Source organism: Centroberyx affinis, unplaced genomic scaffold, assembly GCF_046629955.1.
Source record: "Centroberyx affinis isolate AG114_WGS23_722 - 3 ecotype Tasmania unplaced genomic scaffold, CSIRO-AGI_Caff_v1 ptg001901l_1, whole genome shotgun sequence".
Classification (NCBI taxonomy): Eukaryota; Metazoa; Chordata; class Actinopteri; order Beryciformes; family Berycidae; genus Centroberyx; species Centroberyx affinis.
Window position 1 is genome coordinate 1,336 of NW_027280266.1, and position 144,179 is coordinate 145,514.

The 144,179-nt window shown below is 41.1% G+C and overlaps 8 protein-coding genes across 9 annotated transcripts; 3 read left to right on the top strand and 5 right to left on the bottom strand.

Annotated features, from left to right (window-relative positions):
- Window positions 1–500: 500 nt before the first annotated feature.
- Window positions 501–10,645, bottom strand: LOC139653239 (ras-related protein Rab-32-like; the record flags this gene model as incomplete). Its single annotated transcript, XM_071530215.1, has 2 exons — window positions 10,283–10,645; window positions 501–778 (listed from the first exon to the last, which is right to left on the bottom strand). Coding segments are annotated over exons 1-2 (492 nt in total), but the record flags the coding sequence as incomplete, so codon positions are not given.
- Window positions 10,646–13,058: 2,413 nt separating this feature from the next.
- On the bottom strand, window positions 13,059–41,677 carry LOC139653240 (metabotropic glutamate receptor 1-like). Its single transcript, XM_071530216.1, has 8 exons — window positions 40,948–41,677; window positions 37,175–37,424; window positions 22,381–22,616; window positions 20,602–20,848; window positions 19,492–19,660; window positions 18,574–18,700; window positions 15,756–16,692; window positions 13,059–13,872 (listed from the first exon to the last, which is right to left on the bottom strand). Exons 1-8 carry the CDS (start codon window positions 41,675–41,677, stop codon window positions 13,059–13,061), a joined length of 3,510 nt encoding a protein of 1,169 aa, XP_071386317.1.
- Window positions 41,678–49,327: 7,650 nt separating this feature from the next.
- Window positions 49,328–53,649, top strand: LOC139653243 (F-box only protein 30-like). 2 transcript variants are annotated; one of them, XM_071530219.1, is made up of 3 exons: window positions 49,328–49,455; window positions 50,140–52,290; window positions 52,768–53,649. In XM_071530219.1, the coding sequence occupies exons 2-3, from the start codon at window positions 50,200–50,202 to the stop codon at window positions 52,960–52,962; spliced, it is 2,286 nt and encodes a 761-aa protein (XP_071386320.1). In that variant the 5' UTR covers window positions 49,328–49,455; window positions 50,140–50,199; the 3' UTR covers window positions 52,963–53,649. The 2 variants fall into 2 exon arrangements, with proteins under 2 accessions (XP_071386320.1, XP_071386319.1); XM_071530218.1 differs by having other exon boundaries at window positions 49,337–49,455; window positions 50,135–52,290.
- Window positions 53,650–54,444: 795 nt separating this feature from the next.
- On the bottom strand, window positions 54,445–59,464 carry LOC139653238 (polyunsaturated fatty acid lipoxygenase ALOX15B-like). The gene is made up of 14 exons (XM_071530214.1): window positions 59,318–59,464; window positions 58,734–58,938; window positions 58,449–58,530; window positions 58,224–58,346; window positions 57,736–57,839; window positions 57,487–57,659; window positions 57,246–57,389; window positions 56,922–57,125; window positions 56,720–56,806; window positions 56,237–56,403; window positions 55,861–55,982; window positions 55,416–55,516; window positions 54,754–54,924; window positions 54,445–54,624 (listed from the first exon to the last, which is right to left on the bottom strand). The coding sequence occupies exons 1-14, from the start codon at window positions 59,462–59,464 to the stop codon at window positions 54,445–54,447; spliced, it is 2,010 nt and encodes a 669-aa protein (XP_071386315.1).
- A 9,447-nt stretch (window positions 59,465–68,911) lies between these two features.
- On the bottom strand, window positions 68,912–78,537 carry LOC139653237 (hydroperoxide isomerase ALOXE3-like). Its single transcript, XM_071530213.1, has 14 exons — window positions 78,387–78,537; window positions 77,864–78,064; window positions 77,622–77,703; window positions 77,407–77,529; window positions 76,264–76,367; window positions 74,492–74,664; window positions 74,044–74,187; window positions 73,584–73,787; window positions 72,178–72,264; window positions 71,871–72,037; window positions 69,893–70,014; window positions 69,671–69,771; window positions 69,222–69,389; window positions 68,912–69,091 (listed from the first exon to the last, which is right to left on the bottom strand). Exons 1-14 carry the CDS (start codon window positions 78,535–78,537, stop codon window positions 68,912–68,914), a joined length of 2,007 nt encoding a protein of 668 aa, XP_071386314.1.
- An 18,784-nt stretch (window positions 78,538–97,321) lies between these two features.
- LOC139653244 (hydroperoxide isomerase ALOXE3-like) lies at window positions 97,322–111,954 on the bottom strand. Its single transcript, XM_071530220.1, has 14 exons — window positions 111,804–111,954; window positions 111,282–111,482; window positions 111,055–111,136; window positions 110,843–110,965; window positions 110,537–110,640; window positions 104,796–104,968; window positions 103,372–103,515; window positions 102,972–103,175; window positions 100,771–100,857; window positions 99,856–100,022; window positions 98,325–98,446; window positions 98,083–98,183; window positions 97,620–97,790; window positions 97,322–97,501 (listed from the first exon to the last, which is right to left on the bottom strand). The coding sequence occupies exons 1-14, from the start codon at window positions 111,952–111,954 to the stop codon at window positions 97,322–97,324; spliced, it is 2,010 nt and encodes a 669-aa protein (XP_071386321.1).
- A 10,730-nt stretch (window positions 111,955–122,684) lies between these two features.
- LOC139653241 (hydroperoxide isomerase ALOXE3-like) lies at window positions 122,685–129,777 on the top strand. The gene is made up of 14 exons (XM_071530217.1): window positions 122,685–122,831; window positions 123,066–123,270; window positions 123,406–123,487; window positions 123,596–123,718; window positions 123,900–124,003; window positions 124,981–125,153; window positions 125,436–125,579; window positions 125,762–125,965; window positions 127,833–127,919; window positions 128,039–128,205; window positions 128,650–128,771; window positions 128,889–128,989; window positions 129,280–129,450; window positions 129,598–129,777. Exons 1-14 carry the CDS (start codon window positions 122,685–122,687, stop codon window positions 129,775–129,777), a joined length of 2,010 nt encoding a protein of 669 aa, XP_071386318.1.
- A 2,016-nt stretch (window positions 129,778–131,793) lies between these two features.
- On the top strand, window positions 131,794–138,005 carry epm2a (EPM2A glucan phosphatase, laforin). The gene is made up of 4 exons (XM_071530221.1): window positions 131,794–132,134; window positions 132,611–132,785; window positions 136,674–136,918; window positions 137,722–138,005. Exons 1-4 carry the CDS (start codon window positions 131,888–131,890, stop codon window positions 138,003–138,005), a joined length of 951 nt encoding a protein of 316 aa, XP_071386322.1. The 5' UTR covers window positions 131,794–131,887.
- The last annotated feature ends 6,174 nt before the right edge of the window (window positions 138,006–144,179 follow it).

Genomic DNA, 144,179 nt, shown 5'->3' on the forward strand with positions numbered 1-144,179 from the left:
ATTTCACAACACAGATTATTCTAAGCCAGATTCACTACGTCACTTATTCAAATTTACAATCACCACAGTCTAGCCGGTGTGATTTCATTAGCATTTCAGTTTGTCTTTATTCTTAGTTTGTTTTCTGTATTCCTTTAGACAAAAACAATCACGTGTATGTATTGCAAAGCTCTTAAAGCAGATTCACCACAAACATCTGAGTCACGCTCATGTGTGAAACATGATTAACCTGTTAGGAGTCATGTATGAACCATGCCTCAAGGCCCTTGAAATGTTTATCCCTCATGATACAAGGTATTTCAGACAGCATTAATATGTGGCCTTATATGGGCAATTTCGTGCTGCGCTGATCTGAACTACAGAGCAGCCCTAAATAAAACATCAGATAAAGATTAAAAAACGCTCCAGAGGTAGAACCCTAAACAGATACTGAGAATAATGTAGGTGAAACTGTGTGGGTCTGCGTTCTGGATCAGCTCCTCTATCTAAACGCCTCTCACCTTAGCCGAGGTTTCGAACCAGCCCAGGAATCCGGTCTCCCTGCAGAAGTTGTCCATGAGGGACGTGTTGTTGGAGCTCTCCTTCTTCTGGTCGCACTTATTGGCCAGCAGCACCGAGGGGATGGGGTTGCCATTGGCCAGCTTCACCTTGCTGTCCAGGTCGTGCTTCCACTTGGATACCGCCTCGAACGTGGAGCCCCTCGTCACGTCGAACACCACGAACGCCCCCACGGCCTCTTTGTAGTACACCCGCGTCATGTTGCCGAAACGCTCCTGACCTGGGGCGAGGGGAAAGAAAGAATCTGAATTTTTACAAAGCATCAAAAAAATAACTGAAAGGTTGTTGAGATGCTACGCTAGATGAGTAATAGGGGTTTGGGTTCATGACCGATTAAGAAAAAGTGTGGAAGTGACAAATCCGTCACGAATAGATGTGATTAAACATCTGCAGCAAAACACCAAAACAGCATCTTAAAGAAGAAACTAAAATGTCTGCTCCTGAGCTCGATCACCTAAATGACGTGACATTTATTTCTCCTTCGTGTCATAACTCAGCGGTACCTCAACATTTCTCCTCCCTGGTTGTGGCCAAAAATGATGAGGAAAGAGATGTCTCTTATTTGACCTACTTTCCCTAATTTGCCATGGGCCTAATCCGCACAGAGAATGGCAGAAGTAATCTGCCATAATAAAAAAGCCATTCTCTTTAGTCATTCTCTGAGAAATATCTGAGACGATATTTCACAAAGGCAAAGCAAGGGGAATTACCAGTGGGACATGGGGTGTCACTATCAATCTGGGCTCCGCTTGAACACAACTGTACCACTTAGGTTGTGTTTTTTACTCTTGTTGAATCACACTGTTGATTATATTCACATCACACTGGCTCGCTGTGGGTCAGTCACTGACATTTAGCCAGCAATAGATCCCTATTCTGCTGATTAACAATGTTGCACTAAGTATATATTAATTGGCATGACTCAGTTAGCAGATAATGGACTATCTGAAGTGTTGCATTTGACACTTTTAGATGCCTTTGTGTCACTTTAAATGACTACAGCTAAGATCATCTACACTGTGTGATAGATCTGAGGCTCACCATGGGGACCAGCTGTGGTCACGACTCACGACAAATTCAAATCTCCATGGGAACTTCCACAGTGTAACAAGAACCTTTGAAATGAAACCTTTAAGAGGAACTGGGCTCTTGAGGTGAGGGAAAACCCTCAAGTAATTTCCAAGCGCAGCTCTCTAGCACGACTTTCAGCCTGCCCTTATCAGTCAACCTTAGAATAACTATGCAAAGAGGTGTACCTTGAAGGATGGAGATGAATATTCGGTCAGTGGTTCAAAGGGCAAACTGTACCTCTGAATATAACTGTCTAGGGGCGCACCTTCAGGTACCTGTCTGATCAGAAAATCTCTTGATATCGGTCTTCAGATCGTACAGATTTGTAATGACCTACCTAGTCATATCAAACAGCATTGTGTGATGAGCATTCTCCCTTCGCTTCTGTGCAATACTTTTTTGTCTAGACAGGGTTAATTGGGGAGACATGGTTGATTAGCTGGCTAGTGACTGACGATGAAGCCTACAAATTCTTCTACTGCTCAGACAAAGATGACTGACCTTTGGTTATATTGGATACAGCTAATTTTTCTGTCCTTTAAAAAACAACAGATAATGTGTTGCTGGTAGAAGTTCTTTATTTTTGCCAGACTTGATATGCCAGACTTTTTGCCAGACTTGATATATATATATATATAGATATATTTATCATCATCTGCGACATTGCCTTGATCTGATTTATACCTCACACCCTGAATGCCTTGGATTTTTTTCTTACATTTCAGTAATAGTGGTTTATGTTTGATACTTGACCATTAAATCAAACCATAAGTGTTCTACAGTATATATAGTGATTTGGGGGTATATAACATGCAGCCTTTCACCTTTCCTTGCATCCTAAATTCAATAACCAACACAGTGCATAGAGTGCTTGGTCACTCAGCTAGGGGAGAAGGGACTTAGTCCACAGTTGGGACAGCGTGGACAGGCTGTGGCTGTGATCACACTCTGCGATGTAGACACCTCTCTGGTGCATACACAGAGTGAAGGAATGTGCAGACTGGAGGTTGTGGAGAATCTTTGAAAGAATGCATCATTTTCATGCCAGAGGCCCGTGGCCACAGAAGGCCTCATCGCTGCTTGAGACAGCAATCCTTTGTGAGAGAGGCCAGATACCACAAAAATTGTTTTATATTAAAAGCTTTTGTGTGTTTTGATGATAGCTGTGTCATTCTTTTTCCCCATAAAATATTAGTCACACACACACACCCTCTTGCATAAGCGTCCCAAAATGTTTCCTGTTTTTATCGAGAGCTTCTTCATGTTTTGTTATGACCAATATCAGTCAACCATGAATGATCAGTCACCAGCCTTAACATAACAGGAAGCCAATACAGTTCAAGAGCCTGCTCATCTCCTTTCTCTTTTAGATTTAGTCTCATTATACCAGGCATTCAATGACTTCAGGTAGCATTTGATGGACATTGCTCCAATTAGTGTCAAGTGTCATTGTACAGAGGAGAGTTAACACCCTCCACTTGAGCTGAGTCATAAAAATAAAGGAAGAACCAAGAGAAACTTTGAGGAAGTGTGAGTGCAGTTCCTCCCTGTGTGCTTTCACTTTGCTGTAGGTACTTACCCGACCACGCACGGAGCTGCTGCGGCGTGGCGCAGTGCGGGTGTGAGCGAGGGAGCGAATACACTGTGGGGCCTACAGGCCTGACGGTAATTGCTCATAATTGAGAGTCTAATTTTAGCCGATGTAACCCCAGGTGAATTCACCAGAGACACGACACAGTGGGATAAAGAGCTGATAGACGGAAATAAGGCTTTCATTTCCAGGCCTTGTGAAGCTGCTACATCCAACAGAATGGAGTGAAAGGAAGAACACACACACACACACACACACACACACACACACACACACTGCTTCCCAATTTTCAAAGCCTTTTTCTTCCTTTTAATCTATCCCACGCTCTGTTTGACACCCATATCATTTTCAGCCAGAACGGAGTGACCAGTTCAACATTATCGACCGCAGAGTCAAATATTGGCAGAGCGAGACAAGCTCTCTCTCTCTCTGATATTTTCAAATGTCGTCTACTATATGGTCGATAAAGTGGCAGGAGAAGAAAGGCAGAAATGTCATGAAAAGCGGCTGAGGGGAAGAACACAGGATACCATGCATTTTCCACTCAAGTGAAAGCAACTCAAGCTTGTCGCCAATGAACAAGAGACAAGGACAGGTGAGCGGGCCCATTATGCTGCACTGAGTTCCATAACATCTAACATGACTCCTGTGTCGAGGTGAAAAGAGGCAGGAATGATGGAATAATGGCTGAAATCTCTTTGCCAGGAATCTGTCTACATTTTATAGAGAATGCCAAGGTTGCAGAGTCAATTTCTGCAATACACCGACAATGATGCAAGTCAATCTGTGCTCCATTCTGGATGTACAGTATGCAGTCAGTGTCATTCTTTAACTTGCAGACATTTGTGTTGAATTGACAAAGAAGACGCTAATTAACGCCGAGGAAGTATAATGGTTATGTTGTTCCATGTATTAAGGACAAACTGCTCCGTAAACACTGGAAGTGGCCATGACAGCATATCATTGCCTCCTTTCAACACTTCACTTGATTTTCAGTGACATCTGGTCCCAACTGTTGGGTCGATATGTAAGCAGAGGCGGTCTGGAGGTGTAAACCTCATTCTGTAGGAGCGCTCCTCCTGGGAGGGGACTGGCTGAATGAGAAAGACTCCTACGGAGTGGCTATATCAATCAATATCACCAAAGTGATTGCAGTTGCATGCATGCACGCACACACACACACATGCACATACACACACACACACACACACACACACATCTGACTGTGGTAAGGGGTAATGAGTTATTTGGGGTATTGATGCGGTGCTATCGGTTGGCGCAGAAGTCACTAACATTCAATGACAGAAAATCCCACAATGCCTGACCTTTAAAGTGTCATAAACAGGTCCTAATAACTATTCTACTGCATTGACCAAACCCAGTCCTGCTCATGAACATGGTGAGCCAACTGACTTTATGTTTATTTTGTTAAAGAAAAGTTACTTCACTCTCAGTTGACTAAACTCTTAAGCAGGGTGCATCATGCTGTTCAGTGTATTTTGAGGCAAGGTATTTTGCTTTAGCTGGTTTCATTGTATTGATTGTAGGGATGGGGTGATCAAAAATGTCAGAAAAATGAATCTGGATATTTGCTCCAATTTATTCTGCTGTAGTAATCACAAATGAGACTACTTGACCATCACAATTTCACAAACTCTACATCCAAATTATATCATTTGCACTACAATCTAGCAAACCAGTGCCTTCACTAGAAAGATCTGTGGCTCTGAAATAAACATAATTCTGCACAGTGAGACTTTGTTGTCATTAAACTTTTGATTACTTCATATCGTGGTTGTACTGAATCGTGAACCCTGTATTGAATCATATCATGAGATAAACAGATCTTCCATCCCAAATTGATTGTATTGTTGACAAATGGATGTGCATTTTTCTGAAAGATCTAAAGCTGAAAGAGATTATCTTCTATCAGCAAGTTCAGCCTTTCAGGGATCTGGAGGACTACACCAACAATTTATATACCAAGCTGCCAAATTGGGCTATTAAACCTCAATTGCTGAGATTTTTGGCTTTGACTTTCCAGCCTGGTCTCTGTTTTGGAACAAGCCCTGGTGGCAGATAGAGGTCGATAAAGACATAATTGAATGCCCCTTTAAAGATATTCTGACTCTTCTGATGTACTTTGTTTCTTGTTCCATTAGAAGGAAAGAAAATGTTCAGCAACACTACCACCAAGTGTTGCTGAACATTTTCTTTCCATCTGGTTTATGCTTTTGTGTAAGCACCTTGGTTGGGGAGTGAAGTAGCTGCAGAACTGTTCTCCACTTTTCTTGTTCTCTTACACCGATGTGTGCTCTTTTTTTATGTACCCAGCGTCATCCTGCAAAAGAGACTCAGGGAGACTCTAAGGGAGATTTCCGTTTCTAAATGGGGGGCAAATAAAATAAAACAATAAGCATAAATCAGAGTCATACGCTGCTAACCTAATCAGCAGAAGACACGGGGAGAGGAATGAGCAGCGTGAACAATAGAGCATCACATTTGCCCACTGAATGCCATAGTGAGCATGAAGCATGAGACTGCGGGAGAGAATAAATGAGTGTGCTACCTCGTATGCACAAACTGAGGCAACTGCGTAATAACCAAAGAAGAAGTGTGTCTTTATGTGTCCGTAAAGTCAGAAAGAGGGGACCGTTGTGGTTTTCCAAAGCTTTTAACAAGGACATTTCATGACAATCCACCATGCTGCTGGATAGTGGCGCACGACCGCAAGACCCACAATAAAGCATGTGAAATCTTTATAAATCTGCTGGAAAAAGAACTCAAAACAACTCATTAAAAAAATAAACCATTTAGTTACAGCCACAATATCATCTCTTTGTTTGTTGTGTGTGAGAAACAGAGAGAAAGAGAAGTCTCATCATTATCCATAGCCCTGGCAACCCGAGTTTCCTCTGCGCTCGTACACACAGCTATTCTGTGGGTGGGTTACCATAGAAACTGTCCAAGCCAGACATGGCAGTAGCAACAGCGGCAGTCTCCGTCTGTTGTTAGGAGGCAACTGGCTGTGAACCTTCCCCGAACGCCCTCCCAACAACACTAAAATAACAACAGTGCAGGGTGCAGTCATTAAGTAGAGTACTCTCTACCGGAACACCGGACCAGCTTTAAACATCCACCGCAGTGATTTCAACTCCGCCAGGAAAAGTTTGAAGTTGATTTCTAACACAATGAGCACCTTTTTTGTCCAGTTTTTGATGGTTAGATGGTAGAAAGCTTGTAGGACTGACTGAGAGCCGAACCAATATTTCTATCTTTGGGGAACAAATATTCAGTGCTGGAACTTCGGCACCCAGCAACAATGGAGGCACGGAGATTTTGGCTAGTTTGGTAAGTAGCTGGTTGGCTACTGTCTGACAGACTATGGAACACAGCATTAGCTATTTATACTGTCAACCAATCAGAGCATTCATTAAAACCTGGGTGTAGGTGACATGATTTACAACAGAAAGTAGATTGGAATTCTACATCTGTTTGATTCTGTTGAAAATCATAGGAAGAGTTTTCCAAGGGGCATTAGTCAAATTTCCACAGTGTTCACAACTATAATAATTTGGTTAACTTTACATCAACTGGTCCTGTTAAATTATACTATGAAATTGATAAATTCTTATTGCACTGGACCTTTAAAACAGAGTATGAACAACACATGACTGACACATTCAAATTCCACTGAGCAGCACGTGAGAAGTGACTTACTACAGCTTACTACAGCCTTCAGCACTGAACAGAGTCTGAATTGAGGGAAAAATCCCCAACCTTAAAGGGGCATTACCCTTGGGTCCCTCCCCCTCGACTGAACTGCTGGCCTCTCAACATAAAGCCTTGGCACAAGGTGCAAGCTTATTTACTCCATGCTATGGTGGTAATCATCCTGTCCATTGGCTTAGACAAATCCAGAAGAGAGTAGCAATTCTGGGTGAAAAGGGGCGGGCAAGTCCCGAGCTTCACACTGACTTCCATGGTGCGCCCATCTTGCACTGGGCCCTGATTACTGTCATTCCTCCCAGACTGTAATCATTATTAAGGTTGGCAAAAGACGACGTAACTCTGATGTTGCTCTCTCTGTTGCCATGAAGGTAATTCCTCCTCCTTTTCTGCACGATTAAATGGCTTAATAGCTGGTCTTAATGACTTGGCAAATATACCTCCGGCTTTCGCTCTCTTTCACTCCCACGTTCCGTTACTTTTTTTTATCCTAAGACTGTCCTCAGGCTAGGCCTTGGTGTAGGTGTGAATAATGAGTCTAAGTATGTTTGTCTTCTAACCTCAAACTTTTACTTTCTTTCCGGTAAGGGTGTGTGTGTGTGTGTGTGTGTGTGAATGCATGTTCGAATTTGTGTTCTCCCGGTGGTCATATCTGCGAGTGTGTTTCCTTGTCTCTATGAATGATATCAGTCAATCCAAGTGTGTGTGTGTCAGTGTTTTATTTACCCTCACAGTTCCTCTGATGGAGTGCTATCTGGCTGTGACAGGCAGACGGCCTCCCTGGCACTCGGTCAGAGATGCCCCGGCACACGGAGCTCGCGCCGCCGGCGGCCCAAGTGGCGGCGGGGAGTTTAGCCTACACTTCGTCTCGCTGCCAATCAGTCTGTGACAGAGACACGCGAGTTGTTGTGACGACCCCCCCACGCCGCCACCCGCCCCCTCTCTGTCACTGCTGTAAGCAATGGAATAAATATAAAAAACAGCAGTCTTCTAACCATCTGCCCAGATCTGTCTCAGCATATGAGGTCTGTGATGGAGGGAGAGGAGGGACCTGGACAGCCAGGGCAGGGTTCATGAGCCAGAATAGGAACGCATTGAGAGGAAGGGCTAAGCAAAAAAACGTTACAATAATATTTAGGAAAAACAAGACTATTAATCAGAGCATACATGGCACACAGTGGATAGGTAAACATAATATAGCCCATAGGGGTTGCATGGATCCAAGTGTTTGGAAGATCTTTGTCACTGTAGATTGTCAGTATCTAAACATTTATTTTGTATTTTTGTTAGCCTGTCACCACGCCAACTAATATATTTGTCTGTTGCCACTGTCAAATGTTTAGAAAAAGGTGTAAATGGTGTGAATATATACTTTATGAATATATACACACACAAAATTCTTTATCCACACTCAAAGACCCTGCTGAAAGAATCCTGAGCTATTCCTAATGTCAAGAGGTTCTATATGTCTTCCATAGTGAGTCTGCTCTGCACGTGAGGAACATTTAGTCTATTTTTATGATGAAAAAAAATGACAATCCCTAAACCATTAATTGTGAGAGTCCCATTTGTAGACTGCCATACTGTAGCATTTAATGTCTTTGCAATTTAGAAAGGACTGCAACATCACTGAAGTCTAAAGCTTTCACTTTCAAGACAGACACCTGAATCCTTGGACTTTTTGCCACCAACAGCAAAAGCATAAAAACAGATGGCCTTTGGAGTCAGCATTTTCATGTGAGAACTTTCTGTCAGGAGCCACCTGATCTCATAACATGTTACACAAACCCATTGTAAATCGTCAGGATGAGTTACAGTAAGTGTGACCAGGCGATTTCATAAGCCACACGTCAGATGCACCAGATGTACCTGGCTATCAAGACACTCCAGATCAAACATTTAAAGGACAGCAGGAAAGGATTAAAGAGGCTAATGCAAGGGGGTTTGCACTGCGCGCACACACACACACACACGCACACACACACACACACACACTACCCTACCCATCCCCTCCTAACTGATCTGCAGTCAGCATACATTTGGCAGGTTATGGGCAGACACTTTCGATTTCAAAGTTAAGGATTTTGTTGGTTTGTCTGTCCATGTCTATCTGTGCTCACTTCCTCTCCTGCCCTTTCAAGACTGTATTTTGTCTGTTTACAGTGTGATCTTCCTCTGCCATCAGCTGCCTTCAAATTTGCACTGAGAGGACAAACAACTCGGGTTGAGTAGTTGGCATGTGGAAAAACTTTCTTTGCACAGCGCTGATTTCACCCAGCTTGCTTACTCAAGCTGTTGGAATGCAGCCGGTTGGTATGTGCCAATTTTACCAACTCTTATGAAAGAGAAAGTATGAATTTACATTGATACTGAATGTCACAGCAAAATCTCTATATGTAAGGCCTTATGTCAGATATATAGGAATCCTGTAAGAATATTATTTTGATACCACGTGGGATTACAAAGAAAAATAGCATGATAAGACCACTATGAACTCACTACTGAATACTTTAAGTCCCTAGAGAAAATATTGCATGAACATTATAGTGATTTTTCGGTGGGGGCGGGGCTTAAGCAGCCAGCCGGTAATAATAACGTGACCTACATTCCACAGGCAATTACGAGCTGCCGTGATCATAAACTGGAAGGCAACAAAACATGATCAACTGGTCTTTTCTTTCGGAAATCCCTCTCCTGCTTCCAAACGTAGCGAGAAACTTTCCAAAGTAATGAAGCTAGATCATATGTACTAAGCTATCTGCTTTTGTTAGATTTAATGTCTGAGTCAGTTTGCGTTCATGGCCGCCTGGGAATTCCAACACATGCTTAAGGAAATACTTCTCATGTACTTCAGAAAGTGGTTAGAGATGTTTCAAAACATACAAAGATCTATATGTAGATGATATTAATTGGAAAATATATAAGTAGCCTATATTTTGGACACTGGAAATGCATTCTATTAGGCTTACTATAAACTGTTGACAATTAAGTTTATATCAAATATTTTGAACAAATGACAGGTACATTAACACTTTTAGTCAATCAATGTTTATATATCTTGTAACATAAACCTTTCTCTAAACATATTCCTAAGCCTATCTGTGAAATGTATAGCCTGCGTGAGAAGTGACATTTCCGTACGGGAAGCTTCGCTCTGTGCCACACACAAGCAAAAGTTGCGGCTCTCTCGCTCTCACTCTCTCTCTCTCTCACACACACACACACACACACACACACTGTATTTCCTCACTAGAAGCTCGGTAACATTATAACTGTCGCGCAAAAACAAGGGGGCGACGTTATGGCGTTATGAGTGAATGAGCATCCCCTTACCTGCGATATCCCAAAGCTGTAACCGCACCAGCGTTTTGCTGTCCCAGTTGATAACTTTTAGTGCAAAGTCTACCCCGATCGTCGCCCTGTAGTGCTGCGAGAAAAGCTGGTGCACATAGCGTTTGATGATGCTGGTTTTCCCAACGCCTAATTCCCCAATCACCAGGACTTTGAACAAGTACTCCTTACACTCCGATACCGAGCCTCCGGCCATGGTGAGGGGCGACTGACACTGACAGCTTTCTAAACACTCAAACAGCTTCTTCTCCACTTTCTCTCATGTAAGCTTGCTGTGAGGAGCTGGACGGGCTGTTCAATGTGCCGGGGAGCAGATGCAACAGAAAGTAGGCTACATTGGTTTTCCCCCTTCCTCCTCCTCCCCCTCCTCCTGCCCGACAACCACCTGATAAGTCATAGGACCCGGAAATGTCAGGGAAAACAGGAGTGTTTTTTTCCCCCTGCAGCCCTCCTCCTCCTCCTCCTCCTCCTCCCGCGATTACAGTAAGCGCAAGTTTCCCCCCCCCTCATATTTGCATAAGTAGCATGTGTTCTCCATTCAAACGTAGGGCGTCCCAAACTTTTTCATGTAAAGTGTCATCACCATCAGCCAATCATCAACCAAAGAGATTTGTTATTTTGTCCTAAGGCACGCCATTGGGGATTTTTGCTGTCACATATGACTTTATAAGCAAATAACTATCCACATTGTGGGTGGAGTGAAAACAATAGCTAATAGAGATAAATGGGATCAATGATGTAATAATCTATGTCATCTTTTTACATGCTGCCCACTTCTAGAAAGTGAAATAACAGTGAAATCAAACTATTCCTCATTTTCCTACAGAGGCCCCTTGGAACCCACTCCTGGACCCCTGGTGGCCCCCAAACCCTATTTTGGGAACCACTGGTCTAGACTAAGTTTGATCAAGCTTTGCAACTCATTGCGTTTTTGCAGACCTACAGTAAGTACAATGACAATACAGTCCCAACTCATAGTAGCCTGTGCTTAGGCTATTGCAGGAGGTAATCAAGTCTTCTTAATATAAATAGTTTTTATTTTACAGCATTTTTCAGCTTGCCCAAAACATGAAGGCCTATTTCATTCTAGCTTTGACAGTGTTCAACAGGTGGCACCCTCATATATTGTACATTGGTTAAAATCGTTAAACATCTTACACTATAATAGACTAAAAACATTTGGAAATACAATACCGTTGCACTATGTTACTGTACATACTGTATATTCTTGTACTTTGAAAGTTGTATTCTTATAGATAAAGAACTAAGAAACTTAAGCTCAAGTAAACTACTTAAGTTTATAATACAAGATTTAAGCAAAATTGAAACATGTAATCTCATTACAAGAAGCAACTAATCATTGGTTACTTTTACAACTGAATATTTTCAAGAGGATACAGTCGACTGATAAAGTTAGCTTAAAAGTTACCCAAAACCAATGCCAACACACTGCTCCTTCACAAGCATCTGAGGACAGTTTCAAAATGTATAAACTTTTTTTTTTTCTTCGGTTCACATTCTAAATATATAAACATTTACTGATATTACAAACATACCACCCGTGTGAAAAAACAAGAGATGGTTCAAACAGTATTACAAACTTTGAGAACCTATACAAGTACTGTGTTTTCCATTACAATGACACAGCAAACTCAGAAAACATGAGAAATATCATCAACACGGCATGGAAAGCAGAATCAGCTCTTTATCACATCCCATGCTTATAAAACTGGTCTCAGGGCATGATTGTGTGTAAACCGAGTAAACAACATTGCCATCATCTACAATCAAGCAAACCTTTATCAGCTACATAGTAAAAAGTGAAAGCAGGGAAGTAGGTTGATAACAACTTTGATTGGCACATTATATCCATATCACAGAATATCATACAGCGCAAGTCTTCAGCGGAATTCCAGTTAAGTACTAATGTGTTTGCAATGTTGAACAGACCTTGCAACACTTGAATGTAATATTCAACCAACATACTGTACTTTTTTATATCATTTTGTCTCTCTGCAATGTTTAAATTGCAATGAGGTCAGAAGTAAGAAAGCTCAGATGAGTCTTATTAATGAAAAAAGGCAAAAAGGATTTTTTTTTTCGATGCAGCTGCGACTGCTACACACATGGACAGAACTGTACATGTGCGGCATATAGGACATGAGCATAGCTAATTAGACCTGGCATGAAATGCATTCCAGCTATTGCAGTCCTTGGAGCCAGTTTGGTCTCCGCTTGTGTCAGCGCACGCACACCGAGCGGGCTTCCCTCCATTTGTTTCACGTCGGCTATTTAATTGCACGACAATAGGAAAACAATAGCTACATCCTTTATTATGTTTCTGTGCTTTTGCTTAATCCATCAAATTTTGGCACGACAGCTGGCTAGTTTTGGCACTGTTCCCAGTTTTCAGAGTTTACAGAAAGGCTATGTGGACTGACAAGCCCTTCAGGAGTGTAGAAGCTCTCCTGGACGATACCAGGTGTTTTGTCCTAGCCTAGCCTAGGCTACTTCTAGTTTTGAAATAACGCCTCTTTGATAAAAGCAGAGTAGTAAAATACAAGCAAGCAAATGACAGAGCAATTCAGAAAAAGAAAAAGGTAATGAAATAAATGTTCAAAACTTGTGAAATGGTCAATCTGTTGTAAATGTTGTATGTATGTGTGTGTGTGTGTATGTAGGAAATTCGTGTGTGTGTGTGTGTGTGAGTGATGCAAAGGTGTGCTGATAGCAGGTGTGTCAGTGCCCGACTTTGCTCTCACAGTGTTGAGGAGCTCTGTGTGAAGTCTCGGAGGATAGTAGAGGTGTAGGCCGAGCTCAGAGGGCTACCGAGGAGCGACTCCACAGCGGGGGAGCCGCCGACGGACTCCCCCGAACACACCGAGTCTCTGAAGGGCGAGGGAGGGGACAGAGCCAGGGAATCCTCCAGAGTCAGTTTGCTCTGAGTCAGATCCTCCCCTTCCCCCTCCTCTCCCTCCTCGTCCTCCTCCTCTTCTTCCTTGGCATCGTACATGTAGCTGTGCAAGAGGTCCAGTTCCTCGCCCTCCGGCCCCTCCCCTCCGAAAGCCAGAGGAAGCCGTGAGGGCGCAAGGCTCAAGGGCTCGTCGGTGGGCATCGCCTCCTTGGCGGTGTTGTCACTCAGTGCGGGGACACCGGAGCTGTGCGTGTCCACCACCGCCCCCTGCAAGCGCTCGGCGGTGCAGCTCGTCAAGCGAGCGGGCAAATAAGAAGTCGGCTTATCTAAATTGGAGTCCGGCCCTTGGAGCGGTCCAGAGCGCGTAGGAGTCCAGAGAGGGCGCTGCGCCTCGCCCTCGTCGTCCTCCTCCGCCAGGTTGTATAGAGCCTTAGTGCCAGGCGGTTCTTGGGCGAGGTGGGGGACTGTGCCAAGGTCGCGGGTGGAGGGCTCGCAACTGTGGGGGTCGGGGGTGTTAGTTAGGGGCCTGATGACCGCCGTCTGATTCGAGCCGGCTTCCTGTTTCCTCACATGCACAGACAGTCTGTGCCACACATTCCCCCCCCTCGGAGGGTGTCTTGCACCTGATTCAGACCATGACACAGACTTGCCATTAGAACTATGAACGAGATAAAGACCCAAATTACTATCACAGGAAACCGGGAGGAGGTTGCAGACAAAAACGTCAACAACATCAACACAACAGTAGCACAACAGACCAGCAGCATTTCAACATTTGTGATGCATGTCAAAATACTTTTTTGACGACGTGACTTGACATTAACAGCAGTGCTAAGGGTTCGCTCATGAGCTCTAAAGAGCATTGCATTTGTTAACTGTGGCACTTCACAAATATCTAATGATTCATAATGTGCTGCAGACAGAGCATTATGATCTTCAAATGACTGAGCTCACGGTATTAGGAGGCGTCCAGCTCATTTTGTCCTGTTTAACTAAGTGCTTAGAGAGCTGAAATGGGACACATGCACCTGCAAAGTATTTTTGGTGGTGCCTGAACTGGTCTGAAGATGACACACAGTTTAGTGCAGAGTGAGCTAGGATTGGCTCTAATGTGATTAGTTGGGGAAGGGGGGCAGAGATGTGTTCATGCTGAGAATTGTTAAATGTGAGGGTAATTCAGGATAAACCAAAAGTAGCAGGATGGCAAATCTCCTACTTGGAGGGTTGCAGTGTCAAAAATCATTATTTTTCAGCCCAGGAATGAGAAAGGAGGTTTGTAGACTCCCCAACCAATGACTAACCCTGAGCAGCATCATATACTTCATCATTTACAGGGTGGGAAATGACCTTATTCATTCACCAGTCACAGCGGCGAGTGGTTCCATTAATTCACCAGACACTTTCACCTGCCAGATTGGCCTGGTTGTTGGAATAGAAAACAGGTAGCCGACCCAGATGAGGGCTGGTTACTTGCTACAGTGGTTTGGAGAATAGACAGAATACTCTGAAGCAGACTTGGTTGCAAAAGCCAAAATGTATCATTGTTTGGCCGGTAAGTGGTCTTAATTTCCCACCCTGATTATATACTGTATAGTAGTAAAATATGTTGATAACTTCAGTTGACAGTGCAGCTCTCCAGGACAGGAGTTGAATAACCCTGCGTCTAAACATTTGCCAGCCTATGACATTCTCACAGACAATACTCTGTCCAGTTTGAAAAGGTTAGAGCGACAGCATAGCAAGGGTGAGAGACAACACTTAAACATACTAGGATCACTCTCATACGCTGTCCCACTCCTTACTTTAGACAACTGTCCATGTGTCTTTGCTGTGGAGCTCAAGAAGGTTTTATGCAAGGCTAATTAGGATCAGTAAAATCTATACTTTAATCATCATAGAGATATTAGCATGGCCCATTAGCTTTAAATCATTGAATGCCGGCTTCTATCAAACTGAACCTAATTTCAGTGATAACATTTTGTTCTCAGGGGGGAGGGGGATGTGTCATATCAATTCACTCCATATTCACTTCAAAGCTCTTATATTGTTTCTAAACAATTTAGCAATACATGTTTAATTAAACATAGTTTGGGCTGCTGGGAAGACAATTTTGGATGCATGAACACTCAAATATTCCTTTGGTAATAAGACCACAATGTTATTTTTCTTTGTCCGTCTGTTAGATTTATACATTGTACTGTTAATTCAGTGGCTGATCCATGCTCTAACAACCTGGGATGAAGATAGAATAGAATAGAATAGAATAGAATAGAATAGGAATATATTGTAATGAATAGAAAAGAGAATTTAAAATACATTGGAGGGCAAGAGGCATGCCACTTTCTCAGTATTCAAAAATAATTATCTATTTAATACTTGAAAATAGGTGATTCTGTTATTCAACAAATGCCACAAGAACATCACTGGACAGGTCACTGCACCATTTGAGTGTTCAGGCTTCACACTGTAATTGTTTATAGCCAGTTACCCCAGGAAACAACATTTAATCCAGCAATATGAGCAAGATAAAAGGTCACTCACTTGGCGCTGCTAGTTCCATTCTTCTTCCGGCGGAACATATTGAGCAGGCTGTTGCTCCCGCAGGGAGCCACGGACTTCCCGTCGCCAACATGCATTCGCACCACATCAGATGTGGTGAAGGCGCTCCGGACGTTCCTCTCTGGTTTGGCGATGATAATATACATCTTGGGTGTGAACATGCAGCCCAGTGCCACGGTGACACTCAGGCTGACGGAGAAGGATGTGGTGATGATCTTGTAGTTGGAGCCAAAGTAGATGGGCACAAAGGCCAGCCAGATGATGCAGGTAGTGTACATGGTGAAGGCAATGTACTTTGCCTCATTAAAATTGGCCGGCACGTTCCGCGTCTTGAAGGCGTAGTAGGTGCAGCTCATGATTAGCAGGCCGTTGTAGCCCAGCGGCGCCACCATGCCTAAGTTGCTGGTATTGCAGATGAGGTAGACCTCACGGATGCTCGGGTACGACTTGACAGGCTCAGGCGTCTCCAGGATGATGAGAGTGATCTCCAGAGTTAGCTGGACGCTGATCAGCATAAAGGCGATGATCACCTGGGCCCAGGCGCTCATGAAGCGGGGCTTCCTGGTGCAGATCTTCTTCTTGCTGCCTGCCAGAATGCGGGCAATGCGGTTGGTTTTGGTCACCAGGGCGGAGTAGCACATGGCAGACGACAGGCCCACCAGGAGCCGCTGCAGGTAGCAGGAAGCCACAGTGGGGCGGGCGATTAAGGTGAACGGACAGATGTAGCCCAGGAAGATGCCTGCCAAGATGATGTAACAGAGTTCTCGGCTGGAAGACTTCACCACGGGCGTATCGCGGTACTGGATGAACACAAAGGTGACAAAGGAGGTGATCAGGATGCCTACGCAGGAGAACACTACTGCAACGATGGATTCCACGTCCGCCCAGTCAAGATACTTCAGAGGCAGCGGCTGGCAGCCTGCAAAGAGCAGAGGAAAAGATGTCAGGTTAATCTTTTGTTGTTGTGTACATAGTACATTTGTATTATTGAGAACGCAGGGGAGAACAGATCAGAGCCAATGAACAGACAGTGCAGAGGCAGGAGAGAGGAAAGCAATGCACAGATTTGGAGACACTGGGGACGTCAAGAGGTACGTAGCAGAGATCAGAGCACTTCAAAGATGGCCTAAAATTGCTCAGGAACTAATTTACACGCGTCATCATACATATCCCAAAGCTCCAGTTCTGTCAGATTTCTCTCTCATCTTCATGTTGTACTAAATGTGTGCGTACGTACAAGTGTGTGTGTCTGTGCACGCGCCTGAGTGTGTATGTGTCTGTGTGTGTGTTGTGCATCCGCATACACTCTGTCCATCATGACGCACTGGTAGCATATTTGTCATCCAACACACACGGGAAGTTGGTAGAGCTTAAAAGGAGAAAATTGACATCCCCAGACTTCCCCAGCTTAAAAACCCATAAATTATGTGCTGTTCCTAATAGCATTACAGTCACTGCCATCACAGGCAAGGCTATGCATGGAGAAACCCACTTCTGGATTGCATACTAACTCCCCATATGTCAAACCACAAGAACTTCACTATCTGTAATTTGTGAATATCCTAACGTGTCTCCTCAGGAAACCCGAGTCTTTTCAACACGCAACGTGAAAGACGTGGTGTGAATGTGAATGACAAGGTGTAAAACAGTAGTTACACTGCAGAGATATTACTGAAACGTGATTCTGTGAAAGCGTCTGAAGCACACTTCAAGGTAAAGCGTCACCGCTGCGAACGGTTGCCTATATTCTTTTGACCGCCCAGCTTAGCTTATCGCGGCATCAGCCCCCCTTCGTGCAAATAGATGAGGGTCGCAAAGATGAAATGCACTTATCTTTATCCTTTCTTACACAATCCTCAAATCCCTTATTCCTCTAAAACCTATACTGTCATGCCAAAGTCCTAAGTATAGACCTTTGAATAATTCAAAGACAAAGCTCACTCCTCTAATGTACACTTTCTCTGAGCACATTCACAACTGACCCAACTAAATAATATGAAAAACCTTGGCCTCAATGGACGAATGAATAAACAAACGCACTTAAAATCTTAACTCAATGAATTGAAGTGTCAGTTTTCTCCAGGTAGGCACGTGTAATGAGAGCGAAGAGGGAATTTCTTCCTCGACAAGCTGGTGAAATGTATCCCCGAGCCTCTCATGGCAGTAATAGGATTTTACACCTGGGAACTGAGAGCTCCTCTCAACTCTATAAATCGCTGTCAAAACAACCACTGGGTCACAACAAGGCGAAGAGCAGGGAGGAGGGGAGGAGAGCTAAGTGGAGAAGGAGTTTTGGCAGGTGCGCAAGGGAGCGGAGGCATCAGCTGAGAGGGAGCAGCTCAAGTGAGATTAAAGTAAAAAAGAAAAAGAAGGAGAGGAAACAGATTTTTGGAAGGCGGCTGATGACTGAGGGAGTGACAGGATGACACGAAGAGAGACTGAAGGCCATGAATTGACCGTAGGAAACGTCGATACATCGTGCAGAAAAATAGCCAATTTAGGAGAGTCGTGTAGAGATTAGGGAACGGTGAGTGAAAGCAGGATCGCAGGATCTGGATGGTGACAAGCAGCAGCTAAAGGTGTCAGTGTGGAAAGTACGAATAGGTGGAGGAGGATGCTGGAGAGTGTGAAACAGAATGAGGCTGTCCATAAGGGTTAGTGCTGTTTTAAGAGAATCCGTGATATTGATGTTATAAGAGATAAATGCCTTGGCAAGGGAGCAAGAGAGGTAAAATCAGGGCGTGTTGCTGGAGAAAACAATAGCAGATTGGCTCAAGACGGCCGGTTTGGTCTCCCTTACCTTCCAGTTCATCGTCAGGCCACCACCCCAGCTCACAGGCCTTGCAGGTGAACTCATCCTGGACGTACTCGTTGTCCTTGCAGGTGGTGCAGATCCAGCAACAGCTCACCTCGCCCTTCCTGATCACCTGCGCACAGAGAGGCCCGACGTCAACAACGAGGGGTCACACACCTCAGTCACAGCAACCAGTCAAACCATGACAAGCAACACATCACACCCCAACAAAACATAAATTACCAATCAGCGTCAAGGGGATGTAAAAGGCAAGATGCTTTTTAAGAAGTACCTGCACGGTGGCACTTTTCTTCTTAAGCCCCAGACACACTGTTTTCTAAAACAAGGCCAGCTGCTTTTTGCATTCTACTCCCAGAGAAGCTGTTACCAGCGCTCTGATATGTAAAATAGGGTGATAAGTGGGGCAGGAAACAAAGCAGATAGCGGGGGAAGCGGGAGCGGGCGGGAGAGAGGATGCACCTCCCTCGGGGGGACTTACTGTATGGCCAGACTGAAAACAATTGGCCCCAGATGAAGCAAATCGGGGCATTTCCTCAAGCTACAGGCTCAATACCAATGTTTATTATTTACCGTGACTAGGCAAGGCAAGGGAATTAATTTGTAAACCAAAACTGAGCACTCTCTAATGAAGGTCGTTTAGAAATGAAATCTCAGCGATAAATATGAAAACTGCATGCATCAAAGTGTGCGCAAGCTTTTTTTTTCCTCAGCTAATTAAACACAACTCAATGTCAAACATTGTTTGTTTTCTTATGACTATTCACACTGAGGAGACAGCGCCTTTCTGAAAGTCACTGTACTTTTCCAGGTGGCCCACCCCATCCACTTGGCGCTGCAGTCGGCTAAAACAAACCATAAAAAAAACATTTGCTTATCCTGTTTGACACAGATCCGGTTCCTTACCTTGATCTGTCCTTTGGAGCAGGGCTCGCTGCAGACTGAGCGGACCATGTCACTGCTGTTCAGCCACAGCTTGCTGTCGTCGATGCTCAGGATGCCCTCATGCCAGGAGCCCACGTGTATGTAGTCATGGCGACCGTCACCCACACTCTGTAGATTCATGATGTCATATCTGAGAAGGGGGGGGGAGCGAGGGAGCGGGAGAAAGATAAAGAGTGGAAAAGAGTTTAAGTGACAAAAAGAATGAAGAGGTAGAGAGAGGGGACAGAGTGGAATGAGGGAAAGGTAGAGACAGAGATGAGAGCGGGAAAGAGGGGGAAACAGGGAGATAGAGAAGGGAGAAGGGGGAGAGTGACAGGTAATTTAATGATAACGATTCCGCAGCTTAGCAAACCTCTTTTCTTATCCAAAGTCACTTAAACAGCTTACAAGCCTGTAGTGTGACATCTTCCAGAGCAATTATAGGTAAGAGCTTGTGCCAGTGCGCACTGTGGCCTCATTTGTATATTGAACCAGGCTGTGGCTGTGTTTCTGGCTGCTACAGCTGACCTCTAGCTGACTGAGGGACGACAGTGCTGTGTTTTCTGGGCTGTCTGCTGGACTGAAGAGAGATGAGAATGACTGCTGCAGCGGACGATACACTGAATCAGTTCCAGTCCAAACCCATTACACCCCGATGTGCTCAAGATTGGTGGATGTGTGTGTGTGTGCGTGCTAATGAGCGGGAGAGTGAGAAGGGAGAGATTCACAGATTATAACTAATTCGATAATATGAAATCCCCATTCTCGTTTCCCCGCTTCTTCCTCCATTTCATCCTCCTTAAAGTCCCCCTGAAATGAACTCCCATTACTTTTCCTTCCCGGAAAAACGCAGTATCTTTGGTGGTGACATCATGCTGCACTAGTAGGCATAAATGTAAGTTTCTAACCAATAAAACCATCTGATTTTTTAACTGATCTGTCTTTTTCTGCCTGGTTTCAAGGTAGTGACACCTTGGAGTTATCTCTTGTTTTAAGAAAAATAAGATTTGAAGGCTGAATATGAGACTAAATGACTCGTTAAGATGGAGTTTTTTTGGAGTCTTTAACCCCATCCCCCCATCTTCCTCTTACCTGCCCGGGGTATCACCGTTTTCATCAAAATAGACCTCCTCCCCTGAGACTCCCCTGAAGGACGTTTTGAGCAGGTAGTCCAGCAGCTTGCTGCCATCGATGGGGTCCATGGCCTCGCACAGCCCCGGCTGCCCCGGGCACAGCTCCGTGTGCATGTCATGGAGGCCGTGCGCCATGGCGTAGATGGCGTTGATGACAAAGCCCATCTTACTATCCTGAACATAGTTCTCATGCAGACTCTCATTCCCTGTTAGTGGGGAAAAGAGGAGGGCGTCAGAAGGGTGGGTAGGATTTTTGAATTACCGCTGAATAAAGCCTTCTTGTTTGTTTTGTGCTGTATTTGAAGTGCAGTTGCACCGTGGGAATAAAGGCATGGCAAATATTGTGCTGCAAAATCATTATAAAATTGGTGTTTTCCACAATACATAATGATCGTTGAACCAGACGTGGAAGAAAGTATTGTAAAACAGAACGGTCTTTCACAGCAAAATATATTAGCATACAGTAAAGAAATCACAACATGGTGTCCAGAGGCTTAATAGGAAACAGATGCAGAGAAAAACTTGAGGGAAAATGCTAAGACTGTGGACACCAAGTTGTTGAAAAAGCACTTGGTAGTCAGCCATGACATTTCTATTTGCTTCCCCAGACAGCGTGTTTGAAGTACAGACATTTCTTTTCTACAACTACATGCACTTAGGCAGCAGAGGGTGTGATCTATCTCCAAACAACACCGTCTTGGACCACAGTGTTTCAGGGGTTTGGGTGAACAGTGTGTGCTGGGTGAGCCATTCCTCTGTCCACACAAGTGTAAGGTTGTTTTCTTTTTTTTTTCTTTTTTTCATACAAACAAGCCCAGTGCTCTACAGCAGAGTTTGACTGATACAATCCTCACCCCGGGCTACAGCCTGAAACTGCCAATATCAAGCCATCTCCCCCATTTGACTAAACCACAGTTACAAGGCAAACATCAGAGTGAGTGCTGCGATCAACAAAGCATCAGTCAAGCTCTTCCTGCGTTGGAGGAGTGAAATGCTTACACAGTGCAGGTGCAGGTACAATACAAATCATCGCCGTAATCGTGGCTAGAAATATGCACTTACCACCCTGAAGGTCTTTGGAATGAAAGGAGTATAAAATGTAATTGAGAACAACAACAGATAGTAGAAAAGCAACCGTAACTCTACTGCTCTTTGATAGCTCGCCGTTTTTGAAGTTCTACAATAAATAGTGCCTTTCCAGTCAAACTTGTTGTAAGACCATTTTAAAATAAAACATAGGCAAAATCCACATCTATCATAGCTACATGACAAACCACTAAGTTACTTGTTCTCATTTATCATTTGACTGAAAGCATGCTGATCAATGCATTTGAATGTGATTTTGATCTTAGTGTTCCTTTTTATTGGATTTGTCGAAAATAATCTGTTTAAATTACGATTAAAACACTTCGTCGAATCAACAACACAATTTACCGTGATCACCTTTTGAGGGCAAGCAGAGAGAATATTCAGGGAGGAAAAGGGAGAAAAAAAAATACAGTTTTTGTTATTATTCATGAGTTGTGGAATCCAGTCAAATAACCCTCTCCTCTCTCTGACAGCTAGACAAAAGACTAGAGGACAAAGCCTGAAAGCAATACATGAGAAATAAATCTACGTTTGCCTTTTCAATTGGGTTTTTTTGTACACAATTTCCATTCTATTCACAAACAACCCTACTGCTCCACAACAGAAACAGAAGGCCAGTGAAGTTCAATCTTTCAGTGTTGTCACCCACCGGAGCAGACTTTCTTGTAGTTCTTGTTCTCCTGCAGGTGTCCCGGCAGGCGGCACTGGAACCGGTACTGCCAGAACTCGGGGAACCAGGGGTTCCTGGTGTTGGTGTCCAGACGCAGCTTCAGGAAGTAGTCGTCGAAGGACTTGACCACCGCCGACTGCAGCTTCATGGTGATCCCTCCCTCTGCCTCCGGCTCGTAACCCTCCACGACCTCGTCACGGTCTGCCCATCCATCGCTGCAGGCAACATGGAGGAGAGAGAGAGAAAAGGAGGAGGAGGAGGAGGATATAGTTAGTGAATGGAAAGATCTGAGAAGGAACAGCAAAAAGGAAGGGATTAGGGAGAAGCATCGAGGGAGAGGAGGAAAGAAAGGAATTGAATGAAACAATGAGACAGTCTGGAGTGGGACGCTGCCCAGACTGTGAGGAAGCCCTGATGTACTTCTGTCACTGTTACAGGTTCTGTGTTTTGTGTTGTATTGACAGGGGCAGCGCTGTGTGAACCGCACCGCTTTGTGTTGGCTTGCTTTCAATCTTGTGTCAACACTTCATTTCTGATTCAGATCGAGATGTGCATGAAGCAGTGTTAATCATTAACACTTCATTTCACTTAACACTATTTCAAACTTTAACAAGACATGTTCCATTAATCAGTTTTATATCTGGAAGACAGACAAAAAACAGGTTCAATCAGTAACAACTGCTAAAGTCCAGAATAGTGACACACAGTAAAAGGCAATACTAAAGTAGAAAACCCTTGGGCTGAATCTTATATGTTTTGTATGTTCTATTGTTTTTGTTAAGGGCCAATCCCATTGTATCTGGGACTTAAAACTGATACTTTCCCCCTCAAACAGCAGGAAAGCAGGCTTATGCAGAGAGGATACCGCACAACGTGAGAGCACAAGACCAGACTGTAGGTCATTCTCATTTAAATAATGAGATTCCACTATAAAGGTCTTCTCCTGTCCTCTTCAAGGCAGCAGACAGCGGCCTCTCCACTTCTCCTTTGTTAAATTACCTTGACAGCACTAGTTGGTGGCTTAGCCCAAGTCCAGTGGAACAATCCCCAATTTAAGAGGATCGACATCTCAACATTAATTGTAGGCTTTACACAATCCCTTCAGCTCGGTTGTTTGTTTACTTGTATAACTGTCTGTGTGAGAATCTCCACCCTACCAAGCTAATTTGGACATGCAGCTGGCCAGTAGGCGCTAAGAGAAATGGAAAGTACCAGTGGAGGGGACACAGGCTCTGAAAAATAAATTAACAGATAAACAGCGCTGCTCTGAGCTCTGCTCTTTTTCTGCTCTGCTGAGTCTGAGCCAGTGTGGGTTCAGGCTATATTTTGCTCTCTCTGTCTCTCTATCTCTAATGCGGGCTCCGGGCTACTGCCTTGAAATACCTGTGCTATTGACAGCTACCCACCAATTAGGGAATGACTCACCACGGAACCAATTACCTCACATAGATAGGATGTTCTGGGTGATGGATAAGGACGTGTGTGCGTGTGTGTGTGTGTGTGTGTGTGTGTGTGGGGGTCAGAGTCTCTGACCCTTATGTCCACAATTCCCATCACTCAAGAAAAAGGAAAAATTCAGCTACGTTTGTGAGAAAGTAAGGAAGAGATTTTGAAACCAATGTGTTTGAGTCTCTACATAGATTCACTTTGCAACTGTCTGAACTGCCTACTCTCCCTTAAAAAACACATATTATTGTACACATAGGCATAAGTCAATAATGGCTGCTCAAGGCCTTACCGACCAGTCCCATTGCCAAACCGGGGGATTCAATTATATTCAAAAGAGAACATGAAGATAAACCTTGTTAAACAGTTAGAGGGACAGTTAAAACGGTTCAGAACACAAGATAACTTGAAAGCATTGAAAGCCTATATCATAACTTTTGGGTAATGATATCAATCTGTTACGCTCCTCAAAAAGCTTGCTGTATTTTTGCTGTATATTTACAAAGGGCAATTCAACTGAGTCATCCCTTTTCCTCTCCTAATCGAGTTACGAGCCAGAGACACGTGAATCTGAAATCCTAGTCACATTTCCTCCATCAAGGGAATGCAGTTTGTGTTTGTGCCTTTCACTCTCTCTCTCTTTCAGTGTATGCATGACAGAGAGAGAACGAGAATGAGTGTGTGTGTGTGTGTGTGTGTGTGTGTGTGTGTGATGGAATGTGTGTTCCAAGAGCTTATCGTAGATGTACCTTACCTGCGCTCTGACAGGGTAACTGCATTTAATGTGCTCTATTCAATGCAGTACAAGGTTTAACATATTTGTCCCAACAGAACTGTGGAGAACAGATTGGATTTGGGAGAGAGAGTGAGAGAGAGAGAGAGAGAGAGAGAGAGAAAGAGAGAGAGAGAGAGAGAGAGAGGGAGGTGCTATTCAACACTCCACATGAATAATGCATGAAGGCATTGCAGACATGCTTCGCTGTTTCTCACATTGGAGTTTGTGATGAAGTAAAATGACATTCTCTCTTGTCGCTCCCCTCTCTCAGGATGGCAGCGCTCCAGACACCTCATCAAAACTCTCAAGCCACCAGCAGGACGCCTAATGGGACAAAATCTGATTTGATGTCACCTTAATGTTCCACCGCTTCACACTGTATATTGAAAGGCCTGTTGTTACATGACCCGAGTCGGATATACTGTAGGAAACCCTTTTTAAGGAGATTAAGGAGCCAACGCTGTTCAAGTGTGCTATTAGTTTTGCACTTGTTACACTGAGGACAGACAGGGAAGCGGGTGCAAGAGATGCATAGCATACCTAAGCTGCAAATAATTCTTTACATTAGTTTTAACTTGCTTGGAGTAGCAGCAGGGTGGGGTTTGCCACACAGGAAAATACAAGGTGTTCCTACAAAGTATTGAAAAGTACTGCAAGCAAATTTTCTATGTCTGACAACTAACCTGACACTAAATTGCCCAAATTGAGCCTCTATTTAAAAACTGATAGATTTTTTTTGGCACAATGGAACCACGTAAGTGAACATTGTAAAGGCTGAGGCAAACAACCTTGACAGTATTCAACAAAATCTCATCTCTCTTTTTTCCCTCAACTTTCCAAATACATTTTTATGAATCATTAAACTCACTATTTATCTCCGCAAGCCAAGCCAGCGGTACACTGCTCCTTTTGAAGCCACATGGCTAATAATGGGGATGTGCGTTTATTCTGATGATTTACTGAGACTTGAGCATTGTTAAGAGGAGCGGGGCGCACCAACAGCTGGATAATTTATAGAGGAGTATACAGCAGACTGAGAGCTCCCTTGTCTCCCTCGGATGATCTAGTTCCAGTTTGATAGCACATTTGTATATTTATGAAGCCATGAATTAATTGGCAGGGCAGAGATTTAATCACATGCGCCGTTTCCCCTGGAGAATGAATGCGTAGAGTTTCTTTAAAAAGAGGGAGAGGAGGAAAGGGGAGAGATTTGTCAAGAGTTTCCTAATTGCTCTATGTGAGTGTCGAAATAGCTCAAGTGGCCAAATGGAAAGACTTTTCTCCCTGTCGCTCAGAGACCACTAGAGTGTCGACTGGTCTAATTATGAGAATTAAATTCGCCTAAAAAAATAAAAACCATGCAGAACGTATGTGATGTTCAATAGAAAGCAATTACACACACACACACTATTGTTCATTGTCCCTTGCCACCTCTATCTCTTTCTTTCTTTCAGTGTTTCCTCTTTAACTTCATGCAGCAGTGCTTCTTATAGGGTAATTTCAGTTTTGGTTCCACATTTATCCCTGTATTGATCCCATTTATGCTTCTGCTGCAGGCTGCTAGTGCTAAAAAACATTTCTGCAGATACTTCATCGTCATGAAAGTTAGTTGTAAACATTACGACTACACTTTTCTTTGTTTCGGTTGGAAATGTGTTATACTATTGTTTTCCATTTGCATTTTCTCTAGCAGGGGCGGTAATGTTCTTGCCGGGGTTGTTCACCACGGCTGAATGCGGAGGAAACACCGTCCTGCCTTCCCCGCAATCACTCTAATGCTCCATCTTCACAACTCTCTCTCTCTCTCTCTTTCGCTCTCTCTGCCTCTCTCCTCCCGCTCTCTCACCCCCCTCTGTTTCTCTTCCTCTGTGATCCTGTTCATTTAACACAGGAGCAGCGGTGGTTTGTTAGCTACATGGCGTCGGCAGTACTCTCTGGAGGCGTCACAGAGGGCCCCGGTCGAGCTGGGGAGCCATTAAAAGCCCATCCAGGCAGCTTTTACTTATTCATCATGCCCCGGTTTTAGTTTGAAGATCGGTCTCCTCTTCATTGACAGGGAACACTGCTGGGAGAAAATCCTTTTTCCTTTGTAATACCAAGAGACGTCAATTCACTAAACCCAAAATCCCTGTATATAATATCATTGCCACCAAAAATTCCAAAACACACTTATCACTTATCATCATCAGTGTTAATAGACTATTAGATGATTTTTTTTATTAGACAAGATTTTAAGCTAGCCACTTGCAGTGTGTTGCCTATGTTTCATACTTTTGGGGGGCAAAGTTGTCTAGCATCACGACTGGCTGTCAAACAACCAATCACAGCCCTATATTCCCTGAATTCACTGATATTCACTGAAAAACGGAAAAACCGAGAGAAATGACATCCTACTTTCAAAATGTCCCGGTCTTTAGCCGTCCCGGTTTATTTCTTTGTTTTAATGTCCATCCAGTGACATTAACTTTAGCAGTTGAGGCTGTGGAGAGGTTGGATAATTGTTGCTTTTTCTCCACTGGGAGAGTAGCCAGAGACCGGGCCAAAAACCACTCCAGTCAATACTAGCTACTTGGCTAGTATCGACTGGAGCTTTTTCCACTACAAGTGAGCGGCTGCTTTCAGCTCATTGTAAGTGTGTTGGGGTGAGAAACTATATAGTTTATGTCCTTACTATCTGCTATCTATAAATTAATGTATAATCAGCATAATGTTACTCTTCCTATCTTTAAGCAAGTAACTTATAGTGGCAGTTAGGCTTGAAATAACATTCAAGGGGAGCTGTGTGTGTGTGTGTGTGTGTGTGTGTGTGTGTGTGTGTGTGTGTGAGAGACAGACAAAGACGGAGAGAGTGAGTTTGTTGATGGGGGTGCAGTGTGGATGTCATGCAGTGTCTAATCAGGCTTCCTCTTCTTGATTTTTGTTGTTTGTGTGATGTTGTCATCAACTTAGCCTTGAAATTTTTAATGTGCAATTAATATGCTTTGATACTTTAAAAGGATAACGCTGGTGTTTTTTCATGCATTTCTTACCGTCAACAAATCCTATGAAAATAACAAAATCAACAATGCTTTTGCTCTGCTCCCGTTACTTTCTGACTTCCCACGTATCGTTTTTAGCCGTCAACCCGGAAGTCATTGGCTCCAATTGTAAGCTAAAAACCTTTAAATACAGCTCACAAAGACATAGTTTCAATTTTTAAAATTGCTAACTGTTACCACGAAGTCAGGCTGTTGTAGTTATTACCAAATCAAATTCAAATGGGAACAAATTCTTCATTACGCTGGGGACTACTTTCCTTAGATCGAAAACGTGTTTACGGTTGGCTTATTAAGTTGTTTGAGGAAAAATTTGGCTGGCCCGGTGCACCGCGATGATGATATATGCTGCCCAGAGCAACGGCATGGCTCTTTGACATATTTTTAATCATTTTTTAAATACAATGGAGTTCTATGGCTACTGGGACATGGCTTCTTTGGGCGGCGGCAACATGGACAAGACTTGTTGGCTAAATAAAATCATTACTGATTTTGTTATTTTCATAGGATTTATTGACAGTAAGAAATGCATTAAAAAACACCAGCGTTATACTTTAAGCTGTTATATTGGTCAGACAAACAGGCGAGCTTGAAACTAGCACTAAGCTAGTTTTCACTATGGCTTCCACATCAATTTCTGACAATTTTTGCTTGATCTTTGCTCTCCAATTACAAGATCCAATTTGGACCATAACCAGTTGATGCCTATGGCACTACCTGCTGCTGATTTTCCTCTTCTACTGTTTTTAAGAGCGTAACCTGATTGATTTGTAGCGATTGTGTGTGTGTACGTGTGTGTTTTTAATGTTTTTTTGTGTGTGTTATATCAGCACACTGTGGTCCAGTGGCAGGTGTCTGTACAAAGAAGCATTTCAGCCCCTGCACATTACGATCTTGCAACGATGTCCAGATGCAAAGCCTGCATGCTATTTTTGATCACTCCAATGTCATTCACCCGTCCCCACGCACAGGGGAACACAAGGCATCAATTGGAAAGAGAGAGATGTCCTTGACAATGTGTTGCTGCTTTCAGTTAACATCAGAGGCGCGTTATAAATATTCAGATCCAGCTCATTGTACACCCTTGCTCAGTGGAACACAAACAGATGCAATCGCGAGTCCTGCCTCAACTTGGAAAATACTCGCCGGAACCACAATTGTGGACAAATAATGTACGATGTAACGTAAGCATGGCTCCGTTTCTGAATGAACGTCGAGTGTACGCCCTTATCTTATAATTACAATCTTTGTTACTGCGTTACCGGGTGGAATTTTTCAGATGTCAGCCATTTTCTCTGAGAGGGGCCTATTGTTTGGAGCCACGCTGACGGACTGAATGACAGATCTCCAGTGAGACGATCACACTCTCTCATTAGGCAAAACAAAATCTCCATGGTGACTGTGGGATAAGCAGCACACTAACCTTTTATTCCGGTGGTAAAATACTGCCCCGATAGAGAAAAGAGACATCTCCCCCTCACATTATCACAAACCACTGCCTGCATGATGTGCCCCAATAAACTCTATTTAAACTTTGATTTCTTCAGCACAGAGGGTCAAAAGGACACGCAACATGGCGGAACGGAGAGAGTAATGTAAAGATGGAGGCTCGGCGCTGAGCATCACTTCTCCATTGCTTCTCTGTCTCACTCCCTCACTCCCTCTAACCCCCACCCCCCCTTTCTCTCTCCCTCTCCGAGTCGTCACACTCATAACTAATGTATCAGTCGCTAATGTGCTCAAACTGGAGGTCTAAAGAAAGAATGATGTTTCTGGAAAGTGAGCCGTGCGAGAGCGAGCGGCACACTTTGCCCCGTCAGCTGCGGGGAGTGTGCCACACACACACACATGTAAGGGATAATCCTGAGAGGGGAAGAGGAGACTTATAGATGATCTGGAGGAAGCTGCCTGAGACTGTAGGCTACACTCACAGTCCTGCAGTGTATAATCTGAAGCAGGACGGCTATCATCTCTTCTAATCTTTTCTGCAAGTTGCGATCATTTTCCAATCGCAGCAATGCAACTCATTTTCTCAGTTTATATATATATATATTGGAAATGCGTCATCTTAGAATGTATTTATCCCATTATCCGGACCGTTCTTGTAAATCTGGCTCTATTTCCTAACACTTGATTCAGGTAGATTTATGAAGGGATTACGCCAAAACCCTGGAAATGATCAAAAGACGGTCTTAACTGTGTGTACATCTGTAGTTCTGGATGAGAGAGCTGCTCATTTATTTGGTATTATTGCCAGTGCTCTTGCCAGAGATAAGGTATCTTTTTCCTTCATGCCTCGCTATTTGCCAAGTTGCTCGCGAGAAGAAGTGAATAGGCAGAATTCCAGAAATCCTCCGCTCTCTCCTCCCCAAGATGGAGAGGAGATAAAAGCCTCGGAGATGACAGGAAAAAAGGCAGCTAAATGTGTCGCGCCACAACTCCTCTCTCTCCGGCTCCCTAAACGTTTCATTTATTCAAGCTCAGTGCAAAACCTGAGTCTCCTTGTTACAGAAAATGGAATAGGACAGCCAAACGCGGAAATATATGTGACACACAATATGGATTCAAAGCTTTCCCTGCACAGCCTCAAAAGACACAGTCATGCCCCGCTAATGACTAGTGCCGAGCTATTGTGGAGGCAGAACATCCCAGGTCCTGTCTCAGTGTCCATTTTGTCTGGAATAAAAAAAAAAAGAAAAAAGGATCGAGCATTCAAAATGGGACCCAGACCAAAACTGTGTCTGTAAGACAGGGGCAGAAATGAGCGTTACAAGTGGAAAAGCAGCTTATGCAAATTGCGTTCAGTAATAACAGCATTCAAGCAGCATTAGAGAGAGAGAGAGAGAGACGATGAATGCTGCTAATTGCAAGCAAGCAGGCGGGCGGATGGGTAGGTGGGTTCACTCCACACCGACACGCAGATAGGAGACTAAGTTTGGTACCGGGGGAGCAGGCGTTGGAGGGAATGATGACGAAAGGCACCGTGGATGTGTATTTATCTTTCAAAGCTGCAAAAGCAGATGGAAAAAGCGATGGTGTAGTCCAAATATTTTTAATTCATGGCAATTTCTCTACACAATTCAATACATGGAAATTAACATTCAACATTCAATACTGTCAAAATGTCAACAGAGACGATTTGCCTCAGTGAAACCTTAATTAACAACAGACGCATGAGACATTGCCATGGAATACCATACATCCCCATCAGCCCATTCACATTCACAACTAACACTTCCAAAATACATTTTAAGAATCAGTAAACTCCTCACCAGTGTGTGTGTGATGTAAAATACACTTTTTGTTTTAGAGTAGCTTACCAGCATGACCTCAGGTTAAGGACCAAACTGAATCTGTGGACACTTTTCTGTGGTATTCTTGCTGAAAATGTGTGCATTCTGTGAAGTGCCTCTTCTTTCTTCTTCTTCAAAAGGTGAGAACTGCAATTTACTAATATAAAAATGTGGTTCTATGAGCAGCGAGGTGAGCTGTACTTGTTATGCTGCGAGGGCACAAATGGCAAAGTTGTATTGATCACTTAGTGAGATTTCTGTGAGGCTTTGAGCGATGCCCTCACATATCAGAAGACATCAAACTACTTGCTACTGTGTGTCTCAGTCTCTCCTCTCGTACGTGTTCTTACTGAGGGCTCACACACATACACGCACGCACACACCTCCTTTTGCAGATGCCACCTAACTCCCACATCCCCCAGACCAGGTACTGTATGAGTAAATAACAGTGTAACTAATTGTACTGTAAACTAACTGAACTGTAAACTAATCAATTTCATATATACAGATTTCCAAGTAACCAATACCACCTTCAGTATGGTCCCAGGGTCTTTTGTAAGTGATCAGCAAAAGCATTTCTCTCGACTGGGACTTGTGAAATGTGTGCATTCAGCCAGATCTCTGCTGTGGGATAAAAACCTAATATCTCCAAAAAGCCTGTTTTTTCAGGGTTAAGAAAATGACCACATTTTCTGATTGACAGTTATGTGTTTTTGAAATTATGCAGAATGATTTGGATGAGTTTCATGAGTGCTAAGGTTGTTGAAAATGACGTATATGGAAACCAAAATACCATTTCAATTCAAGTAAGAAATCACAATTTTTATGTGAGTTTTCAAAATCATGAAGCAACTAGCAGGTGCATCAGTGAAAAAAACTGCAAAATTATTTAAGATGGCAACGAAAACAGTCTCAAAAATCATGACAACGTATGCTAAACATGCAGAAACTGCATCGTCAAAGAGGAACAGCGGTTGCAAGTCAAAGCTCACCGACAGGGATAGACAGACAATTAACAGGATTGTTGCAAAACACCATAAGTCTATGGTGTCAAAAATGACCACAGATTTGAGTGTTGCCATTTGGAAGCTGCTTGTATCCAAGGCCAGTGCACAAAGATGCATAACCTGGTGTGAGGAGCACAACACCTGAGCCGCTGAGCAATGGAGAGGAAGTAATATAGTCTGATAAGTCGTCTTTCACCCTTTTATCTCCATCCAGACGGGTTTACCTTTGGAGGAAGCCCTCATCCCACAATGTCTGTGTCCACGTGTTAAACATGACGGTGGATCTGTAATGATATGGGCAGCCATCTGGTGGCAGTCATTAGGTCTAATGATTTTATCTAAATAGTCCGACATGGTCATATAACAGGCAAGGAGGATGAGGCCATTTTGCAGGTCTGGGTGCACCCTATGGTGCAAACATTGTTCCCTCCCTCACTATTCCAAGATGATAATATAAAACCACAAGTCCTTTTCAAAGCGTAGAACTAGTCTACCTTGGCCATACTCAACTGAAAGCAAAGCCTTTGAATTTCTTTCCTTCCACTGCTATTTTTCCACTTCTATTCCACTACTATTTTTCAATAGCACTACAGCAAGTAGTTTATTTTCATACATTCAGCACAAATATTACATTCATCAGTAGCTGTTGCTTACTCTCTGGTGAAAGTGAAAATGATTAGATTCCTTCCTTTGGTGAGAATGCCCTCTAACCTCTTCCATAAACTCTCTGGATTCAGCGCACAAGCTATGCCAACTTCAAAACGGTATTGGGAAAAAATTGTTTAGGCTTGAGGTCCTAATTAATTTTGGCAAGGTCTGTTTGTTGTAGAATTGCCAGATACTGAATTTTGTCTTTGATCATCTTTGAAAGGTAAAGCCAAACTTGGCACATTTCCTAGACTTGGCACATATCCTAAAAACTTCTTTGTGATCATACATTTTCAAAAGAAACACCGGTGTTACCTCAAATGAACAAATGTCTAACTTTGAAATGCTGATATACCCTAAGACAAATAGTTGATCTTGTTCTGATGCGAAACAAACCTTAATAGCTGAGGGTAGAAGAGGAAGATATCCGTCAATACAAAAGAGACCTCTCACAACACTGTCATCTATCAGACAAGGTGAAAAAGGATGCACGAGCACATCGAGCTTGATTACACTTTCTGTGCTGCCTGTGCATGTCTGTACTGAATGCATTTCTCGTCCAATAGCATCGCTCTGAAATGTGCTCAATCAAAACAAGAAGACAGAGATCAATGTCTTCTTGATTATGACCGTAGAGGAGAATCTGTGCTCAGAATTCAGTGAAGAGCTCCTCAAGGCTTCTCAAGTGTGAGCATGTGAAAAATGTGTGTGTGTGTGTGTGTGTGTGTGTGTGTGCACGAGAGTGAATGCATGCGACAAATGTGTGTGTGTGTGTGTGTGTGTGAGCCCATGTGTGCTGCTGTAGTAGAGCCACGGAGACAATTGATTGGCAAAACCATGACTCACATCACACAGAGAGGGAGACAAGAGCCCATCTGACTGACAACAGCGGAGCGGAGTGGAAGCACAGTGCTGGAGCGATGCAGAGTCTGTGGGTCAGGGATAAAGTGGGTTTAGCACGCCGCTGCACCTGGCCCTCGTCTGAAGAGCAGGTTAGCCGAGCTGCGAAAACAAAAAGCTCTCACAGCTCTCCGCGTGGTCTGCTTGCCTCTCTGTCACTTACGTAGCTATACTGCTGTACAGTGCTCATCTTCTACCTCTTCTACTCCTATGACGTGCTCATATAGATACGCACGGCGAGGTGGAAAAAACACAACACTAGCGAGGGTGCGTGTTCATTGCCAGCTCATAGATTCCCATTCAATGCAGTTATGTTTTTGATTACTGGTACACCACATCTAGTTATAAGCTGGATGTATCTTGGCACTAAATTCTGGCGTTTAAAAATTTACACTGATTGGCTTAATGGGGGCGCTGTTTAAGGAATTACAGATTGGACTGTTGGTGGTGCTATAATTAAAGGTAAAAATTAATCATTTAAATGTCTAATTCTGAACAGTCATAATGGCTACTCCACCAGTCTAATTTTAATGAAACTACACACATCCAGCTGTCCTTACAAATTACACAGACAATGAGTGTGCTTTAATTAAAGGTATTTTTTTTGTTTACTTTTTTGACACAGGTAGTCAGATTGGCACTGTGTTCCAGCGTTTAAAACAAATACACTCGTTGGCCTGATGGGGGGGCGATATAATTAAAGGTCAAAATGTCAAACTCTGAAAGGCCATAACTTGGAGGTATGGTGCGTCTTGTTACTGATTGGCTCAAGCAGTGCCTGCATCATTTGTGGGGGACAATATGTTTGCTTGTTTTGTCATGATTTTAGGGTGGCACTCTGTGCCACTCTACTTGTCTTTCAGGGTCACTCTGATGTTATACACACACACACACACACACACACACACACTACATAAAAGCAGCTTCTGGCTCTATTTGGAAGTGAGGGCACAAATTTAAAAACAGCCTCTTTTTGATGAGCTAATATCTGTCTGCCAGCTTCATTCAGTCATTCAAATACATGCCAAGAAACACACACATGGCTTGGCATCTGTGTTGGCCCAGACTTCCTCTGTCATTTTCACTATCACTGTCCCCTCTCTCTCTCTCTCTCTCTCTCTCTCTCTCTCTAAACCTCTCTCTCTGTGACCCAGAAGCATTTCTTCCGCCCATGGAGACTTCCACAAAAGCTAAAAAAAGACCCACTCTCTTGTCTCCTATGGAAGAGAGATAAAGAGAGAGATATGGGAAGGAATGTAACACTGGAGTGTCATTATACTGGATAATTTAAAAGCCATATACTGTGTCTTGAAAGGAGCGCCTTCACCTCCAAAGAAATTAAATATGTACATACGCATTGAATATGACACGCACAACACAAACAGAGGTTGTGAAAAACCACACTTGTCTTCATTGCTTTAGTTAAAGCTCATTTCTACCACTGGGAGATATTAGAGGAAATAGAAAAGGCTCTCCCAAAGGTAATGGCGATGACAAGATAGAAATCCCTCTATGCCAGCCAATAGAGAGAGGTGTCGACTAGAATGGAAGATCTTGTATACACACACATCTACATACAACGAAATGAGATGCAACAAAAACCTATCGCCAGTGTTAATTTGATATATTAATTGAGTAGATCGCTATTCACCGTGACAATTTTAATTAATTTTAACTAGTTTGCCAGTAAGCAGTGTTAGACACTGTCACACTGTGCATGTGTAAAATAGAAGCAACTGCAACAACAAGTTACTCTTCCCTAACTTAAAGGAAAAACCCACCCAAAAACACTTTAACACTATACTAAACAGCTATTGTCGATGTACCTTGCATTTCTGAGCCCATTTTGTTGTTTGGTGGTGTATTTTTCTTATTCCCGCGGATAACTGGCCGAACGTAGACAACATGATGTCACATTGAGATATTTCCAGCGCAGCACAGTTTGATAGCAGAAAACTTTTCAACTATCTACAACATCAGTGGTAAACATCAGGTTCTGGTGTCAGTCCCTCAGAATCAAAGAGTTTCTAGATTCAACATTTTGCACTGACATTCAAGAATCAGAGAAACCCACTGTAGAAGAGGCAGAGATACCAATTTCTCCACCGGCGGCAGCCTCGATACACCATAATGCAATGCAGCCACAGCTTGGATCTTTGTGGTTCTATCTTCGGCAGCGTGTGAAATACAACACCCTCTTTGACGGCTTTTTTGTAATTTGAACAACCGGGAACGGCACCATGGCATTATTCTCTCTCCACTCGCTTTTCTCTCGACTGGAAAAACTTACTACACTATCACTATCACTATCGCTATCACTCTCTCCACCTACACATACACACTACAGAGAAGCCCCCTTCTCTGGTGGTTGTCGAAAGTCATTCTGGGAAATGCAGGAAGCCACTAACTGAAGTGGAAGTAGACGAGGCAGGTTGAGAGAAAGTGGGAACACCAAAAAAACTAGATTACAACACAAAATCACTCCTTGCATGCAGTGAACATCATAAATTGCTGTTATCTAACAGTGTAGGAGTATCCGAGGGTGGATTTTTCCTTTAAAGGCACGTCTGCTGAGCGGCAAACCATCAGCAGCTCACCAAGAAGCCAAGCGTTGTGCCAAGTCAGTGAGTCTCTTGCAAGTAGAAAGATAATCGACCTAATCTTCGAAACTGCAAATGACTGTCAGCCAAAACAGGAGCAACCTGGTGTGCATGAAGGTATTCAAGTAAAGAAGGAAGTAATTGTGACTTTTGTCTCTTACTCTGGTTCTGAATTTGAGCTGCGTTCATGCTGGTGTTCAGCAAATCTCCTGAGAACACTGCTGAGCCTTAAGCCCCGGTCATCCTTATCTGTCTGATTAATGTCCTCCTCATGTAACATAAGGTTGACAGCTGCCCAACAACAGACCTGGCCCCCAAAAAAATCTCCTTCCTCTCCCAAATAACGGGGAGGAGATATCGCTTGAATGAAATGAAATGTAGCTATCAAGGTCGCCGCTGCGGCTTTTAGTGACAACCGTGAATTTTCCTCAAGGGCTATCTCATAGTGTAATGTGCCGTTGTGTAAGTGCGCGAGCTGACTCTACTTGCCCTTTTTCTAATGAGTAAGATTACAGCTACAGTCAGTCAGTGTCACTCAGCATTGATGTACAGAGTGAGAGACAGAGAGAGAGAGGGGAGGAAGGGGGAGGGGATAAGGTTAGGAGATGAACAGATGAGGAGGGAAGAGAAGGAGGCGGCGAGCCTTGGAGAGCGCACAAAGGAGAGGTGTCATCGCAGAAAGGCTATCAAGGGAATGTCACAGTTCACATTGATTCGATGTGTTCTTCATGTGTACAAATGGATAAATATGTGTGAGCATGTGGTCTTCTCCGTACTCAGTGAGGAATAACTATCATTGCTTCGGCACCATTACTATTCATTTTTCTCCTCTCGTTTTGTGTCTGTGACAGAAATACAAATTATTCATTACTGGAGAAAATTTCTTTCCGGCGCTATCAGTATGTGGTCTAATTCTTCTTGGTTGCCTTGGTGACATGCACATCAGGAGGAAGACCGCTCCGCACATGCAGCCACCCACCCCGCGCTCAAACCCAACTCAGCTTCTCAGCAGATCCAAAAAACAAGTTCCAGACTGTGAATTCAAACCGTGCAGTGAGTCCACACGTACCTGCCGATGAGGAGGAACTCCGCGGACACGCCCAGCCGCCTCATGGCCATCAGCAGGCCTCGGACGGTCATGCCCTCGCAGAAACACACCACCACGCGGGCTTTGGGCAGACGCTCCCGTAGCTTCCGCAGCAGCCGGTCGAAGTGCTTCTCCCCCGCGTTGCTGTAGATCTTGTCCGAGTGGGCGATGCACAAGCCTTCCTGAGAGGCCAGCTCCTTGAAGGCCTCCATGCCGCTCTCCCCATAGTTTCCTGCGGTTGATGGAGAAAACAGTGCGTCAGTTACTGGCGGGGACGCAGTAGTGGCAAAGCACACAGTGATGAAGTCCCGCAGGCTGAAAAACATGCAATTAGATTAAACACTGAAATGTATTTTCTTTCTCTTGGGTTATCCCATTTAGTAGACCTTCTGCATAAGGATATTGCACCAACTAGTGGAGAGAGCATAATATAGGACATTGCTTTCTGATTGTAAGCGACAAATCAATATTTTAAATATGGCATCAGCAAAGCATTACACGCCTTGTTACTTACAAACACATGTTGTCTCCAGCCTTATTTAGAGAGCACAAGCCATTACTTTGATTTCAACCATACATTTCAAATTGTATCATTGATGGACAACGTATGTACACCAGTGTGCACCGCTTGAAGATACAGCAGCATTGTGGGAGAATCCAGACTGCTACAAATATACTGTGTGACAACTCTGACAAATCAAGTCCTGACTGAGCTGCAGCTCTGATCCTCTGATAATGACAGTCAGAGAGTTTTCTGGCTACTGATTGCAATCAAAGCTGCAAGGGGTGGAGAGGGCTACCCTTATTTAACTGTACACCATCCCAATCAAGAGCTCTGTAAAGTAGTTTTAGTCAAAATCTTGTACTGCCATGTGGACCGCAGTGTTTCACCAAATGCGTCATGGTCTGGATTGTTGATAAAACCAGGGGTTCTTTAGCACGAGAGCTGGATTACAGACACAACCCAACCACTTGTATGTGTGAGTGTGTGCATATGTGTATGTGAGTCTTTGCATGTGTATCTATTCAAATGGAAACTAGCAGCACCTATCCATAAATCCAGAAAACATTTGTGTAGGAATTGTCTTCAGGAGAGTCGAGCTCCCCGAGGGTCTCCATGCCACTCTCCCCATAGTTTCCTATGGGTGAAGAAGAATTCTGTCTGTGCATGGTGTGGCATTATAGAGCGGGGAGGACAGTGGCAGAAATTGGCACCACAATAATGCATTTACTCTGGCACACAATGGGCCCATGTGTTTTTTTTTCCAATAGTCTTTTGATGACATTTTCAATTGCCTCGTTTCATTCTCCCACTGGAAAATGGAATCATGATATCCAATTATTTCTCTCTTTCCATCTAGGCTGTGAGACAGGTGGGTGGTGGTGCATTAGCTGACAGCTCATTTGACATTGACCACCAAAACTGCTTTGTGTATTCCTACTAGACTGATGATAATCGGGACAGGTAATTTATGCAATTTCAGAGCCCTAGCTGTTGCTATGGGCAACAAGCTGCATTTTAACTTGTCTAAGGTGGTGGAGAGGGGAAACTCACACACTGAGCCAGTCGTGACCATTGCTCAGAGATAACTATGGATAGAGTGGTACAAACAGGTGGATTTACATATGGCTCCTCAAAGGTCAGGGGAAGGTCTGAATCAGGCATCATTATTACTGTGAGTCAACTTAGTTATAGACAATTACAGTAATTCCCAGTTCCTCAGCGCTGTCTCTCATATAGCTGAACTTGGTCTGTGTGAGAATTATATTTACAAAAGAACAAACATCTCACTCAAGCTAAAACTTACAAGTCGGATTTTGAAGTTACTTTTCAGAAGCATCTGATATGGAAACTTAGCATCTTCTCCCATTTTTAACACTGCAACAGTGGCCTATTGCCTAACTGCTGTTGCTTGCAATCAAACCACTCCTCCCCTGAGCGGTCTTTCATTACTCTTGCATTATAACTTCAGTCCCAGAGGATCATCCTGTAGATCTGCTGAGGTCAGATAGCTGACGCCCCTAGCAAATGCCTCGGGGTACTGCATCTCCCAAACTCCCTCTCTTCATCTACCTGTGTCAAAGCCCCCCCTCCAACACCTGACTATAACAGGACTTTCCAAGATGTCTTACACTCCCCATGAGGCCATGAGGCCATGAGTCCCTGGGGGGGGGGGGGGGGGATCCTGGGTAATGTAGCCTGTCAATCATAATTTGGGTGCACATCACTGACTGTGTTTCACTAAGACTTTAATGAAACGCTGTGGAGGTAATTCACTTTGCAGTAATTACTCTGTCTCTACCCATCCCCTCGCTCCCTTTTACCTTCTATCCCCGCCATTATATTCTGTTGTGCCGTAATGAGCGAAAGAGCTTTAAATCAGACAGTAAGCCCAGCGTGGTGTGAAATAAAAATACTGAATACTGTCATTTCTAGGAGTGGGGGCGGTGGGAGGGTTGTTCATGTAAAAACAACGACTCTGTATCTCCCGATTCAATTCAAAACTGATTTGTGAAGATCTATAATTAAATTCATTTTAATTTGTGCATGCATCTAGTGAAATTTGGAACATTAACATGTCATTTTTTTTATTTCAGCCTCAACCTCATGAATTAACTGTGGGATGAACACAACATTTCCAAATGAACACCTCAAATGTAAATGCTAAAGTGACCTTAGTCCTTCACCTGCTTGCCTTAATATGGTATTATTATATGGCATTATTATACCATTATTATAATATATCACAAAAGCATCAGTCATAGTGTATTTCAACCAAGTGCTAAGGGAAAGGAGGGAGTGGAAGTTCATATTTTTCTCAAAGAAACAATATTGACTCAACTTACACTTTTCCATATCTTACTGTATCCCATCCATGTACCCACAGCTGAAGTTAATGCAATGTATGAGGCTGCATGTGAAAACTCCTTAAGTCCCATAACCCTCAACTCCAGACAGAGCAGCACAGGGGGCATTAGAGGTCCTAATTAAGATATACTTAAGAATGCACATAACGAAATGTGGACGCAACTGCCTGCTCTTTTAACGGAATGGTATTAGCATCAGATTAAAAAGCCTAAGAGAGAGAGAGAGAGAGAGAGAGAGAGAGAGAGAGAGAGAGAGCGAGAGAGAACGGGAGAGACAGAGACAGGCAGACCGACATAGAGAGGTGAGGGGGAGAGTGAAGGATGTGCTGACCAAATATATTTTCCATCCAGTTCCCATTTCCATGTATAAATACAAATAATAAGCAGACTTGGAAAGTTCCAATCAGAGGGCATAAACAAACAAATTGAGTTTAAGTCTGTGCTTATTTTGGGGGTACAAGGAATTCTATCTATTTAGTAGGCCTGTGCATAATTTTTTGCTGACATTTGGTTGGTCAGTTTAACAAATAAAGAAATAATCTAGTGGTTTAGCATCAGTATGAAATCATCTTGCCAGCTTCCCCTGTACATCTCAGGATCACTCCTTGTAAACTTGCCCCATCCCACAGCCAGAATACAGATGTAAGCCCTCATGAAAAACAACTATGGTAATTCTATAATACATTTTAGGAGGATACTATATAAATATCACAGCCAAAGTATAAGTATATACTATCACACTGACACATACACTTATGTGTGTATCACACTTCACACACATAAGTCCCACTAGTAAAGGAATGTTGTAGTGATACCAGGAGACAATGTCCTTATTGGAGCATTACAGGAATGTTATGGTGATGTTATGGCCAGTGATGGGGTCTTACCCTCAGTGTGCACCGCAGACACATAGGTCCAGTTGTAGCGCTTGACGATGTCCAGCATGGCCCGGGCCTGGAGGGTGTCCGAGGGCACGACCCTCAAGAAGTACTTGAACAGAGTCTTGTCGCTCAGGTCGATGCTGGTGGCAGAGTAGGCGATCTGCGGGATGTTGAAGAGCTGGAGGAGGTTCTGCACCTGGATGGCCACGGAGCTGGAGCCCGGCCCGATCACCCCAGCGATGGGCTTCTTGGTGGGCGGGGGCTGGTTGGACGGGGTCCCGTCTATGCACCACTTGGACCCGTCCTTGTCGTCCCGGATGGAGATGAGGGAGTCCCGGATGAACTCGATGCTCTGCTCCAGGGCCACGGAGGAGTGCCAGCAGGAGTCCCGGATCTCGCAGCCTAGGCTGATGTTGGGGAGCAGGTGCGGATCGGCGTTGATCCGGTCCAACGCGTGGAACATGGCCTCCACCCTCTGGATGCCGTACTGCTCGCGGACGTCCCCGCACTTCCGCTCGGCCACTTTCTCCGCGGACGGCTGGTGGTGGACGGAGAAGAGCGCGCCGATGATCACGTCCCCGTCCATCCGGGCCACGGAGCGGGACACGGCGCGCGGGACCACCGACCGTTCGTAGATGCTGCTGCTGTGGGAGAGCACGAGGACGCGGAAGAAGAACGCGGGGAGACACAGGAGCGCGAGGAGACCCATCTTTACGCGTGCCATGTTGTGCCACATCGCGTGAGCCGTGCCAGCTGTGCAGGCATACTATCTGCTGTCTCTCGGTACATCCACGTTTAGCCCAGCGACCACGATCTGTGAGCGCGACGCCCGGAGCATATCCACGCACACCTGCGGAGAGGCAAGACAGACTGGCGTGAAACGCGAGCGCAAGGAGGAACAAACCCAGATGTGCAGATAAAAACAGTTCTTTAACCTTTATGTGACTGAGCACGCATGCTCTTTTCCCTGCAACGCCCAGATCACATTCCTTCACTTACACACCTGGTAGCTGCCCAGCAGCACTCTCTCACCAGCTACCATCGAGCTGCCCATGAGCAAGGCACTTAACCCCCAGCTGCTCAGTGGACAATACTGAACAGCACTAATCCTAACAAGACTGTTATCCACTGGGAGCTGCTCAGAACAACCAGTGTCCTTCTGGGAGCTGAAGAAGCAGCCCCACTGGAGCAGCTGGGGGTAAAGTGTATTTCGGGGATCATAAAATCTCTCGAACCATCGAGATTTATTATAAATAGACAGTAACATGACGCCCTTGTATCCGGAGCAGCTGAATGTCTGTGCCCACTGCCCATTGAGAAAATCAGACAGGAGCCAGATTTCAGCACCGTGGACAGCGCGCTTTCCAACTAAACGTTACAAGGACGTCTTTGGGACAGTGGCTGCCTGGTTATCATACATACCTCTCACATACACAACTGTTACATTTTGCACACTTTGACTCAGCTGTTTTCTAATAGAGCCAAGAACATCGAATTTGAAATCTAGATGAAGACAAGGATAAAATACAGGTTATTATTTTAGACGCCGCCTGCATTTATCCTATCAACTGCCACGCAAGGTGTCACAGATCAGTGGGCAATACTAAGAATTATAATAATAATCATAGTAATAATAATAACAACACGCATGTATCGAATAAGGCTGATAGCTGGCAGCAAGAGGGTGCATGTATTTCTCAATAATTGCCTCCATCTGTCCTTTTCATGGCCCTGCATTGAAAATAGGGACATCTTTTAAGCTGCTCGTCCCGTTTGTTTTCATAAACGAGCCATAAAAACTTGCATGTACCTGAATCCTCGAGACATGTCGCGTGCCTCCGTCCGTCTTCTGCAGCGCGCGGTCCTCTCGGCTGTGATACTTGAGTCTCTCTCTCTCTCTCACTCTCTCTCTGTCTCTCTCTCTCTCTCTCTCTCTCTCTCCCCCTCTCTCTCTCTCTCACACACACACACACACACACACACACACACTCCCTCGAAACACAAATTATACACTAATAATTAAACAATATTAAACAAAAAAAACACAATTTCTCTCTTGCTCTCTCTCTCTCAAAACGCGAAGACACCCCCTAACCATCGTCTCTCTCTCTCTCTTCCTCTCTCTCTCTCTCTCTCTCTCCCTCTCTCTCTAGAAACGCGAAGAGCCCCCCTCCCCTCCACTCCCCATCGCCCTTACCTCCCTCTCTCTGCCAGTCCTTCTAAAAGGCTGTTTTCTGGGAGCTACAATGTTTCCTAAGAGCTAAAATGACAGCTGCACAGGTCAAACAAAAAAATCGCCGGAAATCTATTTGTAAGCCAAACAATCCAGGTTGAAACTCATGATAAAATTTCACACCAGTGGAGCATTTCAGGACTAACGTTCCCCCCTAAGCTCTGTGCATATGTGCCAGAGAGTTTGGTGACCTGCTGTGTTCTAATTTATCACGTTGACCACAATAATGAGGGCTTCTCAGTCAGCAGGTGTCGAAGTTTTGATGGCAAATGATATTAGGCCGAGATGAAGGGACTTTGCCAAAGCTTAGTGGTTGAGTGAATCGACGCCCCTGATGACGACAATTCAGAGCAACTTATCAGCTGGTATTGCCAGTGTAGGGGAATGCCATGACAGTGGCACCATCAGGTTTTGGTTATAGCACACAAACTGAACCATTTGAATAAAGAAAATGACTAACTAATTAGTGATCTTGCGTGGCAATGGCACAATTATATGTGTAACAGGTGGGGGCGGGTGGGAATTATGGCATTATCATAACTGTTACTTAATTATTATTATTGTTTATTACAGTTATCATCATCAACATATAGATGACTAAATTGTACCTAATTCCAATAGCAATAAAGCTTATTGAAGTGAACTGACAGAAACAGAGAGAGAGAGAGAGAGAGAGAGAGAGAGAGATTAGGAATGGGTGTCACAAGGCGTTAAATAGCATTTAGAGAGCCCAACAATCAAAGGGGCGTAGTAAGATGTTGGACAGACAAGCGTGACCACCAAGCAGACAGAAGCGTGAGAATAAACAGCAGAAGGACGCTTTATGTCACATGAACATGTCATATTTACTACAGTATGTCCAGAGTGACGTCAAGTACTACTCTCCCTTATGCGTTCAGGCCCTAAAATATCACGTGAGTAAATTGGATTTTGAGCCACTGATGAGGGGTGCATGTTAATACCTTTAATTTACTTAAGGCTCTAATGGGCTACACTATAATTAAAATAGGCTACAATGGATGGTGATTCCCCCCCCCCCCCCCCCCCCCCCGCATCCCGTTGTTTCAGCACCATGGACAGCAAAGCAATCTACCCATTCCCAACAACTTGCACCGCCCTCTAGTGTTTGCTTCACGGTCTTGTTCACATTTGGAAACCGTTCAGTGGGATCAGTAGTGGAGATTAATCCCACCCTAAACTTACTTTTACCACCTTTTTACCTGCGGAATAGAGTTTACCCACCTTTCTAGGTCTGACACAAATCTTTATAGCATCAAATCATGCTATACATTATAGTAAGTATATTAAGTACTAAACTGATTTAGGCCTAAGTTATGTGAGGATAAGGTCTTTTAAGGAAAAAATACACTACCAGTCAAAACTTTGGACAGACCATTGTCTTTATTTTTACTATCTTCCACATTTTAGAATAATAGTAAAGACATCAAAACTATGAAATAACACAAATGGATTTATGCAGTGACCAAAAAAAGTGTTAAACAAATCAAAACTATCTTATATTTTAGATTCTTTAAAGTTGCCGCCCTTTGCCTTGATGAAGAAATCATTCATAGGATCAACTTCACACATTTATATTTGTCTAAGAAACAAATTTCAAGCATTTAAGCATAAGCCTTTAGATCTAAATGACTTTAAGATGGTGAAAAACATAGTACATTCAAATAGGTGTGTCCAAACTTTTGACTGGTAGTGTACATTTTTGCTTTATTGAAAGTATAATTGTCTTTTGTTGAAATTTGATATTTTGAATACTTTCCTTATTATTTGATATTTTGTTGTTTGCCTTATGGTGATCACCGAGTGGAGGTCATCTAGTTGACCCACCACTACTGTCACTGAATAGGGTTCCCCCCAAGTAGTTAAAAAAAATGAAACAATGAGTCCTAATGATCTGACTTCATCCCACGCACTATCCCACGCAAAGACGCACCCCGGGGCCATGGCCTGCACGGTAGGGTCGAGTCGTGACTCAGGCCAGGCGGTACAAATCACAAATAAACTTATAGAGGAGCTGCTATGACACTGCCACTGCTGGTGCCCAGGGCTGCGGGAGCGAGCATCTGATATTGAACCTGACTAGAAGTGACATGTTTGAGAGAGAGAGAGAGACTACTTGGATACTGGAGCCACACTTCAGGGCAAAGGGGGGCAGCGGTGGGTGTATTTGGGGACTACAGTCTGCGTAGGTTGACCACAAGGGTTTCAAGCAATGACTATCTACAATACTATAAATACCATGTGTCTATTGCACTGGTCAAGAGACACCAATCAAAATGTTTTTTGTGGCTTCGCCCTCCTGAAAAGGAACCAAGGTATAATAAAGTAGATAGATATCACAGCAAACTATATTGAATATCCTATAGGAATGTTATAGGACTACTAATAACATGAGAGATAAAAACAATACCATTAAGTACGATAAGGTCACTATAAACTCACTGTTGAGTACCACAGACACTCTACAAGTCTCTTACATCGAAATATTATGGGGATATTATAATGATTTTTCAGCAGTGCAGTTCTAGGGCCTTGAAGTGTTTTTTTGTTTTTTTTACCTTTCCTATCAGCAATATTGATGTCACTGTCTTGACTCAAAGTTGTGAAAAATCGGCTGCTCTAAAAAGTAGACGTATATTTCTGTTTTATGTCCTCAAATAAAATGAAAGCCCATCAATCAATCCTTTACCTTTTGGCAGGCCTATTCTTCATGTTTTCCCCTGCATTGCACAGCTGCTGTAAATGGCTGGAGTGAATCAGGAAGCTTGGCACTGATTCAGCAACATCTCTCGTTTTAATCAAGGCGGGATTGATGGCCTATCAGAAAACTGAGAGTTTAAGCACATTAGCATGAAGAATCTCAGATAAAATGACCCGGTTTGTCGCTCAACACTTCACATGAAACCACTGGAAAAACTTGCAGACGAAGGCACGGGCGTGCTTGATAAACGTTTTCAGCACCGGACAGCTCAGCAGCAATAAACACAGGTGTGTGGGATGAGGGTGAGCTGTCTAGTTCAGAAAAGTTTATGAAAAGTTTAAAAACTGGGCTTCATCAGGGTAAGGAAGCACTTGGATCTCTTCTTCCTCATGACTAGAAGACCCTTTGTTTCCATAGAGCACCCAAACTACAGAAGCTAAGAAGCTTTCCAGCCTCTGATCTGTTATGCATGAACAGCGCTTACAGTTCATGTCCCAGGTTTCACTGCTTGCTGATTTAACAAAAAAACTTGAACTGTGGCAGCACCATGCCAGGATTATCCACTGAGTATACAGTTTCACGTTCCCTGGGGCCCCGGACCACCAAGGGCCCCAACAGCCACTGGTTTGTGTGTGTATGAAGTTAGAATTTAACTGTAATTTCCCCCCTCACATATAAATGTGTATACCATCTTGATTATTTTGAATAATGAGCAACTTCAATATGGATTGCCTGATCTATCTGATGGGGCAGTACTTGACACAGCAAATGCACAATGTAATGCTAAACAGTTTATAGCAATGGGATTCAAAGACACTATCCACTTCATGTAAAAAATTGTTTGTTAGGACCAAAGGATCAAATCTGTTTATAGCTGCCTGGCACTTTATAGACACATATACCTCAAATGAAGCACAGTAACCAATTAAGCAAATTTAAAATTGTACATAACATTATTTTTGAATTTAAAATTGTACATGACATTATTTTTGAATTAATATACACTGGGTGTACAAACAGTAGGAACACCTGCTCTTTCCACCACAGAGGGACAGTTTGAATCCAGGTGAAAGCCATGATCACTTTTTGTTCTCACCTGATAAATCCATGTGAAGATAAATACAATAGTTAAAAGAGGGATTTTTCAGCCTTGAGACAACTGACAAATGGATTTTGTTTGTTGTATGTGTGTCTGTGTGTGTGTGTGTGTGTGTGTGTCATTCAGAGGGTGAATGGGGAAGACAAAAGATTGAAATGGATTGAAAAAGAGTGTAAAGAGCTTCAACACTACTAGCTTTTCCACACTCAACATGTTCCCGTGTTCATCAAGAATGGACAATCACTCAAAGAACATTCAACCAAAGACAGGTGAGTGTTCAAAACAGTTCACTAATGAAAGAGGCCCAAGGGTACAGACATAAATTATCCAGAGCAACAGACGGGCTACAGTCAGTAACCTGACAGTCTAGTACAACACTGATGCTGAAATTCTCATTAAACAATGCACACTTCATCATAACTTCTATGTCATTTAGATAAAGAAACTCATTGGATATTTGAGGATTGGATATACAGTACATTACCCGGTCTGATGAATTCTGGTCTCTTGCACAACTATGAGTACATGCCTCCATCTTGTTGCCTGTCAACAGCGCAGACTGGTGGTGCTGGTGTGGGATGTGCTTTCATGGCACACAGAGGGCCCCTTGATAAAAACAGAGCAACATTTGCACACTACTGGATACCTGAACATCATTCCCAATCAAGTGCATCCGTTCCTGACAGCAGAGTATTCAGACTCGATTCAACAGAACAGTGGGAAGCACTGAAGTCAGCATCACTAAGGAATGCATTCAACACCATGTCTACGCCCAGGAAAACGGAGGTTTCACTCGGGGCGAAAGTGATTGCAACTTATCATCAAGAAAGTGTTCCTAATGTTTCATACTGTACATGTAAAGTGTAAAAAAAGTACAATATGCACTATTTTACCTTTATCTATTATTATTGTTATTGTTGGTAACTGTGGTTGAGGTGATGGTGTTGGTGTTGTTGTCCACACTTTTACTTTCATAAATTCAATACGTTTAGATTCAATACAGTATGTTCACCAGGTTTTAGTGGACTGGGGCAGTTTGTAACACATTGTCACATCAGATGAACCAGGTCTACGTTTGTAATGGTGTAGAGCACTTGTGTGTTTTAGCCTACCTTATAACCCCTGCTTCCCACACCCGCAACCAATCCCCCAAATTCCAAAATCTAGTATTCTTCTAGTATCATTATTTCATATTATCACAGCTCGAGGTATATGGAGAGATAATGTGGTGTGGTGGTTTGACTGTATAGTTTGCTTCAGCCACTCCTCGTGACAAGCACATGGTGAGCGCATCACAAGGATACTTCTCAACAGTCCAAGGCTGCTCTTGGTCGGATGACTCGGGTTCAGTGCTTTCGTCGGGATGCACCGCCCTGCTGAAGTGTCTTTGAGCGAGACGCTGAGCTCCTTTCAGCTCCAGGGGTGCTGTTCTGTAGCTGAGCCTGACCTCTGACCTCCCTGTGGCTGTGGAGAGGGGCAAGTGAGAAAGAAAATTTCCCTACAGGGACCAATAAAGTCACACCTTAATAAATCAAAACCAACAAGATTTTTCCAAAGGAGGACGCAGCTGCAAAATGTCAAATGGGGGTATTTTTCTGTCTTGTAAATCATGGTGCCCCCCTTCCTTAAATACTGAGCACATTGGATTTAGACACAACCATTACCAACTAGCCTACTATTATAAGCACATCTGTGGCAAAAGTTGTGCAACACTGTCCTCTGCTGATTGTTACTGGTCTGTGCAGGTTGAGCTCTGGTTACAAAACAGGCACATGTAAGGAATGCAACTAACTTGGAGGCATCAATGAGACCAATAAACACAATCACAGAGTTAGTGATTGACGTTTTTGGTCACAGTGTGAACTCAGTAGCCTAAATTAAAAACGTTTTTCCATAATAGTTAAAGTTTTGAGAGTTTAACATGTTCTGCTTCTCTAAATGGAAATTTGTATTTGCTTATTTTCACTTCTTACTTTGCGTGATGTCAAGTTATTGGCTTTTTTACTTTTTAAAAGTTATCTGACTTAAAACGACCATTGGTTATCTTCTGCTTTTGGCTAAAAAAAACAAAAAAAAACAACGTTTGTCTAATTTTGTTGTTTTTAATTGAAACATCAGTTATTGCCAGTTCTGTGCTATTCAAAAACTACCTTTGTAACAGTTTGCGTTGTGTTATTCTTTCTTACCAAAAGCACTGGAATTCCTAAGTGGTTGTCTTTATTTTGATAGTGAGAAGTAGGAGCTTAGGAGGAGCACTTGAAGGCAGCACTATGTTTCGCCTGTGTGGGATGAGAGCAGCCAAAGCGTCTGAAGCACGACGTCAACGGAGACAACAGAGAGGGGAGGCTGAGAGACGAGGGATGTAGCTAGCTATTATTAGCAGTTTGAGCTAGTTGTATTTTCGATACAGCGATAAAATCCAACCCAGCTGATCATACGTTTACTTGCTAATACAACGATAAGGTAAGATGCCGCTCCCGTGCTAACTTAACGTTAGCTTGGTGAACAGTAAACTAGCTTGTTGGAAACATGATTGAACTTCCGAGCAACATTAGCCGGTCAATGTAAGCTAGCTTGCTATTGTTAGCTAAACAAGTTGAGTTTGTAGCTAAAGAACAGTTTGAAACAAGATAGCTAGCTAGCAGCAGATGGATATAGATACTAGATCGCTGCTAGCCGAAACTGCTTCTGTTGTCGTCAGTGCCTTTGCCACAGTGTTGTTCTCAGTAAACTTCAACAGTTGGCATATTTAGCTAAGAACATTAGCTAACTATATTTTTGGGGGGGTTAGCTCACCTGTCATCTGTGCATGTTTGTTTGGGTAACAATCAAGCTAACTGAGCCAACCTGATCTGATCTGTTGGCTAAAGAACTTTGCAGCCCGTCTGTTATCAAATTCGGCATGGTATCTGCTCAACAAAGTAACGTTTTGGCAAAAAAAAGTTAATCCAGGAATATTGAATCCATCTAAGCTGCAGTTAAGATATTCTAAGTTTCAGCACTAGCGTTACATATCTTGTAACAATCAAGTAACAATAGTATTCAGCCAATAATGGAATTTTATTTATTTATTTATTCATTTATTTATTTATTTATTTTTAAGATACACTGAAATTACTTGTGCTTTCCCCCTGTTTGGCAGCATAGTGGACTCTATCCCACTGCCACAGTCACCCTCAGAAGCTCTCCAGCCTGATTCCTCTGAAGATGGAGGGGCACCATGTCCACTGTATGTCCTGTGTGAACCAGAGATGCATGTTCAGACCCAAACCAGGCATTTCTTGTGATCTTATCACCTGTCCTCTGGTGTGCGGGGCTGTATTTCACTCCTGTAAAGTCACTGAGCACCGCCTTCTGTGCCCACTGGAGAGGGTTCCCTGTCTGAACAGTGGCTTTGGCTGCCCCGCTACCCTGGTGCGCAATCGAATGTCTGCACACCTCGAGGTGTGTCCAGCCGGGGTGGTGTGCTGCACTATGGAGTGGAACAGATGGCCTGTTAGTTGTCTGGACTACACTTCCTATGAGAGTCTGAGCCGGGGGGTGGAGGAGGTGGAGCAACTGGACATGGCGCTTGCCCTTCAGGACCAGCGTACACTACTCGAGTCCCTCAAGGTGGTTGCCATGGCACCTACCACAGAGAGAGAGACAGTTGTCGCTGAGAGTGAGGAGGATGGTGCAACACACTCAGCTTTGCCTACAACTGCTCCTGTGGCCTCCACCTCTGACTCACCTCCACAGTCGTCATCCTTGGCTCAGCCACAACCACCCCCACCAGGCTCGGCAAAGGAGAAAATTGCCAATGGAATTAATGGTTTGAATGAGGAGCACTTCAGTAAACTCTATGAGGCCACAGTTGAGACGGCAAGAAGCTTAGCTGCTGCTTTAGACATCTTCAGCAGTGCCACCTCCTCTGACAGCAGCACAGAGTGTATGAACAGGGGAGCTGCTGTGCAGGAGAGCAGCAAGAGCAGCAACAGGAATGGGGAGCTGCACAATGGACTGGAAGCCAAAACACCTGTGGCCGCTGAGGGTTTTGACGTAAGAGAGATGGATGAGCAGAGTGTTTGTTATGGCTGTTTGAGTGGAAATGGAGCTCAGAAAGGAACAGAATTGCAGATTTTAGACAAAACAAATGGACCACTGTCAGGAGCTACGGGGGCCTCTCTGGAGGCAGCCTGTCCTGTTGAGGGGCAGGATAACATGAATGCTGGTGTTTCTCAGGAGCTAGTGACCTCTCCGATGACACCACCACTGCATGTCAGCCAGGGTATCGCACAGAGGGCTGGTCACGTGGTCCTGGAAGACAGGGGGCTGGTGCTTTTAGAAAACCGGGGGCTGGAACGGAAGTTCCACAACCACCCGTTGCTCAGGGGCCTAGGCCAGTTCTCACTACCTAATGGACGGAGGGGTTTCTTCCCTGACCGGTCACTCTATAGATTGCGACCCAAAATGGAGGACAAAGCAGTGGACACCTCAGACCTGGAGCAGGAGGATGACCCTATGGGTCTGGGAGAGATTGATTTGATCACAGCAGCCCTGCTTTTCTGTTTAGAGGAGTCCAGAGAGTGTAGAAGGATCTCTGATACGGTTTATGTTGACGGCTACCATGTCGACTTTGGCACACAGACTTTCACCTTCCCGGCGGCTATCTTGGTAACCAACACTAGAGTGGGCGACATGGCTTCTGCATCTGCCTGTGACCACGCTGCCCCCCAGCTGTCCTACCCCAGCCCTTTCCGCACACTCCGCCTCGGCCTTGTCCTGGAAGCTCTGGAAGTGGAGGAGGTCCCGCATAATCGCTACCTCCCCCCTAACCCGCGCTACCAGCACATGTTCCCCTTCGTGTGCGGCCAGTCCTTCCGCCGGGACCAGTTCTCTTCTCACTTCACAAACGTACACGGTGACATTCACGCTGGCCTCAATGGCTGGATGGAGCACCGCTGCCCCCTGGCCTACTACGGCTGCACATTCTCCCAGCGGAGGTTCTACCCCTCCACTCAGGGAGCCAAGGTGGTTCACGACAGGCACCTCAGGTCCTTTGGGGTTCAGCCGTGCCCAGGGGCAAAACTTAAGAGCGTCTGCCAGTCTGACCAGTTTAGTGGCCTTCCCATTGAGATATTGTGGCACATAGCTGGGTTCCTGGACAGCTTCAGCCTGTGCCAGCTGTCCATGGTGTCGCGGACGATGAGGGAGGTGTGTGCCAGCCTCCTCCAGGCCAGGGGCATTGTGGAGCTGCAGTGGGAGCGATCACAGTACCCCAACGTCCAGGGCACTGTGTCATGGCAGATAAAAAACAGAGTAAGTGGAAAACGACATTGTAAACATACCTCTTTTTCCTGGAAAAATAATTTGATATAAATCACTTTTCAAAGCAAAATTGCAAAGTGCTACCAAGAGACAACATTCCAAATAGGTGACACACCGCTACAGCACTACTACTACTACTAATTTATTGCCACACATACAAAATAACAAGTTTAAAAAATGATTGTTACAAATCTAATTTACACATATTACAGTGACAAAGCATGTAATCACTAGACTGAAAATAACAATACAAGTAATCAGTTACAAAAGATACATGTAATTCAAGTAGACAGTAGTTTATGCATGTGCCATAGGGCAACAATGCAAGATGTCTTTACCTCCTTATTCCAGCAATGAGACTAATTGTTAACCTCATAACCCTCATAAACATTTAGATATGCAACACCCTCTTTGTTGTAACTACTTTCTTTTTTTTCCCCTTATGTTTATTTTCCCCCCCCATTGTAGGTGTGGAGATTCAGCACTGCCTTCAGCCCGGTGTCGTCGTGGGGTTTCACAGACCTCCCCAGCATGTCTGACCATCTTAGGAAGTGCCACTTCAACACAGTGGAGCGCAAGACGGAGCCTGTGCCCCTTCCTGCCATGTGCACTGCACGGGATGGACACTCCCTCCTTCGCGTCCTGCGTCATATTAATACCTGACCTAACACCTGCCTAACCTCTTGTAGCTGCGCCACAGTCACTGTGTAATTTAATATGTTTAATACGTTTTTGATGTTAGATTTATTTTCTGTTTTGCAAAAAAAAAAAACCTGTGTTATACAGGAGTTGAACGAGGAGAGCCTTAATGAAAGAACACTTAACTTGCTACAGTGGAGGTCTCTGTGCTTGTGGGTGGTCCATAAGTGGAACAAAAATACAGTTTAGCATTTACCTTTGCATGGATTTGTGCTGCAGATGTGCCCCTATTCTGGTAACATATATTTTCTTGAAAACAAATATGCACAATAGCAGATTTATATTGTTATTCTCTGTGAGAGACTGAGAAAGAGGAGATGGAAATGTTTTCACTGTCTTGCCTTTCAGTCGTAGCCATGGGATAAGCAAATTGTTTGCCATATTGCACCGTTTTTGCGTAACACAAGTTATGCTAGCACTTTAAATGAGATTTGCTAATCCCTATTTTAATCAATTACCCATTTTACCCAAATGGTCTAGTCATTTTATTCCCTATAGTGGGTGTCATTCCAGTGCAAACTGAACTAATGACAAGTCTGTTATCTGGGTGGGTAGGATATGAATGTCAGGATACAAGTCAAAACAGATGGGAAGTCACATGGAGATATCCCAATAGTGCATGTGATTTGCTACCATTTAATAAAGCCTTTACAGCCTGTTATGCATTTCTTTTATTTAACCAGGCATGCAACCTGCAGCTCCCCTGGTTTTAAATTACTCTAGCTCACATAAAGCAGCATTCCTTTCAAAAAGGATGTATGATGAAAAAGAATGTCCTTAAAACTTCACTCACAAAGAGCCCAAGTATCTTTTACTGTTCAACCATAACAGAGCCATGCTTATAGCACGGGTGCCAACATCTGTGCCATCACAATGGCATTTCTCCTATTGCCAGTTTTGCACAGTAACCATAAATCAGATTAAAATTTGTAAAAACTGACCCAAACTGAAAAATAGCCTTTAAAAGATTTCAAAGTTGAACATCACGGACAAAAGTGTAGCTAAACTAAAACTAATTTTCAATTTGTCAGGTGGCATGTTAATAACAGTTATAAAGTAGAATTACCGACTTGTACTGTAGTAATTGTAGCCTCAATTTAAGTCTTTACAATGACATTTGTGAAGTATTTTTCCCCACACCAACCAAATAACGCATTCCATTTAATGATTTGAGAATAGCTAGATGCATACTGTTGATTAACAAAGTACTTTATCCATTAAAGTTGTGAGAACATTTATTTTTAGAATGAGCAATCAGTGTCACAAAGTGTTACAATACAGGGATCTCAGTAAATGGGACAATATTCTCACAGGATGAGAAAGCAAGAACACAAAGTGATGGCTACAAATGTTTAAATCAGAAAATGTTGACATAAATTGACATTTCAAGACTTAAAAATACAGCTTTGTAACGTACTGCAATGCAAATCATATTGCAGATCTCATTTAAATAGTTACACTGTTTTCTATCTCTGTAGGGTTCAAGTAGTTGTAAGGCAGCTCAAGCTCCGAGTTCCTCTTGGCAATAGCCTCACTGAGGGAGGACAACTCTGCTTGAAAATCCTTGATCATCTGTTTGGCGGCTGGCTCATCAAAGTGTTGGTCAGGATATGTGCCCAGAGGTATCTGACAAGGACAGAGCCAAGATGTCATGTTAGGACAATGAGAGATTGTTGATCTTGGATCAAACGGTACAAACACCGGGAAACACCTGTGGTGGTTTTGACTGAAATATATTATCCATGCTAAACTTACAAAATCATCATATTTCTTGCCGAGCAACCACATCAACGACATAGTACAAGCTCCAAACGCTTTATTTGGCAATGTCTCCAAAATGGTCTCCATGGTGGACTGCCCCTTGGTAGTTGGGGGAGCTTTACGTAGGATCAATGGAGCATTGGGGATCCAGCCTAGATAATCAAACTGAAGAGGATATACAACAGCCATCAACAGTTGTACTTTTTCAATTAAGCCATAAACTTAAATGTAGTTCAAATCTACACCTGATAATTGTATTTACAATCCCTCAGACATACTAGTTCAGTTCAAAGCTATATAAAAAACAAGTGAAATGAAAAATATTTCTAAATAACCCCCCCTCCCCTCCCTCCCCAATAGGCACTTATTTTATCAGTTTAAGAGACTCAGTCATTTTAAAATTTCAATAAATTTAAGATATGGGGTGGAATTGGAAAATTTGGACTTCAGATGTGAAGTTTTCCTATTGGGATGAAAAGATTGACTATTGAGGACAATTTATAATTGTTACATTCAAAATACAAATATTTTCCCTTCTATGATAATGATGTGCAATATTGTGCACAATATATATCTAAGAATTTCCTAAATTTAAGACTATATTAGAAACCATAAAATAGATTTTTGTTTCTTGTTCGACATTAGAAAAAGTTCACCTGCCCACTGTGGACTGCAGCATGTTGAACTGATGACGTGTAGATCACCATGGTGACAAACTTGATCACTTCCTCCACAGTTTCAAAGCTTTCGGGGATTCCTGTCAGAAATGTGCAAGTTAAAATACACTCCCCAAGTACAAAATATAAGAAGCACCTTCCCCATACTGGATCACATCCTCATTTGTACAATCCATGGCCTAAGGCTTAAGATCTCTTTAAATCTGTCCCCTCCCCTTCATGACCAAACTGAATTTAATAGTTCAAATCAATAAGGGATTATAGCTTTCACCTGGTCCATCCATCTCCTGGAAAGAGCAAGTTTGCCAAATAATTCATACACTTGGTACATGTCCTATTCCCTCCGTCTATGAAAACTTCTCCGTTAAAAGCTTCTTGAAGGAGCAGCATTATAATGGACTACTAGCCGCAATATGGGAGGTACCAGAGTTGCTATTTCGCAGAAACCCGTAGGTGAAGATCTCGTTGATCCAGTCCTGGAGCTCAGAATCCCAGGACACTTCACTGTCAGATGGATAATAGTATGCCACCATTGCCTTGACAAAGCTGAGACCGAAACAAAAAGCATACCAATATAATACAGTTCACATGTTCATTTTGATACCAAATAATGACCAGTGGCCAGTTTTAGCTTTTGTACTTAACTTTGTATTGGTAGCGTTTGAATGCAGTCAGTACATTTTAATTAATTTCTGTGCTAAACTCACAGATCAGGTGTGCCATATTTGAAAGCAGATACTCAGATTCCACTGATCCAGCTCTGACATCAAAACCACCAGGGTTCACCACCTCCAGTGTACCTGTTGATGATGTTCCACAGTCTCAGTCCATCGTCTCTGTAGAAGGAGTTGGGGATAGACTCCAGTCCTCGTGCTGCGATGTCTTCTGGCAGACAGAGGGAGCTGTAGGTAATTTTAGAGAGAGCCCTTCTCATGAGCTCTGTTGATCCTTCTGTTGCAAGTGAACTCTGGAGAAATGATTTGCATTAGATAGGAGGCACTTGAGCTCATATAAATCAAATATTTAACATGTAACAGATGTTTTGCTTTCAAGTAGTAAAATATTACTAATAACATTGTATTTATCAGTGGTGTTACAAGTGCTTTTCATACCTGTGATAAAACTTTTGATTGCTTTTTTTTGTTTTGAGTAGCTGTCATTCTATTAGTTTAGGACCAAGTAAGAGTAAAATTTTTATAATACACAAATTTAGTTAATCTCTCAGGGTTAACTTGAAATTATGCATTATGTTCATAGTAGAAAAGAGCTTTAGTTCACCATACATTGTCTAAAACTCTACCAGGCCCATAAATCCGAGCACGGGAAAGGATGTTTACATGGAGAGTATGTCGATGGTGGGGGATCAGCAACTGTAAAAGGGGAGATAGTGAAAATGACAATTATGGGCGTAGAAGCAGGGCTAATTTTGGCCTGGAACACAGAACCATCATTTAGAAAAAGCTCAAAGGCCTGTAGTGATAGTACCTTGTGCAGGGGGTGAATCATAGGGAGGTTGCGAAGTGTAGCGATTGCAAAGACTTCTGACAATAAGTGAGTATTCTGCAAATGACTGACGAATTCGTGATGGACGAAATCTGCATTCCTCACAAATATCTTGGCCAGCAGCCAGTCAGACTCTGAGTCGCTCGGCAGAAAGATAGGGTTGTTCTCTGAGGGCTGCTGACCCAACTGAGAGTGGAGGTAGAACAGGTTTGCAGAGGTTGATCAAGAACAAAAGAAAAAAAAAAAAAAAATTCAATTCATGACAAAAATAAATAAGTTAATTGATTCACTATATCAAAGAAGAACCTGAATGGCGATGGGCAATAGTTTCTTCTCCGGGTTCACGTACAACAGGCAGAGAGCAGCAGTCAGAGCCACCGGTTTACCATCAATAAGCTTTGTAGGCAAACCCTCAATGATCTTGTAGTCAGAGATGAATATGTTGCCCTTCTGTGGAAGAACAAACATGTGAGGCATTATAAAGAATCAATGGTTGAGGAAAAATGGTATAAAAAGGTCTGGATTACTGGAAATGCACTCTTTATACCTTCATCTCCATAGTCAGAGAGCTTCCATTGGCTAGAAAGGGCTTCACCATCTCCTCTTTGACAGGGAAGTTGGAGGGAAGCTTTGAGCAGCGCTGGATCACTTTGGGGTTGATTCCATTCAGAAACTGGTATCCAAAAATGTCGTCCTCTTTCCAATGCTCTGAGACATACTCTGAGACATAATCAGGTAAATACATTTTTCTACAAATAGGTTAAATCAGATCATACACATAGTACACTAACAATACCTGAGATGGGCGTCCTGTTGAACCAGAAGACCTTTTTCATGGCGTCAAAGCTTTCCCACTGCTCAGTAGAATCTAACAGACCTTTCAGGTTGAGCTCAGCCAATCTGGAGCAAAGAAGGTAAAAGAATTCACTATTTACACAGTTTATCAACTAACTAATAAATCACTTCTCACTGCTGTTCCAATGAACCTAGGTTGCCGGTGATAAAACATTTTATGCAAAACATGCATCAGAAACCATGACATCGTCGTTGGAACTTGTTGGAAATAGTATTGTATAGTAGGCTTAATAATTTGAAACCTGAGGCACTGTGTTACATTACATTTGTGTTCATTGCACCAATTATTCAACTTTAGCATCATCAAGGATTAATGTTTAGATAAAATTAATAAAAGCTTGTCTCCAATAGTGGCCAGTCAATTAACACTGGCAATTTTGGTAATTGAAATAAGTTATTGGAAGTTTATTGGCAAGATGTAGCACTCACGTCGCATCTTTTGTATGACTTAATTCAAAGGCTTTGGAGACGGAGAAGTGGATTTCTGCTGGGAGGGATGTTGGATCTTTGATGTTAAAGGTAAAAGCCATTCCTTTGGCATACTTATCCCATCTATGGAGGAAGGAGAGTACAAGAAATCAAAAAGTTGGGTATGAGAAACCCACTCAAGACTTGTAGAAATACATCTAGTTCAACTCTTCATGAAACACTCACTGGTACACTTGTTTTTGAAGAACCAATTCTTTTCTCCGTTGGTCTACCAGTCGAGGATGGTCATCCTCAAAAGCCTTTGTAGCTGTTTGGGTTACAGCCCAAAATAATAAAAAATAAAAGTTAATGCACTGAAACCATGTTTTATACAAACAACATGATCAAAGGAACAATGCTGCACCATTTTTAACCCTAATTAGCCATTGTGACACAGTTAATGGTTCAAATTTGCACATGGCATAACTCCATTACAAGTGGGGAAAAAAAAAATACAGATCCAAAACTAACCTCTCCCTCCTCTCAACAGCACAAGTTCCCCCCTGGACACCCATCTGTGACAGGGGAAAAGGATGACGTCGTCCTTGGGTGTCGTCACCAATACCTTGGAGCAAAACCACTCATTTTCTGGAAATTCATGATAAGGGTCTTTCTCCAATTTGAGCAGGAGAAGACATCCCAGAGACAAAAGGGTAGTCACTGTGAAGGTCCCAGTCTGTAGTTGGAGAGGGTGACATAGTTGTTTAAACCGTTTTGTCAGTCATGAGCACATATAGACCCCAAATAGTGAAGAACACTGCATGTCGATTGACTCAAGTATAGACCTTCCTCCAAAACCACAGCAAACCATCCCCCAAATACACCCTCATTTTGTTTTGAATTCCCAGCAAGCAGCTAAAAGTGCTGATATGAGGTCAACACTTTACAGTTCTTCTTGTCAGATAAGAATCAAGAAACGCTACTACAAAACAGTAGCTTTAGTGAGCACAATAGTCTGTGCAACATGTAACTGAAAGTCATCAAAAAAATGTACAGAAACAGTGAAGCACATCATTTAAGACAGGCAATTCCAGTATTGCATTTTTATAACTCACATGTCCAACTTTAAATTCCAAACCATAATTGGTCAGCTCAGTGCGTTCAGACTGCCTCTCGGTTCCTATCAGAGTGGCATAGAGGCTATCAAACGTGCCTGCATGTAGCATGCTCCCTGTAGTCACCTGTAGGTTGTACTCTACCATAATGCCTAGCTTGATTTGAGAGTTTTAAGATAAAAAAAGGCACTCTAACCCTCTATTGTCCCTCTTCACAACTGTCAAATTACACTACAATGAGGTCAAACACACGCAAACACTACAACATATACTCTAAGAAGACAGGTGAGGTTCAAGGATACCCAACAATTTGAAGCACTGAACGTATTTAGACGAAATGCAACACCCATTGAGCTAGTAATCAGCAACCTCAGGTGTTAGACATTCTCTAATTACAAGAATCCACTGCAGTTCAATGTTGGAGCAACCTCTGTAGGAGCAGGTCACTCCACCACAAGGGGGCTTTGGGGAAAAGATGAACAAACAGCAGCACAGTCTGACATGACAGCACAGCCTTTAGTCTCCACCAGTGTTTCAATTTGTCTTTATCCACTGTCCCGCCGCGCCCACCCCACCCCGCGGACCATAGGAGTGTACAGCTAAATTCTGATGGATGGCTTTAACTGGAAGGACTGTTCTTATCCAGCTTTCATCGGGTTGGATAAATCAGTAAATTTTAGAAGAAAAGCTCAAAAAAAAATTGGGCAAAAAAACAAAGTTCCCTTCCTGTCGGAAGGAACTTTGCTGTTAAAACGAAATGAACCAGTTGTTTAAGCGCTCTGTATATTTTTTCAGATGTGTGTGATTTGCTGCAAACTCCAGATGCCCTATATTCTCTAAAATGATTAAATATCAATAATAAGTGGCTTACACATTTCTTGATTGAATGATATCTTAGTGCCATAAAGAGGGATGAAAGGGGGGATGGCAGTTTTACAAATGGGATGGTTTTTGACAATTGTTATTTCATGGGGGGTGGCATCTCCTCGCCCCTCAACTACAGATACAGGGGTACAGGGCCAATGAGACCGTAGCAGGCAATGGAGGTCCCGCCCTGCCCCTACAGGGTGCCCCCACGGCTCATCCCCTCAATCTATTGCACTTCACCTTGTTTCACCTTAACTTCAGAAGAACACTTCACAAGTGACCCCCCGGTAGGCTGGAGGTGAGTGAGCTCCCTACCTAGGGCGTCGCTATCAGAGTCTGTTTCAGCATTAGCTTCGCTAACTAGCTGCAATTTCGTCTGTTCTACCGTTTAGCTCCGCTAACATGTAGTTTCTTGTTTAGCTCTGCTAACGAAATCCGCCATTCTTTAGCTTGGCTAACGTATTGCTTGTTTAAGTCGGCTAACCTGCAGTGAGATTACTACAGAGAGGAACCTGGAGCCGATAATGTAATAATATACTTATATCACTTTATTTAAGTTTTATTTATTGGCCATAAAGTGTCACACTTCCATGACACTTACCCTTACTGTTGCCTCTTTCAAATAGCTGCTCAAAAACCTGACCACACACACACATACACACACTTGGAATTAGGCAAGGCAAGGCAAGACTATTTATTTGTTTGTGGTACTGTACTTATCTCCAGCCCTGCCTTCTACTCCTTAACCATTTGAATACCAAATGAAGTGCGAGCACGTTTGCAAACACAGACAATTACTCTTATGTTGTACAATTTTAAATCTATACCTCTTTGAAGATGCTTTGTCCAGACCACCCTTTCTTTTCATGAAAAATGTCATCTTTAATTAAACATATTTAAATCACTTTTTCAAGCAAACTGCTTCAACCTCACTATTACTGCTATTCAGCACTCTCTCTCTCTCTATGTATATATACCAAACCTGACTCCTGAAAGGTTACATGAAAATGTATTACCAAATCAGAATCCTTGTCCTATTTACATCCCTGGCTATTTGAATACAGTCATGACAAGCTTAACAAAGAGTCTAAAACTGAAGCAAATGATATCTATAGTTCATTCTTGAAGACGTGTATTTTCTTTGACAGTCCCCATAATTGACCACTAGATGGCCGTTGATTGACAAGTTATCCAGTCATGTGACTCTGACATTAGGCTTTCTTCCTTTGTCTGCAAACTTCAGTCTTCCTTATCACACATGTTGAAAGGCAATTAGTGATTTAATTTAATTTAGTAAATACAGTGTATTTAGTTGAGATTCATGCACATAGATTTACATTTCTTATATATTTAGTGCAAGAGGATATACAAATTTGTGAGATCATTCTAATTAAGGCCGACATTATTGGCTTTCAGAGGCTGTAGCGGGCTCAGTTTTAAAGCTAGAGTGAAGATACTGGTATCATATGAAACTAGAGGGGCACTCGGAGAGCGCAGACCTCCGCCAAGGTCCGTGCTATTATTGCTTGTTCGTGAGTCGGATCTGGATACGCTCCAAAATTTAATGGGTTCTTCCTTGGCCCATGCTACACCCTTCCACCAAGTTTCATGAAAATCAGGCCAGTAGTTTTTCCGTAATCCTGCTAACAAACAAACAGACAGACAGACAAACAAACAAACGGCACCGAAAACATAACCTCCTTGACGGGGGTAACTAGACGACCTAAGGCATGCATTGGTACCAACCATGTCATGCTAGCTTGTCGCGAAGGGGGCTAAATAATGCTCCAAAATTAGGCTAAATTTTGGCGAGGGAAAAACTGGCATGGCCATTTTCAAAGGGGTATGTTATTGGCAGTTATTACATTTTTTACATTACATTATTGGCTGCTACAGTGTTGATCTCTTGGTGTGTTTTGGTCTCTTGGTGTGTTTTGGTCTCTAGGTGTGTTTTGGTCTCTTGGTGTGTGTTGGTCTCTTGGTGTGTGTTGGTCTCTAGGTGTGTGTTGGTCTCTTGGTGTGTTTTGGTCTCTAGGTCTGTGTTGGTCTCTTGGTGTGTTTTGATCTCTTGGTGTGTGTTGGTCTCTAGGTGTGTGTTGGTCTCTTGGTGTGTGTTGGTCTCTAGGTGTGTGTTGGTCTCTAGGTGTGTTTTGATCTCTTGGTGTGTTTTGGTCTCTTGGTGTGTTTTGGTCTCTTGGTGTGTGTTGGTCTCTTGGTGTGTTTTGGTCTCTAGGTGTGTTTTGATCTCTTGGTGTGTTTTGGTCTCTTGGTGTGTTTTGGTCTCTTGGTGTGTTTTGGTCTCTAGGTGTGTTTTGTTTTGGTTTCTTGGTGTGTTTTGGTCTCTTGGTGTGTTTTGATCTCTTGGTGTGTGTTGTTCTCTTGGTGTGTTTTGATCTCTCGGTGTGTGTTGTTCTCTTGGTGTGTTTTGATCTCTTGGTGTGTGTTCTCTTGGTGTGTTTTGATCTCTTGGTGTGTGTTGTTCTCTTGGTGTGTTTTGATCTCTTGGTGTGTGTTGTTCTCTTGGTGTGTTTTGGTCTCTTGGTGTGTGTTGGTCTTTAGGTGTGTGTTGGTCTCTTGGTGTGTTTTGATCTCTAGTGTGTGTTGGTCTCTTGGTGTGTTTTGGTCTCTTGGTGTGTGTTGGTCTTTAGGTGTGAGTTGGTCTCTTGGTGTGTGTTGGTCTTTAGGTGTGAGTTGGTCTCTTGGTGTGTGTTGGTCTCTAGCGTGTGTTGGTCTCTTGGTGTGTTTTGGTCTCTTGGTGTGTGTTGGTCTTTAGGTGTGAGTTGGTCTCTTGGAGTGTGTTGGTCTCTAGGTGTGTGTTGGTGTGTGTCTTGGTGTTGACATGCTGCTAAGCTCTGATACCAGCTGGTCAGGGAACCACATTGTAGGGAATGCTGGTTGCAGAGAAGGGCTTGATATTTTAATGATTGCTGGTCTGATTGGTTTAAATGTTGCCATTTTCCTTTTAATATGTATATGGAGGGGGAACGGGGGGTATATCCAGAAAGCGGGTTTAGTGAAAAGTCTGAGTTTGTTAACCCTGAGATGAGGGAAACTCCGTGTTTTCAGTTCCAGAAAGAGGAGTCAGTTACCATGGTAACTGACTCCTCTAGCATAGCCTTACGTCGGGAGAGGATTTTGAGACCCCGATTAGATGTACTATCATTCCCTGATGAGTACCTAATTGAACGTTACCGTTTTTCATCACACGCTATCATTTATCTGAACAACATTCTCCAGCCTTACATCTCCAATATTACACACCGCGGAAATGCTCTCAGCTGTTGGGCCCCCAACAGCGGTTCAATGTGGCCCACTGCAGGACTAGAGCCCAGGTTGAGATGACAATAGGCATGCTCAAAGCCCGGTTCCAGTGCCTACATAGACTCAGGGTAACCCCAGAGAGGGCATGTGACATTATTGTGGCATGTGTTGTTCTCCATAATATTGCCACAATTAGAGGACAGCAACACCCTGCCGTACAAATGAACGACCCTGAGGAAGACCATCCCATCCACCCTGAAGATGTCCAGGATGGAAGAGCTGTCCGAGACATAACATGCCGGAATCACTTTACAGATTACGCTAGTACCACCCCGAGGAGTCAAATAAAGACAAATCATTCACATTTAATTTGGTCTTCTTTATTTCCTACAAATACAAATGCAACAGTTAGTATTTTTATATTGTTCCAACAATTAACATATTTCACCTGTGACCATGCACCCACCTCTAACTTGCGTTCCAGTAATTCAATTTCAAGATCTGCCTTTCTAATCTGCCGCCCCAAGTACACCATTTCTTGGTCAGTTTTTGCCATCTTCTTGATGAGATGCATTTTGTACAACTCCTTTACCTGTGACTGGGAAAACATAAGGAGGGCATTCAATTCGACAGTTCTACATGCAGAATTAACCTGGCATTTACTGAACATCTCACTGTGTCAATCTGTGCTGTGGAGGTTGATAGACCCTCCTGATAATGCCCAGCCATGCTCTGTTAAAAAGGATAAGAATGTGCAGGTTATTTGTCCATTCATTATTTATTCTGATCACTTCAGTGTAAACGTCAAACTCCAAATTCCACACAAGAATGTAAAGAAATATGAATAGGGAGAGAACTATCAGTAGCTATCATACATAATATTAAGATGTATACCTCTGTAGGCCTTGGAGAATCCCTCTCTGTGGCAGCAGACAACGTGTCTTCTTCATCATCATCAGCATCCTGTGATGAAGCATTCTGTACGGTATACTTTAAACTACTATATGTGGCAAGATCTCTGGAGTATTGAGTACTTACAACTGCAAGGAGTTCTGTTGTGGCTGGAGGCTCAACAAGGCAGATAACACCATCAGTAACTGTTGGGAAAAATGAAAAACCCAAAAAAGGAATAAATACATACACTTATATCATTACTACTAGTTCTACTGCAACTACTACCACTACCTAGTATACAAACACCAAGTCAAAGGGACTGTTGCTAGGACAGCAAGCACACTTAAATTTTCTTCAGAAAATTTAGCCTTTTAGTTCTTGCTCTTATCTCTATGCTCTGTACAGTCTGCTGCTCTTGTTATCTACTTCAATTTAGGGCTGCACGATTCTGGATAAAATGAGAATCTCGATTTTCTTACTTAGAATTGAGATCACAATTCTCTCACACAATTTTTTTCATATACATTTTTATTGCACTCTTTTGATACAGAAACACAACAGAAAATATGATAGTGACTGATATGAGACTGTCACATCAACTTTGCCCAACAGAAAGGGAACACTCCTGTTTTTTTTAGCAAACAAAATTCACAAAACAATCAACTTCAGTCTCTTGTCTTCTCTTAGCCTACTCACACAACCTTTGAACAAGTGTTTTTCCGTGAGTCTGTCGGTGTGTATGTGCGTGTATGTGTGTATGTGCGTGCAAGATGGTGAGAGATGTAGGTATACTTCTTAAAATGTAAACCACAAATGTAAACAAAATATATATGACCTTTGACATGACAACATAATAGTTGACCATGACAATGACCTTGGCCATTCTATTAGGGTGACCAAAACGGGAAGCTTTTTGGAAAACCTAGAACATAGTCCTTTTTTATGCAGCCAACTGCTTAAAGGCTCTTCACCAAGAACACTAATCTATCAACATTTTGAGGCTTCAGTGAGGAATGGAGACATGTTACAATGTTCCCCCCTGTACTGAACACCTTTTCTGAAGGGGAAGTTGTAGCAGGAATGCAGAGATAGGCTATTTCCTGGCCAGTAGAGACAGTCTAACCCTAACCCTTGGATATTGACCTTTGTGTTCCCTCCACCAGACTAAGGGGTCCTCTTCGCTGTCAATGTTGCGTGAGATGCAGTTGAGGGGGGACTTGGTTTTAAAAGAGAGAAGATCATTAACAAAGCTCATCTTAATTTTCTATTACACAGACACATTGGTAGCCAATGTAATATCACAACAGTTTAAAACTAATGTACACTATATCACATTTTTTTCAACCATTTGTAATTGTAAACATCATAATGTAAATATAATTACCATAATTGTTAATGAAGTTATGCCAGTCATCTCATCTGTCCAGGTCAGACTGGCCTTGACAGCAGTTTTGTTGTCCTCACTGGCATAGTTCATTTTGAACCTTTGATCCAGAGTTGTGGCATTGTTGAGCAGCTCCTGTGTGTCTGGATCACTGTATTTCTCCTGAAGGTACCCCAGGATCCTAGACTTGACTGATCATGTGAGATCTGAGTCATCTTCTTGCACTAACATATTGCTCTCCTGAGAGGGCATCAGTGAAGTCTCCACTGTTGTTTGGCACTGAGTGCACAGTGTTGATGGGAGCCATATCTTTGGCCAAGTGATAAGTGATCGCCTGAGCCTCTGTAATCTCCTTGTGCCTATGGGAGCTTGATGGGTATGGTGATACACTGCATAAGGTTCCCGTTATTTAACACGTCCAGTTCACCAAGTACTGCAGCCTACGTGCTTCATCCTGTGTGTTCCTGCTGAGTTCAATTCTGAACTGTCGTTGGATCTTCAACCACCTGTACGTCGTCGAGCCGAGATTCCTCACGGACTCCCAGCCTCAGCATGCTTCGTCTCCCTCCAGACCTCCGCTGGTGTTGTATGGTCATTGTCCGCTGGGTATCATTCATACATCAGACACTTATTTCTATACATGACACTTCATACAACACACCATACACTTAATTATGGCTCCCTGTAGCTAGCGACTCAATGCTCTGCAAGTCTATACAAGCCACTGACAATTGAATTCCGTAATTCAATGTTAATCTAAGTCAGTTTTCCAGATAGTTATACTGTCGTCCCTGTATTGCCATCGTTGCTGATTCATGTCTTCCATTGCTCCTGTAATTGTGTTTGCTGAATATTGATCTAATTATCAGTATTGTGCTCTAATGATCATTCCTGTTGCCATTGATTCACTGCAATTCAATGAAGGGTATACCTCTTATATATAACATTCACTTAGTATTACCTGATTGAGTGTGCTTTAGTTTAGTATTAAATATGTTCATTTACATAAAGTCATCTTCTGTGTTCATTGTGTGGGTTTAAATTCAAGCAAGGAATTCTGTCCTTCAGATGAGACCTGTTGATACTGACTGTTATATGGTGCCCAGTTCTTTAAATTCTCATTGAAGCTAACTCTAAAATGTATTGATATCAGACACCATTAATAACTACTTACACTATAGCTCTTATTAAAACAATAGTAAGCATAGAATAATCCATAAATGTACAAGTAGACTACAAAAAACATTGAAGAACAATAATTTATTCAAGCCCTGAAGTTGTATTGAAGTGAAGTAGTGAAGCCTGACACCTAATGGTGAAAAGTAGGGTACTGAACTGGCCATGTGCTACTGTCTGTTCTTTGGTGCCAGTGAATATGTGTGTGAACGTGTTAGTAATGGTATTTGTAAACAGTAACTTGATAAGTCGTCTTCTGCTGCCCTTCAAACTTTAAAAGTAGGTAACGTTATTACCTTGTGGTATTTAAGTAATGTTAGTGGAATTAGGTAATTTAACCAATAACCGCGTTGCAATGCTTCAATTAATTGAATTGAATACCCATGCCGTGGGCCTGTACAGGAGTGTGCTTGTTTATCATACATGTTCAATAATAAAGCTACAGCATGATTAGCTTATTCAATGCAGAGTCATTTAATGGACTGGCCAAGTTGTTGTTGTTGTTGTTGTTATTATAGTGAATGCATTTTTTTTTTTTTAAACAAATATGGTACAATACATAATAAGTTGTATCAAACATTTTTCAAACAATCAGTTCTATCAAACAAAAAAAATCTAGAAAAAAATTGATTTAACAGAAAACCCTTGTAAAAAATATTGAATAAAGATGGTTTTCTGTGAGAACTGTAGTAGAGGTCATTGAGAAAATAATATTGATTAGGCTAATTATATTAAAGTTTGCATTTCAAAATGATCTATAACATGCTTATATATTTTGGCCTGTGACTCACTGATGAGATTACATTCTGGCCCAGATAGCCTAAAACTTCACCCCTGTACTTATTTTTGTGTTAATACGTGCTACGATATAATCAAGGAGTTTGTCTCATAGAGAAGATATTTTGTTATAAAAAAAGACACTTCATGTATTTGTCCATTGTTTTGTATGCTATATGTATATCCTCTTTGTAAATAGACGTATAGAACCTGGATAATGACTCACAAGGTGTGGCTATTTATCATGTGATTATGCCATCCTATCATGTGACTGTCTTTTTCCTATAATGTTTTCTGATATTGGAACTGGTAAGACACTGATGAAGATGTAGCATCGAAATGCCTTAGACTTTTTCTGCCCCTTTTTAAAATATTTTTAGTTTAGTTTTTAAGTGCGTGGATTCCTTCCATTTTCTCATAAACTCTCTAATTGAACCAATGCACCTTCTGCCAATCACACTGGAGGACTAAACATAGGTGCAACAGTTCCCTAAATAACTTAACTTAGGAACATGGTGAATGGAGTATATTTCCATCCATTAGGTCACTGGATAAAGGAGACAGACCACATATGAAATTAAACACAACACTTTTATTTTCTTAAGTTTGGTTACCGTGAATATCATGTAAATGATTAAATTTCAGAATTTTATGAACTAAATAAAACCGCACATTTTGACATTTCAAATGTTTTAGATTTTGCTAGACACAGCGATTACATGAATGCTGATATATACTGAGCCACTGTCATTTTCATTGTGTAGCCTATGTTTCTTCTTAATAACTTAACATTCTCTTTATCTAGTTGATCCCTACCCTCTCCCTCTTCATATTGTGTCTCCAGGTGGACTAATTGCATTCTGTCCAGTCAGATCTTATCCGCTTCAATTAGATATAAAAGTACAAATCTGTTTGGAATTTAGCATCTGAAAATAATGAAAAATGAAAGAACATATCAAGTTATGTGACATGTATTATTGTTGTGAAGCAGCAGAAATAGCCACTTAGATTCAAATCAGATTGGGTAATTCTGTTAAGAATAAATCATAATCAAACAGTTTGGAATATTGTTAAACGATGACATGGTTTTAAATTCATAATGCTGTCAAAGTCAAATATCTGCTCTTACAGGAAGACTATAACAAAAAAAGAAAATCAGTGGCAAAATTATACTAAGGTATTGAATGCAGGTTTCACAGAAATTAAGGCATGCTTTTCTGTGTCCTCAAAATTATTTAAATAGCTGTACTGTTCTCCATTAGAGCAGGGTCTAAGTAGATGTAGGGCAATGCAAGCTTTGAGTTCCTCTTTTCAATAGCCTCACTGAGCTGGGACAACTTTTCTTGAAATTCCTTAATAATCTTCTTGGGGGCAGGCTCATCGAAGCGTTCAACTGGATATGAACCCATAGGAACCTGACAAAAAATAGAAATTGAAACAAAAACCATGACTGACACAGTTTAAGGTAAGTTTAAGTGTCTCAAGGCAGTTTCTAAAGGAATCAGTTGCAATAAGTGTTTATTCATTCATGTCTGCCAAACTTACAACGTCAGTGTATTTGTAGGTAAGCAGCAAAGCCATTGCTAGAAAGATGGCTGTCTCTCCAACATTTGGCATCGTCTCAAAAAGTGTCTTCATGCTAGACTGCCCCTTAGTCTTTGGAGGCGCTTTGCGCGTCATGAGAGGGCAGCTGGGTATCCAGCTGTAGTCATACTAAAATTAAGAGATGCATCAGTATGTATTGCAGTATCAATTATTTTTAGGGTTGTGAACTCACAATTAACTGAAACCTACTTAATAAAATTGAATCAACCATTATGTAATGACATCCTTTCATTGCTATGTTGCTTCTCTGTTAACGTTATAAAAGGAAATGATAACCAAAGATACCAGCAATAGATAAAATAAATTCACTTGATCTGGCACATGACCTATTGTACAATATTTTTTCAAATCACAAAGCATTCTATTTTCCCAACTCTTAATTGTCTGACCTGCCCGTTGTTGACTGAAGCATGTTTGGCTGTCACTCTGAAGATCACCATGGTGATGAACTTGATCAGTTCCTCCACAGTTTGAAAGCTTGTAGGGATACCTGTTGGGGTTACCATCAACAACCATTTTATAATATAAATCTTTGGAATTCATTATTTTTATGTTAAGTTTTCAGTAGAGGCACACACAACATCACGCTACTAGAACATAAACTAAAATACCTGAGTTTTTGTTCGCTAAGAAGGAGTGGATGTATATCTCATTGATCCATGCCTGGAGCTCAGAGTCTTTACGCACCTCACTGTCTGAGGGGTAGTAGTGCTCCACCATTGCCTTAACAAAGCTGGTGGTAAAAAAAAACCAATGGATATTAATATTAGGTGTCAGTGGCCAGAGATTGTAGAAATAAATATCCAATAAATAAAGGTGAAGCAATCACACTAATAATGCAAGAGAACATTGTTCCGGCCAATTCCAGTGTGCGTTCAATGACAACATGTAAGTCTATTTCCTTGATATTCCCTTCATATTTGTGGCTGATGCATGAGTAGAGAGATAACAGTGAAACTACGATCAAAATAGTCATTCTAAAATGACAAAATAATGAAGTTTAACAATTCAGCAATTTGCTGGGGAACCCCTGAAATGCCCTCAAGGACCCCTGTTGGTCCCCGGACCCCACGTTGAGAACCACCGCCTTAAACCATAAGGGTAATTTATGCTTATGCACAACGAAGACCTACATCATAGCTATGCCGTAGGTCTTTGTGGTGCCGGAATAGCCCGTAGAGGCTGCCGCCGTAGCTTGCATAAACCTCTCCAAAAAGGTAACTGTGCGTAGGACGATGCAAGACCACAAGAACTGTGATTGGTCGTATTTCTTTCTACCTGTATTTGGTTGATGTCTGCCGATAGACAATGGAGCAGCTCGAAGAGAAAATAGCTGAGCAGGTTCACATGTATGTTAATTTTTATGACACCTCATCTGCAAATTATAAATTGTTTATTGTCTATTTGGATCAGATTAGTTGTTACCAAGGTAACAGCTACTCTTCCTGGGGTCCACGTTAAGAACATAAATGTATACACATGCTTTCACATAAATGCATACATTAATACAATTACAGCAATAATCTGGTCCACCCCACCCCACCCCACCCTAATTAAAACAGTATAAACATTACAAAAACCAAATACAATTTCAACAAAACCATGTGAAACTCTCTCTCTATAGGCTACATCTCTCTCTATATGTATACATATATATATGCATACACACATACACTTATATACACATACATACATACACACACACATGCACATATACTACATTACAAGCAGTATCTATGACCATGTTTACCAAATACCCTGAGCTACCAATTTAACAAACTTGACAAATTTAACAAAAATTTGACAAATTTAAAAGTTTTTTTTTTTTTTTAATTATTATTATTATTTACCTGTACCCAAGAATAACCTCTTTAGTTGCTTTTTAAAACTGTCTTTGCTCGTTGCTTGAGTAATTAAGTTTGGCAAACTATTCCAGTGAGAGATGGCTCTATACATAACAGTTTTTTTCATTGCATTGGTTCTAGGTTGAGGAATTGTAACATGACCCCTCCTCACTTGTAAAGACTTATAAAGACTACCAGATGTCACAGAATTCAAGGTGAGAAATACCCCAGAATCCAGATCCCAGAGTTTCAGAGTATGTAAAAACTAGTACTTCTTCTGTTACTTCTATGTTAACAAAGCACACCACTGCTGGCTAGCGCTTCGATTGTATATGCACAGAATCACCAACGCAGAACCACCCGTAGTTGAACTGCTGTAGACATCTATGGCGTAGCTACGGCATACCTAATTTGGCCTTTACTGCTTATGTTTGTAGTGCAATGTATGTTACCACATACAGTAACCCTTAGATTACTGTCACACTTGAGGTTTATGTACATATGTTACTGAACCAAGTAGCCTAAATTGCTCACTTATACCTGCTCAGACCTAAGAATACTGTTGCTGTTATATCCACAAGTAAAACACCTCAACCATGCATCCTGTCTACTGTCTTTGCTTGACACCCCACTGCTAACATTCCTGTCCTGACCAGATCACATACAGTTCCTAGCTTCCTAATAATGTACATGAATCAACAGTACCATCACCATTAGAATGTATATTAGAATATTAGAATATAACCTGTTGATGATGCTCCACAGCTTCAGTCCATCATCTCTGTAGTAGAAGTTGGGGACAGACTCCAGTCCTCGTGCAGCAATGTCTTCTGGCAGACAGAGGGAGCTGTAGGTCATTCCAGAGAGAGCCCTTCTCATGATCTCGTTCAGCCCCTCTGTTCCTAGGGAACACTACACAAACAATTAGCATTAGACTACATTAGGTTTGCCAGAATGTCTTGCTGACATACTGAAAACCTAAATATCAATTTTCACAATTTTAAGATTAAAATCTGAATATTATCAAGAAAATCACAGTAAAAGATTCATACTTTACTTAAAGCTCCTTTCGCTCCTATAAGTTTTGGGCGTCCGTCAGTGATCACTTGGAGAGTGTAACGGAAGTGCGGGATCAGCAGCTGAATGCACAACAGAGAGAAGAATATCAATATCAAACAATTATTCATGGCAGGGCTAAAATCACATTTTACATATAGGGACGAATTACAAAATAAGCCTCTTGTTCACATGTAATCTAAATTAGGTCTGCTGATAGGTGGTTTAATTCTTAAATTACTTCTTAACCCCTTGTACCTTGACTTTACCTGACCTTACCCTTAAATTTCCCCTTAAGCAGCTTCAAAGTTAGAAAAAAAAAGTCCTAACTGTACAACAGTGTCATGTCCATCTTCTGTATCTGCTCATTCCAACTCTTTCTTGAAGCTCTAGCTGCTTATATTGAATTAAATATTAAAATACAAGACCCAGTATTTTATGGCTGCGCCATTACATCAAATGGAAAAAATCTATATGTTTGTGTATCATTGTATAGACATTTCCCTGTAATTCAGCATGACACATTTGGTGTCTTTGGAAAACTTGTTATCTTGACTAGAATGTAAGATAGTTCGTAGTTGTAACTAAAACATTCACTAGCAAAAAAGTTTTGTCAGCACAGATTACGGTTATAAACACTCATTGTGATACAAATGGTGGTAGATCAAGGTTCACCCTACACTGGATAGAGCACCCGTCTCGGGCAAACTTGATAAATTCCAAACCTTTTACGCAAAACACAGCTTTGCTTGCTCAGTGTAGTTGTTACTGAAATATTTTATGGCAAATTCTTTTTTTTTTTCACATATAGATTAGCTACCGGAGTGTGCAATTTTGTGCCATGGGAAAAACTTCTCTTCCCTGCCCTTCTCCCTTATTCCAGTCCCAGTATTCAGTTTGGATTAGGGCTGTTTCACATCATCTCTTCTGTAGATATAAATTATTTGTTTTCTCTCTGTAGTCGGCAGGGTGGGCAGGACTATACTAAGCTGTGTGCATGTGTGTTTGACAGGCAGTAGGTACGCCTCCTCATAGAGAGTTCACCTTAAACTCACTCTGAAAACAGAGGCAGGGGCTTTCACAGAGACGGATCTTCTGTCAGACCACCGTTGGCTGAAAAGGTGTTATGAACTTTTCACCAAATAACCAAATAACAATACTGAACAGGACTCTCATAAACACACCCCAGTAACCATCATTTCTAGTTGTGTCCTGTCATATTTTAGGTCTTGTGTGCCTCATGATTCGATCAGTCATCCAAGATTTGGTGTCTTATTCCTAAAAGCTTCACAAATATGGTCCCACAAGTTGTACTTGGATACTGAGTGAAAAGTCATGGAATGTCATTGGACCAGAGTAAAACAACTGAACTAGCTCCAGCATCTCTGCTACATGATCATACCTTATACAGGGGATGAATCGCGGGGAAGCTGCGAACAGTGGCAACAGTAAAGCCTTCTGCCAGATAATGAGTGTTCATGAGGTGATAAATAGCCTCATGTAGAATGGCATCTGCATTTTTCAGAAACAACTTGGCTAGCATCCAGTCGCTCTCTGAGTCACTGGGCAGAAAAATGGGGTTCTGCTCAGATGGTTGTTGATACAGCTGGGATGTTGAAAAAGAGACATCATATTTTTAGTTCTTTTTTTTTTTTTATTATGAATGATGATACTTTTTTCATGAAAACATGGTCATTATTCAATTTTAGTGCTCATAATTTTTTTATCTTGTGTAATATAGTTGTGTGAGTTGAACAATGATTTGACCAATGATTTGACCAATGATTCTATATTTAGTATTCCTGTTCTTTGAATCTATGAAGTATGAATACAGGCATTGATTCACTGCATCAGTGAAATACCTGGATTGCAATTGGCATCAGTTTGTTTTCTGGGTTCATGTAGAACAACCCGAGCCCAGCAGTCAGAGGCAGAGGTTCACCATTCTGCACCCTGGTGGGTAACCCATCCATCCTCTTGTAGTCACTGAGGAATATATTGCCTTTCTGTATGGGAGGCAGAGATAGATTAAAGAGCAGTATATGACATGAAAAGGTAGCAAGAATTAGCACAACAAATGGAAGTAAAGCGATCCATTCTACACATTTAAAAAAAAATACTAAAATGATCTAACATTAAACCAAGAGAATATCAAGCAGTCAAACCGTTATCCAGACCACCAGTGTTCAAGAGTCATAGACCTTACAAGACTCAGGGTCATCTCACTGCTACACAAGCATAGGTTCAAACCTACAAATTGTCTCCTAAGACAACTATTATCAAACATCTCAAGGCACTCTTCTTCCATACCTCCATCTCCTTCTTCAGAGAGCTACCCTTTTGCAGGAAGGGCTTCACCATCTCCTCTGTAACTGGAAAGTTTGAGGGAAGCTTCAGGCAGCGCTGGATCACATTGGGGTTGCTTCCATTCAGAAACTGGTATCCATAAAACTCATCTTCCTTCCAATGCTCTGTGACATACTCTGGAAGGGTGGCAGTTGACAGATACATTTTCCTGACATGTTTAATGAAGTTATAAAAATATAAGTTAACTCAACTAAGGTAATCTATCAACATGTCATCGCTGTATGGTGAAACCCTTTTTTAACTTTAATTGAAGAATTACATGCTCCTCTATAGGATGAGAAAATTCTATAACCAGTTTATCAAACCCTTTCTAAACCATTTGGATAAATATAACAATGGTCCTCAAGCTAGAAGCAGGGCTTTTTTTTTTAGTCCCTGAAAATGTGACATTTTGGAGATCAAGGGAAGCTCATCACAGCACAATCACATTGTGATTGGTTGCATTCAGAAAGAATCCATAATCATCATCTTCCCTCCAATACTCTGGAAGGGTGGCAATTGTCAAATCTAATTTCCTCAAATGTCTAATAAAGTAATGAAAATAAGTTAACTTTTAAGTTAAGTTAACTTAAAATAACTTTAACTCTGGAGTGCCCACATTTGGTTTGGCCCCCGCCAGAGGGGGGTCACAAATATGAGATCATTTAGAATAGATAAACTTGTGTATAAACACAAAAATGTATTATTCAAGTGGCAAAAATACATGATTAACATATTATGTTACATTATAAATACATATGTAATGAGCCTCCCATTGTGAAAACTAAAGTGAAAATTAAAATTCCACAATTTGCTCTAAACTTGCATGTGTTAGTAATGGGATTTGTAAACAGTAACCTGATAACATGTCTTCTGCTGCCCTACAAACTTAAACGGTAGGTAACGTTTTACCTTGTGGTATTTAAGTAACGTTGGTGGCGCAGTGCTTCAATGCATTGAATTGAATTGAACAGAACACATGCACCGTTATTCAATGCAGAGAATGAACAAGCACCCCCCAGGTTAAATAAATGTTAAAGAAAATAAAGAAAGAAAGAAAAGAAAAGAAATACACTTGACATCTTGAGTTCGCCCAACTTACAATAATTGTGTAACTGGTTACAGTTGATTTTTCAAATAAATTTTGTTTTGTTTTTTACGGTGAATGTTATAGAGTATACTACATAATAAGCTGTATCAACCATTTTTCAAACAATCAGTTGTATCAAACTAAGAATAGATAGAATAAAAACTTTTGTAGTAGGACATTGAGAGGACATTGAGAAAAGAATATTGATAAAAATGATATGAAAGTATATATTCTGGCCCACGGCTCACTGGTGAGATTACATTTTGGCCCACAGAGCCTAAAACTTTGATCACCCCTGCTTTAATTCAACAAAACCCAGAGAGCTGGATGCGTCTCTTTATCAAATGTGGATGTAATGCAACATGGTTAGTTAGTTATACATTTCCTAGTCCTTACACACATCCAATTTCTTTGGTGCTGAGCCAAACTGTATACCACAGGCATCTACTACCTGACGAAGATGCCATTGGGGATCGAAACGTTGTCAACCTAACTAAATAAAATTGTTGGGAGCATTCAACAAGAGTCGCAAGCTACTCCTCTACAAACTAGTTAGTTATACATGCCATAAATGCATATACGCATAACCATCTGTGATTATTAGGAAACCATGACAGTGCAAATGTTGCAATGGGTTAACTTCTACCTGCGGTCGGTGTTGTGTGGGACAAGAAGACTTTTTTTATGTCCTCAATGTTTTCCCAGTCTTCAGTTGATCCTGTCATGCCTTTAAACGTGAATTCAGCAAAACTGAGGAGGTAAGAAAGGACAGGACAGGAAAAGCCCATTACTACAGAGCCCATCTGGTGACATCTCATGTTAATAAAATAATGCATGTCCACGACTTTGGCGAGGGGGCGAGATCATTATGTGTGGGACTGAGAGACTGGAAAGGAGAGAGAGACAGGGAGGGGGCAAGAGGGAGGCGCTGTTTCATTCAGTAATAATAATAGGAAACTTTATTTTTGATAGAAAATATGTTCAAAGATCATTTTACTAATCCATTGTCCTGTCTGGAGCAATTTCATCTTCCTATTCCTGAGAGCTGTGAATGCTCTAACAAGTTCATTTTCATCCTTTTTTTTTTTTGCATCACTAAGCAGAGAAATGGTATTTATGTCCAAACCACGTTAAACGGGTGTGCATGCAATAACCATGGACGTAAACACCACAAAAATCAGAATGAACTTTTTGGAGCTTTCACAGCACTCAGGAATAGGAAGGTGAAGTTGTGCTCGAAAGGATGTTGGATTAGCAAAATGGTCTTTGAACATATTTTCTTTAAATAAAAATATAATAAATATTTCCTATTATTATTGCTGAATGAAACAGCGCCTCCCTCTTGCTCCCTCTCTGTCTCTCTCCTTTCCACTCTCCAGGCCTCCATGGTGCTGAAAGGATGCACTGCGCTGTATGTTGACTTGAAGCCTCAGCAGCTACTTCTCAGTCCCAAACATAATGATCTCGTTCCCACGCCATACTAAGTCATTCCCACAACATAATGATCTTGTTTCCACATGTTACTAAGCTGTGGCCGCTCATTAGGATCCCGTTCCCACAGGTTAATAAGTCGTACTATTATTTTATTAAGATGAGTTGGCACCAGATGGGCTGCGTACATTACAATACAGGAGCATAAACAATATTCTGACATTACTTTTTCTACACAGTTTTGTGGCTTAAAACAGACAAGGGATGTGACTATATTGTTAAGTGGTTATACTATGAATATACAGTATAATGCTATACCCATTGTGGAATTTCAACGTCAATATCTACATAGCCTTACCTCGCTACAGTTGTATAATCTACTTCCAAAGTTTTTGACCAAGAGAAGCGGATTTCATCTGGGAGCATGGAATTAGTTAAGAAATTGTTCATGTGTGGCAACCCGGGAACATTTATCGCCCATCTAAAAAACAAAGACAGAAAAAAAAGCAGCATGTAAAATTTTGTTCTAGACTTCTGAGTCTATAGCATCACTATATAACTTGAAAAACTCACCTGTACAAGCAGGTAGCAAGTGTCAGCTCTTTTTTCCGGTGTTCAATCAGTAGAGGATGCTCCTCCTCAAAAACCTTCATGGCTGAGAAGTTCAGGGCAACAATGAGGACACAATAAGGGGTCATATAAAACCATACATCGAATCTTGACTACTAAGGAAATTTTTAATATGAGATATGAGACGTCTGTTATTTTATACATATGACAACCACAGTGTATGATCAAAAACACTTGAAGCAGACCTTTCCCTCCTCTGAGCTCAACAAGTTCCCCCTTGGACACCCATCTGTTACAGGGGAAAAGGATGACTTCTTTCTCTGGAGTTGTCACCACTATTTTGCGGCAGAACCACTCGTCATCTAGGAGAAAAAAAAGGGGATCTTTTTCCACCTTGACCAGCAGAAGTTTCCCCAGAGACGCTTTGGATTTCACAGTATAGGTCCCTGTCTGTGGAGAAAGGTTGGAGGAGGGTAGATGTGTTTGAACAGCTGCTGTATTTTTAGCAGGTAGATCTCTGATTTGTGACTACTGACTGCTGTTCTCTTTGCAAAATAACCATTTATCAACCACCGCAGACTAAGACTGAGCTTTGACCACAAATAAATGGTGCATATATTCAAAATATTCATTAAATGGTGAGAAATTCTATCCTCTCTCTCTCTCTCTCTCTCCGTCACACACACACACACACACACACACACAAAATCATTTCTATTGTCCTAGTCCTAATGTGAAACATACCAATGTTCAACACTTGGATTCAACTTACCTTCCCAGCTGTAAAATCGATGCCATAGTTGTCCAACTCTGTACGCTCACTCTCTCCCTCAGCTCCGATTAAGGTGACAAATATGTAGTCAGATGTTCCTGCATTTGTCATGTCACCTGTTGTCACCTCTAGCTTGTACTCAGCCATGATCACTCAGTAGAAAAACTGTCTGGAATAATAAAAGGAAATGTCTGAATTCTATGGCAAATCTTACTAACATACGTTTATAGAGTAATAAAATATTTTTCTATCAGTTCAACCTATCACAAATAGAGGTTTAAATAACTTATATTGTTTTTTGAATCAATAAATAATGAAAACATTTATTCTAAACTAAACTGTATAGATTTTGTAAACCATAACCCCCACAGGCAGCCAAAGATGTTTTCAACATAATTACATGGGCTACTTTTTACTTAGGCTACTTTTTCAGTTACATGTAGTTAGGTTGTTTTGGGTCATCATCTGTGGTTAAATTATAGGTGAGCAGCAGCATGATCTTGATAATTATTTGTATTTCTTTTAAATTGTTTAACTCATGATAATTTACAACTTTATAGTTTATTTGTATTTCTTTTAAATGATATAACTCATAATAATTTGCAACTTTATAGTTTATCTTGATATGTGTGTGTCACCTGAGGGTTGATGACAACAAAGCACTGAAACTCTGAAGCTGTATTATTATTGTACAGTATGCATTTTATTTTAATAGGTGATTCTACTTTTTTTCCATGTGATATAATCACGTGTGTTGAATGTCTGGTTTTTTGTCAAGAAGCAAAAGTATCACCTACCTCTTTGCTTTAGTTGCAGGTGCAGAGTCTCTTTCTTTCTTGATATTCTCAGTTCCTTTGCTCTCTCTTATATCTCCAGATCTCATGTCACCCCCCACTTTTTAGCATTCCCAATGAGCAACATGATATAACTGATGGCAACCAAGACAGTAATAGAGACATTTTAATAAAGATTTGACAATATTCAAATTAACAGACACTATGCTTGTGCCCTACTTGCATTTTACTGAAAATAGCATGCATTTGCAAATCCACATGCAAATCACGCCTTACAGCAAATATGAGATGCTAATTTTAAACCAACCAGGCCGTTGACATACTAGCAATAGTAAAAGAAAAGATGCTGTTCTTCCTAACCACCTGTAAAGGTAACACTTCACAGATATAGCTTACATCTGGCCAGAAATTCTAGGACAGGCGAAAAAAAAAAAAAAAAACAGGAAATGTACAATGTTTAAAAAATTGACAGAGCAAAGTGCTCAAGAATCACTCAAGCAGCATCATAAAATAAGGTCATGAACACGGCAAAGCAAGGCTAAAAAAAAAACGGCCTTTTACATGAAAATATTTGGGAACCCTTGCTATAGCTGACACACTTGATACATGAGGGTTGGAACCAATCCAGTGCCAATGCAATTAGTAGCTCAGTACCAAAAACTTTAGAATTTATGCACATGGCTCTTTGCCATCACTATCAGTATCACTTCTTCTTTCTTACAAAGCCTTTGTAAATATATGCCTCTAAGCAAATTACCTTATTTCTGCTGTCACTAAAAGTTTGTAGCTCTCAGAATATGCAGTTGTTGGAAGATGTGGCAAGTTATACAACCTCAAAAAACCTTTCTAATTGTAGCCAGTGTATTGTAATTTGTCATCAGTTAGCAACAAGCTAACTGACTATATACTATATATATATATAACGTATATACATACATAATACCTATATAAAAAATGGCTTGTCGTTGTTGAACTGCAATGACAATTAAGCTTGATGACACCAGTTACAATCTTTCTGTATTTTATGTTTTGCAAGAAAAGATCCTTCAAAGATCATCTCAAGGAAACACCCTAACTTACCTTTAGCCTCTGGTGTGTGTTTATACATGGTGGCTAGGTTCAGTGAGGGCCGAGTGTGTGTACTCCACACTGCAGGGGTGTCAAACCATGTCCCATGGTGGGTCGAGAGTATGCAGGATTTCATTTGAACCAAAGACTACACCAGGTGATTACACTGATTAGTTCCCCTTGTTGGGTTGAGGATGTGTTAACCAGTGAAACTGCCTGGTGTAGTGTTTGCTTGGAATGAAACCCTGCAGACTCTTGGTCCTCCATGGCACATGGGTTGACACCCTGCCCTATACTGTGTGAGACTCCCCACCCTGTACCCCCTGCTATATTGGCCCCCTTCAATGTGTGACTATTTAGCCCATGACAGGATCTGTCTGTGATTAAAGGTCCCATATCGTGTAAAACAGGTTTTCCCTTGCCTCTTTGATTATAAATAATAATAATAATGATAATAATAATACCTTTATTTATATAGCACTTTTCAAAACAAGTTACAAAGCACTTTACATACAATTAGAAAAAAGGCAATGGGCAAACAGTAAATAAAATTATCATGATAAAATACAACAAAAGATAATAAAACAAACAGTAGAAAAAAAAAGAAAGTAAAATCAATAAAAAGCAAGTCTAAAATAGTGAGTTTTTAGAAGTGACTTAAAAGAAGACAATGTGTTAGCTTCCCTGATCTCTTCTGGCAGGTCATTCCATAACTGAGGGGCACGAACAGAAAAGGCCCAATCACCTTTAGTTTTAAGGTTAGACCGAGGAATAGCCAGGAATGACCTATCAGAGGATCTTAGGTTGCAGTTGGGCTTGTAGGAGTTCAGGAGGTCAGCTATATATTCTGGAGCTAACCCTCTACAAGCCTTAAAATTAAAATTAAAATTTGAATTTTAAAATCTATTCTAAAACAGACTGGGAGCCGATGAAGTGATTTTAAAACCGGTGAGATGTGTTCTCTCTTGTTGGACCTGGTTATGAGTCTGGCTGCTAAAAGAAGATCATTTAAAACCCTAAGGAGTGCAGTTTCTGTACTGTGACCTGCCCTGAAACCCGACTGAAATTTCTCAAAGAGACCATTACCGTTCATAAAAGAAATGATCTGCTCTGCTACAATTTTTTCTAAAACCTTAGCAAGGAATGGCAGTTTTGAGATTGGCCGGAAATGATTAAGAGTATCTGGGTCTAGTGTGGGTTTTTTAAGGAGAGGTTGTACTACTGCCGTTTTAAAATAATCAGGAACAAGGCCAGATGAGAGTGAGGAATTGAATAAATCCACCAGAAATGGACAGGTTATGACAAGGGTTTCTTTAAGGAAATGGGTAGGAATGATATCGAGAGAACAGATGGAGTTCTTCATTTTGGCAATGGTCTCAGTTACCTTTTCAATCGTTAGTTTATTAAAGGAGGTTAAGGAACGGTTGGTGCTAGGAGGAGAGGGTTCAGTGACAGTCTGGACAGCAAATAAAATATTGTTTCTGATGTTTTTGATTTTGTCAGAGAAAAAAAATCGAAACTGTTCACATTTGTCAATTAATGGTTCAATAACAGCAGGGGGTGGACTTGATGTGCAACTTACAATGTTGAAGAGGATTCTGGGGTTGGATCTATGTTTATTAATGAGGTCATTGTAATACTTTTCTCTTGCCATTTTCACTGCTTGATTAAAAGTCTTCATTAGATCCCTCAGATTCTGCAAGTCCACAGGCCGGCTAGAACCCCTCCATTTTCGTTCAGACCTGCGACATAACTGCTTTAGGGATCTTATGTCATTAGTTAGCCAGGGTTGAGGTGTGGTTTTGGGTTTTCTAGCTCTTAAGGGAGCCAGCATGTCCAGAATATTAGTACATGTAGAGTTAAAGATATTAGTGGCATCATTAATACTCAGTGCAGAGTCAAAACCTATGTCAGAGGAAGCAAAGGCGTCACAGAATCTAGCAGCTGAAGTGGAATTACAAATGCAGGAATAGGACAGGTCTGTATTATTGATTGCATTATGGACAGAAGTATTAAAAAGAAGGCACTTATGATCAGATACCACACTTTCTTGGCATACAACCTCGCTAATCATGATGCCATAACACAAAACCAGGTCAAGAGTATGTCCCTTAATATGCGTAGGCCCTGTTAGAGCATGAGAAAGGTTAAAAGTATCAACTAGCTTTAAAAAGTCCATGGCTAGACTATTGTCAGGACAGCACACATGGATGTTAAAGTCACCTAAAATCAGGATGTTTTCATATTTTGGCATGATGATGGAGAGCAGTTGATAAAATTCATTTACAAAACCAGATGATGTTGGTGGTCTGTATACTAGTATACACAAAGTTTCCAAGGAACCTTTTAAAAGTAAGCACAGATGCTCAAAGGATGAGAATATGCCATGGTCAATCATCGAGCATTTAGAGCAGTTTTTATAAAACACTGCCACTCCACCTCCCCTGCCTGAGGCTCTAGGCTAATTTAAATAAGAGTAGCCAGGAGGTGACGTTTCAATCAGGGGCACAGTGTCATCCATTGCCACCACTCAATAACCATAAAAAAGTCCACATTGTGGGAAGTAATAAAATCATTGCAAATAAAAGTTTTGTTCCATAATGACCTTACGTTAAGGAGGCTGAAGTTGATGGGCAGAGGAGGAGAGAGAGGTGCTAAATTAGGCTGGCACTGAATATGAGTTAAAACTTTGTGATTGGCAGATCTGAGGGAAGGGGAGTTGTAGGGCCTGTGATTTATAATTACTGGTATATCAGCTGTTAGTTAATTATCAGATAATTTATGTAAATGGAGATTAAAGTTGGTTGTTAAAAGACTCGTACCCCTCCTATTTGGGTGCAAGTTGTCATTCCTGAGGAGGTCTCTCCTTCTCCAGAATGAGTCAAAGTGGCTAACAAAACTGTAGCCCGTTGCAGTACAGAAGATCTCCAACCAACTGTCTAAACTAAAAAGGCGACTGAACCATTCACATCCTTTTTTCATGGTTGGAATTGGACCGAAGAGTACACATATTTTACCCAGACTTTCTATAGTTTCAGCGAGTATTTCAAAGTCTTGTTGCATTGTTATGGACTTTCTGAGTCTAATGTCATTGGTGCCCACATGAATAATTACTGTATGTGCAGCGGGATGGCGGTCAAGGATGGAAGGGATGAATAGCAGTAAGTCCTTGATTTTGGCCCCGGAAAAGCAGTAGGTGATTCCCCTCGATAGTTCCACAAACCTGATTATTGAGTCCCCAGTTAAGAGGAACTCAGGGTCTCTGCAGTTGCTGTTGTACACGGCGAGATTAGAGGGTGCACCACTTGAAAGGAAGTCCGAATGTTCCGAACATGGATGTATTAAACTATGGATGAGGCATTCAAAGATGGCGGCCCATTCATTCCAATGTAAGTTGCTCACCCAGCGCATACCGGTTCCGAATGGTCAGCCCGTTCAGCCCGAGTGACCAACGCGGCCTTGTCCGGAGTTTGCTGCGGCGGGCACCACACCACGGGACCGCTTCCTTTTGGGAGATGTCGCCGAAGAGTTGTTGAGGGAGCGGGGAGAGGGACCCTGCTTCTTGACCCCTCGAGAGGCTCTCTGGGGGCGGTCCCGGAGAGTAGATGATCCGTCGTCCGTCAGGTCCGCCAGCGGCGCAAAGGAGTTTGACAGTGGGGGGAAATCCTCGATTCCTTGTTTCTCTGTTAACTTAAAAACTTAAAATCTGGACGTCCGATGACTAAAATCCTTTATCCAGTTAAAAGACATAGTTAAAAACGACCAAGATCTAAGAAGTGTATCGTAAAAATATGGTATAAAACTGAATAAAAAGTCAATTTACGACAGAGCCTCTGATAGGTAGACTAGTTGATTTGAGGGGGGATGCGAGGGGATGCCATCCCCCTTGAAATAACAATTGTCAAAAACCATCCCCTTTGTAAAACTGCCATCCCCCATTTCATCCCTCTTCATGGCACTCAGATATCATTTAGCCTAATCAATAAATGTGTAAGCCATTTATTATTGATATTTAATCGTTTTAGAGAATATAGCGCATCTGGAGTTTTCAGCAGGGCGGGGGGCACACGCACCTGCATTCAGGGATGGACTGGCCATTGGGACATCGGGCCGCTCTAACTGTGGACTGGTCGGGAATATTTTTTGACTAGCCCCGTATCACCTAGCCCCGAGGAAAAAAGCATCAGAACAGCGTTCCGAGAGTGAATTTGATGAAGGAACGCGCGTTCCAGTTCTGAAAAAAATAAACAGAGCGTTTAAACAACTTGTTCATTTCGTTTTAACACCATAGTTTGCCAGCTGGGCGATGTTTGGACCTTCGGGCCAATCGCAGTGCTTAAAAATGGAAAACTCCACCCAACTGGGAAGCTGGGCCACATTAAACAAACACACAATCAAATGACAGGTACAGACAGTTCAATTTGAGCCGCGGAGCTGGTTGTGTTGTGAAACTGTCGAGAAAGAATCATCTAGACATTCTGTCTTATTTTCAGCCCAATGTGAGTGATAAAGCAACATGTTCAGGTGAATTTAACTTGTAAAGAGATGGAAATATTGTCATTTTCACATGAGCCATGGTTGTAACTGAAATTACTATAGCCTAGTGTAACTACCTAGCAGGGCAAGGAGAGTGAACACCACACCACCTAAACCCCAAATCCAGACCGGACACTGCACCACCCATGGCTTCACTACTCCTTTTTTTTTCTTTTTTTTTTGTTTGCAGCTCTTAGTGTTCAGTGTGATGGAAACCTTCCATCAAATTATTATGTATTTTTTGTAATTTATAAGTATATAAAAGAATTCCATTCAAACATACAGAGGTAGGCTACGTTATAAAATCTTTAATTTTATCAATTTAACATTCATGGGTTAACAACTGTATAGTGATATGTACAGTACATTACAGGATTCATCGATGTGAAGCATCCTGTAATAGCATAGAGCAATAACATTAAGTTACGTTAAGTTGTCCTCTGTCTTTGACCAATCCTAACTACTTAGGAGCAGTGGGCAGCCACAATGCAGTGCCCAGGGACCAACTCCAATTCTGAGGCCAGTGCCTTGGTTAAGGGCAATGGCAGGAGTATCTGATACCTAACATCCGTAACATGCGTGTCTTTTGAGTGTGGAATTATCTTTGTGCTGTTACAATATAAACAGAATGGTAAACAGCTGGTCCCCCACCCTCCATGCTGTCTTCGCCACTATCAAATTGTTTGTCCCCATAAGACCCCACCATCCCCCCTGAAATTTTTGTACAAATCGACTACTGGGTAGACACAGACGCCGACGAGGAGTTGGATGTGCTATCTAAACATTGTGAAAGTATCAAAATGCAGGGTACCCAACTAAATCCACACAATCCATATTAGTAAACCAAAATGTTTTTTTACCGAAGAGTTTTCCCTAACTGTCTGCTGCCATTAGCTGCCAATCTGTGGTGTCTCACATTTCACTCTTGAAACGGTTAGCCAATCAGAACAGAGGGGTCTTAATATTAATGGGCCTTAAAGACATAGCAACAGAAACAGCCTGTTCTTGGTAAGGCTCAGAGAGATGCTGGAAAATGAACGTGTAAAAATGGATTGAGAGTGTTTTTGGTACATGACACCACACAGCTGTTAATGGACCTTAAGACATAAAATAAAACACAAGTGTAGAATATGGGACCTTTAACACATTTTTCAAGGCACAGAGCCATGTGCATAAATTCTGAAGGTTTTTGAATGCCATTATAAATGTAAAAATCTTTTTGGGCTACTAATTGGATTGGCAAAGGTTCAAGTGTGTCTGCTATAGCAAGGGTTCTTTTTTCATGACAAACACCCCTACATCAATACACTTAAGATAACAGACCCCCATATGACAAAGGATTGTCCCCAAGGGATCCCCATCTGAGAAGATTTTCTTGTCTTTCCATTCTATAGGTGGGGAGATACTAGTGGAAAGTGAAATCTCCGATGCGAATTGACTAGTCATTGTTTAATTTTCTTTTGATTTTGTCTTAGAGGTATCTTAAAGGGTCTGATGCAAATTCAGCTCTACTTGTGCCATTCAAATCGGTATACAGTATGTCCCTGTTATCTCTCACTTTACCACAAAATAAAAGATATTTAGTGTGCTTGCTGCAAGCGATAACACTATTGTTATCCTGCATACTTATTATTAGTGTGCTTGCTGTAGGCAAAGCACACTATTACTATTGTAATTTTTTCTTCCAGACGTTTTTTTGGCACCTTTCTTCGTCTACAGTTTTCTTTGTCTACAGTTTTTACGTTACATAGACATATCATAAATCAAAATGTGCACCCTATGTCGGGCGCGTGTGCTTGTATTTTTCTAAGAGATCTGTCTCGAGGTTTCGGAGATATTAACTATAACTAACCTTAACTCATACTTATATCTGATCTGGCAACCTGGAATGGCAACAACCCAGGCAGGCTGACAGTGAACTTCTGCTTTGTCTGTGGATTCGGGGAGAGACTTCGCTGCTGCAGCTTAGAAGATGTCGAGAGCAAGAGCAAAGCACGCTAAATGTCTTGTTGTTGGATGCAAAGCTGAACACAAATCTCTACATTCCCTTCAGCATCTCAAGAAAAAAAGTAGTGGTTGGAATGTATTTTTGACAATACGTTCCGACTACAGTTAACTTAGTCCAAATTTGTATGTTTGTGCTAATGGCTTTGCCTCACTCGGACTGCTTCGTAAACGAGTGTCAGTACAAAGCAGGATTTGCAGCAAAGCTGTCACGATCAATAGAGCTATTTTGGTGGTTTGTGAAAGATGGATCAATTCTAACTGGACGTGATTCAGCAGCAAATGTGCAATCAGTAAGTGTTGCCACTTTATGATAATATTTACACTACAGTCAGTTGGGCTTGAGAACATGTCGCGGTTTGCTAACTATGTTCCATGTGCTTGTTTGCATTGTTTTCTTGTTTATGTTTTAATCAGTTGACTTGTGTGGAGACGTGTCTGCTAACGTATCTTGAGAATGAGAAATGGATACGGTAGTTTATGGTATTTATGTCCGATAAGCATCTATGGCGGGTGGATAGTGCCACGGATTACCTACCGAAGGAGACTGTTGTGTGACATTTACGTGAGAAGAGAGGATTTGTACGCCATCGCCAGTGTGACTCAAAACGTTGTTGATAAGTACGTCGCCACTTATACGCCGTCGCCAGTGTGATTTTTTTTTTTCAACTTTATTGAGTTAATTCAATTAATTCAATACATGGAGTATACATGTTCCAGACAGTTTTTCATTATAAAAGTTGCTGTAAATATATTATAAAAAATAATATAAAAATAACAAGGGACGTCGTATACATCGTCATTGGTGGTCTGAAATGTCTTATTATACAATTACAATGTCAGCTTCCTAATTAATAACCTCTCTAATCTCCATAAACAAGTTTTGTTAGCATGGGCATTCAAACATGATTTCTTACCTCACAACTTCTACAGTTGGAACAATTGCAATATTTTAACCTTCATAGTAAATATAATGCAAGACTTTTCCATGTCCCTCAAAGATATTATTTTTGGCATCCTTATGATAAAGACAATGACTAATTTCATTAATAATTTTTTAGAAAACTATCAAAACCATTCAGATTTGTAATACGTATCACATATTTATCTAGTGTTAAACTTTCCCCTATCAATTTATTTATTTATTTTCTTCTGTTTCTTTTTCAAGTTTCTTATTTATTCTTGTTGATTGAAAGATTCAATGTCTTGCTGTTCTCTGAGACTGCTGCTAGTGTTTTACTGTTATGTATATTTTTGCTATTCTTGCCATATTTTTCTTTTTTCTTTTGCTATTTTTTGCCCTTATTTGTGATCTTCTTAATAATTTGATATTTATTTTTATGCCTACTACGTAGTTGTTGCTTGCCATGTCTCAAGAATTTCACTGCTCAGAATGACCCTGTGTTACATTTGACAAATAAAACACTTTGACTTTGACTATACAGTATATTGCTTGATTTCAGCAATAAAGTTAAGGACGAAAAATCGACATTGTTGTCTTTCGAACTTTGCTGACAACTTGTGTATGAGTTAACGTTTGAATATATTAAGATTGCAATACAGTAGGCTACAAGAGGGTGCAGATTGTTGACAAATGTGCAAGGGACAATGTATTTAATAAAAAATATGCTCTGAACTATATTTGTGCATCAATAGTTAAGATATAATCTTGTAAGAATCATATGGATGCAATAACTAAACATGTGACGTGGCTAGTAGCCTCATAATCCTACTTGTGACTTATGTCTACATATTACAGATTTTTTTGTAAACTAATAGGCCAACACATTTTTTCACATTTGTTAGTGTATTGACAAAAATGGTTTTTTTTAATTTTACAAATGTCCTATTCCTAGTGTCCTCCTGCTACACATAACAGTATATTGTGGGAAGAGGTCTATCCGCTCTTACAGCTATCATAACTTCATGAATTGTCAAATTTCCAGCAGTTTGGGTTGTCACAAAATACTAGACATGTGTAATGCAAAACACTATGATCAAAAATTATGTAATTCATGGCAAAGTACGTGTGTTGAATGCAAAGTTTGTTTTCATATTGTGTTGTAATGGTTACTATGATGATTTAAAAAATACAAAATAGACACTTAATACAGTTTTTTATAGTTATCACTATTCAAAATACAACAATACAATATCAATACTATCAATAACAATAATATCAATAAACACTAATATCAATAATAACAATAATATCAATAACAACAACATATAATCAATAAGAATATCAATAAACAATATCAATAAACAGTAATATAAATCATATCAAAAATAATATTGATAACAACAATATCAATAATAACAATACTATCAATAATGATATAAATAATAATAATATCAATAAACAATAATATCGATAACAATATCAACAACAATACTATCAATAAAGATCAACAATATCAATATCAATAATGATAATATCAATAACAATAATATCAAATATAAATATCAATAATATCAAATATCAATATCAATATCAATAATATCAATAACATCAATAAACAATAATATCAATATCAATAATAATAATATCAATAACAATAACATCAAAAATAATAATACCAATAACAATAATATCCAAAATAAATATCAATAACAATATCAATAATAATATTAACAACAATATCAATGACAATAATATGAACAATTAAGAACTTTTTTCATGCTGTTACCTCACCCTTACCCATCTGGCTGTGGCAAAATTTGGGGATTGGACAATGCCAGAAATCATAAATTCACTGAAGTCCTCATATGAGGCATGCAATGGCAGCCTCAGAATAAGAGCGCATGTGTTTGCCTCTGGAAAAACCCTCTTCCTGTTGTTCAGTGGCTCGTGCAAAAATGCCAGTGTAGGCACCACACACTGAACCCAAGCGGAGGATTTTTTTCTGCGCCAGTGGCGAACATCAACACATCCTCCAGTGTCAGTCTGACTGGCCCCTGTCCATCCTCCACAAACAGCACAGCATCTCCACCTGCAATGTAAAAGATCCGATCTATGTCAATAAAAAATAATTACAGAATAAATCTGTCAGTCTAAAAAACAAAACAACCCCTTCAATCAAATGGAGGCGCAATGTTTAAAATTGTTTTTTTTAGCACTGGACCTCTGCTCAAAATTGGACTATTAAATGATAATCATGTCAAACAATTTGACAGGTCACGTTTGTGAGAGAGAGAGAAATGCTATCAGTGTAGACATTGTAAGACTGTATTTTGCTTCATCATTCATTCAATCATTCATACTTTGGTTTTCTCTCATTCGGCTCCAAATGATTTATCACCTCATTACCTACCCCTTCTGTGCATTAACCCTGTACGTTGTCTGCAGTTGTGCATTTAATGGTATAGAATCGCGAGGTAAAGCTTAATATTATGTGCAATAACAATAGGCTATGTAGAGTGATAAAATAAGTTGAGGACGAATACCTCATGACTTTTGTCTCATGTTATAACAGTGTAACGCTGGTTTCTCTTAGTGTAGCATCCAGACAAAAAATGAAAGCCTTGACTGATGGTCTGAAGATGTTTAATTTGCTGTCTTGCACTTATAAGTGCTAAAAAGAAAAGTACAGACAGAAGGCAAAATAATAAATTAAAACTCCATCAGCATTACATTAATTAGTAACTCGTTAGCACCAGAAAGTTAGCAAACACATAAAATAAACTCAAAATTATTATACACAAATAAATACAATTAAAGATTGTTGCCACTTGTTGGGAAATAACTAAATAAATGCAATATAACAAATATATTTACTAATGCAAACTTTACACAAAATCTAACCAAAATAAAGACATTTTAACATATATATAAAACATGTATTGAATGAATTTAATTTACTCAATAAAGTTGTAAAAACTGGCGACGGAGTACAGGTGGCGACGTACATGGAGATGACGTGTAGGCGTATATTTATTAGGGAATTTCTGATATACGCCGCCGTCACGCCGCCGCCGGTAGACGTTCCTTCCGTGCACTCGCTGTAACGTTGCCGCCGGTTTCACGTCTGCAGTCCCAATCAATCCCATTCAAAAATCCACACAGTCTGGCGGCGACGGAAGGGTAGACTGCTCCTTCTCCTGGTAATCCTTAAATTGGCACAAGGGTCAATATCACCATAGAGTGCCTTTCAACCCTCACAATACTCACACATTTTGGTCTTAATTTCCCATTCCCTTTATGTCTTATCATAAATAGTAGACACTCAAGTTGTAGAAATATATATTAGCTGAGCTCCCACACATATTTTCAGATAATTATGGGCCAATATTCATAGAATAATGTCCACCCTGTCATGGGCATATACATTACTTAAATATGTTTTCACTGCAATATTAAGATGAAAATTACATTTTCTGAAAGGTATGGTGTCCCTTTCCTAAACAGGGTTATTTGTTTGCTTTCAAATTATAAATAAATAAAATATTTTATGTAAACCATCTGTTTTAAAGAAACACATACAATTCGCACATTTTTTTTTTTTTAATTTGGAGAAAACTGATATTTGGATGCAGTTTTTTTATTTGCATATTATTGCCCCCCACTTAGCTATTGAACACACTAGATTATATAGATATATCACAGTATGATTGAATTATTATTTAAAAATATCAAGATGACAGGGTGGACCAGTGCATGACAGGGTGGACCAGCACATGACGGGGTGGACACATAAAGCAGAAATCCCTAACCAATTCTATTATATATTCACTCCTAACAACAACAACAAAACCACACATACAAAAGACGGATATGCATTTAGATATAAACTGTATGTACAATAAATCATAATTCAAATTCACCATTCTATACTGATTTGAGCATCTAACTAGGTAAGTACACAGAGATAAGTATAACTAATAATATGAAATATGATTCTACATATATCAAAATACAGATCTAACAACTTTTCCAAAGGCGTCTAACTGGGTAAATATATTAGGTGTATCTAATTAGTATAATTAATAAATCTAGACCCTGTATAGATTGATACAGGTTCAAAAGATGACATCCTGTTACCATTTCATAATCTGTAATATTCTATAAATTCTAATATTATGACGATAGGGTGGACATTTTGAGCTTCAGTTAGCATATTAGCTTAACAAACTGTAACTAGCTAACTAGCTAGTCTGGTTGTTGAAGAGAATTCAGTATAGTTAAACTTGCAGTTTTTGAAAATATTGTATTCGAATCACTTCCGGCATATTTCATGCCGACAGGGTGGACATGTTAAGCTTGGGCAGAGCAAGTAAGCAAGCTTATACAAAGAAATAGGAAAGTCAACTACCCCGTCACCTCACCTCTTGAATTTCACGCCACTGAAGAGAGAAAAAAACGTTGTGATGTCACTAGAGGGGATGGCCTTTTCTTAAAGGGGCGGATTCCCCAATATGGCAGGGTGGACAATCATTTAAGGGACACACACAAACTCTTCTTTTTTATTAAATAAAAATATGATTTTTATTACCAAATGATCAATACACTTAAGTTGAGTAATATCTTATTTAACAAAATAATAATATGAAAACAAAAATTTTAAATTTTATGATTTGTCTATATTTTACTCACATTGAAATTGAATGAGCAGTGCATCTTAAACAAAACTGAAAGAAATCTAGAAAATGTATCTAAAGAGCCAAGTAATGCTTTTTTATGAATATAAAGACTTAGCCTAATATAACAAACCCTTTCATAGTAATTTTTATGTTAACATGGCAAATGAATTATTTATGTACAGGACACCAAAAGGCACCCTACAGCGATATTGTCCCACAATCCACCCGCCATAAGCATCAGGTAGCGATTTAGCTACAGCCCCGATGAGACAGAGTTTGTTGCGGGCCTGTGACTACGAGGAAGCCTGTTGGCCACAACGACAACAGTTAGCAATTGGGGCAAAAACATTTGCAGCCAGAGTTGGTTGTACCTCACCCAGCCAAAACGAGCACCTCGTCTCGTTAACCCGGTGCCGTTAGGACAAACCTACTATCATCAAGGTTAGGGGCTAGTACAACTAGCAGCAAGCTAATCTAGCGTTAGCGAAGGTTAGCTTCTCTGGCTCACTTTGTGGACACATCTCCTTAAATGAGACAGCCGCACCTGTAACATGGCAAAACTCGTATAATACTTTGTTTATCGGGGACTTTTGTCACCACAAACATTTAACTTCATTTAACACCAAATAAATGGAAGAGAGTTATTGGCTGATGAGATGTAACATTTGCACCTACTCTGGTAATGTAAAGGTTATGATGTCCTATTTTTCTTGAGACTGTGTTGGAGACATTTATAATCAACTACCCAGTAATTATTGAGGCTGTAGTTTGTGGTAATGTAGTATTGGATTGCAGTATTTGTAAGGTGTAGGTATAATCATGATGCAATATCCTAAAAAAATATTTGAGATAATTGGTTGCAGTAAACATGTCTATTCCCTGCTATTAGGCCAGCACATCTCATACATTCCCAATGGTACAACATGTTGGCTACCAGACTGCCCCCCCAGGTACAGACCGCTTGGCACACAGCTATCACTGAAAACTCTGCAGCATCACATCAGAAGTACAGGTTAGTGGTCTGGCAGACAAAATCATATGTTGAATACACCAGTTATTGTGTTCAGAAGTTTTTACAGGAATGACTCATTGCAGCTCAGACATGAAAAGTCATGGTTAAATTTTCATTACTTCATACTGCACAATCTGATGTCACTGACACACTGGTATCACTACTCTTACCTTGCGACCTAGAATGCCCCAGCACTAGCTGACAAAGGATCTGTAGGCTAGATACCTGTAACCACTGAGCAATGGTACACATACTGTCAATACATTTCATTGGAATACTTCAAATACTCTTCTTCCTTTGTTTTGGTTAACTGGCATGAGGTCAGGTTGTAGTTGGGTGTTTTCCACGAATACGTAACAGATACCTAAACACATCAATTTATAAATCATTTTTGCGATACCACACTACTTTACTACACTGCTATAACTGCTATAGTGGAACACACCCCTGTGTACACTCAACAACAGCATCCCATTATGGTCCTGCATAAGCAATATATTATGTTTTTACATGTGCCTTTTTTATGCCTTTTCTATAATAAAATAATTATTCTGTATGAACAGTCAGTGTTGTGGTTACTTATTAGTTTAACCTTTAATTTACATGGGTGCGTAAGGAAAAAAATATATAACCCCACACACTTGCATGGTGTAGACAGTGGGATTACATTACGTTTTTGTCCTATGTCACTAAAAAGACTTTTAGGTGTGCTAAAGTTGTTTTTCTACATGGATGTGTAATAAAGTATAACAACACAGAGTTATATTACTCAATTTATTGTCATGTACATTATTATCCATGTTGGCCATATCATTATTTGGCATATCAATTCATGCACAGAATGCATATAAGAAACTTACTGCTCTATACCTCTAAACTGTAAGGGCCCATAGTCTGCTTTATAAATGTTCATTGCATTCTGTAGTGAGAACACATTCAAACATACAGGCTCCAGACCAAGACGATCCACCATGCATGTAGGTGGATCCTGAAGCTGATTCATTCTTCTGGTAAGAAATGAGAAAGAGTAACTGTTAATGATTTTGCAAGGTTTATAAGAATATTACACTGACAATTACGTTTATCTATATCACAGACAATTTAGAGTAGATGTGAGTACTGTACAAATTAATGTAATTTAGGACATAAACAATAAAGGTGTCAACTCCAAAATTGGTAAGATGTGCAGTGTTATGTACAGGGGGAATGACCAGCAGGCCTCCATGAGATGCAATGTTTGAATATCTATAGTTGTACATGTTAGATCTCAAACTGTTGAACTACAGTCATATGTCCAAACGGTAGCTATCATGGGACATAACTATATGGTTTGCCAGTGTCATGACAATATTTCTATTCCCTGAACATGATTTTTTCTTTTGCGTCTTCACATCAATTTGATGTAAGAACGTAATAACTACATAATGTCTGGTGTGGATTTGTTTCCTATCGCTGGCCAGTATGACAATTGCAAGACAATTCATGGAATAACATTACAGCAACTATCCAAGTAGCCAGCAAAAAACTACCGACACCTACTGTGTTGACGAACTTACTAGACAACCTCAAACCACTGGCACCGGTGAACATCAGGCTAAAAATGTATCAAACCATACGGTACAGTAACCGTATAATGACAAAACAATAACACACACTCACAAAGTGAGACACTCCAACAGGTAACATAAGATATAATTTTTACAGGACACATTTTTCTGCTATGGCTAGCCAGCAGGACAACATAGCCGACATACAACATACACACGCACAGTCAGAAAGCACCAACAACACACTCAAATTACTACCAGTCAGAGACATCCTGCTGTAGCCATGTCTGTAAAACCTCGGCAGCTGCCTCCTCTTTTTCGGTTGTCAGATTCCGGCTCAAACGTGCGGTCTTACATGTTCTGTCACACAGTTTACTCCTGTAGCAGCTGCCATGTTGGTTTTGGAGTTTTTCCGCGTCTGCACCTACACCCTCCTCCCACACCCAGCCGATCAGGCAACAAATCAGAGCAATCCCGCCCACTCAGAACAGCGCATAGTTAATGAGGGGAGAAACTGAGGCACCACAGAGGCTGGATTTGTGTGTTTTTTTGGAACAGAATTCAAAACCATGTTTTAAAGACCACTGGGAAATGTTTTAAATTGCCAAAAAGAGCATAATATGGGACTTTTAACATTCAAGTCCTGTATTCAGTGAGTTGATATTGTCACTGCCACCTGTAGCTTTTCTAAGGTGTTCCAGTCATTAGTCAATGCAAATATGACCATCTACAGTGTATTTTCACACACAGCTCTCCATCTCTCTATTTGGTGCTCTGTGACCATTGCTACTACTGCAAACACCAAGTCAAAGTGACTGTTGCACAGCAAGCACACTTACATTTTCTTCAGAAAATTTTGCCTTTTCTAGTTCCCTTCTATTGTCAGGTTAGTAATGTACAAACACGTATCATATATTTGTCAATTGTTTTCCATTTGTAAGCTTTGTTAATAGATTTATAGAACCTGGATAATGATTCACAAGGTGTGGCTACGTATCTTGTGACTATGCCATTCTATCATGTGACTGTCTTTTACCTATAATGGGTTCTGATATTGGAACTGGTGAGACACTGATGTACTACTTAAAGGTTTGTCTGCTGGTGTCTGCACTTTTGCACTTCTTGCACAGTTTGGTGAGCAGAGCATGGTTTAATAAGTAACGAGAAGATTTTTTCTGCCCCATAGTGCATGGATTCCCTGCCATTTCTCATTAAGTCTCTGCTAATTGAACCTACGGACCTTCTGCCAATTACAATGAAGGATTTGACCATAGGTGCAACAGTGCTCTGAATAGCTTTGGATTAAATTTTTTTCTTGCAACAGTCCCTATCATGACAGATATATGTATGAGAAGAAGAACATGGTGAATGGAGTGTATTTCCACCTGTTAGGTCACTGGACAAAGGAGACAGGCCACATATGAGATGAAACACACAAGCAACTTTTATTTTAAGTGAACAGAATGAGAAGAGGCACGCTACTTGGGTGTCTCTGCTACCTTCCACTGGTGCTCTTTAGTGACAGGGATTGGAGTCTTCAGTAGTAAAAAAGGAGGTCCAAGGCACTCACGTGGACTACAATGGCTGGTGGACTACGTGTTGCGGCTACATAAGCCTTCATCAGGGACTGATGAAAAGCCAAGTCCACTTGAGTGCCTTGGACCTCCTTTTTTACTATTGAAAACTTTTATTTTAGCTTTTACTTTTATTTACGTCTGGTTACCATAAATATCATATGAATTAGTCAAAATTCTGAATTGTATGAACTAAATAAAACACAGGTAAAACACATTTTAACATTTCAAATGGGTTTAGATTTTGATAGACACAGCAGTTACATGAAAGCTGATATATACTGAGCCATTATCATTTTCATTGTACATGTCTCTTCTTAATAACTTAATAACTCTTTATCTCGTTGATCCCTGCCCTCTCACTCTTCATATTGTGTCTGTTAATTTTAAAGCCAAATAGAATTATACTAGGTTAACTGCATTCTGTCCAGTCAGCTCTTATCCGCTTCAATTAGATATAAAACCGCAAATCTCTGTTTGGGAATTAGCATCTGAAAATAATCAACAATGAAAGAAAATTTGCCATGTCACGTGACATATTGTTGTTGTGAAGCAACAGAAATAGGCACTTGGATCCAAGCCTGACCAGGTAATTCTGTTAAGTATAAATCATAGTCAAACAGTTTGGAATATTGTTAAACCATGACATGGTTTTAAATTCAGAATGCTTTCAAAGTGAAATGTCTGCTCTTACAGGAAGATTATAATGAAAAAAGAAAATCTGTGGTAAAAATTATACTGAATTAGAAGACGTTTATAAAGGTCTTGGATGCAGGTTTATCATTAAGGCATGCTTTGTTGTGTCCTCAAATTTATTTAAATAGCTATACTGTTCTCCATTTGAGCAGGGTCTAAGTAGATGTAGGGCAATGTGAGCTTTGAGTTCCTCTTTTCAATAGCCTCACTGAGTTGGGACAACTTTTCTTGATATTCCTTAATAATCTTCTTGGGGGCAGGCTCATCAAAGCGTTCAACTGGAAATGAACCCACAGGAACCTGACAAAAAATAGAAATTGAGACAAAAACCATGACTGACACAGCAGATTTGTTTAAGGTACAGTGTCTCAAAGCAGTTTCAAAGCAATAAGTGTTCATTCATGCCTGCCAAACTTACAACGTCAGTGTATTTGTAGGTAAGCACCAAAGCCATTGACATAAAGTGGATTGTCTCTCCAATATTTGGGAGTGTCTCCATAATTGTCTTCATGCTAGACTGCCCCTTAGTGGTTGGAGGAGCTTTGCGCATCAGGAGAGAGCTGTTGGGCATCCAGCCTTGGTAGTCATACTAAAATTAAGAGAGATGCTTCAGTATCTATTGCAGTATCAATTACTTTTAGGGTTTGAACTCATGATTAACTAAAACCTACTTTATAACACTGAATTGAACATTAAACATTAAAAAATATATAGTAGAAATGGCATGCTTCTATTGCTGTTGCTTCTCTGATAACCTACGAAAAGGAAATAACCAAAGATACCAGCAACAGATCATATAAATTCACTTGATCTGGCACATTATCTATTGCATTTCTTCAAATGACATAGTATTCTATTTTCCCAACTCTTAATTGTCTGACCTGCCCGTTGTTGACGGCAGAATGTTGGCCTGTCACTCTGAAGATCACCATGGTGATGAACTTGATCAGTTCCTCCACAGTTTGGAAGCTTGTAGGGATACCTGTTGGGGTCACCATCAATAACCATTTTATAATCATAAATCTTTGGCATTCATTATTTTTATATTAAGTTTTCAGTAGAGGCTACTATATAGATTTGCTGTTTACACAACATCATGCTACTAGAACATAAACTAAAATACCTGTTTTTTTGTTCGCTAAGAAGGAGTGGATGTATATCTCATTGATCCATGCCTGGAGCTCAATGTCTTTACGCACCTCAGTGTCTGAGGGGTAGTAGTACTCCACCATTGCCTTAGCAAAGCTAGAGGTAAAAAAAAAAAAAAGTCATTGTCAGTATTATGTGTCTGCGGCCAGAGATTGTAGTTAGGCTACTTTTTCCAATTTGAAATGAATGGCTCACTTTTTATAATTCTAAATAAAAAAATTATTAGTAAATGAATAATACATGAAAAAAACTACACTTCTATAGCGCATCTGAAATATGGTGTTCCACAAGGGTCAATCTTAGGCCCTCTACTATTCTCCATTTATATGCTTCCATTTGGGGACATCATCTGCAAACATAATATTCATTTTCACTGTTAAGCAGATGACACTCATATATACGTAGTATGTACTAGGGTTCAACCGATTTATCAGGGTGTCCATGTGTTACCTCTCTGCTTCCTTATATGAAAGAGGTTACTCTATTCACCTCCTGGCCTGCCCATTTTGTTTAATTTTGCCCTCTAGAGGCAATTCATAAAACTGTCTCCCTCCACCACTGCCTGTCGGCTCAGAATGCTGGTTTTATTGTCATGCAACTTTGGAGCAGCGAACCGCCTATATGGCTGCAAACAAGAGGTAAATTATCTCTGTAAGCTATAAAAAAAAAATTGACAAAGTGACCAGAATTGAACTTAAGTTTCACATACAATAGAAGTTCAACTCACCAGTCCTTACAATAATATGTCCAGGTAGGAATATAATGTTATGTGTAATTTACTCTGCTAACAGTTAAACGATGGCTGGCTAAATGACAGTGAGTAAGCTCAGTAGCCACACCATTAGCTATAATGTGCAAGTTTATGTGCAAGTGAAGGCTAGTTGCCCTTTTCACCGCAATTTGTTCTTCATGAGAGTTGATAAATGGCTAATGATAAAGAGCCTTTTTAAAAAGAACAGTTTTCAGTCACGCTAATTATTATTTTATTTATTTTCCAAGAAAAAAAAACCTATGATGGATCATCAGCTCTTATCATGAGCGAACTGCGTAGCTCCGTCATATTTGACCAATAAAGTTATTTTGATTCAAGGCAGGGTAAGTACCTTGAAGACATGATTGGACACGCAACAAAATATAAAGAGCGGCTGGCAAGAGCATGATTTTACAAGAGACTGCTCACTTGACTGCAGTCCCTAAACCATGCATTAGGTGGAGTGCTAACTTTATGAGCCAATTAACTACCTAACAAATCACAAAGCTTTTTGTTTACAGTAGGTCTCAGGGCACTTTTATTTTGCATTTGAAGTATTATTTTCTTTGCACATGTTATTTATTTAATGTTTTATTTAAACGATAATTATTTTAGCCGTGCATCCTGTCTACTGTCTTTGCTTGACACCCCACTGCTAACATTCCTGTTCTGACCAGATCATATACAGTCCCTAGCTTCCTAATAATGTAGTTTCTGTAACTTGCGGTGCTTGGACCCCTAATTAGAATATAACCTGTTGACGATGCTCCACAGCTTCAGTCCATCATCTCTGTAGTAGAAGTTAGGGATAGACTCCAGTCCTCGTGCAGCAATGTCTTCTGGCACACAGAGGGAACTGTAGGTTATTTCAGAGAAACCCCTTCTCATGAGCTCCGTCAGCCCCTCTGTTCCTAAGGAACCCTACACAAACAATTAGCATTAGACTACATTAGGTTTGCCAGAATGTCTTGCTGACATACTGAAAACTTAAAGGATACGGCTGGTGTTTTTAAATACATTTCTTATCGTGAACAAATCCTATGAAAATAACAAAATCAACAATGCGTTTGCTCTACTCCCATTAATTTCCGACTTCCCACGTACTCTTTTTAGCCTTCAAACCGGAAGTCATTGGCTCCAACTGTAAGATAAAAACCTTTAAATACAGCTCGCAAAGACATAATTTCAATTTTAAAAATCGCTAACTGTTACCATGAAAAGTCAGGCTATTGTAGTTATTACCAAATCAAATTCTAATGGGAACAAATTCTTCATTACGATTGGGACTATTTTCGATGCTACAGAACTATTTTCCTGAGATAAAAATGTGTTTACGGTCGGCTTATTGAGTTGTTTGAGGGAAAACTAGGCTGGCCCGGTGCATCGCAATGATGAAATATGCTGCCAGAGCAACAGCATGGCTCTTTGATGTGTTTTTAATCGTTTTTTTTATACAATGGAGTTCTATGGCTACTGAGACATGGCTTTATTGGGCATCGGCTACATGGACCAGACTTGTTAACAAAACAAATTCATTGCTGATTTTATTATTTACATAGGATTTGTTGACGGTAAGAAATGCATAAAAAAAAAACGCTAGCCACAATTTTCACAATCATAAGATTAAGATCTGAATATTTTCAAGGAGATCACAGTAAAAGATTCACACTTGACTTAAAGCTCCATCAGGTCCCATAAGTTTTGGGCGGCCGTCAGTGTTTATTTGGAGAGTGTAACGGAAGTGCGGGATCAGCAACTGAATTCACAACAGAGAGAAGAATATCAATATCAAACAATTATTCATGGCAGGGGTAAAATCACATTTTACATAGGGATGAATTACAAAATAAGCCTCTTGTTCACACGTAATCTAATTTAGGTCTGCTGATTGTGGAGGTGGTTTAATTCTTAAATTACCTCTTAAAGTCCTCTCATACTGAGGTTTAGTGGGCTTTATGTTCTGATGGTTAGGCAACTTTGGAGAAATTAGCAAGAATTACACAAGTACACAAGAAAAAAAATCCACCCCATCACTCTCCGCTCCCTCCCTTCGGTAACCTCCCAACAAAACTCTGGTGCGTGTGTGAGAACGGGGCTGAACTTAAAGGAAATTAAGCACTCAATAATGTGACTCTGGTTCATTTGCTTTTTACCTTAGACAAGATAGGGCTCTGCATTCAAACTGATACAATAGAAGTTCAACTCACCAGTCCTTACAATAATATGTCCAGGTAGGAATATAATGTTATGTGTAATTTACTCTGCTAACAGTTAAACGATGGCTGGCTAAATGACAGTGAGTAAGCTCAGTAGCAACACCATTAGCTATAAACTCACTACTCACTCAGCTAGAAGTTCACCTGGATTTGCTAGGTTCGGTTTTTCACCACAAGAGCGCAGCCATCTTCAAACAATGTAGGTGGTGACATCACATGCGTGGTTTGTCTCTGCTGAAGATTAAGGTGCTATGGGTTCTAGGTGCTAGGTGATTTAGTATGTGGTGTGTCCACATCAAGGATAAAAAATTAATCTACACCGAGAGGAGGATAGGTGCACGAACGCAAAACCAAGCAGTTTTCACCTGGCACCAGATATCTAACCAGAAACGCACAACTAGTGGGATACTGTTGGGAGGAATGTTGCAATCAACCTGACAATTCTTCTGATGGTGAGTCATACCATTTATTTTGCCTATGCTTCTGCCTGCTTCATGATGCAGAAAGTGCTTAGATTTGACTTGACTAGATGGGAATGGTATATTGATCCTGATATGGTGGCATGTGGCCATAACCGCTGGATTAGCAGTGATGTAATACGCATTGTGCACAGTTGTTGTGGTGCGACAAGTTGATTGTGACAATGGTAGAGCACAGACTGTGTGGAGAGTTGTGTTTTTTGTGGTTTGGTTTCATGGTATACTTTAAACACCTTCCTGCAACAGCAGGGGCACCTTCCCACAACAGCAGGGGTTCTATGGATCGCAATAATGGTTGTTCGGTCGGTCGCTCTGTTCAACCCATTTGGTCACCTGGTTGAAAGTGTGCTGCAAGGAGTTAGATTGCAGACTCTCAATCGGGAGACCTGTGTTTGATTCCTGGCAGGGACGCTTCTACAAAATGCAATGTCACGGGGCTGTTAGACTCTTAGTCTTGTTATATCTTCTGCAGATATTATATAATATTATAATAATAATATATAATAATATTTATAAGTTATTTGTTTTGTCTCTGCAGTCTGCAGGGTGGGCAGGACTACACTGAGCTGTGTGCGTGTGATTGACAGGTTGCCTCCTTGCAGAGAGCTCATCTGCTTGGTTGAGACCTACCCGGAATGGAGAGATTTTAGAGAGTCTGAAAACAGAGACAGGGGCTTTCACAGAGGCCTGATCTTCTCTCAGACCATTTGAATTACTGTTAGCTGAAAAGGTATTCATGACTATGGTCTGAAAGGTTTGGCTGAAACTGAGCAGGAAAACAAATGAACCAGCTACAGTTTCAAACAGTGGCAATTGCAAAGGGTTCTGCTAACCATGGACTGTTTACTCCCTTAACATCTGGAACCACAACATTCCAGCACCAGTAGACTCGAGAACACTTTTTACTTACAAGCCATAAGAACACTGAACAGGACTCTCACAAACACACCCCACTGGCCATCAGTTCTAGTTGTGTCCTCTCATATTTAAGTTCTCATTTGCCTCATGACTAGGTCAGTCACCCAAGATTTGTTCCCTTATCCCTAAAAGCTTCACAAATATGGCCCCACAAGTTGAACTTGGAAACTGAGTGCAATGCCATGTTCAGCTCATAAAACATAGGACCAGAGAATAACAACTGAACTAGATCCATGATCTCTGCTATGTAATCATACCTTGTAGAGGGGATGAACCGAAGGGAAGTTGCGAACAGCGGCAATAGCAAAGCCTTCTGCCAGATAATGAGTGCTTGTGAGGTGATAAACAGCCTCATATTGTATGGTATCTGCATTTTTCAGAAACATCTTGGCTAGCATCCAGTCGCTTTCTGGGTCACTGGGCAGAAAAATGGGGTTCTGCTCAGAGGGTTGTTGATGCAGCTGGGATGTTGAAAAAGAGACATTATAATAGTTTTACTTCTTTTTTAAATCATGAATGATGATTTTTTTTTTATGGAAACACGGTCATGGTTCAATTTGAGTGCTCATACATTTTTAATCCTGGTGTAATATGGTTGTGTGATTTGACCAGTTATTCTATATCAGTATTCTTGCATCAGTGAGGACAGTGCATCACCTGGATTGCGATTGGCATCAGTTTGTTCTCTGGGTTCATGTAGAACAAGCCAAGCCCAGCAGTCAGAGGCAGATGTTCACCGTTATACATCCTTGTGACTAACCCATCCATCCTCTTGTAGTCACAGATTAATATATTGCCTTTCTGTATGGGAGGCAAAGATAGATTAAAGAGCAGTATATGACATGAAAAGGTAGCAAGAATTAGCACAACAAATGGAAGCAAAGCAATCCATTCTACACATTTAAAAAAAAAAAAAAACTAAAATGATCTAACATTAAACCAAGAGAATATCAAGCAGTCAAACCGTTATCCAGACCACCAGTGTTCAAGAGTCATAGACCTCTCATGTGAGCTGCTCTGGTACTAAAATTTGTATATATACTTTCTTTTATACTTTTTACATGTATTTAGCCTATGTTGGATATTAATAACTATTTATATTTTTTGCACGTGAGCCCACAGCCCATCCTCACCTAATCACCCGGTTTTTCCTTACTTTTCCTCCCTATAGCCTATGCTTAAGCAACCTCAGTAAGCAGATCGTCTGATTATAAAAAAATATTTTAAATACTAGTCATAGTGATGTAACTGCATAACTGCAGCACTTCACTTCACGTTTGGTAAGCGTAGTAGTCCGACTCCTACCTTTTTGAAATTTTGGTTCCTAGGAGAGAACAGGAGAGTAGTCCGTTGTGTCTGTCCGTCTCTGTTCATTTCAATTCATTTTCAATGAGAGCTGTCCGTTGTCTGGGCAGCGCAACCCAGTTGAACTTTTTCTTGACGGATTCGTCACCGCAAATCAGAGGCGTTTTTTTTAAATAGCGTGGACGTTCCAAAACAACCCAACAGACGGAAATCTATCCGTTAGTAATTCTGTCTGTTTTCTGACAGATCAGTGTGGCCAGAGTTCGCTCTGTAGGTAAGTTTTAATCCTCAGTTTTGAGATACAAATAAAGACTCACCCCCTGATTTACTAAGGCAGGCGCAAACCAGGTAGATTTAAAAATACATTTTATGTCTGCGCTTAAATTAAAACATGCTTTCACTGGGCGGTAAATAGTGTGATTAAATAAACCGTTTTTCCTTTAGTAAATCAGGTGCAAGGAGCTATTATAATAATTAGAATAAACCCATCCTTCATTTCTGCGCTCTCTGGCTGACACTCCTTAAAAAACATATTCATCAGTTATGTTTTGATTAAGTACTCTTACGGCTTTTTACTCGTGAAGCTTTTATTGCACTTTCAGTAACGCGGGGGGGCCTTTAAATCACGATGTTGCGATGTAGATGGCTCAGTGGTCGATGACTGGCGGCCATCGGCGATGGCCAACCCTAACTGCTACACAAGCATAGGTTCAAACCTACAAATTGTCTCCTAAGACAACTTTTATCAAACATCTCAAGGCACTCTTCTTCCATACCTCCATCTCCTTCTTCAGAGAGCTACCCTTTTGCAGGAAGGGCTTCACCATCTCCTCTGTGACTGGAAAGGTTGAGGGAAGCTTCAGGCAGCGCTGGATCACATTGGGGTTGCTTCCATTCAGAAACTGGTAGCCAAAAAACTCATCTTCCATCCAATGCTCTGAGACATACTCTGGAAGGATAGCAGTTGACAACCAAGGTAAACTATCAACATATCGCCGCTGTCTCGTGAAACCCTTGTAACTCCAATAGGGTTCGACCAATATCCGCCTTTTTTGGAATATCAGATATCGACGTGTCCATGTCTTTCCTCTCCAATCAAAGAGGCTATTCTCTAAATCCCTAATATGAAAGAGGTTACTCTATTCACCTTCTGCCCAGTTGGCTAATTCTGCCCTCTAGTGGCTATTCGGAAAACTGTCTCCCTCAACCACTGCCCGTTGGTTCTGAGAAGCTCAGTTTGTTGTCATGCAACTTTGGAGCAGCTGACCGCTTGGATGGCTGCAAAGTGGGTAAATTATCTCAGTTGTAAACTATAAAAATTGACAAAGTGACCAAAACTGAACTTAAGTTTCACATACAACAGAGGTTTAACTCACGAATGGTGTGTAATTGTGGTGTAATTCACTCAACAAAGTTTGCTAACAATTAAATGATGACTGGCTAAACTATAGTGAGTTTAGTGACCCTAACCCTAAAACGTCAATCAAATAATATTTTTCATGGTAACATGTTTAACATGTTTAGGTGAAGGCTGGTTGCCCTTTTCACGTGACACGCCAGATGGTTTGTTACACAGAACCATCTGGGAAGTCGTCCTTGGAAACTGTTTGGAAAAGGGCAGGCACTTTCAAAAAATACTTGGCAGGTGATTGGATGAACCATCTGTCTATCATCGTCTATCAACTTCAACCAATCAGATCAACGAACCATGAACAAACTCTTGCCGAAGCCAGTCGGGAGAAGAGCGAAAACATCTTTTCCATCCAGAAAAGCCTTCAGTGCCATTCTTTGCTCTTCTTTCAATGAAGAAATACTCTCCAGTTCAGAAATAACTGATGTTATAGCAGCATCTACGCTAGCCTCTTTAGGAGCCGCCATTGTTGTGAACCAACAGTCGTTTCTCGCTGTCGCCACACCTGAACCACGCCCGTAGCTGCCCTCATAGGACGCTGATTGGTCTGCATCACTGTGGTTCGGCCACAAACACATAACTTGAAGCCTGGCAAGATGGATTCTCGCGTGATCATGATCTCGCGAATCCAGCTGCCTCGCAAGGTAACTTTTCACAGCCATATTTTCTTCATGAGATGGGTATAGTACTTATTAGCCATATTAGCCATATTAGCAGGGTGGGTATATGGTACTTATTAGCCATATTAGCCATATTAACAGGCCAGAATTAAAGCTGCAATAAGTAAAATTTTCTGACCACTAGAAAGTGACAGAAACCGCAACACATTTGTAAATAACTACGTCAACAGCTAAGCTAACCGTACCTACGGAGAATTGTTGCTGGTTACCAGTCTTACGTTACCAGAACCTTCTCCTGCGGAAGGTTGTGTGTCCCAAGTGAAGAGGTAGGTAGCAAATTGCTAGTTTACATGCTTGCTTCATCGATTACGCCATTACAAGAAAATCTTCAGGAATGGGAGGGGGTGAGGGCCACTTTTAAAAAGCGAGGGAGGTGCCAGGCTAGTTTTAAAAAAATGAAAAGCTACTGAATGGCCTGGGAGGAGCATTGTTCCGGAGCAGAATTTGACAACAAGCTTTAGAAAAGAGGTGAAAACAGCAACACAGTTGCCCCGTGTATGCAGATATTGGCATATATCATTATGTCTCGATGAAATCTCCACATAGCACATATTAGTTTCAGGATTGGTTATAAGGTCTCGTATCGCTTATTGCAGGTTTAACATAGTGTGGTTCCCTAGGGTGACCACACTTTAAGTACCCCCCTCCTTCCAGTTACACACTAAAAAGTGAAATTTACTATGTCAATAAAGACCATAGATTTACATGAATTTATTTCTATATACTACAGATAAATGAAAGACACAGGGGCGAATTCACAAAGAATGGGTTGCGGCCGCTAATAGCACCATGAATTGCGTATCATTTGCAACGGCTATTTGCTCCGCCTCAGACCGAGTCACAAAAGATATCACGCTAATGATATGCCAGCATAAACACGCCCATAACGTGTTGCAACTGAGTGCAATTTGCCCCTGTTTTGCGTCTGATTGCAATTATCAATGTAGCAAAATATAAATGTTGCCTTTGTGCCAAGAACACAGTAGGCAGGACAATGGCAGAGAGAAAGAGAAAATTTTTTAGACCGCCAGCTGCAAGTCCTGACGTACGAGGTGCAGAGGCATTCCTCAAAACTTCAGGCAAGAAATTTAACTGGGACAGCGAGAAACCATATTTGGGATTTAATAACCCAGTCTGTCAATGCTGTTGGTGTCCAAATGCACACCTTCAGACTGCAAAAGAAGATGGCATGATTTGATGCGGAGAACGTCATTCAGTGCCTCATAAGCTTCACAAACGGGCGGAGGTCCACCTCAAGAACAGCTTTTAAACAGCATTGAAGATAGATAGATAAGAAGAAATTGTGCAGTAAACTCTCCAGAACGAACAAGTTCATGGCCTGGAGGAGGGAATTGATTACCTTGCGAGGCAGCTGGATTCACTTGTTTGGTTTGATTTGATTTGATTGTTTGGTTGTACTGATTTATTTGCTTTTGTTTGTGAAGCAATCTGTGTTAAAGTTCTATAGTAATAATAATAATGTCAAAATATTATTTACAGACTGTATTTACAGACAATTTTATTTTTTAGGTCGCACAAAGGTGGAATTGTTGCAGAGACATTTGCAAGGTCAATTCAGTTCAATTCTCAGTTAAATCAACAAGCGATATTCTCTTTACAATCACTGCTGCCATGATCACTGGAAAGTCTGGGCGTGACACCCCTTATAAATGCGCTTTAATTACCACCAACTCTCTGAAGACGCTAATAATGTCACTCTAACTGCGTGTGGCAATTAGCGCCGATCTTTGTGAATTGGACTGTTTTTGCAATGAGGATCATTTGCATAGAAAGGGGCCAATTTTGCACCAAATGTATGCATATTACCTAATTTAAATACATGCAAATAGCACAGAGCACCGAGACGCTATTTGCGTGGCAGCGCAGTTAGCGGTGCATTTCACCCTTTGTGAGTGCTTTGTGAATTACACGGTTTCTTTTTGTCTTATTTGCACAGGTTTAGCGTCAGCAAAAGCAGCGCAATCCTTTTGTGAATTCGCCCGTCAGTGTACTAACCAAAAAATACGATATTTTACGCCATAGTTTGACATGAGCCTACAGATGCCGATGGCAAACCAGCTCTTATTGTGATTGTGTAGCTCGGCCATATTTGACCAGTTATTTTGACTCAAGGCAGGGGAAGTACTGTTGATTGATGATGATTAGACACGGTGAACCACCAAATCCTCCTCTCCACACTCGCTGAGCTCGGCTTCTCAGGATCTACCCTCTGCTGGTTTGAGTCCTACCTCTCAGGGAGATCCTTCAGAGTGTCTTGGAGAGGGGAAGTGTCTAAATCCCACTACTTGTCCACAGGGGTACCTCAAGGGTCAGTGCTTGGACCCCTTCTCTTTTCATTATACACCACCTCATTGGGTGCAGTGATCCGCTCACATGGCTTCTCTTATCATTCATATGCTGACGATACCCAGCTCCTCCTGTCGTTCCCACCAGACGACCCCACAGTCTCGGCGTGGATATCGGCATGCCTCGCCGACATCTCGGCTTGGATGAAGGAACGCCACCTTCAGCTTAACTTGTCAAAGACTGAGCTCCTTGTCATCCCAGCCAGTCCCTCTATACAACAACAAATCAGTATCCAGCTCGAATCAACTGAGCTCATACCCACAAAGTCTGCCAGAAACTTGGGTGTCATGATTGATGACCAGCTAACCTTCAAGGAGCATGTGACTTCTGTTGCTCGGTCATGCCGATTTGCTCTATACAATATCAGGAAGATCAGACCCTACCTGTCTGAGCATGCAGCACAACTCCTGGTACAGGCTCTTGTAATATCACGCCTTGACTACTGCAACTCCTTACTGGCAGGGCTCCCGGCCTGTACTTTCAAACCTCTGCAGATGATCCAGAACACGGCGGCGCGTCTGGTCTTCAATCAGCCCAAAAGAGCACATGTCACTCCGCTATTCATATCCCTCCACTGGCTCCCAGTTGCTGCCCGCATCAAGTTCAAGTCCTTGATGCTCGCCTACAAAACAATAACCAAAACGGCTCCGACCTACCTGAACTCCCTCATTCAGGTCTATGCTCCCTCCCGCTCACTACGCTCTGCCATGGAGCGGCACCTGGTGCTGCCACCTCAGCAAGGCCCTAAGTGTCTAGCCAGACTCTTCTCTTCTGTGGTTCCCCGGTGGTGGAACGAGTTGCCAAACTCCATTCGATCCGCAGAATCCCTCTCTATCCTTAAGAAAAGGCTAAAGACCCAGCTCTTTAGCGAATACCTCCTTTCATAAAAAAATAAAAAAAATGTATGCGCTCTATGCATTACCTCATAGCACTGCCTTGTAGCACTCCCTCGTAGCACCTATGTCCTGTTGGACCAGAACTTAGCTCTATAGCACTTACTCTCGTTGTTCTCTCCTATCTAGAAACTTGCTTGTGTTGTATGCAAATCTCATGTGTAAGTCGCTTTGGATAAAAGCGTCTGCCAAATGTGAAATTGTAATTGTAATTAGACGCGCAACAAATTATAAAGAGCGGCTGGTAAGACCATGGTTTTACAAGAGACTGCTCACTTGACTGCAGCCCCTAAACCATGTATTAGGTGAAGTACTAACTATGAGCCAATTAACTACCTAACAAAACACTACTAAAGTTAAATGCATTCATGCATCCCCTAGACCATGTCTTGTGTGCTCCCTCTCACTCTCAACATACAGTTTGCTTTCTCCGACTGTGAATCAAGTGTTGCACTTCATCATAGCATACTATTACCGGGTATTGGCGATTAGGGCACTTTTATTTTGGCAATATTCTCTTTGTTCCTTTTGTTCATTGAAGTATTTCATTAAAAAGGGATTTACTCTAGTAATAGTTTTCTTGTTTATTTTTTTGCATAGTAATTTTCAAATGTAAAGATATTGAATATTGGCACAAAATATCAGCTATCGGTCAAACCCTAGTTGGTAATTATCATGTTTTAACTTTAATTGAAGGATTAAAAGCTCCTCTAGAGGATGAGAAAATTATGAACAATTTGGATAAATTAAGCGAGTAAACTTGTTAAAATAGTAAACTTGCTACCTACCTCTTGTCATTGTGGGACATGTAACCTTCAGCAGGAGAAAAACATGGCAAAGCGAGACTGTTAACCGGCGACACTTTTCTGTAGGTATATTTATCTTAGCTATTAGCCTTTCTGTCCTTGGGGCATCTGTAGTCCATTAGCTTTGCTGTGGTTTGTTGACAAATGTGTTGCGGTTTCTGTCACCCTCTCGTGGTTGGAAAAACGCTTAGTGTAGCTTTAACAAAACCCAAAACCTTTATCAAATGTGGATGTTTTCGTCATGGTTAGTTACTTATATGCCATAAATGCATATAAGCATAATCATCCGTAATTATTAGGAAACCAAGAGAGTGTGAATGTTGCAATGGGTTAAACTGCAAACCAATGGGCAACATCTACCTGAGGTCGGTGTTTTATTGAGCATTAAGACCTTCTTCATGGCCTCAATGTTTTCCCACTCTCCAGTTGATCCTGCCAGCCCCTTAAACTTGAGTTCAGCAGTACTGAGGCAGAGGTAAGAAAGGATAAAAAAAGACAAATTAAAAACCCATCACAATGCAGGGGCATAAACAATATTCTGACTTTACTGTTTCTATACAGTTTTGTGGCTTAAAACAGATGAGGGATGTGACTGAATTGTTAGGTGGTTTTACTATGAATAGCCTATATAATATATAATTATATATAATATTTCCATAGCCTTACCCCACTACACTGGTATGAACTATTTCCAAATATTTTGACACAGAGAAGCGGATTTCTTCAGGGAGGTCCGAAGTATCTTTGAAATTGTTGATGTGTGGCATCGCGGGATCAAATACCGCCCATCTAAAAAACAAAGAAAAAAGCAACATGTAAGATTTTGTCTGGATACACATCTGAGTCTATAGCATCACTTTATAACTTGAAAAACTCACTGGTACAAGCGGTTACTAAGTATCAGCTCTTTTTTCCGGTGTTTAATCAGTAGGGGATGCTCCTCCTCAAAAATCTTCACAGCTGAGAAGTTAAGGGCAACATTAAAATCATACATTGAAACTTGACCACTAAGGACATTTTTTATATCTTCTGAGACATGAGACTTCTTTTGTTATCTTATACATATGACAACCACAATGTGTGATCAAAAATGCTTTAAGCAAACCTTTCCCTCCTCTGAGCTCAACAAGTTCCCCGCTGGACACCCATCTGTTACAGGGGAAAAGGATGACTTCTTTCTCTGGAGTTGTCACTACTATTTTGGAGCAGAACCACTCGTCATCTAGGAGAGAAAAAAGGGGATCTTTTTCCACCTTGACCAGCAGAAGTTTCCCCAGAGACGCTTTGGATTTCACAGTATAGGTCCCTGTCTGTGGAGAAAGGTTGGAGGAGGGTAGATGTGTTTGAATAGCTGCTGTATTTTTAGCAGATAGGTCTCTGATTTGTGACTACTGACTGCTGTTCTCTTTGCAAAATAACCATTTATCAACCACCACAGCCTAAGACTGAGCTTTGACCACAAATAAATGGTGCATATATTCAAAATATTCATTAAATGGTGAGAAATTCTATCCTCTCTCTCTCTCTCTCTCTCTGTCACTCTCTCTCTGTCACACACACACACACACACACACAAAATCATTTCTATTGTCCTAGTCCTAATGTGAAACATACTAATGTTCAACACTTACCTTCCCAGCTATAAAATCGATGCCATAGTTGTCCAACTCTGTACGCTCACTCTCTCCCTCAGCTCCGATTAAGGTGACAAATATGTAGTCAGATGTTCCTGCATTTGTCATGTCACCTGTTGTCACCTCTAGTTTGTACTCAGCCATGATCACTCAGTAGAAAAACTGTCTGGAATGACAAATAGAAATGTTTAAAAATGTGTAAAATATGTATAGATCAGTTCAGATAAGATTCCTGTGGGGAGACTGCGTTGTTGTAGCAGCAAAATGAAAATAGAATACAGCAAAGAAAATAAATTAAAAAAAATATAACTGGGGTGGGTGTATATTAAACATAAAACAACCAACAATTCCAACATTTCAAGAACAAGTGTAAATGTATCTATGAATGAAAAATATGAAAAAATATGGAGTAGGGCCTACAGCATTATGAGAGGAGGCAAAATAGTATAAGTCAAACACACTGGAACAAAGAAAGCTCAAATAAAAATGTCATATTCACATTGACAGGTCCACTGAAGGCTGTACATATGTTCAGTACAGAGTCTTGGCATGCAGATGTGTGTTGTAAAAAAATGTTCACCTTATCAAAAAAATGCAATTAAAACTGTCATAAAACTACCTGTTTGCCTTATTGTTCAATCCACCTATCACAAACATATATAGATAACGTGATGTTTTTTTAATCATCAATAAATAATGAAAAAGTTTATTCTAAACTAAACTCCATAGATTTTGTAAACCATAACCCCCACAGGCAGTAAAAGATGTTTTCAACATTTTTACTTAGCCTAGACTTATCCTACTTTTTCAGTTACATGTAGTTAGGTTGTTTGGTCATCATTTGTGGTTAAATTATAGGTGAGCAGCAGCAGGATGCTGATCATTATTTGTATTTCTCTGAAGCTGTATTATTATTGTACAGTATATATTTTATTCGAATAGATGATTCTACTTTTTCCATGTGATATAATTGTGTGTTGAATGTTGAAATAACTTGTCTGTTGCAAAACAAATTGTCTCAATGAGATCATTGAAGTTTTTCTAATCTTATCTTTCTCTGGTCAGAAGATAATTGGGTAAAAAGATTACATATCCTGTCATATGCTCAAGAAGCAAAAGTATCACCTACCTCTTTGCTTTAGTTGCAGGCGCAGAGTCTCTTCTTGATATTCTCAGTTCCTTTGCTCTCTCTTATATCTCCAGATCTCATGTCACCCCCCACTTTTTAGCATTCCCAATGAGCAACATGATATAACTGATGTCAACCAAGACAGTGAGATCTTTTAATAAAGATTTGACAATATTCAAATCAACAGAGACGGTTTTGTCCCACTTATGTTTTACTGAAAATAACATGCATTTGCAAATTCACATGTAAATCACACCTTACAGTCTATACGAGATGCTAATGTAACACAGACCAGGCCGTTAACATACTAGCAATAGCACTGATGTTCCTATCTTAACCACCTGTAAAGGTAACACTTCACTGCTTTAATACTTAAAAGATCTATGTGTAATTTTTGGTCTAATGCTGGCCTCTATTGTTCAGCGTTGTCATTGCAACAACACTCTGCCCTCTGCAGAGCGAGACCATCATTAGGATGGTGGCACCGGTTCAACTGTTTCAGAATCAACAATAATGAACGTTCAATCATGTTTCACCGACATAACCACAATTCCTTTTGTCTGTGTATTTTTGGAACATATGGCAGGTAAGGAATTGACAATTTGTGTGTGAGGTAACACCACTTACCTGCCGCGTAAATGGGCTGCTCCGTTGAAATTTGAGCTGTTTGGAGGATTATATACATGCCGAATTTTCCAGAACACCCTACAGATTCGTGCTGAATTCTCAAATTATATTTTCCGATGTGTGTTTTTTGCCAATAAGCAAGGCAAAAACAAATTGCCAGTTTTTGAATGGACCTTGGCATAGTAGGAGGGCCTTCAAACAACAACAAAAACATCAGCCTTGGCTCGCAGAGCGTGTGAGGCTGTTCACTTTGTTTCACTCACTACCATTTAACCTTTATTTAAACCTTTAAAATGTTCAAAAATATAAAATCAAGTAATAACACTTGCAAACAGATTGCTAACTAACTATAATATGTTACCTGCATGCCTGCCACTCATGATTCAGCAGAAATGTCTCTGAAGAAATGTAAGTTTTCACCTTTCAACTGACTTACTATTTTATTGATTCAGCAACCTTGGTTTTCAATTTTTAACAGTTAAAAACAACTTAATTGCCCATATAGGATTTGTGATGTGAGAAAGCTCTGTGGCTGTTTGCAGTAAAATTCCAAATTCACATTACTTGTTGAATGTAATATTTCTTCAGATTCCGAGAAATTGTTTTGTATTAAAGTTGGATAGCCTAAGGTAAATGAGTGTCCAAAGATACCATTAGTGCTTCACCTTCAAATGCTTTGTATTTACATTTGGTAGACAATATAGTACATTTGGACTCAGTCTAAATATACTTAAGCCTAGTAAGTAGTATCAAATTGATGTTATGTGATAATAGTCTTTTAAGTGTAAAAAGTGTAAATTAATGCTTTTCTTCAAATATAATTCGGTTTTTGTTTATATTTGTAGTTATTTGTCTTTGGATGATCACCCATCGGAGGTCATAGTTTAGCCACATTTTTGTTTATTACTGTTGATTTTGATTAATGCTAATCAGAGTTCATAAAATATAATGACATGTAACAGTAACTTATCCACACCCAAAACTATTGTATAATGATCTATGCTATCATGTTTGATTCACTTCTTCCAGATATTAATTCATATACACACAAAATACCCTGCAGGATGTGTGACCTTGCCCATGGTACCAATAATGCTGTGACTGCCACAGGGGAAGACCTCTTCAGGTTCTGTTACTGGGGTCCTTGACAGGGTTTGATGGGGCCCCTTGGCAAAGTATCAGTTAATTGAATTTCACTGTTATTTCATTTGCCTTAAGTTGGTACCAAAGAGAAAATGTGTAAGAATGAAGACTCAGATCAGTCTTTCCACTCTGTTCCATCTTCTCACCTACAACAACAAAAATTTTCTCAGATGGGGATCCCTCGAACAATCCTTTGTCGTATGGGGGCTTGTAATTGTATTGAATGTATTGCTCTAGGGGTATTCGACATCAAAAGGTTTGGGAACCCTTGCTATAGTTCAGCTGACATACTTATACATGGAGGTTGGAACCTTTGCATCTATTATTAAAAAAACATGAAAAATATGTTGGGTTACAAACAACCGAGAGGTGTAGTTTTTCAGTTCTGTTCAGTGCTTGCAAGGTGACAGAGGAAGAATATCACTAGTTCTTTCTTACAAAGCCTTTGTAAATATATGCCTCTAAGCAAATTACCTTATTTCTGCTGTCACTGAAAGTTTATGGCTCTCAGAATATCTCAACAAGCTAAATGACTATATACTTACCTAGCTTTGTTGAATTGCAATGACAATTAAGCCATTTATTTTTTTTACATGACTTGATCTGATATAACATTGAATAACACGTATATAGATATGACACCAGTTTTCTGTATTCTCAGTTTTGCAAGAAAAAGTCCTTCAAAGATCATCTCAAGGAAACACCCCAACTTACCTTTAGCCTCTGGTGTGTGTTTATACATGTTGACCGGGTTCAGTGAGGGCTGAGTGTGTGTACTCCACACTGCAGGGGTGTCAAACCAAGTGCCATGGTGGGTCGGTGAGTATGCAGGTTTTCATTTGAATCAAAGACTACACCATATGATTACACTGATTAGTTCCTCTTGTTGAGGATGTGTTAACCAGCCTGGTGTAAAAATATTGGTCCCCTTCAATGTGTGACTGACTATTTCACCCATGACAGGATCTCCCTGTGATGCAACACATTTTTCAAGGCACAGAGCCATGTGCATAAATTATAAAGACTTTTGAATTCCATTTACAGATGTAAAAACCTTTTTTGCATACTTGGAAATTGGCTACTATCTGGATTGGCAGATGTTCCAGTGTGTCAGCTATAACAAGGGTTTTCAAACTTTTTCATGACAAAGACCCCTACATCAATGCACTTGTCTCAGGGATATATGAGAAGATTTTTGTTGTCTGTCTATTCTGTAGGTGGGGAGATTCAAGTGGAATGTGAAATCTCTGATGTGAATTGGCTAGTCATTCTTAGACGTTTTCTCTTTGAGGTAACTTAAAGATGATGATTTTTGCAAATCATCATCTTTTTTGCAAATCATCATCTTTGATGCAAATTCAGCTTTACTTGTGACATTCACATGAGTATGTCTCTATAACAAAATACCAATGCAATGTTACCTCTCACTACCACAGAAAAAGGTCTCCATAGTTCATGACAGAAATCACATTTTAGATGCATGACAGGCCATTTAAAATTGTTTGCAGTTCTTCAAAACCATTTTAATACATTGTCCCTTGTCTCTTGTCTGACTGCTTATGATGTTCAATTTTTTTATTAATTTATTTTTCTCAAAATTTAAGTGGCCTCAAAGCGAAGCTAGCTCAAGAGTGGCACCTTTTCACACAAAAGCTAACGAGTACACATTTCGTCTACAGTGTAGAATCTTCTGTTTTTATCTGAGCTTGGTTCAGTAGAGCACTTTTTGTTGAGATCTAGCAGCACTTGGTGAGCTATTTGTTTGTTATTGTGCTATCTTTCTGTTTTAGTTAAATCTGTGTTTAATTTGAAAGTGTTTGGTTTGGTGCTGCATAGTTTCGCTGAAACTAGTTTAGGTGGAACCAGTTAAATTTCAAAGTGCTTGGCTGGGGAAGGCCAGTTGGTGTTCAAGTAGTAATTGTTGGGAGTGGCTTGAACTCCTCTGGTGAACTGGTACTTTTTGGCACAGACATTCTACAGTGTCAGCTGTAGCTTCAGCCTCTTGTTGTCAGCCTCTGAACACAAAGGGTAGGCCAAAGAATAGGGACACGCAGCTAGGGTTTCTTGTAACTACCTTTCCTAGTTAACTGCTTTCCTGTCTGCTACACTCTGTGTCTCTCTCCCATCCCTGTTGTAACATCAGCTCATAGGCCCCGTAGACATGGCACTATTTTCAGGTGTAGGAACCCATGTAATCTCAGTTACCCAATTTGCACCAGAAGTCCTTCTCTTACTATTGCTGGAGGACTCTGGAGCTGACAGTCGGCAGTTAAGAAAACTGAGACCATCTCAGCCCATGCTCTATCTCAATCCCTCCACTTTCTGGCCCTCACTGAGACCTGGATCATACCTGAAAATAGTGCCACCCCAGCATTCCTCTCTGCTGCTTATTCTTTTTCTCACACCCCCAGAGCCTCTGGCCATGGGGGAGGCACTGGAATCCTCATTTCACCCAAGTGGACTTACACTGTCACTCCTCTTTCACACCTCTCAATATCCTCTCTTGAATTTGATGCTGTTTCTGTATCTCTACCTATCAAGCTCAACATTGTGGTAATCTACCACCCCCTGGTCAGCTTGGTGACTTCTTTGATGAGATGGATGTCCTCCTCTCCTTCTTTCCTGAGGATGGCACTCCACTCATTCTTCTGGGTGACTTCAACATCCAGCCAGATAAATTGCAATCCCTGGCCTTCCTTAACTTTTTCTCATCTTTTGACCCCACAAGGCAGGGAACCTGCTTGACCTGATCAACCAGATCCTGCTGCACCTCCAACCTTACTGTTACCCCTCTTCCTGTATCTGACCATCACTTTATAACCTTCTCCCTTCCCATCTCAGCCCCCACCTCCCACTGAACATCCACTCATACTATCACCACCCAGCACAACCTAAAAACTCTCTCACCTACCTTGCTCTCTTCTGCTATCCTTTCCTCACTTCCCTCAGCCAAGCAGTTCTCTCTCCTTTCCACTGAGGAGGCCTCCACTACTCTTCTATCCTCTTTTTCCACCTTTCTATCTTCTCTCTCTGCCCGCTAACCACTAAACTAGCTCGATCCTCTCCACCTTGGCTGTCTGAATCTCTGCAAACAGAGATGGGCAGTATTTCTGTTACTTGTATTTGAAATACGTATTTCAATTACTTTTGAGTATTTTGTAATTTGTATTTGACAGGGCTGAAAAAAATCAAATGTAATTTGTAACAAGACTTTAGAGTGGAGTAATTTTGTATTTTCAAATTACTTTCTCCATGATTCATAAAACATAAAACAAATTAATGTAAATACATCTTAAAATGAAGAACAATACACTTAGACACACTCACACACAGTGAGAAGTAAGAGATCACAAGCCACAGCAAAGCTGAGTTAGAGACCCTTCATTTTCTGGAGGACACCAGAAGGGACCTGCTTTCTCTGGAGCTGTAAGGTTGCTGAAAGGTTGAACAGTAAAGTGAAATCTGTCTGGCATTTTGGGGATATACTGTTTGAAAATGGTGTGAGTGTTCTCGTGTGCACGTGTAGATATGTGTGCAAGTGTGTTTATTCCTGGGTAAAATATGTACATACACAGTACAGGCATATGCATATACAGTAGCATTCTACTTCCTGTTCTTCCTACTTGTATGGTTCAAACTCTCACCAGAGCCTTGTTTACATTATAAAAATCTGAATGTTCTGCCATTTTGTACAAATTCTGAATGCTCAATGTTACAAATGTATTTTCCTGTATTTTGAAAATACAAAATACATGTATTTTATCTTGATACATTTTCTGGCTCCAGTATTTTGTATTTTATTTTGATACATTTTCTGGCTCCAGTATTTTGTATTTTATTTTGATACATTTATTTGAGGGGTATTTTGTATTTTGTAAAAACATACATTTTGATGTATCTTTGCCCATCTCTGTCTGCAAACTCATAGAACAGAGCTTCGGGCAGCTAAGAGGAAATGAAGAAAATCACAGCGCCCTGACGATCTAGCTGCCTACCACCTTCTCCTCTCCAACTTCACCTCTGCTGTGTCAACAGCAAAGACTTCCTTCTTCATTACTAAAAAAGAGTCTTCTGCCTCCAACCCCAGTAAACTGTTTTCCACCTTCTCCTCCCTCCTTAACCACCCCACCCCCACCCCCCCCACCCCCCTACCCTCTCAGCTGATGATTTTCTCACCTACTTTGCTAAGAAGGTGGATGACATCAGCTGCTCCTTCCATCATCCGGCCACTAGCAAAACTATTCCTTACTCCAAACCCGCTGCTCTGCCCCTTGTCCCTGGGCTTGCTTCCTTCTCTACCCTCTCCCCAGAAGATGTCCTCACACTTGCCAGGTCTAACCGAGCCACCACCTGCCCCCTTGATCCTATCCCATCTACTCTTCTCCAAACCATCTCCACCGACATCATTCCCTTCCTCACTGCCCTTATCAATTCCTCCCTGTCCTCAGGCCTTGTTCCGGCTGAGTCAAGCCTCTTCTTAAGAAACCCTCCCTTGACCCTGCTGCTATCCAGAACTACAGACCTCTTCTCTCCTTTCTATCCAAAACCCTTGAGCGAGCAGTTTCCAACCAACTCTCTCTATCTCTCCCAGAATTACCTCCTGGACCTTCTTCAATCCAGTTTTATTCTCCTTGACTTGTCTGCTGCTTTTGATACAGTTGACCACTAAATCCTTCTCTCCATCCTATATGAACTTGGAATCACTGGATCTGCACACTCGCATCCTATCTGTCTCACAGCTCATACCAGGTCTCATGGAGGGGATCTCTGTCCAGACCCTGCACACTTAGCACCAGTGTCACTCAGGGCTCAGTCCTGGGGCCCATGCTATTATACTAAATCCCTGGGCCATGTTATCTCCTCTCATGGCTTCTCCTATCATTATTATGCTGACGACACTCAACTCTACCTCTCTCCCCCCCCCCCCCCTCAGATACACAAATTGATGGGCGCATCTCCGCATGTCTCAAAGACATCACTGCTTGGATGTCTGTGCACCAGCTCAAGCTCAATCTTGACAAGATGGAGCTACTCTTTCTCCCAAGGAAAGAGTGCTCTCTCAGACTGCCAAGAAACTAGGGGTGATCCTGGACCACCAGCTCCCCTGCTCTGCCTACATTGCAGCGACAACCCACTCCTGTAGGTTCTCCCTTTATAACATCCACAAAATTCGCCCGTTCCTTATGAGGGAAGCGGCACAACTCCTGATCCAGGCACTTGTCATCTCCCGCCTGGACTACTGCAACGTTCTGGCCGGGCTACCTGCCTCTGCCATCAGACCTTTACAGCGCATTCAGAATGCTGCAGAATGCTGCAGCCCGTCTGGTGTTCAACCAACCAAAATTCTCTCACGTCACTCCCCTCTTCCGGTCACTTCACTGGCTTCCCATCTTTGCACGCAGGATTGTTACACATTTTTAGTACATATTTTAATCAAAGGAATTACTTATTGTTCCTGTAATTGTTTTATAATGGGCCAATATTAAGAGCCATGAATGAGTGTTAACTGAGTGGTACACTGATCGGCCAATCTACAAAGTAAAGTATTTTCTACATAATAAAGAACTGTGCACTCATATCTGTTCTGAAAAACTAGTAACTAGTACACTCTATTCCACCTTATACAAGTGTACGGTGAAAAAAAATTCTTGGAGTGGCTGTACATTGAAGAGAAGAATGTACATTACAAGAGGTACAACAATACAATGGAAATTGGGAATCCAAGTGTTACAGTATTAACAGTTGTAGTATAAGTGAATATAATGCAAGTAGCTCAAGTATTTGAAATAGTATAAGTCACTGATGCAAAGCAATTTAAGTATTCCAACTTTATCAGAATAACAGTAGGTTTTAATCAGCAGGCAGAACAGGGTGCATGGGAGTATAAGATGTAGATATAAAGTGACGTGCATAGAATTTTAAGTCGTACAGTATGTACAGAATGTACGTACTGTATAACGTGACAAATAGAGTTCAAGTATTGCAGTGGTAGCAGTTAATAAAGTGCCTTCCGCATAGCAGAGCCCACAGTGAAACAAGCAAATTGTAAACATGTTGTCCCCCACCAGTAGTTCCACCCTTGGGTCAGTCAGTGATTGCTGAGTGTACTTGAAATATGAGTGAAATTGTATTAGCATTTTCGTATGGGACAATGAAAGGACAGATTGACCATATATTTCTGTTGCCTACTCTCCTCAGAATTAGGCTTACAAGTTATATCTTCAAATGTAGTATCTGTAATTGTCCTGTTTTTACTCAATACAGTACAAAATATAAGAACTACAATACACAATAAATACAATCCGTACATTACAGAATGTACACTACAATACAATTTATAATACAATATACAATATAACATACAACACCAGGAGCGTGAGTTTTATGAATAATATAAATGCTAAATGATAAGTGATATATGGTATTGCACAGTAGGTAAGTGGTAATATGATATAAGTAGTCAACAGCGGTAGTGCAGTGATGAGTGCAATAACAGTACAGCAGTCCAACAACTGTTCAATAACTAGTGTCTTGTGGTTAGAGATTTGCCCAAAAATTCTCCATTGACTCTCACTTCAACACATCAGTCTGATGTCTCCAAGTGTGTAGCGTGTGTAGACTATTTTGTTACCTATGATAACTTTAACTGTATTGCTTTACCACTGAGTCCCCATTCATTGTCCCCACATTGTATGATAACTTAAACTGTATAACCTGCTTTACCACTGAGTCCCCATTCATTGTCAATGCCGCCCCCTAGCGGCACAAAGTCAACGTTACAGTGTGACTAACAAACTAACGAACGAACAAACAAACTAACGGACGGAGACCGATCCATAGTCCCCCCTTTGGTGGGGGACAATGATGTTCACTGAGGTGTTCTTGTGAGAATCCTGTCTCACAAACACCTCACACTGAGGGGGTACTATCTGCAGTGGAAAACAAGTGGTACTACCAAAAGCGAGTAGAGTCGAGTCGAGGCGAGTTGAGCCGGTACCATGTGGTGGAAAAGCGGCTTCACAAAGCATGAACTGTCTAAAAATAATGAATAATGCGCTAGAAAGAAATATAACTGTTGTAAGGCCTGCTGCAAGGCCTTTTGCCTCCTTGTATGCACATAAGAACCATATACTTAGTTAGGAACAGGCCTTCCTCCCCTTCTCCCCTTTGCACAAGATGTTTATGTCAGTATGTGTTCTCATTCAAGATGAAACACGACTATGATGAAAAAAATCTAATATTAAATGTAAAAAATGCCCTTGAGTATAGTGATGCAAACTTTGCATCTTTTTGATATGCTTGAACTTGCACACTTGAAGCAAGGCTCTTACAGTGGTAAGGAAAGGTTAAGGAAAATAAACAATCAGGTTGTTGCATGTTATGCCTTGGGGAAAATATTTGTCAGGGGGTGGAGGGTGTCTGGAGAAACAAAGGTAAGAATTTAGAATATAGACAAGGAAACACAATGTGGAGCTGCCACTAAAGCAAGGAGGTAGGTGATAGGTTTCTTGGCTCTTGACAAAAAAACAGCCTTCATTTGTAGGGATATGTAATCACTTGATTATGTTTTCTTATGAGTATGACAACCGATGAGCAAAACAAAATACATTTAACTTAATTTTTTAATTTGGAAAAGTAGAATAATACTATGCAAAGTAAAATGTTTGAAAAGTTCTTTGGCTGTCTATTTGTGTTACACTTTACAAGATAGAGAAAGTTCATTAAAAGTAAAAAAATAAAAAAATAAACTTTTGTGAGATAGTTTTTCAGTTGGTCATTTGTTAATGGTAAAAAATGAACCATTTAAACATTTGTATACTTTTGTGATAGCAAGAGTGAACAATATATAGGTTTTATGACATAACAGATAGATATTTTCCTACCCTGGTTACGTTTGTACAATATTAGCACATGAACATTTACCATTGAATTTAGACATTTCCATTTGTTATTCCAGTTTTTCTACTGAGTGATCATGGCTGAGTACAAGCTAGAGGTGACAACAGGTGACATACCACATGCAGGAACATTTGACTACATATTTGTCACCTTAATTGGAACTGAGGGAGAGAGTGAGCGTACAGAGTTGGACAACTATGGCATTGATTTTACAGCTGGGAAGGTAAGTTGAATCCAAGTGTTGAGCATTGCTCATTAAGAAGGTCTTAAAATAGGTTTAGGACAATACAAATATTTATTTTCTTTTGTTTGTGTGTTACTTTATGTGTGCGGGAGAGGGTGGAATTTGTCGCCGTGTAGTGATTACTTGGAATACATGCACTATTTAACTGCAGCCTTGCATCATGATGGTTGATGGATGGTAATTTTACGACCCTACCTGAACCCTTCTCCCCAGACTGGGACCTATACTGTGAAAACCTCTTTGTCTCTGGGGAAACTTCTACTGGTCAAGGTGGAGAAAGATCCCTATTTGTCTCTCCCAGCAAACGAGTGGTTCTGCTCCAAAATAGTGGTGACCACTCCAGAGGAAGAAGTCATCCTTTTCCCCTGTAACAGATGGGTGTCCAGGGGGGAACTTGTCGAGCTCAGAGGAGGGAAAGGTCTGCTTCAAATATACACAAAAAGGATTAGGATATCTCTTCTGCTCAAAATTCCTGTTAATGTTTAAATATATTAGTTATCTAATTTATAATGTGACTAATTTTGTGTCCATATTGTTATCCTGAACTTCTCAGCCATGAAGCCATCTGAGGAGGAGCATCCCCTACTGATTGACCACCGTAAACAAGAGCTGAAACTTAAAAGCTGCTTGTACCAGTGAGTTTTTCATGTGCACAATGTGTACCTAGACCTGCAGTTAAACTCTCAGAAGCCTATCTAGACAAATATTTACATGCTGTTATTTTTGCTTTCTGTGTTTTTTAGATGGGGGGTGCATGCTGAGGGACAGCCCCACATCAACAGTTTCAAAGATGGCTCTGACCTCCCAGCTGAAATCCGCTTTTCCGTGTCCAAATCATATGAATTACTTTATACAAAGAAAATGATGTGAGTTTATGTTGATATTTAAGTTGGAGCACCACCTGGTTCCAATATAGTCACATCCCCAATAGTAATGTTTGAAATAGTACATTGAAATAGTAATGTTTGAAATAGTACATTGAAATAGTAATGTTTAATCATCTGCGTTGTCCTTGCCCTTTTATAATCTTTCTTACTCTTAACTCAGGTCTGCTGAATTCAAGTTTAAGGGGCTGACAGGATCTACTGAACAGTGGGAAAACATTGAGGCCATGAAAAAGGTTTTCTGGTTCAACAAGACTCCGATCTCAGGTATAAGTTTCCAATAGTGTTGCAGGTTAACCCACTGCAACATTCTCATTATCATGGTTTCATAATAATTATAGATTACTATTTATCATTTATATGACAGCTAAGCAGTAGTTAAACCTGACTGTTGGATGTACGCCCATAGCGGCCAGCTCTGTGGTGTCTCACATTTCACTCTTGAAACGGTTAGCCAATCAGAACAGAGGGGTTGTTAATATTGATGAGCCTTAAAGACACAGCAACCGAAACAACCTGTTCTTGGTAAGGCTCAGAGAGATGCTGGAAAATGAACGTGTAAAAATGGATTGAGAGTGTTTTTAATACATGACACCACACAGACAGCTTTGAATGGACCACAAGACATAAAATAAAACATATAGCCTACTGTAGAGCTCAGATAGGGCTCAGGTAGGGCTTTTCTCAACATTTCTTATACCACCATCTAGGATCCTCATAAATTCATAGAGGTTACACAATTTAACTAATAATATGAAGCTTAGTGCTTTCGCTGCTACGTGGAAAAAATGTAATCCTGCCATTCTCAGTTAGATTAGTATATAGCTAACCATTAAAGTTCAAACTAGCCGTACTAGCCTGTTGCTATCTAGGTAAGCTAGTTAGCTAGTCTGATGATCTTCAAAAATTCTGAGTGCCATGGTAATGAATGAATGAAAGAAAATAAGCAATTACTATTCATATTTTGTGTTTATATTTTGATCTTTGCCATTCAAGTTTGCCAGTGATAAACTGTTGAAAAACTGTGGTTCTTTGGCTCGTCCCATTGCGGTTTAACTTAACTAACTTTTTGGTTTATAATAATTACATAACTTACATTCATTGAAAGTGTATCAACTTACCATTTTGCATTACATCCACTTTTGATAAAGCCATGTATCCATTTCTCTGGCTGTTGTTCATCACTATTTTCATCACTTTATTAGACATGAGAAAAATGTATCTGTCAACTGCCGTCCTTCCAGAGTATGTCTCAGAGCATTGGAGGGAAGATGACTTTTATGGATTCCAGTTTCTGAATGCAACCAACCCCAATGTGATCCAGCGCTGCTTGGAGCTTCCCTCGACCTTTCCAGTCACAGAGGAGATGGTGAAGCCATTCCTGGAAGTTGGAAGCTCTCTGCAGATGGAAATGGAGGTATGGAAGAAGAGTGCCTTAAGATGCTTGATAACAGTTGTCTTTGGAGACAATTTGTAGGTTTAAACCTACACTTGTGTGGCAGTGAGACGACCCTGAGTCTTGTAAGGTCTATGACTCTTGAATGCTGATGGTTTGGATAACGGTTTGACTGCTGGATGTTCTCTCTGTTTAACATTAAATTTTATTTTTCCTGCATGTGGGGAATGGATCACTTCCATTTGTTGTAATTCTTTTTTTGGCTTATATTGTTCTTTAATCTATCTGTGACTCCCATAACAGAAAGGCAATATATTCCTCTGTGACTACAAGAGGATGGATGGGTTACCCACAAGGATGTATAACGGTGAACCTCTGCCTCTGACTGCTGGGCTCGGCTTGTTCTACATGAACCCAGAGAACAAACTGATGCCAATCGCAATCCAGGTATTTCACTGATGCAGTGAATCAATGCCAGTATTAATACTGTATATATTCAAATAGTGATACTGATATAGAATCGTTTGTCAAATCACCAATAGTGTATATATACTATACTTTCTTCAAGTCTAATTAGCCATTGTATGAAAAATAATTTAAAAAAAAAAAAAATCTTTTTGACATTTCAGCTGCATCAACAACCCACTGAGCAGAACCCCATTTTTCTGCCCAGTGACCCAGAGAGCGACTGGATGCTAGCCAAGATGTTTCTGAAAAATGCAGATACCTTGCAATATCAGTCTGTTTATCACCTCATGAACACTCATTATCTGGCAGAAGCCTTTAATATTGCCACTCTTCGCAGCTTCCCTGCAATTCATCCCTTCTACAAGGTATGATCACGTAGCAGAGATCATGGATCTAGTTCAGTTGTTTCTCTGTGGTCCTATGTTTTGTGATCTGAACATGCCATTGCACTCAGTTTCCAAGTACAACTTGTGGGACCATATTTGTGAAGTTTTTAGGAATAAGGGAACAAATCTTGGATGACTGATCGAGCCACATGAGAACTTAAATATGAAGAGGACGTCTAGAGATGATGGTTACTGGGGTATGTTTGTGAGAGTCCTGTTCAGTATTCCTATGTCTTGGAAGTAAAGACTGTTCTTGAGTCCACTGGTGCTGGAATGTTGTGGTGCCAGATGTTAAGGAAGTAAACAGTCCATGGCTTGGGTGGGTGGTGTTGCTGATGATCCTGTGGGCATCATCTTCCTCCTACACCACTTGTACGGGTTGGAGTAAGGACCCAGTGATGCATTGGACTGACTCGTCACACTCAGTGATTAGGCCCACAGTGGTTGTGTCATTAGCAAACTTAATAATGGTGGTGGAGACATGCATAGCAACACAGTCATCAGTGAGTACAGAGTACAGCAGTGGGCTGAGTATGACCCTGAGTCTTGTGAGGTCACCAGTCACCAATCCTGACAGTCATTTGTCACAATGTCAGAGATTTCTCAGTGTGGTGTTTAATGTTAGTGTGCCAAGTTTAGAGATCCATTTCTGAATGTGATTTATGGTATGAGGCCATTGAATGCTTAACACTAGTCCATAGAAGGCGTTCTTGTTTACTTTTTTTCGCTATGTGTCAGGCCCAGATTGAGGGCAGTGAAAATTGCATACTCTGTTGATCTTTGGGGGCAGTATTTAAATTGTTGATTGTTCAGTGTGTTTAGGATGTTAGCCTTGATGTCGGTTGCACTTCATGCATTTTATGATTACTGGTTTGAGAGCGGCAGGTTGACAATCATTGAGACTTGTTAATGCCCTTAGTTTCGGCAGCTTTGCGTGTTTCAACCCTTCCTGGCTGGCATTGCGTTGCTGGCCTAAAAGTGTGCGTAGAGGTTGCTGAGCTCACCTGTAAGGGAGGCATCAGTGTCTTAAGCGCAGGTCTTCTTACTATAGTGACTGATGGTCTGGATGCCATGCAATATGCTTTGGGGGTAGTTTTCCCATGAAGTGGATTTCTATTTCTAGAGCATCTGTGGTTTTTGCTTTCTTTATGAGATTGTTGAGGTTTGTCCTTGCTGCCCAGAGGTTTGTCCTTGCTGCCCGCAGCATCGCCACATCTTGCTGACCTGTGTGCTTTCAGCAGGGAGCAAATCTCCACTGCTGATTCTGCCTCCTCTGCCCACACTTTAATCAGTTTGAAAGCTAGTTTGACCCATTTTATTAATTGTCTGTAATCAGGAACACAGAGATGTAGTTAGGTATGGCTTTGTGGCCATCAGGGTGTCCAAAATGTCTGCTCTTGTAGGACAAGAGGTGATGGAAGAATTTAGGAGGAACCAAACAAGTTTGTTTGGTTGGTGAACCAAACAAGTTTGTTTGGTTGAAGCCTTCTGTGAAAACACCCTCAGGATGCACTGCCTGTTGTTTGCTAATTGCACCATAGAGATGTTTGAGTTCTTTGTTACCATTAACATTTGGGGGAATGTATGTTGTTATGATGATAATGTTGGTCAACTCTAAGTCAGGTGAACAGTGGCTCATGATGCTGGCTGTGTTTGGACATAATACTTCTGTAATTTAATTCTATAATTTAAGACCAAAAAAAATTAGCACTCCTGTTCTACATTACTATCTGTATAGTATGTTATAATTGATCACTGTGTAAAATGTGAATTTAGCTGTAGCATAAATCCTAAATTGATTCTTAATGTAATTTAATTTGTATTGTTCTCTCTGTTGTCTGTACAGCTGCTGATCCCACACTTCCGTTACACCCTCCAAATAAACACTCTTGCCCGCAATGTTCTTGTGGGACCAGATGGACCTTTAAGCAGAGTATGAATCTTTGACACCCATATTTTTGAATATTCAGAACTTAAACCTTAAACTCCAATTACAGTATTGTGAGCAAGAGATTCTGCCAAATCTAATATAGTCTCACGCTAATTGTGTAGAGTTCTCTTGGACTAGAGGGGCTGAACGAGCTCATGAGAAGGGCTCTCTCTGAAACGACCTACAGCTCCCTCTGTCTGCCAGAAGACATCGCTGGACGAGGCCTGGAGTCTATCCCCAACTTCTACTACAGAGATGATGGACTGAAGCTGTGGGGCATCATCAACAGGTCACAAAATAAAATAAAATCATGTCTTGAAATATAGCTATTGTCCATAACCCTTACTTGAACAGGTAGTCAAGTAAGGATAGAGTAATAATCCATTCTTTTATTTATAGCAAGAGCTTGCGAGAATAGTTGCAGAGGGAGGAAAGGGTACATCTGTCACAGGGTCACACTTCTTGTACTGCTGCCCCCTATCTAATCAGTGTCTGGAAAATGTTAGTTGGCTGGTGCAAAGATTATCTAGGAAATTCAAGAAATTAGCTTTTGAGAATCAGTAATTTACAAAGCTCTTGATGCTCACACTGCTGTCTGTATGTATTTGAAATTTTAAGTAAGTAAATGTGTAATTCACTGGCTGTTTTGAGTTAATTACAAAACATAATAATAACAACCACAATTTCAAAACACTGATTTCAAATCTTAACATCCTTCGTGCTTCCTCTCCAGCTTTGTTAAGGCAATGGTGGAGTACTATTATCCTACAGATTGTGAGGTGTGTAGAGACTCGGAGCTCCAGGCATGGATCAATGAGATATTCACCCATGGCTTCTTAGGAAACAGAAGCTCAGGTCATTTATTTATGTTCTACTCGTATAATTGTGTAAACAGCAAATCTATATAAATTTACATACAGACATAAAGATTTACTATTATAAAATGATTGATGATGACGGTGACACCAACAGGGATTCCTTCATGCTTTCACACTGTGGAGGAAGTGATCAAGTTCATCACCATGGTGATCTTCACAGTGTCTGCTCAACATGCTGCAGTCAACAATGGGCAGGTGAGACAATTAAGAAATGGGGAAAAAAGATTGCTTTATGAATTCAAACAAATTTGATTATAGATCAGGGTCATCAAACATATGGCACATGTGCAAGATCAGCAGGATATCAGCTGAGCAATAAAGTGATGAAAACATGACATTTCTAATATAGTTTTATATAATGTTTATGAAATGTTTAATTTTATATTTATTGTCTTTAAAGTGGGATTCAGTTAAAGATGGGCCCACAACCCCAAAAGAAATGGACAGACCTGCAATAGATACTGAAACATCTTTCTTAATTTTAGTACGACTACCACAGCTGGATGCCCAACAGCTCTCTCATGACGCGCAAAGCTCCTCCAACCACTAAGGGGCAGTCTAGCATGAAGACAATTATGGAGACACTCCCAAATGTTGGAGAGACAGTCCACTTCATGGCAACGGCTTGGCTGCTTGCCAGCAAATTCAGCGATGTTGTAAGTTTGGCAGGCATGAATGAATACACACTTTGGCCTAGCCTGACTAATCCATTTAGAATTGCCTTGAGGCCTTGTATCTTAAACAGTCTGCTGTGTCAGTGGTCAGTCATGTTTTCTCTGTTTTTTCTGTGTCTTTTTTGGCAGGTTCTTCTGGGTACATACCCTGAAGAACGCTTTGATGAGCCTGCCCCCAAGCAGATGATTAAGGAATTTCAAGCAGAGTTGTCCTACCTCAGTGAGGCTATTGCAAAGAGGAACTCGAAGCTCGCAGTGCCCTACAACTATTTAAACCCCGCTGAGATAGAGAACAGTGTATCTATCTAAATAAGTCTGTGGGGACAGTAAAACATGGCTTAATTTCTGCTAAACCTGCATTCAAGACCTTTGCAAACATCTTCTGAATTTTTAGTCTTACTTTATATTATAGTACATTATATTATAGTCCCCCATGTTGTTTGATTATGCCAATAATGGAGGGTTTGCCTCTTCTGTCTGCTGATAGGCCACAAAGTTTCATGGTGTTACATGAATCTGTTCAGAAGTTATATGCCTTTTTATGAGAAGCCACACCCTTTTTGGCCAATCGGTGTGAAAAGTTAATCAGTTCATGACCAAACTTTCCACAACTTTCATGCAAATCCATTCAGAACTTCTGGAGTTTATCCTGCTAACAGACAGACAGACAGATTGGGGGCCCCCCCATAACATAACCTTTTTTCTTCTGTGAGGTGATGTCATTAAACCGTAATATAAGCTTTCATGTAATTGCTGTCCAGCAAAATCTAAACGTATTTGAAATGTAAAAATGTGCTTGTATTATTCAACAAACATGCATTAATGATTATGTTAAGAGGGCCTTCATTTTATTACTTAGAGAAATGCATGAACTACTGACCAACAATATCAAAACAAAAGTTGCTTGTGTGTCTCATCTCATCTGTGCAGCCTGTCTCTATGCAGTGGCTGACAGTAAATACACTCTTATGATACATGTATCTGTTATGATGGGGACAGCAAGAGAAAATCGACCCATAGGTGCACAGTGATTTTGTAGTAGTTAACTACTGCCTTTCTGGACACACATGTACCCCTGTTGGTTCGATTGAATATCACCAGCACCTTCTCTCCTGTGTCTCCCATATTCTGAATTGCTACTCTCTATTTCATAAATAAAAAATGCTAAGGTGAATGGACTGCTCATTGTCTTTTAAAAGATGACCCATAAACGACAAAATCAGTGCATAATGTGGGATATGTGACATTGCTCCAAGGAATCCATCACAATTCTTTGCCACAGAAGAATGGGTGTATATTTGTTTCAAGATATCATGTAATATTTTATTTGTATAGCACATTTCATACACAGGTAAGCTCAGTGTGCTTTACATTAAAAGACAAAAATAGTGACAATAAACATAAGGAAATACAATACACATAACCTATATAAAATACTCCACATAAATAAAATACCCTTTCAGCTACACATACAACACATACACACATAAAATACAGCTTTTTATAACCCCCTGACCTACTCCTACAACAGCACTCACACACACACACACACACACACACACACACACGCACACAGACTACAGCAGAACCACACAAAGGCACACAAACTTCCAAAGGCCTGAGAAAAAAGGAAGGTTTTAAGACTGTTGTATCAGACCTCAGGTCATTCTTTCTAATCCCCAAAAAAATGACAATTATCACCCAATACTCAATTGAAAAGGGCCAAACAAGTTCCTGAAGGTTTTGCCCTTCTGCATGTTGCAGAGAGCAGAGATTCTCCAGGCTGTCACACTGGAATATTGGTTCATGTCCATCGATTAGAAGGGGACATACTGTACTTCCACGTTCCTCTGGTGCCCCATCACAGCCGGCCTCCGCTTTATGTTCAAGGGTCAGCTATATCAATTCAAGGTACTCCCATACCTGGACACCTGGCTGATCTGTGCCCAAAGCTGGGAGCATGCAGTCAAAACACAGCATATTGTATTGCCCGTATGACCCAGCTGGGTTTTACTGTCAATTACAAGAATAGTTCCCTCACAGCCAGACAAATCGTCTATCGTTGAGATGTAGAAATTTTCCAAAATTATGAATCGTATAAGCTTAAGCTTATATTCTCTGTCAGATCATGTGGTATCATTTGTGGCTCTATCTATTATTATTATAGAGAGCAGTCTCTGGTCTGGGTCCGCCGGTGTGTGGTGCCTGGAAATAGGGACAGAGTGGGACCTCACTGCTTCTGCCTCCTCTTTGCTGCAGACTGGACCATCCAACATGGGAACTTGCGTTTATTTTTAGGCTAGACGGACTTCCGGACACGTATGTGATTAAAATGAAGAGCAGAGGCTGTAATGACCCGCCAACCCCGGCACACTAAATGAGTCTCGAGGACGTTGGCTACATTGTCTAAACTGCGACAATGTTATTCAGATTCGGTGTAATTCTCACTCCGGAGTGCTCGGATGTTGAGGTGTTTGTTTTGGGTTCCCGTACCGAAATGGGCCACTGGGACCCCAACAGGGCGGTGCAGATGAAAGCCACACAAAAAGTCCTGTCACAGCATGACCCGTGTCTCTGGACCGGCGACGTGCAGCTGGCAGAGCCGTGCAAAGAGAGCCTGTGGTTCAAGTTCATCAAAAAAGTCAGCGGCACTTACGTCTGGGAAGGTACATCATATCGAGATCTCGTGCATGACATTTGTGTTTATAAGGCTATAGGTGTTGTCACGTCACATACATTTAATTTTAATACCTCCGTGCATAATATTACAGGTGCCAAAAAAAAAAAAATCCGCCGCCATCTTTGGTTCATCCTTTTGTAATGCTTCTTTATAACCACGTGGTGGCGGTAAAGACACACCTCACATTTGCCATTCCTGCTGGCCGCTGCAATCCACTATACTTAGCTGGACATATCTTCCTATTGCTGTAACATGTCGCATCTACATAAGAGAGCCATGTTATTATGTATTACTTCCTTCTGTATTTGATGCTTTAACTGTTCTCCCATTCATCAAAATATAGCATTTTGTACAATAAAGGAAGTTTTGTGTAGCCTACGATTCCTCTGCCTTGGGCCTGTTTTGTCCATGTATGATCCCTCACTGGGCATTGGGTCACTATGTTGTCTTCTTTGTTACCAGGCAATGGTCCCCACCATGACAGATGTTGCATATATGACAAGAGGAACATGGTGGACGGGGTGTACTGCCACCCGATTGGTCATTGGATAGAGGAGACAGGCCACACAGATGAGATGAAACACACCACCAACTTTTACTTTGGCGTGGCCGATCAGAAAGCCATGCATTTCTCCAGGTAATACAATACAACAACAAAAGCCCTCTTGGCATGACTATGTATGTGAATGTCATGAATAACTGAATATCATGAGGTTCAGTGTCAGTTTAAATTATGCAGCATGAAGTTTCCTCAATCCGCCCCTCTTGAATTTCATGTCATTTGCATATTCATAATCTGTCTTCGCCTCACCTCTCTCGTCTCCGAAGAGAAATTGCCGCAACAACCTGCAAAACTGCCTAAGCACTCTTACATGCAGCCTATAAGTGAGTTTTACTAATAGAGATGCATCATCCAACTCCACAGTAATGAAATGCGATGCTTGTTGGAAGTTATTGTTTGTCTGCATTTGCGATGTGAAATCTGATGTGTACGCCTAATTTAATAACGCTATAAAATTAATGAGGTCCCCTGAGGCCAATGCATTGCCATACTAAAAGTCTGAGGAATGGATCCGCTTCTCTTCCCATATTTTCCTTATGATTTTCAAAGCTAACCACTCCTTTCATTATGTCTCCTTTATTCTTTTATATCTTCTGTGCTTGGTTGAATTCTTCTGTGACCTGATATCGAATCTTTCACTTGGTTCATAACAGAAAGTGATTGTTCACTCCTCCAGCGTCCTACTTTTTACACATTTTTGAGGAAAGAATAGAGTCAGAATGAAGTCACGACTTTACGCTGCACCGCTCTTTCCCGATGAAACCTGTTGAGTTGTAAGCTCTGCTCTCGCTCTCTTAACGGAGCAGACAAAGCCGCAAACACCCTCTTATGTCTACTGCTGGCCTTTTGTTTTTCTAACCTTGCTCTCTCCCATTCATTTGTAATTGCCGTGTGAATGCGGCTCCTCTGAGTCAGTTAGCAATTCATTCAAAGGAACAAACATTGGAGGGTCGTACAAAAGTTAAACCACTAGCAGGTGTGTTGCGTCAGCCAGAATTCAGGTTTATCTTTTGGGCACCTCATACAGTAGCTAGCTCGTTTTATTAGTGATAAATCCAACAGAGGAATGAGAAAGTGTTAATGACCTTAAATTGATTTGTATTAGAGGAGTGGGAAAAACCTTGCAGAGGTGATTGATAGGCACTGTGCGTATGAAAAAGGCTCTCATCTTCATTCTCCTCCTCGCCATTTTTTTTTTCTCCTCCCTCTTCACAAGCATTTTAGAGAGATAGCGAGTCGTTTGGCTCAGTCTCATAACATCTCAATGACACGTTTGGCTAAATTAAGTCATTTACTGCTTCCAGATTGAATGGTTACATTAAAAGCAGCCACTCTACGCTGCAGCTGAAATAGAGCTCAGCAGTTAACAATGGTTCTGAATCTATGAGGCTGTGGCTTCGTAAATGATGGGCGAATGACAGGAGAAATTTGATGATGTTAAACACACACACACACACACACACACACACACACAAAGACAACAACCAACACACGCCCACTTAACCTACCCAAACATGCCTTCCTTGTTTAAGGCACACTCTCTGTGTCATGGTATACCAGACACAGCAGAAATGAGGCTGGATCCCCCTGAGGCAGTGAACACATTCCTTGCATAAGAATCAGCGGGCTTGGCTGGTGCCATCAGGTTTTAATTTGTGTCCAAAGACCTTACAAGGCTTATGTCAAGGACCTGTGTTCAGTAGGAGGCACTGTGCCCTTGTACCTCGCCTATTAATAGCTTTTTAAATTAGTCGCCCAGACCTTGTATCAGTGTAGCCCCAAGTATCATACACACTCACCTCTGCAATGTGCGTCTCATTATTTGATTCAAAGAGACTTTAACTCACTTTACAGGTGCCTTGTCCCTCATGCTTAAATTCAAAGGAGAGGAGACCCCAAGGACGCTAGGCCATGTTTGGAATGAGGTTTTTGAGCTTATAATCGTTGTACAAGTGGAGTAATTTGTTTGTTTTTCAATTATGAGGCAGTATTTAAGGCAAGCTACAAACAAAACATTAATAGCAACAAAGACATCAGCTTCAATTGTCAGTTCTGATATTTTTGCATTGTTGTTTGCTTCTGTAAGGCCCACAGTGCATGAACAGAACAAAATGAAAACAACAAAGTAAAACAATAAAGCTAACAATAAAGTAATAAAAAACAACAACATATTTTCACTTTTCGCTCAGTCAGGATTAGCAAACTGTTGAAGAGCTGCCATGTTTGGAAACTGATACGCAGCATAGAGAATGAGGAAAACGATTTTACACAACTTGTAGATGCAAGAGATTCAAAGCACCAGTTTGCTGGGGGCAGTTGATTTTTATATGATTCTCTTGTTACATATTTGACATCCTCTGTGAGAGCAGGGAAGACAGAAAGATTTGTAGAATAATGAGTTTCCTTAGGAACCAAACTGAAGTGTATTTATTTAGCAGCAACATAGGACGTTAGAATAATCTACAACAGTGGTTCTCAACCTTTTTGGCTCGTGACCCTTTAAAATGAAGTGATGCCTACTCGCCACCACCTGTCATGTCACAGGTGTACATATGCAGAGTGGTGAACAGTTCAACAATTATTTTCCCTTTTTAGGTTGCTTCGTTTAATTACTTATCAGAGGCTGAAAGCTATTGCGTATTTCTGAAGAAAAAAGCAAAATTAGAGAAAAATCTGAAAAATACACTACCAGTCAAAATTTTGGTCACACCTGATTGAATGTACTATGTTTTTCATTTTCTTAAAGCCATTTTGATCTAAAGGCTTATGCTTAAATGCTTCAGTTTCTTAGACAAATATAAATAGTGAAGTTGATACCTATGTATGAATTTCTTTCCAAAGCCTTTGTCTTTCCATCAAGGCAAAGGGCGGCTACTTTAAAGAATCTAAAATATAAGTCATTTCGTAGTCTTCACTATTATTCTAAAATGTGAGAAAAAGTTAAAATGAAGAAAAATGCGTATGTCCAAACTTTGACTGGTAGTGAAGACATGATAATTCATTTGTATAGTAGAAATATGTTTTTTTCTTATCCCATAAATCATTGCACGACCCCTCCGCAATTATTTTGCGACCCCCACATCGAGAACCACTGATCTACAACAATGCTGTTTTTGCAGTGAGTTCTTCAGTAAAAGCCAGAGGTCCCCTGGTCACTGCCAGTCGCCAACAGGAGCAGAGAGGTCTCTGCAGTGCCACTCTGTGACTTCGCAGAGTAACAGCGTCCTTTCTTTTACGTGTCACTTCCTCTGGCTGTTGCGCTTATGCATGCTAATGAGCACTAAATGGAGTCTGCCTCAGACCAGAGTGACCAGGCAGAAGAGAAGAGGGAGGAGAGGTCAATAAAATATCACTGCTAGGAGGGAGGGAGGGCAAAAGAAAGAAAGTGAGAGAGAGAGAAAGATGAAAGATGTTTGCTCTTCTGACAATATTCCCCTCTGCTTACCCTGCGAAGAGAAGAATGTGATTAGTGAACTGCTAAGGTCAGCGTGCCTGCGGTCTGTCTGAAAGTTACTGTCCAAAAATAACTAATCATTTTCCTCAGGAATCACTTGAACTTCTGTGCAATTGCCACTCTCCTTCCCTCCCTCTTTATCCATTTCCTTTTTCCCTCAGTGTCTAGTGCTCTCTTTACACCCTGTCTGCTGTGATACTGCTATACTTCTAATCCCTCACCACATTTCTTCATTCCATACTTCCACCTTGCATCCTCTGTCCTAATGCTTTAGCCAGGCATTACTCTGGTATTGTAGACCCACTTATCTTATGTGACCCGACGCTATTCAATTGTGCACCACCTTGGAAACAAGAAGCATCGCTAGCATGTATTTTCTCTGCAGTAAACCCATTGGCCAGTCAGTCATCGGGTGGACCCCACAATGAGTAGTTGCAGCATGTGCAGCATATAATGAGGACTCTAATATGCAAATAAATAAACAATCCATCCCTGTTTGTGGCCCCCAGGGTGCTGTCACGAGTGTGGCTGGGCAGCTGCCCTCGCCAGGTGGAACATGTGACGCTCAAGTTAAAGCAGGAGTTGGACGTTACCGCGGTGATGAACTTCCAGACAGAGTGGGACGTGGTGAACAACTCCCACGGCTGCAGACGTGACCCTGGAGAAGCCATGACCCCGGAGACCATGACGCATCTGTACAAGGACTGTGGCCTGGTGTACGTGTGGATGCCCACGCCTGATATGAGCACCGAGGGTGAGGGGAACATATGGTGACACATAAGAACGCATTTTAAGAATAATGTGAGACTTTGTTGGTCCCCGTTGGTCCTCTTTTTGCTTCACCCTAACCATAGATGCAATTAGAGCCTCTCGCACCATCCACAAACGGTCAGAATATAGTGACTCATCAACCCAGTCGCTCCCTGTGTGAACGCCCTGTTAGGTGAAATAGCTATTCCCAGACGGAAGCCTTTTGTCAGATCACCAGGCTGAAGAGACAATGGCAACAGGAATAGCGGTTTTTGGAAATTGAAATGGCAGTAATGCTTAAGCTGTTCACTCCATATTTACTGTAGATTATGAAAATACTGTATGTAATAGCATCTTAGTGACATTAACAGCTAGAAGAGAGAGAGCACAAACTTCCACCAATGCTGAAGAATACTCACTCAGCAGCTTGATGTTACACCCAAAGCCATCATTCCTATCACTTTAATTTTTAGATGAATTGATTTCTTCACCCTGCAAACATTGATGTCAAGTCTCTGTCTCTGTTATCTCCATAGTTATAGCTAAACACACTAATCGTCTAATGGCAGAAATCCCAGATTCAGATCACCAGCAAAATTGGCAAAATCCAAATTCCACGGAAATCTGTTCATAGGTTTTGGGACAGATTGACAAACTAATGGGCAAAAACATATCCTTCTTCACTTGCATCTACTGCAGAGTCGATGCAAGGTGGTTAATATGTATGTAAGTTAATCAGCACATATGACGTATGTTATGTGTAATATAGCACTGAAAGCATCCTCCTGCATGTGTGTCCTCCTGCAGGTCGTGTCAGGATGCTTCCCCAGGCTGTATTCCTGCTGCATGGCCTCCTGGAGAACGGTCACACCGTCTACGTTCACTGTAACGCTGGAGTGGGCCGCTCCACTGCAGCTGTGTGCGGCCTGCTCATGTATGTCCTGGGCTGGAGCCTGAGGAAGGTGCAGTACTTTGTCACAGCCAGGAGGCCGGCGGTGTACATAGACGAGGAAGCTTTAGTCCAAGCCCAGGCCGACTTCATCCAGAAGTTTGGACAGCTGCGATCATCCGTCTCTTACCCAGAGACTTGAGTGTCCTCGCAGCGTTGAAAAATTGATGTAGAATTGACACTTATGGGAGCTCCACTAGAGACTGTTAGAAAGTTATAGTAAAACTAAAAATTATTGCATTTGAAGTTGAAATGCGAGGGGGAAAAAAAACATTTGTATAGTCAGCATGATCTATATGGAAGGTGCCAGAAGGTGAAATAACTTCTGGGGAGAAAATAAACTTCTGTGCACTTCGATCTAATGCAAATGACCCGTTTTAGCTGAGTGGCTGTCATAACCTGGTTGATCCCCAGGTGTCCAGGGAGAGTTCTGCTGGCTGCCAGCATAGATTCTACAAGCAATTAATCATGCTGTGATGTGTTAGCCTTTAACTTTGGGAAATACTCTGTGCCATTTAGCATATACGGATGCGGATTGCGCACTTTGGGCCAGCTGAGGACATGAGCAGTAGATCTCTGTAAATGTCCGCAGGGGTTTTTGGAAAGACCTTTTGTTTCGGCCTTGTTTGTATTAATCAATGAACACAGCTGACATTTTGAGAAGGCAACTTGCAGTTGATGTTGTGCTGATTTAAAGGGTGAACAGTAATGAGTGAGAGGGACTCGCAGCCAAACAGACCAATAGCAGTCTAACAAAGAGCGAATGTAACAAGGCCAGAGACATTGTGCAGGGTGAGGTTTCTCAGTTCAAGGTGCAAGGAAGGGAAGTCAAGACAAGGAGAGAAATATAAACGCTCTCTCTGCTGCATGGTCTCCATCTCCTTTAGCATGTTGTGCTCCTCAGCAAAGGATTACTCCTTAGTCACTAATGCTTATGTGCCGTTTCTGAGAAGCTGCTGGTTCATTTCAGGAAGGGTGCAAAGGAAAGTCTCTTTTGTCGGGGAGAGGTCTTAATGCTACATGAAAATGGTATTTCCTGCCAAAGCAACAAATCAATTCCTAAAACCAAAAAGCCGACGTTGCCTCTCGCTTTCTATCAGAGGGATATTCAGCTTCCAGACAGAGAAGAATAGAACTCCGCCTTGGCTCTCGCACAGAGCTCAATAGCATTTCATCTTTGTTTATTTTTCCCACAGATGCTATTCCGACCTATCCTCTAAATAACAAAAACAGCATCCCTGCCAGACCATTTTTAATGCACACATAATAAGACATTATAGGAATACGGTTTGGTTGTCAATTCTGAATTTCAGCCTAGACTCCTTTCGAGGATTTATTGCTTTTTTAAGATATATATATATTTTTTTATTATCTGTTCCTGACTTAAGACAACGTGAAAGTCGGTGGGGACTTAATGCCATGCCAATATAATTGGTAAACAAGATGCATTTATTCCACCTGGTGATTGTTAGTGATGGATTTTAAAATAAGAGCATAAAAAGGTATTTGTAGTCCACGCTATTTCCAGGATCTGCCAATCACCCACGCCAGTTACTCCAAATCTTTGCATTTAAATTAGAGTGAACATTAGAAAGCATTCGCAACTGTCACCAAGACTGCTTTTTGTGTCACACAAGATTTTTTCATGTGGAACCTACAAATCTATGAATTGCACTTAAGCTCCATTTAATCCAGAATTTGCTATGGTGGATACACTGTGTACTTGTGTCTATTGTTCTAGCCTGCAATGTTCCTGCAAGCTATCAGCTTGTATTTATTCCCTCTGCTCCTCCTTTTACAGACACATTCATTCTGCTGATTTAAGCCTTCACAGACCCATTCTTTAATTTCGCCTCAGCAGTTCACCTTCCCATTCATCCCTTAATGGATCCGCCAACTGAGATTGATCATTTCCTGTTTTCTCTCTACTGTAAAATGAAATGAAATAAAAACTTAAGAGGAAAAACACCCCCTGGGTGGAAAGTACAGTTTATGGGCCAATCACCCCCTCTGAGCATACAGGGGCTTGGAGATGATAACGCATGGGTGGGACAAGTGGACAACAAGAATTATTCCAACAGTATATCCAGTGTCCTGTCAATCATGCCCAGATGCGGGGTTTATGCTTTCACAAAGCATAAAGCATGTTTGGTGTTCAGTAGGTATTTAATGCAGTAGCCTATTGGAATACATTTATGTGCAGATTAGTGCACAAGAATGTAACTGTAAATTTAAACAGCTAAAGAAATGTATTGGAATCCTGTCAGATCAAAGATACATTTTATGAGGAAGTAATAATTTCATTATTCACATGAGGACCAGGACCCTCTTGCTCACAGGCTGTTTAATTTCACCAATTTAAACCTCTGGAACAGTTTTTCCAGTGGGGTTGAAGACTCATTACTATTGAACTATGCATATCTCCATAGCAGTAGGCTGACTGTAGTGAGGAACTGAGAGTAATTTAGCTAGAGGACCGCTTTTCTTATGGTAAATCAATGAGTCCAACAGCAGTGATGTCTCCATTAGGTATGGACGAAAAGATTTTAATTGTCCAATTACACTGGGCGGCACAAAGTATTAGGAAAACATACTCTTTCCATGAAATAGACTGACCAGTTGAATTGAGGTTAAAGCTATAATAACTTATAATTTCAACCGTTAAATCCACTTCAGTCATGGTGAGGGCATGAAATGAACAGGAGACAAGTTAAAGGAAAATCTTTAAGCCTTGCGACAATTGCCAAATGGATTGTGCAAAAGCATCTCAATATTAAGAAGGTCTTGTTGAAAGTTTGGCACCATGGACAGCAACACGTTACTGTGTTGACAGCGGTAGAATTTGAAGATTTTGAGCACTAGTCCACTGGGCAATTATTACTAGCCCAATATAGATAATGTAATATTCAAGTGTAACAAGGCAGATTATGCTCTAAAATTCAATACATGTACTACTGGTCCCTACCTGCCCATCTGCATCGCCTCAGAAGAAATGTAGCATAGATAGTGAATCTGCTGCCTGACCTCGCTCACCAACTGGGCAACTGCTCCCTTTTCCGGACTCACCCGCTCCCAGAATCACTCTCCTCGGATGAGCAGGCGGGTTTAATTTCATGCCATGTGTGTTACCATTTCAAGCCCATAAACAGGTGCTGCTCCAGAACTTTTCATATCTCCCCAAATCACTGTCCCCTGTACAACACACTATTGTCCTATGAACATTGTGTGTGTGTGTCAGGATGGGTGGTGGGGGTGAATAACATTATAGAATAGAAGATGCAATCAGAAACCCTATAAATGTAAAATAGAGGACAGTACTGGAATTTGACTTGGTGTCATTGGTGCAGAGACAACATAGATAGTAACACAGTAGACACACATCGAACAGAGACAGTAACACCTTACATACAGTGCAATGAGATGGTGCAAGACATACTATGCACAGTAGAGTATACATATCACTTTGGATACATTCAATATTAAATATTCAATATTCTATGGCTGCAGTTATTCTCAACTTTTGCCTAATTTCATCCAACAGTTTGGCAACAAAACTGTTTTCAGTAGAATAATCAGCCAGCCATGGAATATGCATCTTGACTAGGCTCATTAAACTTCCCTCTGCTCTCTTTTGCATATCTGCAAGATGGACAGGCTGACCAATTTAAAGTCAGTAAGAGACACACAAAAACACACATTTTTTTTTACTTTCTGTTTATATCATTAAATTTAAGCAAGTCAGTTTCCTTTGGCTTTAGAGACTGAAATGTGCTTTTCCCAGAAGCATTTGGTCACAAGATATTTTGAACATGAACTCTGTCCTTTCAAACATTTGCCATTTATTTTCCTTGGGCTTCTATTAGCTTGCCCAGTCTCCAGCGGACGCTCATTCATCATGGAGGAGTAAAGCTCTCTCACCTGCACAGAGCGCTTCCACAAGTCACACATACAAAGGGCCCCAAATGATTTATATGCATCACTTTCACTCTGGGAGCCCCTGGTCGATTTCCTTAATAGATTCTAGGTCCAGCAGTATCATTTGCATGATCTGCACTCACTGTGTGCTTATGGAAAACCTACTGATGGAGACACTGCTCTTGACTTCCCTCCCGGGCAGAACTCCAGTCACCCTGGGAGGCTCTGACTATAGATGGAGGACAGATGTGGTTTGACCAAATGGCTCTAGATTAACGGCCTCAGCTTACCTTGGGTGCTTCAGCGACATGCAGCAGCAACTCATATTGTCGGAGGAGAGGAGCGAGGTTTATCTGATGCAGTTCAAGAACAACATCTGACTGCGAGACGCGCTGTGCAATATGAGGAGTTATGAGCAATGTCAAGGGGCTGGAAATAAAAGATCCAGGCATCCCAGGAGGCCAGGGCGCCATGAATTACAGAGCTGAATAATTAATACATCTGTTATCAGGAAAGATGGCAAAGCCTCTTTGGGGGTAAAAAAGCACATTTTCATGTTTATGTTTGTCTGTGTGTCATTTACCAAAATATGTTATGTTTGTTTTCTGAGACGCACATAACTTTTTGTCCTTGTACTGTGGCAACATCGATAATAACATTAAGTATGTAATGACATACTTCAGTATTTATATATTGTATATTATGCAGCTCAATTTGGTGTGTTCTTCCAGAGTAATGTAAAAATATAAACATAGAGGAAGCAAAGTGCAAGACAAATTTATAAAACATTACAATGAATGCTACTATAGAGAGTAGGAATACTCCCAATGGCAATTACCACATTGGTCCTTTAATGTGTGCATACTTCAGTGGATTGCAAGAAGACACAGACTTGCCGCATTTGAACTCTGCAGTAGCTGCCGGCGACGTCATTGGCCAACTGATCTTTAATGCATAATTTGCAGTTTGAGTCATTCCAAAAGCAGCTAGTGGCAGTGCCCCAGTGATTTCATTCAATAATATCCAGCCTTTTATCCCTGGGGACCCATAACAAGGACCATGCTGATGTATACAGACTTGACATTTCACCTGCAGACTGTGTGAATACAATCTGAAGTTTGGTTATTGCTGTAACACATAAGGCTTGTGCCCGATTCATTTCCCAATCAGTAGGTGGGCTTGAGCCTATACTCTGGGTGCACTTTATTTTGTTGTTAACGAGAACCTTATTGAGGTTTGTTTAAAGGGCGCCATGTTGCCCTTTCCTTGATGGGTCTTTTATAGATGTGTTGTACCAGCATCATACATCTGCATAACAGGTGCACTTTGTTTTTCACAACTTACTTATCTTTCACTTGTTTTGGGGCATTTTAAATCAGTGATCTTAAGTGAATACATGCTTCTTTGTCTAGTTTTTAGTTACGCTGAGTATTAAGTCAGTTTCACCTCACAAAGAAAACTGGCACTATAATGGTTATGCTACTGCCATTATTGATTATCAGATGTCATGTATTCATTGATTCCATATGTACATTCTTTGTTATTCATGATGTATGGTAGTGTTTGCATGGTGGTTATACCGTTTAATAACCTACCAACTTGACAATTAGTTTCCCAGATGGTCTAGTTTGCATTCAACTCTGTTTGGTTTGGCATCAGTTCAGGCAAAGAACAGGTTGTGTCATTCTTTTCATTTTCATTCATTTTCACACTGTTAACCTGATTTCTGTTCTGTTGCTTTTGCAGCCAACTTTGGACCCTTACAGGTTGTACTTTAGTACCAGCAGTCATTTCAGTTGAATATAAAACTCATTTTTGATTACATAAATGTTCTCTGAGAATGAACTGAATGGTTACATTTATAATCCAATGATTGTTCCAGTGATTGGACTGTTGCTTTCCATGGAGTTCTAACTCCATGCTTTGGCAGATAAGTGTAGTCCAGATATGCACACACACACACAGACACACACACACTCACACATACAACAGCGTATTGAGTCTTGTGTGTGCAAGCTTTGATAAGACAGACCCAGCTATGTGGAAGAAAGATTCATGGTGTGCTCATGCCATGCACTTCTCTACGTTTATTTATGTAAAGCACTTTGAATTGCTGTTGTGTATGAAATGTGCTATATAAATAAACTTGCCTTGCCTTGCATTATGTCTGAAGTTATTTAAAATTGTGGCACCAGAATTCTGTTCATGCTCTGGATTGTCCAGTGATTTTTAATTGAGAGACACAACTCTATACACTATAGACGATTATTCTTGGTGGTTGTAATGATTGCCTCACTTTACAACACTCAAGCACCATACTCATTTTAAGCACATTACTGTTCATCATAGGGAAAGGAAGGATGGTGGAGGAGGGAAATGAGAAATGGATGAAGTAAGTCAT

Coding starts and splice junctions, on each gene's coding strand:
- LOC139653237 (XM_071530213.1), bottom strand. CDS start 78,537: ATGGCTGAGTACAAGCTAGAGGTGACAACAGGTGACATGACAAATGCA. Junction 74,188..74,491: donor CTCTGAAGAAGGAGATGGAG/GTATGGAAGAAG, acceptor CCTCCCATACAG/AAAGGCAATATATTCCTCAG. Junction 69,772..69,892: donor CTTAGCGAACAAAAACTCAG/GTATTTTAGTTT, acceptor TAACCCCAACAG/GTATCCCTACAAGCTTTCAA.
- epm2a (XM_071530221.1), top strand. CDS start 131,888: ATGTTATTCAGATTCGGTGTAATTCTCACTCCGGAGTGCTCGGATGTT. Junction 132,135..132,610: donor CGGCACTTACGTCTGGGAAG/GTACATCATATC, acceptor CTTTGTTACCAG/GCAATGGTCCCCACCATGAC. Junction 136,919..137,721: donor GCCTGATATGAGCACCGAGG/GTGAGGGGAACA, acceptor GTCCTCCTGCAG/GTCGTGTCAGGATGCTTCCC.
- LOC139653238 (XM_071530214.1), bottom strand. CDS start 59,464: ATGGTAGAGTACAACCTACAGGTGACTACAGGGAGCATGCTACATGCA. Junction 57,660..57,735: donor CAACAGGACGCCCATCTCAG/GTATTGTTAGTG, acceptor ATTATGTCTCAG/AGTATGTCTCAGAGCATTGG. Junction 56,807..56,921: donor TGATTCACCCCCTGCACAAG/GTACTATCACTA, acceptor CCCCTTTTACAG/TTGCTGATCCCCCACCATCG.
- LOC139653240 (XM_071530216.1), bottom strand. CDS start 41,677: ATGTGGCACAACATGGCACGCGTAAAGATGGGTCTCCTCGCGCTCCTG. Junction 19,661..20,601: donor AACGGTGATACCCCGGGCAG/GTAAGAGGAAGA, acceptor CCCCCTTCTCAG/ATATGACATCATGAATCTAC. Junction 13,873..15,755: donor AATGGAACTAGCAGCGCCAA/GTGAGTGACCTT, acceptor TCTCGTTCATAG/TTCTAATGGCAAGTCTGTGT.
- LOC139653243 (XM_071530219.1), top strand. CDS start 50,200: ATGGAGGGGCACCATGTCCACTGTATGTCCTGTGTGAACCAGAGATGC. Junction 52,291..52,767: donor CATGGCAGATAAAAAACAGA/GTAAGTGGAAAA, acceptor CCCCCATTGTAG/GTGTGGAGATTCAGCACTGC.
- LOC139653244 (XM_071530220.1), bottom strand. CDS start 111,954: ATGGCTGAGTACAAACTAGAGGTGACAACAGGTGACATGACAAATGCA. Junction 103,516..104,795: donor CTCTGAAGAAGGAGATGGAG/GTATGGAAGAAG, acceptor CCTCCCATACAG/AAAGGCAATATATTAATCTG. Junction 97,502..97,619: donor CCTACAAATACACTGACGTT/GTAAGTTTGGCA, acceptor ATTTTTTGTCAG/GTTCCTGTGGGTTCATTTCC.
- LOC139653241 (XM_071530217.1), top strand. CDS start 122,685: ATGGCTGAGTACAAGCTAGAGGTGACAACAGGTGACATACCACATGCA. Junction 125,966..127,832: donor CAATTCATCCCTTCTACAAG/GTATGATCACGT, acceptor TTGTCTGTACAG/CTGCTGATCCCACACTTCCG. Junction 128,990..129,279: donor CTGCAGTCAACAATGGGCAG/GTGAGACAATTA, acceptor TCTTAATTTTAG/TACGACTACCACAGCTGGAT.